The sequence below is a fragment of the Melanotaenia boesemani genome, chromosome 8 (genome assembly GCF_017639745.1).
Source record: "Melanotaenia boesemani isolate fMelBoe1 chromosome 8, fMelBoe1.pri, whole genome shotgun sequence".
NCBI classification, from domain to species: Eukaryota; Metazoa; Chordata; class Actinopteri; order Atheriniformes; family Melanotaeniidae; genus Melanotaenia; species Melanotaenia boesemani.
Window position 1 is genome coordinate 4890590 of NC_055689.1, and position 143280 is coordinate 5033869.

At 39.9% G+C, this 143280-nt stretch overlaps 8 protein-coding genes and 4 non-coding genes across 13 annotated transcripts in view; 4 read left to right on the forward strand and 8 right to left on the reverse strand.

Annotated features, from left to right (window-relative positions):
- Nucleotides 1-18889: 18889 nt before the first annotated feature.
- b3gnt5b (UDP-GlcNAc:betaGal beta-1,3-N-acetylglucosaminyltransferase 5b) lies at nucleotides 18890-30404 on the forward strand. The gene is made up of 2 exons (XM_041992821.1): nucleotides 18890-19181; nucleotides 25496-30404. Exon 2 carries the CDS (start codon nucleotides 25796-25798, stop codon nucleotides 26951-26953), a length of 1158 nt encoding a protein of 385 aa, XP_041848755.1. The 5' UTR covers nucleotides 18890-19181; nucleotides 25496-25795; the 3' UTR covers nucleotides 26954-30404.
- Nucleotides 30405-51211: 20807 nt separating this feature from the next.
- On the reverse strand, nucleotides 51212-55926 carry eif4a2 (eukaryotic translation initiation factor 4A). The gene is made up of 11 exons (XM_041992820.1): nucleotides 55789-55926; nucleotides 54859-54916; nucleotides 54634-54766; nucleotides 54256-54395; nucleotides 53696-53864; nucleotides 53508-53617; nucleotides 53079-53222; nucleotides 52591-52728; nucleotides 52419-52508; nucleotides 52101-52180; nucleotides 51212-52023 (listed from the first exon to the last, which is right to left on the reverse strand). Exons 1-11 carry the CDS (start codon nucleotides 55815-55817, stop codon nucleotides 51879-51881), a joined length of 1236 nt encoding a protein of 411 aa, XP_041848754.1. The 5' UTR covers nucleotides 55818-55926; the 3' UTR covers nucleotides 51212-51878.
- LOC121645320 lies at nucleotides 52826-53009 on the reverse strand. The gene has a single exon (XR_006011405.1). It is a non-coding gene; the product is annotated as a small nucleolar RNA SNORA81 (small nucleolar RNA).
- Nucleotides 53289-53469, reverse strand: LOC121645321. Its single transcript, XR_006011406.1, has one exon. It is a non-coding gene; the product is annotated as a small nucleolar RNA SNORA81 (small nucleolar RNA).
- Nucleotides 53947-54021, reverse strand: LOC121645322. Its single transcript, XR_006011407.1, has one exon. It is a non-coding gene; the product is annotated as a small nucleolar RNA SNORD2 (small nucleolar RNA).
- On the reverse strand, nucleotides 54522-54594 carry LOC121645323. Its single transcript, XR_006011408.1, has one exon. It is a non-coding gene; the product is annotated as a small nucleolar RNA SNORD2 (small nucleolar RNA).
- Nucleotides 55927-57816: 1890 nt separating the features above from the next.
- On the reverse strand, nucleotides 57817-58841 carry setd9 (SET domain containing 9). The gene has a single exon (XM_041992836.1). The coding sequence runs from the start codon at nucleotides 58799-58801 to the stop codon at nucleotides 57953-57955; it is 849 nt and encodes a 282-aa protein (XP_041848770.1). The 5' UTR covers nucleotides 58802-58841; the 3' UTR covers nucleotides 57817-57952.
- A 620-nt stretch (nucleotides 58842-59461) lies between these two features.
- On the forward strand, nucleotides 59462-65381 carry dcun1d1 (DCN1, defective in cullin neddylation 1, domain containing 1 (S. cerevisiae)). The gene is made up of 7 exons (XM_041992843.1): nucleotides 59462-59743; nucleotides 60347-60560; nucleotides 60694-60862; nucleotides 63391-63521; nucleotides 63617-63699; nucleotides 64764-64860; nucleotides 64967-65381. The coding sequence occupies exons 1-7, from the start codon at nucleotides 59741-59743 to the stop codon at nucleotides 65041-65043; spliced, it is 774 nt and encodes a 257-aa protein (XP_041848777.1). The 5' UTR covers nucleotides 59462-59740; the 3' UTR covers nucleotides 65044-65381.
- A 1795-nt stretch (nucleotides 65382-67176) lies between these two features.
- On the forward strand, nucleotides 67177-82806 carry ccdc39 (coiled-coil domain containing 39). Its single transcript, XM_041992794.1, has 20 exons — nucleotides 67177-67440; nucleotides 72101-72220; nucleotides 72310-72456; nucleotides 72538-72696; nucleotides 72794-72886; nucleotides 74571-74699; nucleotides 74791-74982; nucleotides 75060-75163; nucleotides 75244-75376; nucleotides 75530-75724; nucleotides 77235-77399; nucleotides 77473-77610; nucleotides 77922-78130; nucleotides 78271-78394; nucleotides 78504-78663; nucleotides 78790-78896; nucleotides 80488-80628; nucleotides 80755-80934; nucleotides 81022-81101; nucleotides 82371-82806. Exons 1-20 carry the CDS (start codon nucleotides 67342-67344, stop codon nucleotides 82537-82539), a joined length of 2844 nt encoding a protein of 947 aa, XP_041848728.1. The 5' UTR covers nucleotides 67177-67341; the 3' UTR covers nucleotides 82540-82806.
- Nucleotides 82807-93837: 11031 nt separating this feature from the next.
- On the forward strand, nucleotides 93838-100368 carry wu:fc46h12 (uncharacterized protein LOC568958 homolog). Its single transcript, XM_041992851.1, has 5 exons — nucleotides 93838-94051; nucleotides 95550-95658; nucleotides 95836-95946; nucleotides 99339-99417; nucleotides 99507-100368. Exons 1-5 carry the CDS (start codon nucleotides 93849-93851, stop codon nucleotides 99596-99598), a joined length of 594 nt encoding a protein of 197 aa, XP_041848785.1. The 5' UTR covers nucleotides 93838-93848; the 3' UTR covers nucleotides 99599-100368.
- A 2497-nt stretch (nucleotides 100369-102865) lies between these two features.
- Nucleotides 102866-125341, reverse strand: LOC121644681 (Y+L amino acid transporter 2). Of its 2 annotated transcripts, XM_041992810.1 has the most exons (11): nucleotides 125248-125341; nucleotides 121780-121882; nucleotides 121095-121618; nucleotides 110460-110585; nucleotides 110227-110371; nucleotides 106563-106686; nucleotides 106292-106395; nucleotides 106102-106198; nucleotides 105839-105988; nucleotides 103514-103697; nucleotides 102866-103439 (listed from the first exon to the last, which is right to left on the reverse strand). In XM_041992810.1, exons 3-11 carry the CDS (start codon nucleotides 121603-121605, stop codon nucleotides 103345-103347), a joined length of 1536 nt encoding a protein of 511 aa, XP_041848744.1. In that variant the 5' UTR covers nucleotides 121606-121618; nucleotides 121780-121882; nucleotides 125248-125341; the 3' UTR covers nucleotides 102866-103344. The 2 variants fall into 2 exon arrangements, with proteins under 2 accessions (XP_041848744.1, XP_041848743.1); XM_041992809.1 differs by lacking the exon at nucleotides 121780-121882 and having other exon boundaries at nucleotides 125248-125316.
- Nucleotides 125342-128433: 3092 nt separating this feature from the next.
- LOC121644674 (receptor-interacting serine/threonine-protein kinase 2-like) overlaps nucleotides 128434-143280 on the reverse strand; it is a 16839-nt gene continuing 1992 nt past the window's right edge. The window contains exons 4-11 of the mRNA XM_041992796.1: nucleotides 142322-142479; nucleotides 141683-141732; nucleotides 141425-141586; nucleotides 139966-140051; nucleotides 138298-138399; nucleotides 136530-136650; nucleotides 132403-132588; nucleotides 128434-130730 (exon numbers count right to left, since the gene is read on the reverse strand). Of these exons, the coding sequence (XP_041848730.1) occupies nucleotides 130345-130730; nucleotides 132403-132588; nucleotides 136530-136650; nucleotides 138298-138399; nucleotides 139966-140051; nucleotides 141425-141586; nucleotides 141683-141732; nucleotides 142322-142479 (1251 nt within the window). The 3' untranslated portion in view covers nucleotides 128434-130344. The remainder of the gene's footprint in view (nucleotides 130731-132402; nucleotides 132589-136529; nucleotides 136651-138297; nucleotides 138400-139965; nucleotides 140052-141424; nucleotides 141587-141682; nucleotides 141733-142321; nucleotides 142480-143280) is intronic.

The window sequence follows — 143280 nt, forward strand, 5'->3', positions numbered from 1 at the left end:
ATTTCCAGAGCTCTTTACCATCCTGCTTTACAGCATTTATTCTTTGCATGTAACATTCTTTTTCAATGATCAATTTAGATTTGTAACCTGGTTTCTCAGTTGAAAATACTGGAATCTGTCCTCCAGAGGACTACCGGTTGGAACACCATTGAGATGGCTGAGGGGGCGCTCCAAGCCTTCGACACCCTGAAACAAAATCATGGCCTGGGCCCTGAGGATTTTTTCAGGTACCTGCAGGTCAGGCACTATTTTAACGAAAATATTAAAGTGCTCACAGCCGATCAGGGGTTCCTCCAAACATTTATATCACTAACCAAATCAACGTCACCCACGAAAATTATATCTAAACTGAACAACAGCATTCTGCGGAGTGAGGGGCAGGGCACGGCTATGTCAAAGAGAAGTGGGAAAGAGAAGGGAAATTAAAAATTACAGAGGAAAGTTGGGGACACATATGTCAGATGCAATGGGTCTCCAAGGGGGCGAATATATGGCGGGAATTCTGCTGGAATAATATTATGAGATATTTCATCACACCAGCTCAAAAAAGGTATCGGGGCACGGGCAACGCCTGTTGGAGATGTGGGAGCGTGAGGGCCAATCATTTTCATGTCTTGTGGGATTGTCAAGTTATCCACCCTTTCTGGTCCGAGGTCCACAATCACCTGCAAAATGTGTTTTTGACTGTTCTCCCCCTGACATTTGAAAATATGTATCTGGGCGCTATGGTAATGGATAACTTCAAAGACAAGAGATTGCTCTGTATTCTGTTGGCAGCCAGTAAAAAGGTCATTACGAGAAAATGGCTCAGACCCGAACCACCAACAATTGAGGATTGGATTAATATTATACAAGAGATTTATATGATGAAAAAATTGTCTTTTTCCCTCAGAGTACAGAGAGATTCTTTCTATAGAATATGGTCAAAATGGACTGAATATGTCAAGCCTGTTAGATCTGACTTTTGTTTAAAAGCCGCCCTGATGGTTTGGTACTAATGACACTGATCATTTTTTCTTTTTTCTTCTTTTTCATGTGTAATATCGATCAAGCAAGCGGTTACCCCACCCATTTGTTCTTACGTTTCCCTTGTTAAGCTCAAAAATGGAAAGGCAAAAGAAATGTTAAACATTGTATACTTGAATGTAACATGTAAATTGCTTCTTCAATAAAAAAGTAAATAAAAAAAAAAAGAATCTGTCCTCCACTTATGCAGACATTACTAATGTAGGTTTGGCTTTATCTCTTTCCTTTATGAGGCTTTTTATAGTCTTATTCAGCCATGGAGCTGGTCTTGCTTTTACGGTACAATTTCTCATCAGGCCATGCTTATCAACAACCTCCATGAAGCTCTCCATAAAGATATTTAAGGAGGCCTCAGGCACCACAGCAGCATACACGTCACTCCAATCAATATCACCAACATCTGCCAAAAATGGTCACTAAATTATGACATTATGGTCACTAAAACCCACAGACTGAGAAACTGGTTTAGTGCAGCATTCAGGAACATTTGTGTAAATATGGTCTATGGAAGTGGTAGAAGTATGGCCAGCACTATGACTAAAGACTCTGGTTGGTTGAGAGATTATCAGAGACAGATGACAAGCATGGATTAATGATACCATATATTGTTTCATTGGACAGTGATTTGCAAACCAATCTATATTCATATACCCAAGTAAAAGAATTTCACCATTCACCATAGTAACTCTATCGATAACACACGTAATTCATGCAGGTATTGCCCATCAGTCCCAGGGGCTCTATTAGTGCTGCCTTTAGGTGAGGAAGGGGCACTTTGACCTATAGAGATTCTAAACTATCTGACATGAACTCTGAACACAGTGTTTCCGGAAAGTTATTTTTGATATTTAATGCAATGCCATCCCCCCTTTTATTCCTACCCCTTCTAAATATGTTATAGCCATCAATGCAAACTCCATGTCCAGAACCGTAGCGTCCAGATGGGTCTCTGATAGGGCCAAGGGGAAGGGTTGTATCTAAAAGTTGCAGGATAGTAGATCTCTAGGACTGGACTTGGGCACCCCTAGCCTAGGTCTTTTACCAGAATATCCAGATGTATTGCCAGTCCTATGTGCATGTTCAGTCACCATCTGACTACTGTCCAGGAGAATTTTCTCATTGATTACACACCTGACTTTGTCTTCAGTCTCCTACCAGCTTTTGTTCTGGGTCTCAAGAATGCCATTCACAACAAGTTTATTCCTTCTTGTTTGACCCTCCAAGTAGTCCGCTTTCTCAGTCATCTTTTTCAGTTTCTCCTGCTTTGATTTGATTTCAGCACAAGCAGTTGTTCTCTCGGACTCAGTTTTCTCATATTCCTTTGTTAGATCATCAATGTCATTTTTAAAAATACCAGTACCAGGAGCAATCCTAGCCTGTGACTCTGGGTATAGGAACTACTTCTTCTTCGGCCCGTCGTTGTTGTATACAAAGTAAGGCACAGCATAGCATCGCAGCAGCATACCCCACACTCACTGATCAGTGATCAATCAGTCCAAAGCTTGTCGTGTGGAGACGTTTCAGCTTTACAAACAGCAATGACACAGTTTGTGTGGGAATACCACAAACCTCCTTAAACATCTGAGAATCAACCTGAACACAGAAGCCGAGGTGATGAGGTCATGATGTGGTGATCTGAGGAGCAGGACAGTTGCTGCCATAGTTCGAAACAAATGTCACGTCGGAGTCCTTTGGTGCTGCATGCAGATATTATCTGGAACTATCAAGGTCAAGGCAATCTTTATTATCCCACTATGGAATTTCATGTGGTCATTCCACATCTCTCACCACAATTTTCAAAGACAGAAGATAAACAACACAAGATATCTAGTACAAAAATGGAATAAATGAGAATAAAAACAAATAAGTATAGCTAAAAACAATGAAAAAACAACAAATACTGAAAAAAATAGTACAATAAAACCAGCATTGTAATCTGCAATACAAAAACCAAGAACAGGTACATATGTCCCTCATGATGCTGCACATGTTTGGAGTCCACTGTTAGAAAACCTAATGGGACTGGAACCGAAGGACTTGTAATACCTCATCCTTCTAATCTTCCTCTGTACAATTCTACCATTTTGCCCATAACTCCTAACCAGTTTTGAGAAAAGTGGGTGAGTTATATTACTAACGAACTGGTCGACCTTTCTTAGTATCAGCTCTTTATAAAGCTGAGCAGCAGAATCCTGTTCAAGTCCAATAATATCACCTGCTGTGTTAATTGTAGTTTTTTCTGGTCTTTTACATGCATATTGCTAAAAACACAGATGACAAAACATTCTGCATCAGAGCCTTGTAGAAAATCTAAAGGATACGTCTGCCCAGTGTAACGCTGTTAAGTTTCCAAAGACAGAAAATTCTTTACTGCAGCTTCTTGGTCTTACCGAGTGCTCAGGCCAGAAATAATAGCTTGTGTCCACTCCCACGTATCTATAGGTTGACATCCGCTCTACTAGCTCACCATTTATTACCGATGAGGGAACAACTATATTTTTATTGTTAAATCTACAATCTCCTATCCAGATACTGTCAGGTAGTATCGAGGTATAGAGGAAGAAAATGTGGAGGTTGGACATGTGTCACACTGTTGCTGATTTTTAGGAAAGTAATTTCTTTACTTGGTTTAAGTTTTTGTGCTAATAATCAAACAGGAGTTCTCTACAATCTCAAAACTAAGGCTTCTCATTTTGTTCCAATGTGCAGTAATAAATATAGTAATAAGTAAATAAATAAGTGATTCTACAATGAAAAGCTTTGTGAGTTCAGCTCAGAGTAATATGTCCCTGAGATCAGCTCACATCCTTTGAACAGGCCTAGATAAGTTTGTCTTCAGAGCTAATCATTACAGACAGTTGATAATAAAATATTCACAGTACTGGGAATGAAACAGCCGCTGTGAGCTTTAACAGAAAAAAAGTACAGAAAATATAACGTTAGCACTAACTTGATATCTGATAGCCAGCCATCTCCTCTTTCTGGGCTTTTGTGTCTCTTCGGCAGCTTGAAGAATGATGTCTTCTTATCTGTAGAATTATTATTCATGGCAGCCAATCGCAACACAGTTTCCCAGCATATTTACAAGTAAATCAAAGACAAAGCGATGAGGAACGACACTGAAAATCTAATGGTGTTAGGTTTAACCGAAACTTTGTTTTCATCGGCAAGAGATCTGGGTGTGATGAAGATCATAAAAGTTCCCAGATGTTTGCACATTGAGCGTTAAGCATCCTCTTCGCTGAGTTGCTACTGTGCTGCTTTGCTAATTCACATGAACCAAACTGGGGTTCAGTGTTGCTGATTAGAGCTGCATGTTCCACCATGACCGTTCCACTTTTTATAAATTTGTTTTTTGATTGATCTAGAATCATTAAACAATAAAAGTGTTTAAAAAATATTAATTATTGATATTAATATAGAAAAACCTCGGGCACCACCAAGCTTTTTAATCTATTTAATGGAAGCCTAGAAAACCACTAAAGTACTAGATTAATTAAATGAATAAATTAATTCAAGCTAGTCAAATAAAATCAAATCAGTCTTAAGTTCTGAAAATAGAAGTTAATTAATCTGTGGTGTTAATTAAACTAATATTTAAAAGAAGGCTGGAAAGGATTTCTGAATCCTAAGAAAGCTAAAAAGTGTCATCTTATAACCAACTTTGTTAGACAACCAACCATTTCTTAACAACCAGGTTATCATCCGGTTCTGTTGGATCGAGTCGACCACTTACGACCGTTGTGGTGACACTCCAGTGCACAGGAGAGGAAACCTGGACGGGTGGTTTGAATCCCGGCTGGCTTCCAGGAAGACCCGAAGACTCATCACACGTGATGGTCCACAGGTTTGTGTCTGAAGGTTCTGTCTGCTTGTTCGGTCTTGTCCCGAGACGCCGCTGGATTGGTGGTGTCCAGAGACGGTAAAAATAGTGAAAATTGACAAAAAGATAAAAAAAAAAAAAAAAAAAGTCCAGCTTTGATGAGCCAAAAAGAAAAAGGAAACTTTGTAAACTGGTGGTGAAGCGTTAAAAGCCCGATTTAACCAGTCATCAAAATCAGTATAAAAAAAAGTAAAAAAAACACAAAAACATAAACTAAACAGAGTTTAACCAGTCTAAAACAAAAACATGTGCATGTGGATTTCCACTCTGTTCATCCTTCATGCATTAAAACATGCAGGCTTGAACTTAGTTACTCCTCGTCTCTGACTTCTCTACTCAAGGGAGATCAAACAGGAGGTTTTGGAAACATCTCTCTCCACTTTACCCTGTTCTCTCATCTCATCTGTTCATCATTTTTCTCTCTTCTCTGTTCAACTGAATCCTTTGTCCTAAGTTTTTTTTAAAGTATGAGGTGGTCCACGCCCATGAGAAAGTGTGGCTGACTATTTCAACCAATGGTGGTCAGGTAAATAACTAAGTGGGCTGGTTCATTGCTACCTTGCTGAGTCCCTTTATAAAAGTATCACATTAAGTATTTGTGAATACATCTGTATGTCTCCAAGCTCTTAAATTGTTAAATGATGCCGTTGTTAGACAATACATTGAGACATATTGTAATGAACATTAATCACACAAAGTAAAATGAATAAGCATCAAACAGAGATATAAACAAATGGTGAATAAAGTTTCAGATCATGAATTAATAAAACTTGTCAACATCGTACCAATGATGATAAATGGATGAATCTAAATACATACATGTATATTCACTTATCAGAGCATGTAGTAGACATTATTTAAAATTATATTGACAAAATCTTTACTCTCTTTTATGTCTTAGATAAAGAAAGTCTCTTCTGTGTGCCAGCCTGTAGAAGTTTATTACCCTCTAGAATGTTAAGACTTCACCGGATGGTCTCGTCTTTGTCTCAGTTGAGATAACAAACCTGTAGGGAGGTTTAGCTTATCACCTTAGAAAACAAGTTTTGAAAGTATGTCATTCAGGTCATGAGTTTGGACCTCCATTTGAAAGCAGTAAAACATTAGTTTTTCCAGTCACATCATGGCAGATTTATGGGTTTGCAGAAGATTAATTCAGGAACTTCCCAGAACGTAACCCAAGAAGTGTACTCCCCAGTCTGGGCTGGGGAGCTGACCGGTTTGACCTGTAGAGATGGACCAAGTCATACAAGCCAGAAGCTAGATCCTTATCGCTCCTTGGGGTAAATTCTCCAGTCTGTAGTCCATCAAATGTTAAGTTAATAGTGAATTAATAAAGTTCTTGACGTGTCCAGTCTTTCTTTGACGATATCACAGAGGCAAAGTTGCGAACCCAAGGAGCAGACAAGAAGAAACTAAGGGTTTTATTGTGGGAAGAAACAGTCCTGTGCACTGGTAGGAGCTGCAAGCGGGCAGACAGATGAACTTTGGCTCCTCGGGTTGATTTAGAGGGCTGTGGATGCAGGTGTGGCTCAGGACCAGGAGGTGAGGTATATCTTACAATATTAGGGATCCAGAGAGGCTTAAGCAGGCTTCTCTGAAAGGACAATGCACAAATTAGGCCTGGTAACATGAGCAAGACAAAATTCACAAAAACGAAGTAGACCAGATACCACATGTTGTTAGTTCAAAGTGATGATGGAAGGACTGTGTTTTATATATTGCTGGTGTGATGAGTAGACGAACGGCAACTGTGCCTTAGGAACCTGTCAGAGGAAACAGCCCACACACACAAAACACAAGACATGGGGGAAGGAAAGGGAAGAAACAGAAGGGCAGACAATGGAGACCAGAGACCCATGTCTTTATCAGTTAAAAAAAAAAAAAGTCAGTTATTTGCTGCTGTTCCCTGATCGCAAATACCAAATCAGGGCCTCACACAGTAAGCTGTTGTTGGTGGGAGCAGCTCGTTCTCTCTGTAACTTCCTCCTTTGTTGGCTGAGCAATGCAAATTTCAACCTTCCCTACCTCAAAGCCACCTCTGTACTTTTACAAATGTAGTAAAATTTATTTAGATACTCATCGAGTGATCACCTAAGTGTGCTACCTATTTTCATTTATATCTTACTCTGTTATCATATTAAATATCTCTTATCTTTAAGCTCATATACTTACTAACAGTGTACTAGTGTGCTTAGCAACAATGAGATTCTTCATATGGGATGTGAGGAGAACATGTGAGGGGCTGACTAACGCTCATTCAGAGTTCAGAGGAAATCCCTACTTCTGCAACTGCAGCATTAGTCAGCAAAACTGTGTATGATCAGACCTATATATAAGGATTCGTTCAATGGAGTCGGACTGTAGCGGGCAACGGACTTCGTATTGTATTAGTTCAGTGGACAGATTATATGAATCCAGGATTCTGTAATTGCACATTCCCATATCAATTATAATTAATAAATTGGTTAACTTGAGAGAAGTAGTCTGTCATATTTTGATCCATCAAAGAACGCGCTGGAGGAAAACCTCAGGTAAAAGAAATTAGTGGGAACAGTATCTAGTAACTAAAATTGTGGGAATTTATAAGTACCTGTTTAGTTTTACTAAGAAAAGAAGTACCTGTTCGATTACATGTTTATTTAAAGGTTTTCTCCAACACAAGTTACATCAATGTGCAGCAAAGGTGCGTCAGACCCAGCTGGAAGAGACAGATGCTAAATTGTCTGCTTGTTACTGTCACGTCAGGAAAACACTGATATTGAGATGTAGAGCTTAGTTTTCTATTCAGAAGGATTCAGTTTCAGGTAGTTTACACCACGAAGAAGAACAAATACTAGTTGGTTTCTGTCTGATGAGTAACCACACTGAACTCAGAAAATGGTTTAGTTGTATATAAACCAACCAGAATATGTGATTCGGCAAAGGGACCAAACATGTTACAGTCCCTGAATGAAACAAGGCTTAAAAAACTAAACCATAAAATATAAGAGAAAGCAGCAATGTTTAAAAGGAAGTTAAATGTAATCAAAGATAATAAGGGAGAAGAGAGCTTCGGCTATAAGAAACAAGAGATGGGAGCAGACCTTAAACACTTGTACAACCAACCAGATTCTGCCAAAATACAGTTTTTAGAAGAAGTACCGACAATGAGACAAATGCTTTAATGTCTTGAATTATACTGGCTATTATACAGCTATATTGGCTGAAGGGTGTCCATTTAAAAGTGATAATGGACACCTATGAAAGAAGTTCTGGTCAAATAGAAAAAAATTGTTGTAAATTATTGCACTGACTAAACAGTGGTTGGTAACCGTGGCAACGGAAACTCAGATGCCGGGCTGCAGACACTTTGGCCCCCTTAGTACCAACATGGCCTGGTTTACCCAGCACAGCCTCCCTGAGTATTGTTGCTGACCATGTCCATCCCTTTATGACCACAGTGGAGCATCTTCTGATGCTTCTTCCAGCAGGATAATGCACCATGTCACAAAGCTCAGATCATCTCCACCTGCTTTCTAGAACATGACGATGAGTTCACTGGACTCCAACGGCCTCCACAGCCACCAGATCTCAGTCCAGTAGAGCAGCTTTGGGATGTGGTGGAACGGGAGATTCTCATCATGGATGCAGCCGACAAACCTGCAGCAACTGTGTGATGCTGTCATGTCAATATGGAGCAAAATCTCACCTTGGTGATCTATGAAACCAAGAATTAAAGCAGTTCTGAAGCAAAAAGGAGAACAATCTGGTACTAGCAAGGTGGCTCTAATAAAGTGGATGGATTATAAATAAACTACATGACTCAGGTCGCTGTTTCATATCCAACAACTGTTCATCACCCAAAATTTGACACATCCCTTGCAGAATAAATTTAATTATGTCTGAAATTTTAATATTTGACCATCATGAAAGTATATTTTTATTTGCATATAGACACCAGCTAGCAGTCTCCAACACTCAGACCTCCTTTAATAAATCAGAATTCCACCTGAGAGTTTTGTAGCTGACTGTGAGACTGGATGGATGTCTAAAAATATACCAAATGGCCTGATTAGAGAAAAAATGTTTGTCAGGAGGTCACAGATGGAGAAGACCACAGATGGAGACAGATCAGGTTCAGCAGAGCTTGTCTGCTGTATTACAGGATGATTAAACTGGCCGGAGTTTCCACACAAATAAACATTAAAGAGAACTTGTGTTTCTCTCCTCCTTCCAGTGACCACTTTTCCTACTGTTTACAAATAATACACTTTCATTCCCACAGGTGAGTGTCGAAAGCATCTTTATTTTATGTTTCCAGGAATGTTCTGAAACAACATTTAGCTCCTAAAGCTAAATAGATACATTCAATAAACTTGTTTTTCCCTCTTAAATAAGTCATCATGATGTTTTCTGGGACCATTGTCAGACTTACACCCTGGAGTTTTATTCAGCTAGAACTGATATTTTCTCCTGATCTAAATTCTCTCTGTCACAACTTTTACTGCATGTGTAACCAGCTTGAGTTGAGCTGAGTGCCATACATGTTTAACCATTGATTTAATGAACCCCTATTTGTATTGTCCATTCAAAGCCATGTAAACTTTTCATTTTTGTCACTTTTGAAGAACATTTTTATTTTTATTTTTAGGTTTAAAAATAAATGAAAAACATAAAACCTTTGCAGTAGACAGACTTTCTTCTATGGGATGTAGATATTTGTGGAAAATGATGTTAAAAAAAGCCCATAGTTTCCAATCTAATGACAAGAAAAATAGAAAAAAATATATATTACTCGTACTTTCAGTGCCATTACGCTGTGGAAATTCAATGCAATTTTTCCATGAAAAAACTGAACCTGCTTTTGTTATTATTTATGTTTAAAAGCATTAGTTAGTTCTTTAGCATTTTTAGCCATGTATTAAGAGCCATTGTGGAAAGTCCAGAGAGCCACAGTATGCAGACCCCTGCCCTAAACACTTGCATACAGTCTTTCTTAAAAAGCTTGCTCAATTTCTACATTTGTTGTGCTTTTGTCTTCATTCTTCTTCTTTATTTTTCCCTTCCCGGTTCTTTTCTTCTTCTTAGGTTTCTTCTTTCCCAGGTCTCAGCACTACCCCTGCGATTTCCAGTGGTATTGCTCCGTCTTCTGCGTCAAGCGACGGATAGCTCCCTGAAACCGGACCAAATTGCGTGTATAACCGACACGGAAGACGGATGTCTCCGTTTGCATATCCATCTTCTGCATGGAGCATAAATGGGCCTTTAGGCTCTGTTCACACTGCCGCTCAGTTCTGATTTTTTGTCCATACATGACTCATATCAGATTTTTTAATGACAGTCTGAATGACACAAATCCATTTTTTGCAGTTCCTGACCCTGACTTTCATCTGTGGTCCTTGATCGGATACATAGCCGATCTGTGTGGATTGATCTCAGTCTGAACGGTCATGTCGCATTTCATCTGATTTTAATGTCACAGAAGTCAGAAAACATCACAATTCTGCTATTTCACAATATTTACTGTTGTTTTCTTTCCCTTTTTTTTTATTGTAAATGAGAACAACGACAAAACAACACCATCACTTTAAATATATGAACAAATGATGGGATGTGTATATTTACAATCACAATAGGTTAACATGCTGTTCAGGTTGCGGGTTATATCCGACATCATCGGGTGGGTTTCAGATTTCACTGGAGGAAATCCACAGGTTGGGTTTGGTAATTATCCTAACAGGTTCGGACGGGTTGGTAAAATTGGACCCATGCAGGACTCTGCACAGACGAACTCGGCTGCATTGTCTGTACATGCCTCTGTACAGAAGTAGGAGCCACTGCTCCACGAAAGGCCACTGTTAACATTCATGCGCTACTTTTTTCAGTCTCCTTCTTTCATTCATCAATTGGGCATAATTTTTATCGGTTCAGAGTGTGCAAGTAATTCCAAGTTATCAGACTAATCAGGCTTTTAGGCATAATGACAATCAACAAGGCAGCTCATGTTTCCTAACAGGTTCTGTGTGGTTTATCTGATTGGATGTAGTTAGCTGATAACTGATGGACAGACACTTTGTCTCTTCGTCCTCTAAGTACTTGACAAAAATGCCTACTATTTACTAAATGGTTTCTACTGGATAATTTCCAGTCAGGATGGCCAATTATATCCTGAAAATAACTTTAACTGTCTCTGGGTCATGATGGTGCCCATGAATACTTTTCTATTCCAGTGATTCTTAACCAAGGTCCTATGCTTGGGCAATGAGCGCCACCTAAAGGGCCGAAAAAAACTTTCAGTTTTGTGCCAGTGGGGCACAGCGGCCGCATAATTTATCAGTTATAGTCGTGCGAGCTATTACTGTTATCCATGAGAAGCTCAGTTGCAATCCAGCCTCCCACCTATAGGTGGCGATAATGCATCCCTTAGTTGTTGACAAACTCCAATAAGTAATAGAAGACGTTCAGCTAGCTGCTGACCTGTAGCAAAGATTATTTAAGTACTTAAATCATAGTTCAGAATGAAAGCTATGGAATCTAAAACGACTGCGAAGCCATGATATAAAATTAGACAAATTTTACCCCTACTGATGATCTAAAAATGTTTAGAACAGCAAATAAATAAATTAATAAAATATTCTGTTTTTTTAAGTTTAGTTTTATTAAATGTAGTTTTTTTTTTATTAGGAGTCTGCAGCATGTTATAACCAGTGTTGTTGTAGTTACTCTAAAAAATTAATTAGTTACTACTAGTTACTCATTACTTCTGTAAATTGTAATGAAATTACTTTACTCGTTACTGCATTTGAAAAGTACCGCCGCTACTTATTACTTTACTTTACCATTTCTTAATTTACCATGTAGACATGGACAAACATCATGGCCAAATTATCGCTGCCTGTCTGCATAGTGTTTACTGTATATTATAAACAAAATGGCTTTAAAACCATAAGAACAACATCCCTGTCTGTGGGAAGAAATGGGCACACTTGTCTCATAATCATTTTATCTAGTATTGTTCTAAACCTGGGCGATTCAATAGTCGACAGGGGGAGCATGTTTCCTACAATGAACCTGCAACTAGCTTGTTAATTTCTGTCTTGCCAGCTGCTGCACTTCAGGAAATGTTGAAAAAAGCTCAGCTTGTTTAGGCGGGTCGGCTGCTTGTTTAGGCGGGTCGGCTGCTTGTTTAAGCGGGTCGACTGCTTGTTTAGGCGGGTCGGCTGCTGAAGGACTCCTTCCACTGACCGGCAAGCAGGATCTTTCACCACAGGCTTGGACTGAAGCTGGACTGAACTGAAAATAATGCGGATATCGCCACCGACCAAAAACCCCTTTCTCCATTTTAATTAATTAATTTGTCTTTTGTCTTAATTTTTCTTTCTCTTTAGTTGGCGCACACCTTCAGCTACGTCACGCAAATCGATCTCTATGACAACATGCCCAGGCAAGCACACACACAGGCAGCAGCATGTGTGCACCATTTAAAACAGATCAGAACTTTACACATAGGCAAACACGGCTCGAGTAATGCAGAAAAATGTGTTACTGTAGTCCAGTAAAGTCATTTCGTTACCAATATTTTAAGTGCAAAACACTACTTTACTTTGCTACCCAAAAAAGTAATATTGTTACTCCCAACACCGGTTATAACACTTTTAACTTTTTAAATGTTTTTGTTTTACACTCTTCATTAATAGACAATACCATCTGACAGTAAGCCAGGGCAGGATCGTCCAGCAGCAGGTTCATGCGTTTCATTTTCAGCCTGGTCATGAAATGGAGGTGATCACCTCCTGCTCTGAATGCAGCGCTACTACTGCTGCTGCATGACAACCAAACCTCTTCTGAGTGCTTTTTAACGGGTGAGGCCCTGTGCAGCACCCACTGCTCATTGAGAAAAGTAAACGATTTGTTCTGTCACATCAGTTTCCAAAAGTCTTCAATAATACTAAAGAAGTCACTATAGTTGTTGCTAGTCGCTGTTTTGAAAAGAAAGTTGCTAGTGGGGTCTAAAAACTTACTCAATAAAGCAACAAAGTTGGCAACACTGCTCTGGTTAATAATCAAAAATTTTTTCTTACTTATAGTGTGCCTTAAAAACTTTAAAAAAAAAAGGCAAGTAAAGGGTAAATATGTTCTTGTAGCTGCCAGATTTTATCCCTCGAACTGTTAACCTGTTCTGCATCTTGCTGTCTATGAAGGATCAAGTCAATGAACAGTTATCTTGACTGCATAAATTGTGCGTTAAATATGTGTGCAAACAAGTTCATGTAGAAGCAGGTTTCTTAGTCTGTTTGTTTTGTTAAACAGTGCTCTGCAAGCTGAAACTTACCAGTCCAGTATAACTACTTTGGGCAACAGGTGTGTCACCAACCGGAAAGGAAGGTATTGAATCCTGCAGGGTGCACTTCTTATAGCCAGAGATGAACAGATTAGTTTGCAGCCTTTGCATTGATTGTGGACGTCTGTGCTTCATGCTAAAGAAAGAAAACAAATATTGGTCTTGTTTTTGTTTTTGTTTTTTTTTGTCTGCAAACTGTTGCAGAATGTCATAGTTCACGGTGTTGGTTCTTGTTTTGTTTTTTGTCATGTTTTGGTCTTGGTCTATAGTTCTGGTTTTTGTCATGTTTAGTTTGTGTTATAATCATGGTTTAGGTTTTTGGTTTTGTCATGTTTAGTTCAGTTTCCAGTTTTCCCTCAATCGAACACGGTTAACTGTACCTTGTATAACTCAGAATACAACAGAGACCAGAGTAAACTTCATAAAGCTGCTGTACTAAATGTTAGATCTCTGTCCAACAAGTCACTGTTAGTTAATGACTTCATCATTTCTCACAGTTTAGATTTTCTTTTTCTGACAGAAACATGGTTAACAGAAGACACAAGTGCTACAGTTCTTAATGAAATGAAATGAATGAAAAATACTTTATTAATCCCAAAGGGAAATTCAATATTGTAGTAGTAGTAATTTTTTAGTAAAACAATCACATTAATTAATTAAGGGCTTTGTTCTTCAGCCTGATAGCTGCTGGAAGGAAGGATCTTCTGTATCTCTCTGTCTTGCATCGGACTTGAACAAGCCTCCCACTGAACACACTCTGTTGTTTCGTCACGGCGTTGTGTAGAGGGTGTGAAGGATCTTCCATTATCTTCGTCAGCTTGTACAGAATTCTTTTTTTGATGATCAACTCCAGCGGCTCCAGAGTTACTCCAAGCACAGAACCGGCTTTCTTGATCAGTTTGTTAATTCTTTTCAAGTTCTTTTAATAAAACAGCACCCCCTCATTTTAGTTTTATGAATAAATGTCGAAACGGGAGGAAAGGGGGAGGAGAAGCTGCCTTATTTAAAGATTCATTCCAGTGTAAAGAGATTTCATTTGGTGATTTTACTTCTTTTGAATATCTTAGTTTTATTTTAAGGGGCATTCCTAAAATCCTATTTCTAATCATCTACAGACGTCCAGGACACTGTGTAAATTTTATTGATGAATTTTCTGAATTATTGTCGGTTATTTCTACTGATTTTAATCATTTAATCATAACTGGGGATTTTAACATTCACATAGATAACATGACGGATGGTAATGTCAAGGAATTTTGTTCCATATTGGATGTTTGGCTTGTGGCAACATGTAAAAGAACCGACCCACATTCGAGGTCACATTCTGGACCTGGTTATTTCAAAGGGTGTTGATATTTCTTCTGTTGCGGTCACTGACTCGGCCTTGTCTGACCATTTTTGTATTTTGTTTGATTTACTGATCACTCAGAATGTCCAACCAACCTGCTTCTCCATTAGTAAGAGGTACATTACTGAAAGAACAAGTGCTAAGTTTGTGGAGGCCATAGCTATGTTACCAACAACCAGTGCAGAGTCAGTTGATGGACTCCTGGATCATTTCAATCTCAAAATCTTGAATGTAATGGATGCTGTTGCACCGATAAGAATCAAGAGCACTTTGAGCAAACAGAAAACACCATGGAGAAACACCACTGTGGTTACCAGCCTAAAAAGAGAATGCAGAAAAACTGAGCAGAAATGGCGGAAAAATAAACTTCTAATTTACTATGAGCTGTACAAACAAAGCCTCCGTAACTATAACAATGAGCTGTGCAAGGCCAGAGAGCTGCATTTATCTGAAATGATTAACAGGAATGTCAACAATTCTCGCTCTGTTTGCTATGATTGAAAAACTTACAAATCCTCCTAAACAGATAAGCCCAGAGCTCCTTTCCTCTGAGAAATGCAACCAATTTGCAAACTTTTTTAGCCAAAAAATTAAAACGATTAGGCAAAATATTAATTCCACACAGTCACACAAGAAAATTAGTCTGTGTCTAAAACCCGGAAATAATTCTGATGTCATGTCGTAATTTAAAATGGTGAATTTAAAAGTCCTACAAGAAACAGTTTGGCATCTGAAATCAACAACATGCACTCTGGACATGATACCATTCGACTTTTTAAAAACAGTTTTTACCTCAGTAGAAAGTGATCTCCTACTGATAGTTAACAGCTTACTGGCATCAGGCATTTTTCCCAAGTCACTAAAGATAGCTGCTATTAAGCCTCCTAAAGAAAAGGACTCTAGACGCCTCTATAATGAACAACTATAGACCTGTCTCTAACCTCTCTTTTATTTCCAAGATTATTGAGAAAGTTGTTTTTTACCAGCTTAATGACTTTTTAAATGAAAGTGGAAAACTTGACAAATTTCAGTCCGGCTTCCGACCTCATCACAGCACTGAAACAGCTCTGGTCAAAGTGTTAAATGACATTAGGTTGAATACTGATTCTGGTCAAGTATCAGTCCTGGTTCTGTTGGATCTCAGTGCTGCGCTTGATACTGTAGATCACAGAATCCTGTTGCACAGGCTGGAAAACTGGGTTGGACTTTCTGGAGCGGTTCTTAAGTGGTTCAGGTCCTATTTAGAAGGCCGGAGTTATTTTGTTATGATAAACAGCTATGAATCTGAGCGAGTGGCCATGACTTGTGGAGTCCCCCAGGGGTCAGTCCTTGGACCTCTTCTGTTCAACTTGTATATGCTCCCTTTTGGTCAAATATCACAGAACTATAGCATTAATTATCAAAGTTATGCAGATGATACACAACTTTATGTGTCTCTGTCACCAGATGACTGCAGTCCAATAGACTTAATGTGTCAGTGTCTGGAGCAAATAAGCACCTGGATGAGGGAGAATTTACTACAATTAAATGAAGACAAAACTGAGATTATTCTGTTTGGTAGTAAAGAGAAGAGGGTCAGCATTGGCAAACACCTGGAGACTCGGGCTCTTAAAATCAAAGCCCAAGTTGGTAATCTTGGAGTGTTGATAGACTCAGACCTGACTTTCAGCAGCCACATCAAAGCTTCACTAAGAAGCTTTTTACCAGCTCAGAAACATCAACAGAATTAAAAGTTTAGTCTCCCAGAAAGACCAAGAGAAACTCATCCATGCATTCATCTCCAGTAGGCTGGATTACTGTAATGGTCTTTTAACAGGACTTCCTAAAAAGAGCATTAAACATCTGCAGCTCATCCAGAACGCTGCTGCTAGAGTTTTAACCAGGACTAAGAGATCTGAACACATCACACCAGTTTAGAAATCTTTACACTGGTTTCCAGTCAGTCACAGAATAGATTTTAAAACCCTTCTGATTGTTTACAAATCCTAGAATGGTTTAGGCCCAGAATACATCTGTGACATGTTCAGAGAATATAAACCTAGCAGAGCTCTTAGATCCAAAGACTCTGGTCAACTAGTCCAGACCAGAGTCCAGACCAGAGTCCAGACTAAACATGGAGAAGCAGTATTTAGCTGTTTTGCTGCAAACAAGTGGAACAAACTGACAGTGGAGATTAAACTTTCACCAAATGTTGACATTTTTAAACCAGGTTAAAAACATTTTTCTCATGCGCCTATGCATGAAATCTGCATGTTAACTTTTTTTCTTTTTTTTTTACTTATCTTGCTTTTAATCATTTTAATGTAAGTTATTATTTTATTGTGATTATGTGTTGATGCCTTTTACTATTTCTAAATATCTGTAATGCCTTTGTTTTACGTAAAGCACTTTGAATTGTCCTGTACATGAAATGTGCTGTACAAATAAACTGCCATGCCTTGCCTTTAGAGGTCCCCATTCTGGAGTCCAGACTAGCGATCTGGACACCTTCAGGCAAACAAATGCCACAGGGGTCTGCACGGACTGCGTCAGGAGCTAGAAGGAGGCAAGGCTGTAGACGACCTCGCTGCACACCGTCGCTGCTAGCTCCATGTCTCACGTCTCCAGTCTCCTCGCTGGCTCTTCATCCTGCCCGGCTTTGGCCCTGTTGTCTGTGGATTTTGTGTTCCTGAGTCCTGGAAATAAACAATCTACCTGCACCGTTCTGCCTCCTGCCTGATCTGCCTGCATTTGGGTCCTTGCCTCCGCCAACACATAACACAGAACTTTCAGAGCCTCCACATGAGAAATTACAGTCAGGTAACACCGTGTCTGAGTAGGTTTTGGTTGGGTCTTAACGTTTGAACAAAGGGCTTTGCAGTTTGTCCATAGTGTTGGGGGAAAAAAAAAGTTGAAAAACTGTAATAAGTGAAAGTCACGCTAACCAAAAGTTGACCAAATTGATTTACAGAAAATCAAACTATTAGCAACAACACTAAAAATAACAATAATTGTTAATAATTTAACTTAAAATTTTTTACTTCATTAATTCCGATTGGGAAATTGAGCTCTGCATTTCTACATTTAATAAAGAGCAGTGGTCCACCATGTTTCAGTGCCTGGAGGCAGTTGGGGATTTATGCCTTACTCAGGTTCCCCCAGACCCAAGCCCACCTCTGTAACCATATATAAGGATCAGTGACATCACATAGCTTAATTTAAGCTATCCAGTGTGTGAACTCTCAAATTAACTGTGAATACTTAAGCAATAGCTTGCATCTTTCACGCATGACATTAGACATTTTGGTTGATTTGGCCTCCACTTTATTCACCAGAGGAATGAGAGTGTGCGAAGGGGTGGTGATTGAAACCCAGTCATACAGTCTAAAGGCCCATTTATGCTCAATGCAGAAGACATACACAGATGAATGGACAGTTTTGTCCATCTCCTGCATGGAAGTATGAGGATGGCAACGTATGACAATGTTTGAAATGGACCCCACTTTTATGTATGCAAGGGAGCATAAATGGGCCTCAAGGATGTGCTAATGTAGTCACACCCATATCTCTGACCTCCAGCAGGTACAACAGGTCTTTATTCCTACTTTGTTGATGCAGTACACTGTTTAGCACTCCTAGAACTGGGATAATTTAACTGTAAATATGTGCTAACTTATCTGCTAGCTTGCAGTTTGTTCCTCACAGCAGATACATGATGCCTGACCCAGCAATTCTAAATAAGATATATTTTCCATGACAGTAAAATGTCTCAGGTTCAATATCTGATATGATTATGTTCTATTGGAAATAAAATATCAGTTTATGAGATTTACAAGTCATTGTATTTGATTTTTATTTACATTTTATTCAGAGTTCCAACGTTTTTAAAATAAGATAAATCTAAGTGTATTATTTTTAGAAAATCAACAAACTGTTATTGAGCCACATTTTATACACATTGTTGTGAGAAGAAAATGAAATGAAAACAACAAAATGTAGGGGTTAAAAACAAGGTTTACGCCCTGCAATAGTTTGTTTAACAGGTCAGGTATCATGTTGCAGTTTACCCATGTCATTTGCATGGTGGCTCTTGCTGTTAAACAGGGTCAGTCTGATCAGTTCTGTGACACTGGAGCATTTCAGGTCACTGGACATTTACCCCCCAACACAAAACAGGAAAGGAAAATTTTAAATAAGCCTTTCCTCCTTTTATGGGTTGTTTGTAAAATAATTATCACACACTGACTCATCTATCCAGAGCACAAAGATGAGGCATAGGGCAGGTCCTCCTTTCATTCTGTCCTCCCCCTGCTTTACTACACCTACACAGCCAGCAGTGGGAGGAAGGGAGAGAGCAGAGCAACTTGCAGTCTACACACTCAGCTTAGAGGAAGGATCGGAAAAACTCTCTCACCTTTACAGATATTCTCACACAGACACACACAGTTCCTCCAAACCCAGGCTTTGACTGTTTTACTAAGGATTTATTTCTGCTTCTTGACAAGCGTTTTGCTTCCTCTCATGTGAAGCAAAGTAAACTTGATGCAGAAGAGAAACTGGAAGGACGACTCAGAGGGAAAGAAGACCGAGCTGGACTCACACGCACATATTTCCTTTTGCCGGTAAGTGTTGGAATGACTCCTGGATGGTGTGGTGTTTCCCTCCCAACCTTCCGATCATCCATCCCCCCCCCCTCCCAATCCCACCTCCCCAGCCCCTGCTCTCTTTGCTTCAGATCTATTTATGCAGACTGTGGCTTGGAAAATATGTTTCTAGGGTGGTCTCAATTTCACAGATGAGTTCCAGATGAGGCAGAGTTAGCAGAGTACAGTCAACAATCCAAAGGTTAGACGGTGTAAAGTGTCACATTTTCAAGCTTTTTCTTTTAAAAAATCGTGTTTATTAAGTCACAGCTACCATGAGCTTTGTCCAGTTTATCACTATCCACATCACTAATCAGTTCAGCCTACTATAATTTTCCTATCTCAACATTTAGTCTGGTTTCTTTTCTGTGTTGCAAGCTGGCATTACTGATTCTTAAAGGTTCAGTTTTCCCTAAGTACAAGTAGTGTACCGATTTCAACCGATTTTTGACTGCTCCAGTTGTATTTACCCCTGCATGTAGTTTCAGTGAGTTTTATCTAAAGTGTTAACTTTATGGCTCTTTTCCAGAAACTGTGGGGTTGTGTTGTTGGTTTTAAGCTTTAAACAGCAAAGACCCACCATCTAAAAGCATTTATGACACATCATTACAAAGTTTTTAGTTGTTTAAGTACATCACATGTACTGATTACTCAAGTGTAAAGGTCACCATCCAGCTGATATCTTATCACAATACTGGCTATGATATCAGTATACTGTACGGAAAATGCTTTAATAACATCCTTAATGGCAGGATGGCTGTAAAGGAGAGGATGAGATATGACGGGTCTCTGCGCTGGTATGAATGACTAAATGAATAAAGCAGTTTCTCATTATCAGGCAGACAGGAAAGATTCTGAGTCAGTGACCCCATTAGGTTCAGGGCACGCTGTGATATTTAAAAAGCTCTCTGGGCACAGTGGGAGTCCCAGGCCTCGGGCCCATCATGATCCCCCCTTGGTGTTGGTTCAGGCCCAGATGGAAGCAAACTATTCTCGTCCTGTTTTGTGCTGCCGAGTGGTTCTGACACCGTCCATTGTGCCCCGGAGCTTTCCATGACTCTCAGCATTTTCACCGGGTCTGCGCCTTAAACCCCTCCATTATGGGCCAGCTTGCATTACAGCTTTTGCTGTGTTAGCTTTTACATTCACTGTCAACCCCCCCTCCCGCCTTACCCCCACACCCCACCTGCTAACCTTTGACTTTTCAGTAAGCATTATTATTCTATTACAAGTGGATGTAATGTACCACATAGTTCAGTTCTTACTAAAAGAAAACTAATATTTAAAGTTGTTTTAGTGTAAAAATACAGACATGATTCCCTTAGTTTAGTTAAAAAAAATGAACACTATTTCTTCTTTTTTTTTCTCGAGTTAGTAATAGTTTTACTCAGTTGCAGGTATCGATATTGCAGAATTTCTGGTTTGACACCATATGAAGTAATCATATGACAGAAATTCCCTCCATACTGGCTAACACTGATTTATACTGGGTAAGAAAAAAAAAGAATAAAAAGAGTGACTAACATTTTCACTTCCACATCTTAATAAATCAAGGGAAGCATCATAGTTCTTTCTGCGTTTCAAACAAAAGATCAGGTCAGTTTTATTACACTCTAAAGGTGTGTTTAACCTGTGGTTGATCTAAAGCACTTTTTTAAATGAATCCCAATTAATTCTTTTACTCTGGGATAAAAAAAAATTAATTAAAACTTATTCACTTCACTAAAATTCACTTCAAATAAAGACATTTTGTAGAAATAACTTAAATTAATGGCTTCCACTTAGGCTCAGTGTGTGTTTTGGTTATTGAATTTTTCAAAGGTAAGCATTAAAAGTCATTATTTAATTTTAAAATTAAAAAATGAAGCATGAGACATTTTTTCATTTAACTGCTAAAATGGAATTAAGCTTGATTTTTGTTTTATAGTTCTATGAACAAAAAAATAAAATCAATAAAATACAAACACAAAAACTTTTTTAACTTGTCCTGTCCAGCATCATAGCAAGAAAAATGATGGTCTGTGCCAAACAAATTTGAGTTGCCAAGATGAACTTTATGGGTAGAAGGCTCCTCTTGATAATCAATTATTTATTTATTTTATCTTATATAGTTTGAATTATCAATTCTATAGCTGTGTCCCATTTCAGGGTCTGCACACTCTGAAGTGCAGATTCTATACATCATCGTTGTGCCAAGCACTGTCCCAATTCGAAGGAGCTTCCAAATCCAACCAATAAATCCACACTTCGTTTGGCCTCCAACAAAGGCTGCTGGTGATATATCCTTCATGGCTATTTTTATCTAAAATTCATTGCGCACAAGATGGTGGCGAATGAGCAACTAGGCTAATATATATATATATATATATACACATCCCAAATATTCTCAATGGGGTTCAAGTCTGGACTCTGGTGGCCGATCCGTGTGTGAAAATGATGCCTCTTGTTCCCTGAACCACTCTTTCACAACCTGAACCCCATTGTCATTTTGGAATATGGCCGAGCCATCTGGGAAGATGGAAAATCCTGCTTATTCTGCATATTCGGGTAGTCAGCTGACCTCATTCTTTGGGATCATAATGTTGCTGAACCAAAAGCTGAACCTAGACCTGACCAACTGCAGCAACCTCATGCCTCAGGACCTCAGGTCTGCCCTCACAGACTTGTACAGTAGGCACTAGGCATGATGGCTGCATCCCTTCATCCTCCTCTCTTCTTACCCTGATTCTCCCATCACTCTGAAACAGGGTAAATCTATACTTATCACACTGCATGGCTCTCATCTATTGCTCTAGAGAACAATATTTATGCTCCGTAGAAAATTTGAGCCTTTTTCTCGGGTTAGTCTTAAATGTGATTTTCAGCTGTTCAGTCCCAATCCCATGAGTACCCTTTACATTGGGCCTCATTCACCAACCGTTCTAATGAACAAATCTTTTCTTAAATCCTACTTACAAACATTTTAGCGTTTAGTGAAGTACAAAGCATTTAACTATTTAAGATAATACCAATATTGCAGATACAAAAGTTATAATTTCCTTCAAGGGATAATTAAACTATTTTTCATACATTTCATTCATTCAAGATCAAGTCGCAATCAAGACAGATGTAATTCTGGTCTTCCTAACACCATCGGCGCAAAAGGCTGAACACATGCCCGAACTACAAGAATATCACTCCATACATTTTCAAGGCACTGATCACCACCTGGTGGTGAATGGGCTCAGATGGTGGGGGAGGATGCCGGTCAGGCCTGGCAGACCCAAGCGTGTTGTGAGGGTCTGCAAGGAACATCTGGCAGAGTTTCCTGTCAGAAAGAGTTTCAACTCCCATCTCCGGCAGAGCTTCAACCATGTCCCGGGTGAGGCGGGGAAAATTGAGTTTGAGTGGGCTGTGTTCTGTGCCTCTATTGTTGAGGCGGCCAGCCGCAGCTGTGGCCGCAAGGTCGTTGGTGCCTGTCGTGGCGGTAACCCCTGAACTCGTTGGTGAACACCAGCAGTGAGGGATGCCATCAAGCTGAGGAAGGAGTCCTATCGGGCCTTTTTGGCCGGTGGGACTCCAGAGGCAGCTGATGGGTATTGGCGGGCTAAGCGGAGCGCAGCTTTGGTGGTCACTAAGGCAAAAACTCAGGCATGGGAGGAGTTTGGAGAGGCCATGGAGAATGACTTCCAGACAGCTTCGAGGAGATTCTGGTCCACCATCCGGCAGCTCAGGAGGGGAAAGCAGTGCTCCACCAACACTGTGTACAGTGAGGATGGGGGGCTGCTGACCTCGACTCAGGATGTTGTGAGGCAGTGGGGGGAATACTTCGAAGACCTTCTCAATCCGGCGTTCGAAAGAGCGTTCAACCGTGTCCCCTGGGGACTCCTGTGGGGGGTACTCCGGGAGTATGGAGTGCTGGCTGGTACCCCTTGTACGAGCTGTCCGGTCCCTGTGTGACCGATGTCAGAGCTTGATCCACATCGCCGGCAGTAAATCCGAGTCATTGCCGGTGAGGGTTGGACTCCGCCAAGGCTGCCCTTTGTTACCGATTCTGTTTATAACTTTTATGGACAGAATTTCTACGTGCAGCTGAGGTGTTGGGGGATCCGGTTCGGTGGTTCTGTTCTTTGCGGATGATGTGTTTCTGTTGGCTTCATTGGGCCGGGTTCTTCAGCTCTCACTAGAACAATTCGCAGCCCAGTGTGAAGCGGCTGGTACGAGAATCAGCACCTCCAAATCCAAGACTATGGTCCTCAGCCGGAAAAGGGTAGAGTGCTCTCTCCGGGTCTGCAATAGGGTCCTGCCCCAAGTGGAGGAGTTCACGTATCTCGGGTTCATGAGTGAGGGAAGGATGGAGCGGGAGATCGACAGGCGGATCGGTGTGGCGTCTGCAGTGATGGGGACTCTGCATCGGTCTGTCGTGGTGAAGAGGGATGAGCCAAAAGGCAAAGCTCTAGATTTACCAGTCGCTCTACGTTCCTACCCTCACCTATGGTCACGAGCTGTGGGTAGTGACCGAAAGAACAAGATTGCGAATACAAGCGACCGGGCTCTACCTTAGAGATAGGGTGATAAGCTTGGTGATCTTGGATGGGCTCAGAGTCGAGTCGCTGCTCCTCCACATTGAGAGGAGCCAAATGAGGTGGCTCGGGCATCTGGTCAGGATGCCTCCTGGACGCCTCCCTGGTGAGGTGTTCCAGGCAAGTCCCACCGGAAAGAGGCCCTGGGGAAGACCCAGGTCACGCTGGATGGACTACATCTTGCGGCTGGCCTTAGGAAAGCCTTGGGCTCCCCTCAGATGAGCTGGTGAATGTGGCTGGGAGAGGGCAGTCTGGGTTTCCCTGCTTAGGCAGCTGCCCCCGCAACCCAACTATGGATAAGAGGCAGAAGATGGATGGATGGATGGATGAACATTTCCAAGTCACCTGTGACTACCAGATCCACCTGCTGGATGTGGTCTTTAATAATTAAAATTTACTACAACAGTCTTTTAATAAATAAATGGAAAAAAAAGGTTTTATTAAGAATCCAAGGTTGTTTTTTGGTTAATAACACTCATCAGCACCACTCACCCTAAAATGATGTCACAGCAGGTGGAAATTGGCTTTACAAATTGCATGAGGTACACGAGGTTATGTAATGAAATTTTATTCCACAGTGTACCACTTTCCTCTTTAGCCACGGCACTTTAAAAATGAGGAAAAGCAGGCTTCATTGCAGAGCTTCATTATTTCTTTTTGTCTTTTTATTAATCAGTTTTATTTCTGTTAATTTTTCTCATCTGTTTCTCCTCTGTTCGCTCAAGGTCTGAAGGTCATGACCTTTGATAGGCATTTTTTTAGCCGTTTACCTGTGCAACGTAGGGCCGGCTGGTCCGTCCTTTCAACTTACAAGAGATTGGTATTCACAAAGAGGAAAAATACAAAAAATTCCATGGTCTATGAACATGTTCATGAATTGGAGGGTTTTTGTAAAAAAAAACTCATGAATTACAGCTTAAAAACAAATTTAAGAAGATTTGTAAGATGATATTTGTGAATGAGGTCATTTAATTTGGAAATGTTCTTACTTTCACAATTTAACATAGCCCTGAGTTCTACTGGTGAATGAATGTTTATAAGTGATTGCCAAACACCCTCATTCAGGATTTTTTTCTGACCACATTTCCTCCTGGAAGACAATGGTTCCGCACTATCCTTCCAGTTTTTAATGATGCATTGGACAGTTCTTATGCCAGTTTTAGTAGATTCTTCATCTCCTTAGATGTTTTCTTTTCTTAACATAGATGATTTGACTCTTCTTAAACAGATTAACATCTTTTCCATGACCATAGGATGTCTTTCCATGTGGTTGTTTTGGAAATGAAAAGCTACTCATTGCATCAGTTGGGGTTAAATAACTTGTTGGAGGCTCCGACCTATTCTGCTTAGTTAAATCCAGGTGGCGACTTGTCCTTTGCAATAGTAACTGTTATAAGTCATTTTTGTCCTTTCCTCAATTTGATTCTTGTTCTGTGTAATTAAAGTACATTTCTGTTGATGAAAATAGTTTGCACCATAGTACAAACTACTTATTTGACTGGAAAATATTGCTGTCTTTAACTGAACTTCAACTCAGATGTTCTAGTTATTTAAATATATAATACAGTAAATAAAATCTTTCATGAGTGCAATAAAACACTTTTCTGGCCCTACCAGTGTGGAAATCAAACCTACCCCATTGCTTGTTACCATTTGAAACAATCAATTTAAGTTGGGTCAACTATTCCCTTTTTACAGATGTGAATGTGCTCTCTCTGCCTCTCTTTGCAGAACTGTGAGCTTTTTGGTGGAAGGATGATGCGTCTTGCGCTACTGTGCGACTCTCCACACGAGAACAGCTCTGCAGTGAGGGGCGTTTCCCCGCAGGCCCAGTGACTCCCACCACTGCGTATGCCTTCAGCTGAATGCAGAAAGCCTAGGATGGAAGTCCCAGTAAGTGCTGCTCTGAGGCACTGCAACACCACTCTTAACCTCCATTTTCTTACCTCCGCCAAAAACACTAAAACAACCAGCTGCTCCACCTGCATGTCCAACCAGACAAGAACCACTAACGGCTGACCAAATTCCAGGATGTTTCTGAATTTCCGCCGGATTCGAAAATGCCAGTTTGTGCAGGTGATGACCACCTGCCTGGTGCTCTCAGTGGTGATGGTTTGCTGGGAGCAGCTGGATCACAGTGTCGTCAGCCACATCAAGTCCTACTCCTTTCGCTACCTGATCAACAGCTTCACCTACATCAACAGGAGCCTCACCATTCCACGTGAACAGGCCAGCTATTTCAGCAACTTTAGCTACCTTTTAGACCACCCGAATAAGTGCGCCGATAAGGACGTCCTCCTGCTGCTCTTTGTCAAATCATCCCCAAAGAATATAGAGAGAAGAAACGCCATCAGAGCCACCTGGGGTAACGAAACCTACATCCAAAACACGTTGGGGGTGACAGTCAAGGTGTTGTTTGCTTTGGGAGCAATTCAGACTAAGCAGAATGAGCTTTCACAGAGCAGCAGTGACATCAACTACCAGAAGCAGCTCATCAAGGAGGATCATCTTCATGGTGATTTGATCCAGAAGGACTTTTTGGACTCCTTTCACAACCTCACCCTGAAGCTGATCCTGCAGTTCCACTGGATGCACAGTCGCTGTGCTCACGCACACTTCTTCATGACTGCTGATGATGACATCTTTGTCCACATGCCCAACCTTGTGAGCTACCTGCAGGACCTGAACAGCAAAGGTGTCACAGACTTCTGGATAGGCCGAGTGCACAGAGGGGCACCGCCCATCCGCAGCATGGACAGCAAATACTATGTTCCCTTTGAGATGTACCAGTGGCTGTCTTACCCCGATTACACTGCTGGGGCAAGCTATGTCATCTCCAGTGATGTAGCAGATAAAATATACCATGCCTCGCTGACCCTGAATGCATCTCTTTACATAGATGATGTGTTCATGGGCATCTGTGCCAACGCCATGGGTGTGTCACCACAGGATCATGTATATTTCTCCGGGGAGGGCAAGGCACCTTACCACCAGTGTATCTATAATCAGATGATAACGTCACATGGCCATGTGGAGGACATTTACGACCTGTGGAAGGCGGCAACAGACCCACATGTTAAACAGACAGCCTCTGGACTGTTAGGGAGGCTGTACTGTACAGTCATAAAAATAACTCTCCTCTGTAGACCCTACTATGCCACCTACCCTTGCAAAGCAGCATTTTTGTAATATTAAGCTTTTTGTATGTGCCAGTGTGTTACTGAAAGAGAAAGAGTGTGTTATAGCATAGATCAGTGGTTCCCAACCTAATTTCCTTGAAGATCACCTTCATGTACCAACCAAAAAACTGTGAAGATGAACTTCTCTACTATCATAGCTCCACCAGATCACTGACCTCACTAAACCACACATTACATAGACAAAAATTGATGCAGACGGTGTGGCTTATTAAGGGTAACTAAGGCTATATGTCTAACCTCCACTCAAAGTTTGTGTTTTAAGGCTCTCAAACATTGGTCCTATGTAGACAAAATGTCTAAATGATAAAAAAAAAATCAACTCATCTGTATGGACATGGTAGGGTCTCTTTACAGGCAAAGCCTTTTGAACCCTTTGTGGTTTTTGAGGATCCCAGGCTGGGAACCACTAGTGTAGATCCTGAAGAAATGAGGATCATTTCTGCAATTACCTCAGTCCTTCAGTTGGACATCTATTTCAAAGCACTGTGTTCTGTGTAGCAGAAGACGCCAGACAAGAAACCAGACTATCAGCAGCACTGTTAGCATGGAAACCCTGCAGGACTGCGGCCCTCGTAGGCCCGAACGGAGTAGCCCTGCTTTAAAATGTGGAAAAAACAGAAAAGGGTGACAGTGTTTCTCACAGACCAGGTAGCAATTTGTGGCACTCCCCTGGCGCTCATGAGGGAGTCGAGTGTCGTGGTGATCGGTGGAGTCGGTCATCAGTGTGTGCTATTCAAACACACACTTTCTTGGCTGCCATTTTAAATATACACCTGCAAACTCAGCTATTGTTCTTCAGAGTCACCTGCTGAGACAATTTTAAAACTACAAGAAGCATTTGAAATTATTCAGCTCAATCTTAATTCTTTATAGTAAGTTCTTGAAATATTTTCACCTTATAACGTGATTTTTTAAAACTTGAAACATATTACATTATAACATGATAGTTTTTTGTTAAAACTTGAAACGTATCACATTATAATGGGATAATTTATTTTAAAAATGTGAAACGTACCGCGTTATAACATGATAAGTTTATTGTTAGAACATGAATCAAAGTAGCCTGTACTGTATGCAGATGCGACCTATATTGGAACAAAACACATTTTATGAAGAATATTCTTGTCGAGCAGACATATTTCAGTTATTTTTGTCAATGACTAATCGTTCTACTCTGGTTTATTATTGTACACACAGAAATGTGAGGCAGTTACGAGCTACACGGTACGTCACCTGCATGTGCACAGTGAGACGTTGCGTGTCTGAGTTGCCATAGAGTGTGTGTGCTGCTTTTAGTTAATAACATGAACCAGTAAATACGCCTCTCTTCTGAAAATAAAATTGAAAATTATAAAGGCTATATGCACCGCTGGGACTGGGAGAAAAAAGATGTCAACACAAAGACAATGAACCATTTTGGATGCAATTGTTGTTTTAAAACAGAAAATACGTACCGGAACTGAAGTGAACCATAAAAAGAGCTCCGACCTGCTGAGTTTACCAGATATTACCCCTGCTGCCACCTTCAGATTAGAAGGACAAACTGCAACACGACACCAAAATGACGCGCACTCCCTACTCTCAAGTACGAGAAGAAACTCACCAGCGTCAGCTACGCCTAACCAACCCACGCAGACGTCCCGCGAGCATAAATCCGCCTTGTGTTTTCTTTTGATAGGCCTCATGCATTGTGCGTGGAGAGGAGGAGCGAGCGAATCAGCTGTCAGTGTGTGTGCGTGTATCGGTGATTCACGCTGAGTGGTTGCGAGTCACCAATAAAGTTAATAAAGACATTTCTTAAAATATTTAGATTTTGTAATTGAGACAACATCAATTAGACATCCCTGTGATTAACTGCTCAAACATTTTATTTAAGCTAGTGGGAAATCTTTATTTATTGTGAATGTTAAGCCATTATTAATAATTTTTCCATGAATGCTGAAGTGCATCAAAATGGTAGCTTGATACCTTTGTTTGTTTAAATGCATACGGATCAGAGATGTCAGTTTCACGTTAGCCAATAAGGCTGTGATTAAGCTCACCAGGAGCATTTTAAAATAAGTGGTCAGGAGGCGGATGAGATACAATATTTTAATATTAATACTTACGAATGGACAATCCGAATGGACAATGCGCACCACTGGCACATGTGCAAAGCTCTCTCTTTCCCTCTTTCTCTCTGTCTCTCACTGTTTGTGAATGCAAGCAAAATTATGGGGAGAAAATATGAAAGAACAGACCTATAAATATTTTTTAAATTGTGTGTGTTTGGGGGGTGGTATCTGTGCTGCTTGGAGTTGACACATTGTGGGAAACCCTGGTTTAGAACGAAGTACTGTATGAATGTCGTTCTCACAAATGGGATTGACATTGGCTGACTATGCATTTTTTCTTTGTGTTGTCTCACTTCCAGTACACAAAAGGATAAAACTTACATTATTTGTATAAAACTACCACAACTTTTCTCTATCAACTTTTTTAATCTAGTTTAATTTAACTTCAGTAAAAGGAAAAAGAAAGGGGAAAAAAAGAAATAGAGAGGTCTGTTTCTAACACATAATATGTGAAGTAGAAGTATGGCATAGCCTGAAAATGTCTCGTCATGAAGTGGAAAATTAGAATAGATGAGTAACTGGAAAAAAAAAAGCCTTGTGTTTGGAAAAGACATAATTATTCAGTGATGAATAATGTGATTAAAAAAAATTTAAAAATGTTTTTTAATGAATTATTTAATTAATTAAAATTTGCAACCTGCTTAACTGTTGTTAAGAGTATTTTGTATTAAAGTTTGTGGTTGGCTGGCAAACACAGATAACGAAACACAAACGATTAAAAATCTCTTTCTATGGTTTGTACGCATACATTTAGAGGTGTGATTGCCTGCCTTTCCATCTCCGATGGTTTAAACAGGAAGTTTCTGCCACAAACAAACCATTCAAAGTCCACATGCCCTAGAAAAAAGAATTACACCATGACCATATTTTTCCGCATTAGAAAAAATGCAGCAAGACAACACTTTTAAAGCTTCCTCAAAGGGCAGTCAAGCCATTTAATGTTACACTACCATAAAAATGTCAAATAAACAGTCGAAACTACTGCAGTGCTGGCTAACAGATAACAAAGTACAATTGTTAGGACTTCAGTTAAACTGAAAAGCTACTTTCAAGTAGCAACTCTCAGACAGTTTTATGGAGACAAGGAAGGTCTGTAAAATATTTTTTGCATAATATGCTGACATGCTGCTTTTTGTAACTTGTCCTGTCCAGCATCATAGTAGGGAAAATGACGGTCTGGCTACCGTGTGTGTCCTAAGAGGAGCTTTGTGGATACGAGGCTCCTCAGGATACTTAAATATTATTTATTCTAATTTTGTTTTTGTTGAATTTACATATTAATGCTGGACATGACAGAGGGGACAAAACAAAGGAGAGTGAACACGAGAAAAGGAGAGTAAAAGTGAAAAGGGAAGATAGAGACACGAATGACAAGAATGAAAACCACAAGCAGTAAAAAGTATGACAACCAGCTGCTACCCCTGTAAAGAAACAGAGTGTCTGTGTGTGTGTGTGTGTGTGTGTGTGTGTGTGTGTGTGTGTGTGTGTGTGTGTGTGTGTGTGTGTGTGTGTGTGTGTGCACGCACAAACAAGTGCTAGATGTGAGGGATGAGTTGTGTTAAGCACCTGCACCCACTCCAAGGGTGAGAAGCAGACAGCGAGGCCCCCAAGCACTGCACAAGAACCAGGCAGCCCACCGCAGAGAGAACCATGCACCCACCCAGGAGGAAGGCCGCAGTCAGAGCACCTATGGTAACAGGGCACGGGCCCCAGGGGACCAGGGACGGCGGCCCATCGGCCCCGCCAGGCACAAGGCCTCCAAACACGAACTGACAGCTGGACCTGGGGCTCCAGGAGCTTTTGAAATTGGGGTAGTGGCTAGTCTGGCTAAAATTCATTAACACAATATTTTATAAAAAAGAAAATGTAAAGACAAGTTGTCCAAAAAAATCGAGCACAAAAATAAATCCCCAAAAACTCTAATGCCCTTGCTTTGTATCATCTAACACTAGGTGGTTACTAAAGGAAACGAAGGAATAAGCACCCAAACTGTTCAGACAAAATGCTAACATGACAAAGTACCATAACCTGGATTTTAGGTAAACTAAAATGTTGGAAGGTCTGTCAAACAGAGAGCCACAGGTGAACATTTTGGATAATATGTTTACTTTGTGTCTTAAAAGTCAAATAATGTTTTTTTTTTTAAGTTCTAGCAAGCAGCTAGCAGACCATTAGCTCAGTGTTACAAAAACTTTTGAAACTGGCTAGTCTTTGTAGCCACTACTCCCCATCCTCCCCACCCTCCTGGACCTCACTACCCAGATGAAGGAGCTGGTCACGATTGCGACCAAACTGACCCCATGCCCCTGTCCCATCTTTTCCTCCTGAAACATCCCACCTCGTCCTCCTGACAAATTCCCCGTCAAGCTCTGACACAGTCGTCACAGCCCCAGCAGACAGATAATGCTCTGAGCACATTGGAGCCAGCGTTACTAGATGTCAGATCTCTGGAAGCAAAAACATCCTTAATCAATGATTTTATTACAAAGCACAAACTTGATTTCTTGTTTTTTAACAGAAGTCTGGTTAGACAGAGAAACTTATTCAGTTGTTCTTATGGAAGCAACACCTCCAAACTTCAGCTCTGTGAGTGAAGCTCAATCACACAAGAAAGGTGGAGGAGGGGCTGTTTTGTTTAATGCAAACAGATGCCATAAAAACAGCCTTTGCTTCATTTGAATATGGGCTCTCCAGATGAAGTCCCCTTCATGTGTGTTGTTCCTTTACATACAGGCCACCTAACTACTGTCCAACCTTGTTTTTAGCTGTTCTTATGTTCTTATGTTTTTATTTGTTTACATTTATATTATTTGTATTTAATTTTTACACGTGTGCAGCACTTTGTTCAGCTGTAGTTGTTTTAAAGTGCTTTATAATTAAAGTTGATATGGTATGGTATGGTATGGTACGGTATGGTATGGTATGGTATGGTATGGTATGGTATGGTATGGTATGCCAGCGTTACTAGATGTCAGATCTCTGGAAGCAAAAACATCCTTAATCAATGATTTTATTACAAAGCACAAACTTGATTTCTTGTTTTTAACAGAAGTCTGGTTAGATAGAGAAACTTATTTAGTTGTTCTTATGAAAGCAACACCTCCAAACAAAAACAAGCAAATAGCTTGTTGAAAACAAGTCCATACTGTATATACTGTATATCGAGAGAAAACCTTAAGTTTTTATTTGATCTTATTTGTTTTAACTGGTTTTAGTGTGTTGGTTTTTAGCTGTTCTTGTGTCTAAAGTTTTTATTTGTTTACATTTATATTATTTGTATTTCGTTTGTACATGTGTGCAGCACTTTGTTCAGCTGTAGTTGTTTTAAAGTGCTTTATAAATGAAGTTGATATAGTATGGTATGGTATGGTATGGTATGGTATGGTATTGCATGCTGATAAAATTCAAGTCAATTAACTGCTTCAAAACACCCATAAAAGCAAACACAAAAGGTCTTTGAACATTCCCAAAGCAATGTGTTTAAAAGAAAAAGTACTATTTTTTAATAATAATATAATAATAATAATAATAATTAATGTCGCTAACAACTTCTCCACAGCAGAGTGCCTAGTTAGATTGGTGGTGTCAGCATTTTGCTTACAAGGGATTCACACTTTACACCTTTTTATAAGAGAAAGAATGGACTTTTACTGCAATGTGTTTTGACAAAGTGTTCAATCATTCTTTTCAGTGTGATTTCTGACATGTGACGCACCAGCCAAAAATACCTGACATGGTCAAAAGGTCATTCGGGTCTGATCCGTCGTGGCATCTGGCACAAAGCTAAAAGTAAAAATCGTTATTTCTCACCTATGTGACCAAGTAAAATGAACCAAAGACATTATCCAACTTATCGATCCAGAGTTCAGCAGACTTATTCACACATCACTATTGAAGTTTAGATTTTTTTTTTTAAACTCATTATATGTATCTCTTACATCTATGTGTTCAATTTATTTCACCAAACCTGATCTATTAATAAGCGGCCGTAACCATGTCAGTGTTTCCTAGTTTAAGGTCATGAAAACCTCTCCTCACCTCTCCTCACCTCCCTTTGAATTGTCTGTATGTTTATTTATGACATCTCATCATGAAATCTGATCATGTTGGGATTAGCTGTTCTGCAAACAGCTGCTCCGTTTCCTAGGCAGCGTTTAAAAGGGAATAGGGCTCAAAAGCAGAACCATCTGCCCACATGTGACCTAACCGATAAAACAACCAACACGATGATTTAAAGAAAAATTGCCTTTAAAGATGGTGCTGTAAATATAAGGTTATGTTGATTAAGATAAAAGAAAAAGAAAAATCTTGTGATGTTTTTAAAAATGGGATCTGGTAAAGACATTTTCCATCAGAGACAGGGGCGGAGCTAGAGAGGTGGCGAGGGTGGCGCTGGCCATCTCTGAAATCTGATTGGACACCTCAGCTGATTGACAGGTCACAGTAGAAGGAGGACAGAAAAGTCTTTCACAACATACATGGATCATCAGGGTAATGACACCAATTTGAAATGATTTTCAAAGTAGTTTTCATATTAGTCATCCTTGAAAAATATATTTTTTAAAATATACTTTAAAAAGTAATTATTGATACTTTAAAAACATTTAGCTGCATACGTCTAGAAGACATTTTGTCTTCACAACTTGTCAACTCAGTTAATCAAGATTAGTCAGAGCCTAAAAAATGAAATGATGCTTACTATCCCATTATTCAGCGCTGACTAAGCTAGAGCTACATGATCCATTCATTCTCTGTTTGTCCATTATAGGTCGCTGGGAAGCTGGAGCCTATCCCAGAATTTTATCTGGTGAGAGGCAGGGTACACCCTGGACAGGCCACCAGTCCATCACAGAAAGAGATAAAGAACTATTCACTCTCCTAGGGAGAATTTAGAGTGACCAATTACTCTAACATGCATGTCTTTGGGAGGAAGCCAGAGAGAACCCATGCATACACAGGGAGAACATGCAAACTCCACATAAAAAGTTCAGGTTCAAACCTCCCCCCAGCCAAGACTCAAACCAGCAACCTTCTTGCTGCGAGGCTGCGGTGCTAACCACCACACCAATGTGCAGCCTGCTACATGATCCAGTTTAATTTAAACAATAGTGTAGCAAGGCTACTAGTTCTGTACTAGTCAAAGTAGTATGAAAATGTAGAGAACTCAATCCTGCCAGTCTGATTTTGTATAGATAGCAGGCCCTGACTGGCCGACGGGAGGAACAGGACAATTCTCAGCGAACTTGACAGAAATTTCATGCTTTTTTAAAAAAAGAAAAAAAAAAGAAGGAAAAAAAGGCTCTTCGGATGAGGCTGCAAATGTTAGAAACTATCTGATATTTTCAAAGCAGGGACAGCAGGTGAGTTTACAGTTAAATAAATGAGTGATACAAGTGTGTTACAAGCTCCAAACTTTTATCTCAACATGATGGTCACTAGTTGAGATTCTCTTTTTGTGGTTTTCTTTAACTTGTCCTGTCCAGCATGGTAGCAGCAGAATGATGGTCTGGCAATTAAAAATCTCTTTCTATGGTTTGTACGCATACATTTAGAGGTGTGATTGCCTGCCTTTCTATCTCCGATGGTTTAAACAGGAAGTTTCTGCCACAAACAGACTAACCATTCAAAGTCCACATGCCCTAGAAAAAAGAATTACACCATGACCATATTTTTCCGCATTAGAAAAAATGCAGCAAGACAACACTTTTAAAGCTTCCTCAAAGGGCAGTCAAGCCATTTAATGTTACACTACCATAAAAATGTCAAATAAACAGTCGAAACTACTGCAGTGCTGGCTAACAGATAACAAAGTACAATTGTTAGGACTTCAGTTAAACTGAAAAGCTACTTTCAAGTAGCAACTCTCAGACAGTTTTATGGAGACAAGGAAGGTCTGTAAAATATTTTTTGCATAATATGCTGACATGCTGCTTTTTGTAACTTGTCCTGTCCAGCATCATAGTAGGGAAAATGACGGTCTGGCTACCGTGTGTGTCCTAAGAGGAGCTTTGTGGATACGAGGCTCCTCAGGATACTTAAATATTATTTATTCTAATTTTGTTTTTGTTGAATTTACATATTAATGCTGGACATGACAGAGGGGACAAAACAAAGGAGAGTGAACACGAGAAAAGGAGAGTAAAAGTGAAAAGGGAAGATAGAGACACGAATGACAAGAATGAAAACCACAAGCAGTAAAAAGTATGACAACCAGCTGCTACCCCTGTAAAGAAACAGAGAACATCCTGCTACCCCTGTAAAGAAACAGAGAACATCCTGCTACCCCTGTAAAGAAAAAAAAGCATCATCAGAAACACCTGCAGGAACACAAACTGTGAGAATAAAAAAGAACAACCACAGCAACCAGAGATTTAAGTTTGTCTGTGTGTGTGTGTGTGTGTGTGTGTGTGTGCGTGTGTGTGTGCGTGTGTGTGTGTGTGTGTGTGTGTGTGTGTGTGTGTGTGTGTGTGTGTGCACGCACAAACAAGTGCTAGATGTGAGGGATGAGTTGTGTTAAGCACCTGCACCCACTCCAAGGGTGAGAAGCAGACAGCGAGGCCCCCAAGCACTGCACAAGAACCAGGCAGCCCACCGCAGAGAGAACCATGCACCCACCCAGGAGGAAGGCCGCAGTCAGAGCACCTATGGTAACAGGGCACGGGCCCCAGGGGACCAGGGACGGCGGCCCATCGGCCCCGCCAGGCACAAGGCCTCCAAACACGAACTGACAGCTGGACCTGGGGCTCCAGGAGCTTTTGAAATTGGGGTAGTGGCTAGTCTGGCTAAAATTCATTAACACAATATTTTATAAAAAAGAAAATGTAAAGACAAGTTGTCCAAAAAAATCGAGCACAAAAATAAATCCCCAAAAACTCTAATGCCCTTGCTTTGTATCATCTAACACTAGGTGGTTACTAAAGGAAACGAAGGAATAAGCACCCAAACTGTTCAGACAAAATGCTAACATGACAAAGTACCATAACCTGGATTTTAGGTAAACTAAAATGTTGGAAGGTCTGTCAAACAGAGAGCCACAGGTGAACATTTTGGATAATATGTTTACTTTGTGTCTTAAAAGTCAAATAATGTTTTTTTTTAAGTTCTAGCAAGCAGCTAGCAGACCATTAGCTCAGTGTTACAAAAACTTTTGAAACTGGCTAGTCTTTGTAGCCACTACTCCCCATCCTCCCCACCCTCCTGGACCTCACTACCCAGATGAAGGAGCTGGTCACGATTGCGACCAAACTGACCCCATGCCCCTGTCCCATCTTTTCCTCCTGAAACATCCCACCTCGTCCTCCTGACAAATTCCCCGTCGAGCTCTGACACAGTCGTCACAGCCCCAGCAGACAGATAATGCTCTGAGCACATTGGAGCCAGCGTTACTAGATGTCAGATCTCTGGAAGCAAAAACATCCTTAATCAATGATTTTATTACAAAGCACAAACTTGATTTCTTGTTTTTTAACAGAAGTCTGGTTAGACAGAGAAACTTATTCAGTTGTTCTTATGGAAGCAACACCTCCAAACTTCAGCTCTGTGAGTGAAGCTCAATCACACAAGAAAGGTGGAGGAGGGGCTGTTTTGTTTAATGCAAACAGATGCCATAAAAACAGCCTTTGCTTCATTTGAATATGGGCTCTCCAGATGAAGTCCCCTTCATGTGTGTTGTTCCTTTACATACAGGCCACCTAACTACTGTCCAACCTTGTTTTTAGCTGTTCTTATGTTCTTATGTTTTTATTTGTTTACATTTATATTATTTGTATTTAATTTTTACACGTGTGCAGCACTTTGTTCAACTGTAGTTGTTTTAAAGTGCTTTATAATTAAAGTTGATATGGTATGGTATGGTATGGTACGGTATGGTATGGTATGGTATGGTATGGTATGGTATGGTATGGTATGGTATGCCAGCGTTACTAGATGTCAGATCTCTGGAAGCAAAAACATCCTTAATCAATGATTTTATTACAAAGCACAAACTTGATTTCTTGTTTTTAACAGAAGTCTGGTTAGATAGAGAAACTTATTTAGTTGTTCTTATGAAAGCAACACCTCCAAACAAAAACAAGCAAATAGCTTGTTGAAAACAAGCCCATACTGTATATAGAATAGAATAGAATAGAATAGAATAGAATAGAATAGAAATACTTTATTAATCCCTTCAGAGAGCCCTCAGGGAAATTTGGGTACCAGTAGCAATACAACACCATCAGTAAAGCAGGACAAGCACAAGACACAATATATACAGGTACAAAGCAAAATAGAGGCAAATAGAATGCAATAAATATAACAATAATAACAATAAGATAAGTTAAATAAAACAATATAAACAAGCATTGCACACAGTAGAGGTGGTACAGATTCCCAGTTCACTATTGCACGTATAAGTTATTGCAACTGTTTGTATGGGTTATTGTGCATGTGTTGTATCAGGCGGACTGCACACCTCCCTCTCCCCCCTCCTTCTCCCCCTCCTGCCTAATGCAGAGTTGTACAGTTTGATGGCTCGGGGGACAAAGGAGTCTCTGAGCTGGTTGGTCCTACTCTTGGGAAGAGGCAGCTTGTTACTGGTCAGGCTTCTCTGTGCACTGATGACAGTGTGCAGAGGGTGACTGGCATCATTCACAATAGCCAGTAGTTTTTTTTAGTGTTCTCCTCTCTGCCAGTCACCAGGGAGTCCAGCTTCATGCCAACCACAGAGCCCGCCCACCTGATGAGTTTTTCCAGCCTGTTAGCACACCTTTTTGTCATGTTACCCCCCCCAGCAGACAACAGCATAAAAAAGCGTACTAGCCACCACAGACTGATAGAACATCCACAGGAGTTTTCTGCAGATGTTAAAAGATCTCAGTCTTCGCAGGAAGTACAGACGGCTTTGGCCCTTCTTGTACAGGTGATCTGTACAGCATGTCCAGTCCAGCTTGTTATCCAGCTACAACCCGAGGTACCTGTAGTTGTCTACAATCTCCACCTTATCGTCTCTGATGGTCACTGGACGTGGTTGTGGGCTGGACTTCCTGAAGTCAAAAACCAGCTCCTTAGTCTTTGAGGTGTTAAGCTGGAGATGGTTCATCTGACTCCAGGTGACAAAGTCACTGACCAGATTCCTGTACTCGTCCTCTCCATCATCCCTGATACACCCCACGATGGCTGTGTCATCTGCAAACTTCTGGATGTGACACAGCTCTGAGTTGTAACAGAAGTCTGAGGTGTAGAGTGTGAAAAGGAGGGGGGCCAGCACCGTCCCCTGGGGTGCTAATGTATATCGAGAGAAAACCATAAGTTTTTATTTGATCTTATTTGTTTTAACTGGTTTTAGTGTGTTGGTTTTTAGCTGTTCTTGTGTCTAACGTTTTTATTTGTTTACATTTATATTATTTGTATTTCGTTTTTACATGTGTGCAGCACTTTGTTCAGCTGTAGTTGTTTTAAAGTGCTTTATAAATGAAGTTGATATGGTATGGTATGGTATGGTATGGTATGGTATGGTATGGTTTGGTATGGTATGGTATGGTATGGTATGGTATGGTTTGGTGTGGTGTGGTATGGTATGGTATGGTATGGTATGGTATGGTATGGTATGGTTTGGTGTGGTGTGGTGTGGTATGGTATGGTATGGTATGGTATGGTTTGGTGTGGTGTGGTGTGGTGTGGTATGGTATGGTATGGTATGGTATGGTATGGTATGGTATGGTTTGGTGTGGTATGGTATGGTATGGTATGGTATGGTATGGTATGGTATGGTATGGTATGGTTTGGTGTGGTGTGGTATGGTATGGTATGGTATGGTATGGTTTGGTATGGTATGGTATGGTATGGTATGGTTTGGTGTGGTGTGGTATGGTATGGTATGGTATGGTATGGTATGGTATGGTATGGTATGGTTTGGTGTGGTGTGGTATGGTATGGTATGGTATGGTATGGTATGGTATGACATTGTATGGAATTGCATGGCATGCTGATAAAATTCAAGTCAATTAACTGCTTCAAAACACCCATAAAAGCAAACACAAAAGGTCTTTGAACGTACCCAAAGCAATGTGGGCAAAAAGAAAAAGTACTATTTTTTAATAATAATATAATAATAATAATAATAATTAATGTCGCTAACAACTTCTCCACAGCAGAGTGCCTAGTTAGATTGGTGGTGTCAGCATTTTGCTTACAAGGGATTCACACTTTACACCTTTTTATAAGAGAAAGAATGGACTTTTACTGCAATGTGTTTTGACAAAGTGTTCAATCATTCGTTTCAGTGTGATTTCTGACATGTGACACACCAGCCAAAAATACCTGACATGGTCAAAAGGTCATTCGGGTCTGATCCGTCGTGGCATCTGGCACAAAGCTAACAGTAAAAATCGTTATTTCTCACCTATGTGACCAAGTAAAATGAACCAAAGACATTATCCAACTTAATGATCCAGAGTTCAGCAGACATATTCACTGGTTGACGGGAGGAACAGGACAATTCTCAGCAAACTTGACAGAAATTTCATGCTTTTTTAAAAAAAGAAAAAAAAAAAGAAGAAAAAAAGGCTCTTCGGATGAGGCTTCAAATGTTAGAAACTTTCTGATATTTTCAAAGCAGGGACAGCAGGTGAGTTTACAGTTAAATAAATAAATGATACAAGTGTGTTACAAGCTCCAAACTTTTATCTCAACATGATGGTCACTAGTTGAGATTCTCATTTTGTGGTTTTCTTTAACTTGTCCTGTCCAGCATGGTAGCAGCAGAATGATGGTCTGGCTGCTGTGTTGTGCTTTACCAAGGGGAGCTTTATGGTAGCTGGATCCGCAAGATCATGAAATCACAGGAGAATTGGAGAGTCTTGTGATTCTCCACCCCCAGAGTAAATGTCTTGTTGTCCATGATGACAAAAACAAACTAAACAAAAACTGAGACACCCTGGCGTAATGTTTACACGGTTCAGCAGCGCAAATCTGCACGTGGGCTTTTATTTTGAAAATTACCAGAAGCTTTTACACAGCTCCTGTGTCTGATTTCCGGTTTGCCCCTATCTGAACTGCGGAGTTTGGCACGTTCTGGAAGCTCTTAGCTTATAAAGCCACAGGACAACTCAGTGACTGTGTCAGCATGCAGAGTATGAGGAGTCAGTAGTGATCAGGGATGAGTGTAATCATGCAAATGCGACCATGCCTCTACAGAGGCTAGAGACAGACTAGGTTGGCCCAGAGACCTGGGCGATCAGCAACTATCCCGGAACACAAATCCCAGCCAACCCACCACCACCCTCGCGGGCACCGGGCACAGGCACCACTGGGCCAAGACTGGCAGCAGCCGACCCCACCGGGCACCTGGCACAAGCCACCCAGGACAGCCAGAGCACAAGCCCCAAGAGCTTGAAAAGCTAACATAACATAATATAACATAAAATAACATAACAACATAACATGACATAACATAACAAATGTTAGTATGTTTTTGTTTATCTTAGTTTGCATTTTATCTTAGTATGTTTTTTATCTCTCTGACCTGCCAGGAACTACAGATGCAAAGTAGCCTTCGGGCTAATTCTGGCTTATTTACATTTATATGTTTATGAATATGCATTGTCTCTTTGAAATAAATAAATAAAATAATAAAATAAATAAATAAACACCAACCCCAGAAGGCACTCACCCACCACATGCCTAGGGGGGAAGACGATAGGTTTAAAAAAAAAAAAAAACAACATATTGATGTAAACTGTTTTGTAGTTCTGCACAATTTGTCCAAAGGAATGATTTTTCTAGATTAACGTAAGACAACCAGTCCACCCAGTACACTCACTTACTGGACTCGCTAACTTAATAGCAGAGGTATAATGATCTCCAGTAATTGTGTGTACATTTGGTAACAAATGCAATTCTTTTGCAGTGATACATTCTCCAAACTGAGAATGATTGAAGTAATTTGTTTGCAGGGATACGCCTACATGTTGGCCTTGTTTTTTCAAGCAGACAGCTGAGGTTTTGCTGGGAGTTTGCATAAGGAAATCAACGGTGCATGTTCAAAGCCTCGTTTAGTAACAATACATGAGGGAACTAAGCACTGAATGATATTTGCATGTTAGGGTGAGAAGCGCTCTCCTGATATCTGCACCCGTTTTTGTCTGGTTAGTTTGGGTTTAGTTGTGTAAAAATGTTTGTCAAAATTGTCAATATTGGTTGGAGAGAGATGCAGACAGGAAAATGGATCTTACAGAGAAAAAATGAATTGCATTGCCATGGAACAAGATAAACAACATAGATCATTGCATAGATCCATCCACTGGATTTATCGGCCCTGATGCTACCAGCACTCTGCTGCACATTACAAACCATTTTGTAAGGAGTGCATCCATTTAGACTGAGTTAAAGGTTAAAAATCCAGAAGAGTTAAAAGACAGTTGTACCACAAATGTCTGTAAAATAATTTATTTATCCATTTATTTAAAGTGAATAAATAATAGCTCTTTCAAAATACTCTTACCATCCACTTTATCAGGTCCACCTTGCTAATACTGGATTAAACCTCCATTTGCCTTTACAGTTGCCTTAATTCTTTGTGTCTTTGTGCTTTGCAGCAAATTTCATAATTTGTTTGGACAATTTTATTAAAATGCATCTAGCTTTTATTGTTAACCCTAGTAAATATAAAGCCAATATGAACCAGTTACAACTTACTTAAATGTTCTGCAGTAATAGAGGAACAAAATTATTTTAGTCCTGTTGCTTCATACATTCAGTGACAGAAATTTGGTTAATGCAACAAACAGCATAAAACAACCACACTGAAAAGAACTTTTATGGCTCATAAAATACTTGACAGTAAAGAAAATTATTCCTGAACATCATCACAATGTAATGAATGTGGTTCATGCACATTGTTCAACATGTTATGTTGATATACCTGCTAGCACCGGGTTGGACATGTTTTTCCTTCAGAACTGCTTTAATTCTTGGTGTCTAGACTCAAACGGTGGTGGAAACCTTCCTCAGAGGTTTTGCTCCATATTGCTTTGTCAGTTAGGTTTGTCAGCTGCATCCATGATGAGAATCTCCTGTTCCACCACATCCCAAAGCTGCTTTACTTGACTGAGATCTGGTGAATGTGGAGGCCGTTGGAGTCCAGTGAACTCATTGTCATGTTCTAGAAAGCAGGTGGAGATGATCTGAGCTTTGTGACATGGAGCATTATCCTGCTGGACGTAGCATCAGAAGATGCTACACGGTGGTCAGGTAGACTGTGGTGGTTAAACCAGGCCATGTTGGTACTAAGGTGCCCAAAGTGGTCCAAGAAAATTTCCCCCACCATTACACCACCAGCAGCTTGAAGCATTGATCCAAGGCAGGATAGATCCCTGTTTTCATGATGTTTCCACCAAATTCTGAGCCTACAATCTGAATGTGGAACTGAAAAGAGAGACTCGTCAGACCAGCAACGTTTCTCCATCTTCTATTGTCCAGTGTTGGTGAGTGTGTGTGAATTGTAGCCTCAGTTTCCTGTTCTTAGCTGACAGGAGGCACCCAGTGTGGTCTTCTGCTGCTGTAGTCCATCTGCTTCAAGGTTGGACATGTTGTGTGTTCAGAGATGCTGTTCTGCAGATCTTGGTAGGAACCAGTGCTTATTTGACTTCCTGTTTCCTTTCTATCATCTCCAACCAGTCTGCCCATTCTCCTCTGATCTCTGACATCAACAAGACTTTCTCCAGACAACTGCTGCTTGCTGGATATTTTCTCTTCTTCTGACCATTCTCTGTAAACCCTAGAGATGGTTGTGTGTGAAAATCCCAGTAAATACTCAGACCAAAGACTATACCACATTTAAAGTCACTTGGCACATTTTTTATTCATTGGTAAAGGTAGTAAACTTCTGTCTGACAAAAAAAAAAATCAATATATTAAATTCATTCAGTGCTTTATTCATGAAGCTTGAACAATACACATGTACCATACAGTATGATCTTTTTACATGTAAATAAAAAAGTAATTATACAATAACTTGACACACTTTTAAACATGTTACATTATCGGTTCTAAAAAAATTATCTTTAACATGTTATTTCACCACATCTGGCAGCATGGCTTTATAGTCAGCTATGAAATATGATGGCTATCACTGCAGCACACTTAACTATTACACAGCCCCAGCGGTGAAATACACCCTACAGCAGGGGTGCCTGCCCTACAGGTTTGTGTTTGTCATTATCTGACTCCACAAGCGTCTTCATTCTTTGTTAAGCTTCCAACGTTTCCCTTGTGTACTTCAGAAATATCATCAAGGGTATGAAATGTATTTAAGTTCACTCTTTGCTTAGTGTCACTATATCAGGACTATATAAATATAGGACTGTGTGGGGGCCGGGGTGGAGTTTTACATTTAAGACCAACCTATGTCTTTCTGATGTGGAGTAAACTGGATAAATCTGCTCACTACTTACAATCCTGTAGTTGTTATTCCTAACAAGAGTCAGCTGCAGATTTTATTGTAAAAATAAAGACATAAAAAGCCTTGTAGTAATGCATCAGATTACAAAAACATTTACTACACAAAATATTTTCCATGTTTCACACTTCCCTTTGCAAGTTACTGTCACTTGCAGCAAGTGCAAAAAAAAGAAGAAGTTGGCTAAATCTAGGCCTGTAGAATTGAGGTCAGGTTCTCTTATGGACATATTACTCCAAGGAACGCATGCGATTATTTATTGTAACATTTACTTATTTCTAAGGCTGTCAAAGATAATGCGTTAATGATGGTAACTTATTTATGTAATTAATTGCTTTAATATTTTTAAGGAATGCACTTTACAGTTTACCAGCTGTGTGATTAGTTTACCAGCTGTGTGACCAGTTTACCAGCTGTGTGACCAGATTACCAGCTATATGACCAGTTTACCAGCTGAGTGACCAGTTTGCCAGCTGTGTGACCAGATTACCAGCTATATATCCAGTTTGCCAGCTGTGTGACCAGATTACCAGCTGAGTGACCAGTTTACCAGGTGAGTGACCAGTTTGCCAGCTGTGTGACCAGATTACCAGCTATATGACCAGTTTGCCAGCTGTGTGACCAGATTACCAGCTATATGACCAGTTTACCAGCTGAGTGACCAGTTTGCCAGCTGTGTGACCAGATTACCAGCTGTGTGACCAGATTACCAGCTATATGACCAGTTTACCAGCTGAGTGATTAGTTTACCAGCTGTGTGACCAGTTTACCAGCTGTGTGACCAGATTACCAGCTGTGTGACCAGATTACCAGCTATATGACCAGTTTACCAGGTGAGTGACCAGTTTGCCAGCTGTGTGACCAGATTACCAGCTGTGTGACCAGATTACCAGCTATATGACCACTTTACCAGCTGAGTGATTAGTTTACTAGCTGTGTGACCAGTTTACCAGCTGAGTGACCAGTTTGCCAGCTGTGTGACCAGATTACCAGCTGTGTGACCAGATTACCAGCTATATGACCAGTTTACCAGCTGAGTGACCAGTTTGCCAGCTGTGTGACCAGATTACCAGCTATATGACCAGTTTACCAGCTGAGTGACCAGTTTGCCAGCTGTGTGACCAGATTACCAGCTGTGTGACCAGATTACCAGCTATATGACCAGTTTACCAGCTGAGTGACCAGTTTACCAGCTGTGTGACCAGATTACCAGCTGTGTGACCAGATTACCAGCTATATGACCAGTTTACCAGCTGAGTGACCAGTTTGCCAGCTGTGTGACCAGATCACCAGCTATATGACCAGTTTACCAGCTGAGTGACCAGTTTGCCAGCTGTGTGACCAGATTACCAGCTGTGTGACCAGATTACCAGCTATATGACCAGTTTACCAGCTGAGTGACCAGTTTGCCAGCTGTGTGACCAGATCACCAGCTGTGTGACCAGTTTGCCAGGTGTGTGGCCAGATTACCAGCTATATGACCAGTTTACCAGCTGTGTGACCAGATTACCAGCTATATGACCAGTTTACCAGCTGAGTGACCAGTTTGCCAGCTGAGTGACCAGTTTGCCAGCTGTGTGACCAGTTTCTTCTCAGACTCAGAAAGGACTGATCAGATATTCAGAGGGCCTCTGCCTAGAAAGGAAAACTGAGTGTTCTCCACAGCACCACCACTATACCTAAAGACAAATAGTAGTTCAAGCAGATATACATCTCTTTATTTAAGTCATTATTTAAAGTTTTTTTCATTTAATTATTATAACTGATAGTCTGTTTTTGGAGATGTTTGTTTGTTATTTAGAGATCATATAAATGAAGTAATGTTTGTTTTAGTTAATTTAATTACAGTTTAGGTTTTTCTAGGTCTTCATTGTTGCATATTGCTGTTACAGTTTACTTAAAACCAAAAGTAATAAAGTTGTCGACATGTTTACAATAAATAAATTTTATATTGGTCTATTTAAATACTATTAGTGGGTCTGTGACATTCAGTATTCCAGTTAGTACAATATTACTTTGAAAATAACATGTAAACCATTCTCAGGCCACATTTGTAGCTGAATTCATTTCAGGCTAAAAACAATAGAAGGGTGAAAAATAGCTGGCTGATAAAAGGATGCTGTGAACAACCTGCCTTAACGGTGTAGATGTTTAATGCATTGCTTTCTGTGAGGCCAGATGGGAGAGTTGCTGAATATTAATTGTAGGATTTTAAGTTTGGAAATCTGCTGTCGTCGTCCTTAAACTTTATGACTGTCCATTACAATCTGACAGCAACAAAAGCTCTCACTTTATAAGTGAAAACATGATGACAGATTAGTAAATTAAATATGTTTATGGTAGGTGTGTGAATAATCATTAATCATTAGTTATTACAGACAGTTATGGAGCCCCCAAAACTCAAGTTTTGCTTAGGGCCCCATGGAGGCTTGGGCCTCACCAACAGGCTGGGGATTTGATCATCAGTCAATGTAACTCTGCAGATTAGGTTGTTTGATTTGAATTTTTCCTTTGTTGTCGTCTCGCTTAGTATTTCAGAATGCATTTCTATTATATTTTAATGTAAATAACCTATTCAAGGATTTAGGTATCTTTTATTTTCCCCTCTACCGTAGCAAGTGGTAACCAGGACTACACAAACCTCTATTAAGACCAAAGAGAGTCTGCCAGAGTGTTCGCTGCACTACAAACTCCAAAGTAAACCTCTGCCTAATGTTGTAAGTATTTGCATTATCAGTTATACCATATACAACTGAGAGTAATCACAGCCCAATCGCTCTCTCTCTCTCTCTCTCTTTCTCTCCCTGTGTGTGCATATGCATGATTCCATCATGATTCACTGAAATTATATATTTTATTATAAATTAATTACCACTGTTAACACGTTACTTTTGACTTTTGACAGTACCTTGTGGTGAACACTCTGTACTTGCCCTCATAAAGACTTCTCTTCACGGCTGGTTCTCCTACTGTCTTGACAGTGTTCTTCTCATGGGTGGATGTTGTGAATGGGTTTTTCATCTTTATGGAAAGGACCCTGCAAACAGCCATCTCTGTTGTCTTCCATGGATATCCAGGTCTTTTTGAGTTCCCAAGCTTACCAGTGCACTCTCTCAGAATGTACCAAACTATTAATTTGGTCATTCCTTATATTTCTACTGTCTCTGATGGACTTCTTCTCTTTTTTCTGGCCTAAGGATGGCCTGTTTCATTGAGAACTCACTGCATGTTGTGGTTTCACAGCAACAGGATTAGAAATGCAAATGATACACCTGGAATCAACACCAGAGCTTTTACTTGCTTGACTGATGATGGATTCATGATGGAATCATGAAATAACTGCCCAATGACTTTTGGTTCCTTGAAAAAAAGGCAGCTACATATTAAAGATGCTTATTTTATTAGTGTTTTATATCTGCATTCGATTAACAGACTAAATGGCGTGTACTTGTGTTCTCGTGTGTGTGTGTGTGTGTGTGTGTGTGTGTGTGTGTGTGTGTGTGTGTGTGTGTGTGTGTGTGTGTGTGTGTGTGTGTGTGTGTGTGTGTACGCATGTGTTACTGTATAAAAAAGAAACTATAATATTTTGAAATTGCTCTGTTATACTTTGTTGCGGAAAGGCTTGTTTTATTTTCTCATGCAAATATTGTTTTATTATGTAAAGCACTTTGTGTTGCTATAGGGCTGCTTTAACCAGAGGATTATAATCAAAATAGTTATTTTCTCAAGCAGGGAAAAAACAACCAACCACACCTGCTTTTGACACCTAGTTTTGGCCTTTCCCTTTAACAATCTTTACCATCCACTATGCATTTTACTTACAGTAAACCTAATTGGAATAAATACTCTCTTGATTATCTGTCAGTGACTCTTGATTGTCCTGTCCACTCTGAGAGAACACTAACATATATATAAAACAGATGTATATCGGATAATGCAGTTACTAAATTTAAGGAATCAACTTCATTATTTTCTACCATACCATGTGCCAATATGACAGGGCAGGCAGCTGAGCCGTACTCCCACACAGACTAGTCATCTTTTTGGCAGGGAAACCATTAGACAACATTGCAACCTCAGCTGATCGAGGCAGATGGCCGCCCTTCCTGAGGAAGCTCTGCTGGACATTTTTCTTTCCTGTTAAAAGGGAGTCTTTCCTCTCCACAAGCACCCTGTGAACGAAGGATGAGGAATTAAAACTGATTAATTAAAACTGAAGAGAAAATTCAATGCAATCAGTTAGCTTCCTTCAAGTTTTTAACTGGTCTAAATGAACACAGTTACTATGAACTGGCCTAATGTGGGTCATATGATGGATTTGTTTTAATTGGACTGTAACTGATTACAGTCAGTTGTACTGTATTGTATGATGCTGTATAAATTGAACCGAACTGAATTGAATTGAATTGAATTGAATTGAATTGAATTGAATTGAATTGAATTGAATTGAACTGAATTGAATTGAATGTTGCAATCAGACAGGAGAGGCTCATTGGGCTAATTTACAACTACTGGTTTAAAAGGAACAGTTTTTAAGAATTAGTGGTAAAGATGGTACAGATGAGCATAAAATGAATTCAAGTTTCACATTAGTATGTGTCTGCAGACCTGCCGACCTGCAGATTCAGACCCGCAGAGCTGGACCCGAACGTCCAGACCCCTGATATTTTTTGCAACAGTGCCATCTACTGGATGATTATGAAAACCACAACTGCATTTCTGGAGCAGCAGGTCCTCCAGGCCGCAGACGAAGTTGTGAAGTACTAATATTTAATTGCTCATGAAGCTTCGATCTAAAGAATTACCTTCCGGAGATCAGTACTTTATAGGTTTATTACAGTATAAATTCTAATACCTAGAAGGTTTAGTTCACCCCAGTACCAAACAGTCTGGCTTATTACACCAAACTATTAAAAGTTAACAATCTGAATTTATTTCCCTTAAACTTTATTAGACAGAAATGTGTATTGCTGTATACATTTACATTGAGGAGTAACGTCTGATTTAAACCTCCTAAAACATATAACATAGCTGGTCTTTGGTGTCCAGTGTTCATTTTGTGGTGGGAATTTGAAACAAAGAATGAAACACTGAGATAGTTTGAAATGTTTTATTAACTGGTCACCAATCGGGAAAATCTGTAGAGAAAAATAAAGAAAAAGAAAAAAAAAACACTTCTATAAAATGTAAAGGTTTATCTTTGGTGAACCGAACAAGCCACTTAATTTAATTCAGGTGTGTTGGGGGAAGGGTTGCATATAATAGTTGAAGGATAGCAGAGTACAACATACCTGACTGGACTGTACGCAATCAAGTGGCATCCTGGGTAATGGAGGCAAATGAAGGCAAAGGGCTTTTAATAAAGTCTCTAAACATTTTGCACATTTGTTTAACTGGCATGTCTTAAAGCTTTTCAGTCACCTCACTTAGTTTATAATAGACCTTTTCATTGATATAATACTAATCTATACTGGTTATCTATTTATTACATATACAGTGTGTGCAGAATTATTAGGCAAGTTGTATTTTTGAGGATTAATTTTATTATAGAACAACAACTATGTTCGCAATGAACACAAAAGACTCATAAATATCAAAGCTGAATATTTTTGGAAGTTGGAGTGGGGCTTTTTTAGTTTTAGTATCTTAGGAGGATATCTGTGTGTGCAGGTGACTATTACTGTGCATAATTATTAGGCAACTTAACAAAAACCAAATATATACCCATTTCATTTATTTATTTTCACCAGGGAAACCAATATAACAACTCAAAATTTACAAATATACATTTCTGGCATCCAAAAACAAAAATACAAATCAGTGACCAATATAACCACCTTTCTTTGCGAGGACACTGAAAAGCCTGCCATCCATAGATTCTGTCAGTGTCTTGATCTGTTCATGATCAACATTGCATGCAGCAGCAACCACAGCCTCCCAGACACTGTTCAGAGAGGTGTACTGTTGTCCCTCCCTGTAGATCTCACATTTGATGAGGGACCACAGGTTCTCTATGGGGTTAAGATCAGGTGAACAAGGAGGCCATGTCATTATTTTTTCTTCTTTTAGACCTTTTCTGGCCAGCCACGCAGTGGAGTACTTGGATGCGTGTGATGGAGCATTGTCCTGCATGAAAATCATGTTTTTCTTGAACAATGCTGACTTCTTCCTGTACCACTGCTTGAAGAAGGTTTCTTCCAGAAACTGGCAGTAGGACTGGGAGTTGAGCTTGACTCCATCCTCAACCCGAAAAGGTCCCACAAGCTCATCTTTGATGATACCAGCCCATACCAGTATCCCACCTCCACCTTGCTGGCGTCTGAGTCGGAGTGGAGCTCTCTGCCCTGTACTGATCCAGCCACGGGCCCATCCATCTGGCCCATCAAGACTCACTCTCATTTCATCAGTCCATAAAACCTTAGAAAAATCAGTCTTATGATATTGCTTGGCCCAGTCTTGACGTTTTATCTTGTGTGTCTTGTTCAGTGGTGGTCGTTTTTCAGCCTTCCTTACCTTGGCCATGTCCCTGAGTATTGCACACCTTGTGCTTCTTGGCACTCCAGTGATGTCGCAGCTCTGAAATACGGCAAAACTGGTGGCCAATGGCATCTTGGCAGCTTCACGCTTGATTTTCCTCAGTTCATGGGCAGTTATTTTGCGCCTTGTTTTTTCAGCACGCTTCTTGCGACCCTGTTGACTGTTTTGAATGAAACACTTGATTGTTCGATGATCACGCCTCAAAAGCTTGGCAATTTTAAGAGTGCCGCATCCCTCTGCAAGACATCTCACTATTTTTGACTTTTCAGAGTCCATCAAATCTCTCTTCTGACCCATTTTGCCAAAGGAGTGGAAGTTGCCTAATAATTTTGCACACCTGATATAGGGTGTTGATGTCATTAGACCACACCCCTTCTCATTACAGAGATGCACGTCACCTGATATGCTTAATTGGTAGTAGGCTTTCAAGCCTGTACCGGTTGGAGTAGAACAACATGCATAAAGAGGATGATGTGGTCAAAATACTCATTTGCCTAATAATTCTGCACACACTGTATATGTTAAAAGCAGGAACTGTTAAAAGCACAGAGCAAGCATCGACCACATGAACCTGCCTGGATAATCGTCAGTGCAGCTGGACTGATACCTTCTCTAACCAAACACTGAGAATTCTGGACAAGTCAGCATCATCCAGAAAATCTTATTTCCATCACGCTCACAGCAACGGATGATTGAAACAAGCTTATCTAGACGCCTTACTCACATTTTTTATTCTGGTCTAAATGCTGCAAAAGATGAAGTGTATAAACTTGATTTGTGTTCATACAGGTGTACGTAAAGCAAGGAAAGCAAAAACAAGTCACATAGACCCCCTGACAAGGTCATTTACAGACATTTGCAAAGGACTAGAAGAAATCATTCACAAACTGTTTGTGCCAAGTCAGACGTAAGATTTTAGTAAAAGAAAATTACCCTACAAGCACACCGATGAAGTGGAGGTGTCAGTATTCTTTGGCTCTTACTGGCAAATGCCAGCAGGTGGCGGTTTAACACCACTTCTCTCCTTCCTCACAGTAAATACAAGGTGGCTTTTCCATTGTAGTAATTCTAAATAGAACAACGAAACGGCTGCACTTTGTGTAAAAACAGGTACACCACCTACCATCAGCTCATAAACCAAACACTTCATGACACAAAGTAAGTTTACTTACAGCAACTTCAGTTTATTAAGACATTCAAACAATTCTGGAGAGGAGGAAATCTGAAAATAGTCAGGGTGGGGGGGGGGGGGTGCAATATACTCTGTTAAGGGTAAAACCACGTCAGCAAAATATGGCCAACCAGTGAAGAATTCTGATATAGCAAGTGGGATTAAAAAAATATGATACATTAAATTAAACACATTCACAAAAGAAACAAAGCAAGTGAATCTACAGTATAACATGACAAGTGCCTCTATTAAGCAGGCCCACAAGACATCGCACATATGTTAGCATAACATAATTTGCAGACTTTATACAGCACTTATACCTTTTAGTCCACAAGAAAGTTACTAAATGGTGAAGAATATCGAATACACGCATTTTAATAGAACATGTAAAGAAATACCTGATAAGGACCTTAATGTTTACAGACCCCATGGCTTTGTAGCTCCAACCGGCCAGCCGACGAGGTTAGAATCTACAACTGTCCAAGAGGGACCACCATAGAAGTCACCTCGCTTTTAACACATACCAAAATTCTGATCCAAAGTTTAGCATTGAGAAGTTTTTCCCCCTCGAATAATATAAGCACAATGCAAGTGGACGATCGCCATCACTGCGTAAAAAGAAAAAAAAGAAAAAAGAAAAAGACGACCTCAGGGCTCAAATCAGGTCAGCCACATTCATAGGCATTTCCTCCACAGTTGTATTGTAAAATGTCTCGATGTCCCGAAGAATCCTCTTGTCTTCCTCAGTGACAAAGTTGATAGCAACTCCTTTTCTGCCAAAACGGCCACCGCGACCAATTCTGTAAAGAGGATCAGCGGTTAGTCTGAGGCCGGTGACCAAGGGGGGGGGGGGACGGCACAAAATGAGCCAACTTACCTGTGAATGTAGTTCTCACGATTTGTTGGAAGGTCATAGTTGATGACCAGGGAAACCTGCTGAACGTCAATCCCACGAGCCTAAGACAAGGAACCAAACTAATTTTACTCTAAATCTCAAGAAATATACACCAAAACATGCTCCACTAATCACATATTAATGTTGCCCGTGTATAAGTAACAGATTCCTACATTAGAAGAACCTATTGTGGAGAACGAGCCCTTATCTCCCAAAAGTTCTCACTGCTTGGTCATTTCAGGACTGTTGCAGGATTACAAACATTTTGGGTTTAAACTTATGATCCAACAGCGTACTAACCAGAAGATCAGTAGTGATCAGCACTCTGCTTGAGCCAGACCTAAACTCTCTCATAATCACGTCACGCTCCTTCTGGTCCATATCACCGTGCTGCAAATGGAGAACATTTGTTAGGGAACGTTAACACCCATATTTAGCTCCAACAGGAGTGAAGCAGGCTGAGCGGTCTTACCAGAGCAGACACAGTGAAGTCTCTAGCGTGCATCTTCTCAGTCAACCAGTCGACTTTTCTCCTAGTGTTAAGGAAGATGACAGCCTGGGTGATGGTCAGAGTCTCGTACAGATCACACAGCGTGTCCAGCTTCCATTCCTGCAGACGAACAATAAAACCATTAGTCGACAAGTCACAACAAAAGCCTGCAGCAGCGATTATGCAACGCCTGATTAAAGAGATTAAAAAGCAGCTTCTGTGTAACACAGGATCTTGAGACAAAGGAAATTGGACATTAAGAAAGAGGTCCCTCCAAGCCTCATTTGCAATCCTGTGCTTTCTATCTCCTTCCCTGGTGTACCCATGCTCACATGTCTGCCTAAGCCAAACCTGGAAGGCTTGGTAAAGGCAGTTTTAGCAGGGTGCTTTAAAGAGAAGGGGTTGTGATGTTAACAGCAGCACATGACTACCCTCACAACTATGAACTTGCATGTTTGAGTGTAACAAACCTCTCTCTCCACATTTATGTAGAACTGCTTGATACCCTCAAGAGTCAGCTCTTCTTTCTTCACCAAAATGCGAATGGGATCTCGCATGAACTTCTTGGTTACCTCCAGCACATCGGCTGGCATTGTGGCCGAGAGCAGGACCACCTGAAGAAGCGACCACAGGTTAAAATGATACCTAAAAACAAGCTGGAACATTTAACTGCTGATACCGTCTGTAGCACAGAACCTTGAGGCAGTGGCCAACGAACATTAAGAAAGAGGTTCGAACACGTCTCATTTTCAGCACAGTGCTCATTAATCTTCTTCTGCGCAATAATCTGCTAGCATTATTGCATGAAACAGAAAGATCTGAATCACACAATTATAGCAGACTTCTGTTTAGGCAGAAGGATGATGATTAATGCATCTGCTATGTTTGTTTCTGCTTACTTGAATGTTTGTGCTCAGTTTCTGGAAGATCTCGTAGATCTGATCCTTGAACCCTCGACTCAACATCTCATCAGCTTCATCCAGAACAAACATCTTGATCCATTTTGGGGCTGAAGAAGACAAAGTATAAAGCATCCAGATGAGCTCATGTGTTATTCACACACCTTGAGCATCAGGATGATACTTACACAGATGTCTCCTGTTCAGCATGTCGTACACACGGCCTGGTGTGCCCACAACTATGTGAGGAGCCTCGGCCTGGAGCTTCTGAATTTCACTACGGAGATTAGTCCCTCCAATGCAGGCATGGCAGGTTGCCCCCATGTAGTCACCAAGAGCCAGAATTACTTTCTGGATCTTAAAAAAACAAACAAAAAAAAAAAAAACACAAATTCAGGACAGTGAAACAAAACATAACACAAACTAGAAAAAGTATTCCAAGTGATCAGTAAAGCAAAATGAACTCTCCATTTCAAGAGTCAGTCCCGAAAGATGGTATGCCATCACATCACTCAGATTTTCACAGAAATGTGTTAAAGAACAAGAAAATTCAGTGACACCAGATCACCTTTTAAGATCGATGCAGCCATGGACAGGGACTGCACCAATCAAAAGAGGATGCTTAGAATTCAGAAAGAAATAAAATAAATTGGTAAAAGATGGTACCTTCGACTCTGAACAGTGTCCTCAGTATGCTGCCTAGGTCTGAGACACTGCTGAGGTTATCATGACCTCAGGAACAGCGTACCTGCTGAGCCAGCTCTCTGGTGGGAGCCAAAACCAGAGCTTGAGTCTCTTTCTGCTCAATGTCCAGCTGCTGCAAGATAGAGATGGCAAACGTGGCCGTCTTGCCAGTGCCTGACTGGGCTTGGGCAATGACATCATAGCCTAACAGGAGGAGAACACATTACTATAAATAATAATGTGCCTTTTTAAACAAATATTCATAGTCTTTAAAAAGGAAAAACAACAGCTCAGTATGTCTAATGAAATACCAGGCTGCAATCAGAGGCTGAGTGATCAGTGAAAAAAACATTATCCCCATTTTAGGGTAAGTCCCGAAAGATGGTAAAGCATCATTTCACTCAACTGCAGAATATTTCACTTATTAGTTTAATTTTTGTACCTTTAATACAAGGGATGATTGCCCTCTGCTGAATGGCAGATGGCTTTTCAAAACCATAAGCGTATATTCCCCTGAGAAGAGTCTCTTTCAGGTTCATATCATCAAAGTTGTCCGTAATCTCATTCCAGTTGCTCTGTTTTGAAAAATTAACATGTGGTTGTAGTATGTTATTACTGGGCCCTGTACTTAGTCTGATATTTTAAACACAATTTTAATTGGCCTTACCTCAATGACACCATCAGGCTCCATCCCATCAGGCCCCCCATGGTCTCTATCTCTTGAGCTGTTAGGGACAAAAGTGGGTCAGATTTCACAAAATGTTACATTTAAAGCCCTTTAAATAAATAGAGGGTCTAGTGGGGAGACTTGTGAACTCGGGCGTGCAAGACGAGCAGCTTTCAAATTTTATCAATGTCGTCACGCGGGATTTTAAAATGCCACCTATTTCGCATCAAATTAAAAAGATGTACTAAAGTCTACCCTATGTACAGTGAGTGGGGTCCAGAGTGGTCCGGGTTACGCCCAGAGTATCTCGTTTCACAGCCGGGTGCTTTAGCGGGTGCACGTGTCAAATTCCACGAGCTGGGGCTCAACTACCTGCCCTCCAAAAATTTCCTTTTATATAACTTCAGAATGGTTCAGTCGCATGTACACATCCATTATAGTCCCAGTCTTCTCGGGAGTGGGACCCTTAAACACAGAATTTGGACACGTTCAGGATTTTAACATGGAGCTCTACCTCCCTCAACGTTGGCCAATATGTCGGATAAATGGGCCTGTGGTGCCAGCGGGTGCTTCTACCGAGAACTAGGCCGAGATTTAGTCTAACCTGATTGCTACTCTTGACAGTGACCGGCCACTGAAGTAAACGCTATCTGACTTGTACAACCAAGTCCAGAGAAGTTTTATAACATGTATTTGGAAAATAAATCATATTTAACACACACGGGTCCAACAGATAATTGTGAACTGGGGTGTAGCTGGTTGGCTAACATCACGAAGCTAACTACTACCAACCGAATCACCCCGACAGCAGTAAGGGCCTAAATACTAAGATAGCTAATTCCGTATTATGGGGTCCGTTAAAGGTGTCACGCGTTTTACCACAACCAAATATCTGGCACTTTTTAACAGAGAGTAAATATACTACATTACCTGTTGTAATCAGCAGAATCGCTAGACATGATCCGTTCCCAACTTCAGCATGCGACTGAAAAGATCGCTGATGGCGTTGCCAACTGCCTTTATGCAGCCGGACTATATTCTCTGATAAATGTAACAGTCACTTAAGTTGACAATATAGTTTCAGTTGACATAATTATTATTTTGGTCTCACTACGCTTTATCGACTATTTTCAGTATTCAAATACGCATTCTGTGAAGTACTAAAATGTTAAAATAGTAGTAGACTAGATTTTTCAGCGGAAGGATAATGCAGTAATAGTTGGTGCGTCGGCTCCTACAGTGTCTCTGACAGGTCAAAACTAGGCCTGGCAAGGTTGTGCAAGATTTTTTGAGGAAGAGTTATGGTTCAACACATACTCTGTACAAGAATTTATTAAAAATGTAATGTTTTAATAACAATATTAACACGCTGTCAATCAATATTAACGTCTCCATTAAATTACTTTGTTGTCAGGGCGTTTAAAAAGGGAATTAATCTGTGGCCATACATTAACTTTGTGTTACATATTATTTTTGAGTATTGACTGCTTACAACAGTATTTGTGGTCACTACAACAGTTTAAATGGACAAATCTTTAATGGAAGATCTGTCTTAAACCATTTTAAAAACTTGATTGTACAGAGCAACCAGTCTTAATATTTACAATGATGCAAGCAGTTTTTGTATGTTTGACTGTAAATACATCGTAGGAATTCTTTCTTCTTAACACATTGAGCTCAAATGATCAAAAACCAGTTTTCTTTTTTGTTTCTCTTGTTTTACCTTACCATTATTCCAGTTTCAACTACCTTATCCTGGGCCTCAAGTGTCTTCTGTGTCTGTTGTCAGTTTCCACAGATAGTAAATTTAATACAAAAAGCCAATAAAGTAGTGTTTGGTGGACTATTTCTTTGTTTTAACAAATCTTTTTTGTAATAAATCTTATATAGAAGCATGTCCATTTCCCTTTTGAAAAAGTGCCACATTAGAAAGAAAAATGCATTTGTGGGATGAGCAGCAGAGTTGAGTATGTGGGTTGAACCCATGTAAAAGTTGCAAGATCTTCTCTGCCAATGCCAAACAGCTGATTCAGCTGTTGATTCTTGTTTGGTGTTTTGCTGTTAGCATGTGGAAGAATCACACACAGCAACAGCAGCTTGGTAAGTCTTTGATAAAACCCTCTATGCTCTGTGGGGGTGAGTCTTAACATCATGGAGGATGGATTTAGGTCCTGTTGTGGCTGGTTCTTCAACATGCTATGGTTTGTTAAATGAAGGAATTGTTAAATTTCCAATCCAATAAACAACACCAACCAAAAGTCAATATCAGAATAAGCCATTTGACAAAACAAGAAAAGACTGGGTACTTTTTCATGGGCACAACCCAAATACTCTGCTGCTCATCCCACAAATCAATTTTCATTACAAATGTTCCATTTTAAAGCTAAATAAACTGACTTTCCAATGATCTAAGATTAATTGCCAAGATTAATTGTTAACAACAAAGAAATAATCCAACAAACCTAAATTCCTTACTTTTTGTGCCATATTTAATTGGAATAGCTCACCTGCATTGAACACACACCACAAATGGCGATTGTTCCTCCATCATTTTACTCCAGGTTCTGGTTGATCACCATAATAGAGTAGGAATTTTCCTTTTATGTCAAAATTTGTAGATTTTTAACCTTAGGTAAATCTGAGCATCTCATCCTCCTATTTAACAAAGCTCGTTTAAAGCCCTGAATGGTCTGCTGGGAGGTTTTATGGCCAAATCTGTTACCAGGCAGTGGTGTAAGAAAACACATTTAAATGCACTTCATTAAAATGTTAGTTGTAAAGATAGAAAGATGGAAAGGATGAGTGACTTTTCAGCTCATAAAAGTGGTTTTATGTCAAATAAGTCAGTGTTTCATAAGCATAAAGTAAAATACTCATTGAGATACACCTGCATTCGGATCTAACCAATATTCTGAATCAATCTTGAGTTCACAGTAGAAGTTCATAGCATAACAAGGATAACAATATTTAACTTTTATTCCAGTGTATACAAGCAGAGAGCTGGTTGTACATTATTATTCAATTGATTACAGTAAAATTATTGCTGGGATATTTAAAATAAAGAAGGCTACTTTTTAACTGGAGTGAAAATATTTTAATGCACAATGGTATAATAGTTAGAGAAGAGTTCCTCCCCTGCTTGAATATCTCTGAGTGACACCAGGACAACACAACGCAGAGGTCGGCGCGTGTCCTGGCTGTAGTTGACGTTAGGAAGATACTGGCGGAGCTCCATGGGGAACTTCTCCGGCACGTCGTACTCCTGATAGCAAACATTAGCAGGCCTTTCGTTGGAGCAGTTGTTGACATACTGACCCACAGCCAGTGGGTTTTGTGGACTGTCTGTCAGCCAGCTGGTGTCACTAGTCAAGAAAGGACCTATTCTGTCCCGGCCACTGCAGGACCTGAACACCATTCTGGAGATGCCTTTATCATTTCCATCAATCAAGACACCATCGATACACCTGAATACAAAGGGGTTTCTGATGGATTGAAGGAGAATGGGCTCATAGGGTTGATAGATGGTGCCAGGATACATGGCAACTGTTGCTCCTTTTGGTACAAATCCCACGGTGACAAACACCCCAGTTCCCGCAGAGGGTAAAGAGCTGCGCTTCCGATCAATGCAAAATCCAAGATTCTGTAACATAAAATCTTGCCCACTCGCTGGATATTCATCATACTGCTCTTGTTTACTACTAAACCGTGGCAGAACGTGAGTCTGGGCTGATCGGATCTGGCCTCGACTCCTGAGCAGGGCTCGGAACAGCTTCAGCAGGCTCTGTGAAACCTGCTCGTCCGGGATCAGTTTGTCATCGGAGCGCTCCGTCACCTTCCGCAGGGTTTTCTCATTTTTAGACAGGTTGAACACAACCCACGGCACGAACCTGTGCCGGTAAGATCTCCATTTCTTCTGAAATGTTTTGAGCACCGCTGTAAACATCCAGGAATACGTGCATTAGTTAAAGAACAAGCTAACCTTCACAGTAAGTTCAGCTACTTCCGGAAAGTTGTCTAAGAAAATACGAGAGAGCTTGAAAAAGTTTTAAAATTTGTACTCGATTAATCAAACATTGATTAAATATATTATTAGTCTACGAAAAAGTTGTAAGGTATGTTAACTAACTGGAATAAAATAGAAAAATTTAGGGGAAGACATAACTGACAGCACAGTCATTCAACTCTTTTGTTTTGGAGTCGAATGCGTCAACCGGAAATGGTGTTGATGAAATTATTTGTAGAAATTAATAACAGTTAATGCTTAAAGAACTGTTTCACGGGGTTTTCTCGGACCCTTGAACACATTAAACCTGCTCGAAAACTGCTAAACTTAAAATGTTTAGATCTGGACTGAACTATACTACAAAGCATGTAGATGAATTAACGCATTTTTTTTTTACATCGGTGAATATTTTATTGAAAATCCAAACAAGAGTAAGTGTATGTGTTTTTGTATGAGTTTTTTTTTCCCCACTCAGACCACTTTATACCAAAAATAATTTCCCTTATCTTCATTTTCGCAAATATAAAATGTGGTAATGAATACATTCTGGTCTTTGTCAGACACGTGACCTAACTCCTAACCGAATCATTTTAAGTCTTTTAGTTAAACGGGATCTAAAGTGGGTGCCAAAAAAGGACGCTTCAAGCGTTTTCATAATTACAATTATATGTTTTAGAGACTCTATATTCTCTGTAGAACAATTCGACTCAGACTTGAACATCCTAAATATTGCAGTTTTGAGCAGGACCTGGTTAAATGTGGACAAGGTTCCGGATAAAGCAGTGGAATCGTCCTTTATGAATAATCGGAAGCTATGAACCGGAAGCTAACTTCAGCGTTGTGCTGAATGGGAGGAGAGAGATTCAGTCTAAGACAAACATGGTAATAAATTACTTTTTATGCTTGTTTCTTGGAGAAAATACTAACAGTTTTTTAGTCACGAAAAATACCACTATGAGGTGTTTGATACAGTTAATAAATAAATAAATAAATAAATCGCCGCAGTTTTATTTAATTAATGAAAGCAAACGTAGCTCCTGACGTTAGCATTAGGTAATGTCCTAGCATACAGTTAGGCTAGTATTGTCGCTTAGCTAGCTTGCTAAGTTTGCTAGTCTAAAAGCTAACTGATAAACAAAATTGCACCGCTTTGAATTGCTGACGAGAACATTTATGAATAAACTGTAGACTGTAAGGTTTTGTGTATGATATGGTACCTTTCACACATTTTAAGTCTTGTTTGTGCAGCAGTCTGGTACTGGTAGTTCACATAATGCTGCTATCTTCAATGTTGTTCGTCGTTGTTTATATAGCTAACAATTAGCTTACCTTTGCAGTTATAATTAGGCATTTCTCTAACAACTCCTGCTGTAATATGTTGACGTAATTATCGCATTTTAGACAAAGTGTCAGCGTAGTTAATGGTAAAATGTGGGTCATGTTTCTGTTTCTAAACGGATTTTTTGTTGTGTGATCTTTGTGTAGAACAAGCTGAAGTCCTCTCAGAAGGATAAAGTTCGACAGTTTGTGATCTTCACACAATCCAATGAGAAGACTGCAGTGACTTGTCTGTCTCAAAATGACTGGAAATTAGACGTTGCCACAGACAAGTTTTTTCAAAACCCAGAGCTCTATGTTTCAAATCTTAAGGGGGCTTTAGACAAGAAGAAACTCGAACAGCTGTACAACAGATACAGAGGTATGAAAAATTATTGAAAAAAGTTTTCCTTTTAGCCATTAAGAAATGCCGAATTTTTCTTTCTTTCTTTCTTTCTTTCTTTCTTTCTTTCTTTCTTTCTTTCTTTCTTTCTTTCTTTCTTTCTTTTGTTTAGATCCTCATGATGATAACAAAATAGGCATTGATGGGATCCAGCAGTTCTGTGATGACCTGGGTCTGGACCCTGCCAGTATAAGTGTCCTTCTCATAGCCTGGAAGTTCAGGGCAGCAACGCAGTGCGAGTTCTCGAAACAGGAGTTCATAGATGGCATGATGGACCAGGGGTGAGACTATCTATTCCTTCTTCTTGTCTGTGCTTTGTAACACCATTTTAAATGGAGATTTAATCAACAAAAATAAATTATATTGCTCTAAACAAGGAGCCATTCCTGCTTTGATTTTATGTCAGGTTGCACTTAAGTTACGTTTTTTTCTTTCTCAACCAATCAATTGATCGCAGTGTTTTATATTCTACCCTTTCGGGTCAGTTAGATTGGTACCCCAACAGAAGGGTCCCAACAAAGTAGGTTGAGTCCAATATTAGGGTACCCTTCCTAGTTTTTGCATGTGGAAACACAAAAAAATGAATCCCGACCTGCACCCATCGGTGGAAATGTGGCTTTAGTGTCATAGATTGAACAAGGTGTTGGAAACATTCATCAGAGATTTTGCTCCATATTAACATGACAGCATCACATAGTTGCTGCAGGTTTGTCGGCTGCATCCATGATGAGAATCTCCCGTTCCACCACATCCCAAAGCTGCTCTGTTGGCTAGAGATCTGGGGCCTCATTTATCAAACTGTGCATAGCAAAGCAAACTACAGGCGGCGTCTGCAGCGCGAAAAAGAAATGCTGCGCACTTCTACTTTTAGATTTTAAAAAGTGCATGCATGCATGTCCCACGCCTGTTTCCGTTTATAAATCAGAATCAACCCTAAAGCGAACGCCTTCCCTCGCACACATGGTGGCTGTAACTGGTCAGGTGAATGCCTATGATACATATTCATCACATCATTTCCATGATGGTTTGAATTTTTTGGGGTGTGAGACAGAGATCCTGATGGACCACGTTGACAAACGTAAAAATGTTAAATTGGTGGGCACGGCTTGGGCATTACTTGTGTCAGAAAGGCAGAATAGTAGCAGCAGGTGGCAGATGCTGTCATCGCAGTGTCAGAAGGCAAGACATGCCAGAGGTATTGGAACATGCGGCTGGATATCTCAGCCGGTCTGTAGAGCATCCGTCTGCCATGTGGGAGACGGATGTCTCAGCCGGTCTGTAGAGCATCCGTCTGCCATGTGGGAGACGGATGTCTCAGCCGGTCTGTAGAGCATCTGTCTGCCATGTGGGCGACTGAAGTTCGAATCACACACGGGTGAATCGCTTTGGAGAAAAGTGTCTGTTACAAGACAGTAATGACGCCTGTAATTTAGTCTTTGTTTTAATTTATAAAACAAATATGTACAGATACATCTGAGATTGTTAGCAGTTTATTTAGAGTAAAATAATATTTCTTTCTAGCTGCTGGGTGCTCCAGCTGGGTGGGCGCTTCAGAGGGACACAGTCACCGCTATGAACCAGGTGGTCAAGAAGTTGCAGGAAATAAAGATCTTCTGGACAGAAATTAGCACAACAATAAAAAAGCATAGTGTGAGAATAAATAAAAAGGAAATCCACCTCTTGTGTGTTGACTCCAGCCTTTAATCTGCATCCCACTCTGCTGGAATGAAGGACAAAGCTTACTTTTCGTACTGACTGCTACATGCTGGCAGCAGACTGTCCATCTTATTTAGCTGGATGGATTTTATAACATGGAAGTTTTGTTTCACAATGACAGGACATATTTTAGTAGTTGGGGTTCTTATTAATATTGTCTCCCTTTTTCCTGAAAATCCTGTTCAGGGTGGGAGGGTTTGGTGTGATATATTTTATGTTTGCAAACCAACTGTAGCCTTACCTGATATGCAGTGTATAAGCTGGATAGCGAATCAATTATTAAATGAATTAATTGTGGCTTTTAATACTGTGATTTACTGAAATCAAGTAACCGTGATATCCCTACAACAATGTGCTTAAATGAAACCAAAATTTACATAAAAATTTTACCAAATTAATAGATTTTACCGGCATTTATCAGCAAGAACTTTTTTTTTCTTTTAAAAATGTGTTCCCGTGTTAACAGAGAAAGCTGACCTTTACTGTTCTGGTAACCACGATTTTATTTTAGGCTCTTCAATCAGGAATGAATTTCACATCATTAATATGTAGAAGCCTCTTTTTTCATCCACTAGACAGATTGACACAAGCATTGAAAAAAGAAAAAGGTCTTTTATTGTTACTTTATCCAGAATCCTTTTGTCTCTGATGATTGGCCAGTTTTTACTGCACCTGTGTCTTTCATCCTGCGTAGTTCACCTGTGTGCTTTTTTGTATGTACCAAACCGAGTGATCCTTTCAACCTGATAGCAGCTTTATAGCAGCAGCTGTCGCTAATAAATATTCTTTTTGCTGAAAAAACAAAATGATTTGGCAAAATACTTAAGCTCTCTGAAAAGTGGATTCTTTGTGTGAAAGGTCTATTTATTTTTTTTATTTTTTCCTAAACCTTTCTTCAGATTTGGACAGAAATCCCCTCAAATAAAACCTGCTCTTTGGCACGTATTGGTTGAATTAGGTTTTGGTTAGTAGCTTTTATAATAACAAAATATCTACTTGTGTTCAGCTCAGAAATATTTGCTTTTCCCCCTGTATGTGCTGGATTTGTTTTACATCTCATGAACAATGAAACGTGTGCTCTGTGGTCTCACAGGTGTGACAGCATCGAGAAGCTCAAAGCTCAGCTGCCAAAGATGGAGCAGGAGTTAAAGGACCATGGGAAATTTAAAGACTTTTACCAGTTTACATTTAACTTTGCCAAGAATCCCGGCCAGAAAGGTTTGGGTAAGGATCCTTATTATCCATCATATTGCTCATCAGTTTGTTTTTTGTTCCTGTCTTCATGCTTTCATATTGATCTTTGTCTGCTTTTCTTCCAGATCTGGATATGGCAATTGCATATTGGAATTTAGTTCTGGCAGGAAGATTTAAATTCCTGAACTTGTGGAACAAATTTTTAGTAGTAAGTTTGTAATCACACATCAGGTGGTCTAAATATGACAATGTTGTCTCATACAGTGCTGTAAAAAAGAATACAGATGCTTATATTTTTGTACACTTGAATGAAGATGTGACACACACATATATGTATGTATGTGTGTGTGTGTGTGTGTGTTTGAGACAAAGATTGTTTGAGTAAACAGAAAAGGATAGATGAGGCTTGATGGAGCAACTGTGTCAACGCTACGTTGACGACATCTGCTGGATGTAAAAAGTCACTGCAGGCAACCTGGATGAAGATAGTAGATAAAGAAGTTCATTCATTCTGACACATGGGCACCAAATAAGTGATAAAACAGTCCAGTTGGGCACGTTACTAAAAAAATAAAACATAATTGTCTTTATAGTTGGTAGTTATTTACTTCAAAAGAAACTGTTAATATCCGAGTTTCAGCATTAAAAAAGTAGTTAGCAGGAACAGTAACTTATTACTCTATCCTCTTTTTTATGTTCAGATATTTCTCTTTAACAGAAAGGAAAATTCAACTAAATGTTCAATAATTTATAATAAAACTGAATTTTGGATATGATAAATTTATTAAATGTAATTTTAACCTTTTTTTTTGACACACTTGGAAGCAGCGATGCTAACATGTAGCATACCAAAATGGCGGGGATTAACTCAGCTAAAAGACTCTACCAAGCATTGGTGTCCAACCCAAATTCAGTTCAAACCCCAAGTAGATATCTGGGAATGTAACAAAACCATGAGAACAGCACTGTCCATTTGCTTTAGGCAAGGTTGCGTTCACCTTTTCTTCACCAACCTTATTTTTTCTGCCTGCTTTCTGAAATAAAATGGAGAATTTAGCAGGAACTCTACAGTGGACAGAGCTCTTATGTTTTTGGTACATTCCCACATAATTACTTTTATATGTTGAGATGGCTTTTCTCTTTCCCCCTCAGTAAATAAGTCATTTAATTTTTTTTCTTTTTTTGCTTGATGATCTGAAACTTTTAAGTGTGACAAATATGCAAAAGAATGAAAAAAGGAGTCTGTAAATATGTACACTGTTTTCCTTACAGGAACACCACAAAAGATCTATTCCCAAGGACACTTGGAATCTCTTACTAGACTTCAGCACGATGATCACAGATGACATGTCAAATTATGACGAGGAAGGTAAAATTACTCTCCAAGCTGCATGGAAACAATGATGTGCTAAACATTGCTGTCTCCTACCATGCTTTGCACAGTCGTGTGACAGAAAAGTTTTCTGTATCAACAGGAGCGTGGCCTGTCCTCATCGATGACTTTGTAGAGTTTGCACGGCCGCATGTCGGGACCAAAAGCACAGCAGTTTAAGGGCTGATTTTACACAAAAAACATCCTTGTGAGGTTTCTACACAAACAGTGAATGGAGGACAAGTGAACCACACTGAGCTGAGAACTATGTTGCCTTTTCAACACTCAGGACTGAAATATTTTACTCATCAGAGACTTTATAAAAATGTGTCTGTATGTAAACAGATGAAAGGCATATCTCCTTGCTGGGCAACTTGCGATGGTTTCATCTAAACTTTGGTTTAAAGCTTCTGTGTGCACTCAGGCCAACTGCAGAGGAGTCGCAACCTCGGCTCATGTCACGCGTGGATGTTTGTCTTCAAAGTGAGGTCAATAAAACGCCTGAATCGTAATGTAAACTCAAGGATTTCAAAGGGACGTTCTTTAAATATTGAATTTTATTTCTAGTGTGCTTTCTTAATTTTGCTTTTGTTTTATGATGCGTTTGTGTGACAAGTCGGTATAAAACATTTTTAAGTTTTTTTTTTTTATCACAATGCTGTTTAAATACAAATGTCTACAGGTAAAATAAATGTTTGAGTTCAGTGTCTTTAACCAGGCCTCTTCATTTGTGCTGACAGGGAAAAAAAACCATTAAATATAGTTAAACAGGGTGAAATGTTTTTCAAAATAGATTTTTTATTCTGGCACTGTGATTTACGGGTAAATATAACAACCAATACCCTAATAATTTTGGGCATTTAAATGTTATATAGCCAAATATGTAATCATACTTATTTTTATAAACATTGTAAACATATTACATTTTCAAGAGATATTTCATGCTAGGGCAATAATAAAATCAATAACATCACATTATTGGCTATTACATTGAAAACGGCCAAAATTATGTTTTTGGCTGTTATTACATTACTGGTTACTACAGCTCACATTTATTATCCACAGATTATTGTGTGGTAATGGGAAGGATTTTCTTTTTTTTTTTCTCTTCTAACCTGTCTTGTCCAGCATCGTTGCAAACAGAATGATTGTCTGGCTGCTGTCTGGTGCTGGGCAATTTTACTCTATCAAGCAGGGATTTATACTACATGTATAAAGTCCCTCTTGATGACATGAAAAACTTTATTAAATCAGACTCTTAATGCTGGACTCGACCGGAGGGGACAGAGAGAGAGAGAGAGACAAGAAAGTAGAGAGAAGAGGGAGGGGAGAGAGAGGGACAGAAAGGGTGTGGGGAGTGCGGGTGGGGACTTGAAACATCATACAGAAGACCATGTAATCCATACTACTTACAACATATATAGCTAAGATCATCCTAGCCAGTAGGTCATTACACAACTAGTTGATAATAGTAACAATAATAATAATAAGAGTAAGAGTAATAATAATAATAAGAACAGAAATAATAAAAAAAAGAAAAAAAATATGATAATAGATATAAGTGAAACTGCTGTATTCAAGAACACGCGCAGAGAAACCTGTGTGGATGTGTTGGAGAACTCGGCCACACGGCGACGCAAAGACTGTGTGGAGACGTTCAGGAAGGAGTGACCATGCAGAGTGATCATGCAGATGCCACCTCACTTGAACAGAGGCCAGAGGGAAGGATTTTCTTTAATGAATGAGTTCAAAACAGTAAATAAGATCAACCAGAGTCAAAAATTAAAGGAACGCAAAATGAATAAAAAGCAAGCAATTGATTGTTCAAAAGTAAAAAAACAAAACAAAAGCATTATATCCGACCCCTTTTTGAAGGTTCATTGTTACATTTAATTAGATTAAGTAAAACATATAAAACATAAATATGCAGCTCTAAATTTATTAGCTATAGATGTTTACTTAGTTATTCATATAAAGTTAAGATATGTATATAAGTATATGTAAGACCATTTAAATATATACTTGTCATATTTGCATATCATGCATCAATATAGATACATCTGTAAATATTTTTAAGAAAACAATTAGACATCCCTTAATGATAAAGGGATGTTACACATCTTTTAAGGCAGCTTACACCATTTTGGCAGACTGTAAACAAATATATTTTAATTTATTTTTAATTCATTTAATTTTTTAACTTAAATGCGTTTTAAAATAATTGTGGCACTGATGTAATGATTTTATTATTACTTTATTGTTTTCATTTATTTTGTGGCGTAAACTCAGTCTTCTTCCGCGTCTCGCGCCGCCTCCAGGTTTGGTTGCTACGGGCGACGGACAACAGACCTTGGTTACAGCAACCTGCGGAGAGGACAGGCTTGGAGCCGTTATCATTTCTGTTAAAAGAAAAAGCACGTATCAGCTGGACCTTTTGTTTTCTTGCTGTCTGTAGCTTCCAACAAGCAGCGCAGAAAAATGATGAGCATTATTGAGGAGGCCCTACAGGCTGTAGGTTGGGATAAACGCTTTGCCATCCCGGAGCTCAACGATGAAAACCGCGCCCTCCTACAGGAGGTAAGTTTATTGTATTGACTCTACATATAGGTACAAATTCTTTGTTTTATATTCCATGCAGTAGTCACAGACTCGTTGCAATGTAGAAACTAATAAAAACAGCAAACAACTGTTGATAACTGTTGCAACGCGTCCTGTGAAATATCGCGATGACTGCGCGTGTTGTCGTCACGTGATCATTCATTTTGCAACCAAGCAACACTTTTGCTGGGTTGAACTTTCTCCTAAACTGCGATTATGATATTTCAAAGTTACCATTAAAATTAGCCAATTTTCACCAACAAGCTATTTCAGCAGCCAAATTATGCTTTAATCATAATTTCTCTCCGCACAAGACCATTATCTGGAACAACGAATTCATAACTAGAGGAAACAAATCACTATTTCTGAAACATTGGATTGACAAAGGAATAATCTACCTAAATGATTTACAAAATGATGATGGTGAAATTTTTAGTTATGAAGAGTTTCTGAGATCTAAAGTCTTTCCGGTTACTTATAAAGAATTTCAAACAGTGATTAAAGCTATTCCCAGTGGCATTCTCCAATTAATGAAAGGGCATTATGAAAAGCAAGAAACAGAAAGGGATGAATTCACCTTCCTTATCAATGGTCGAAACATTACGAGTCATCATTGCAATAATAAACATATAAGAAGTCAATTTCTCAGGAAAAGAAAAATTACACCCAGAGGAAAATTTATATGGTCCTCCTCTTTCTCTGATATTAACTGGAAAGCAACTTGGCTTCTTCCACATAAATTTGCTATCTCTAACAAAATAAAAGAACTCCAATTCAAGATTATACATAACATCTATCCTACCAACTCATTTCTAACAAGGTTTATTAACACTGATGTGAAATGTGTATTTTGTAATGGTGAAGTAGAAACAATTATGCATCTGTTTTATGAATGTTATTTTTCAAAGTTATTATGGAAAAAAATTGAAACTTACATTACATCACTTTGCAACATATCTATTAATCTTACAGCCAAAGACATACTTTTACTTTATAACAACAAAGATAAAAAAATACAACACTTTACTAACTTAATCTGTCTAATTGCAAAATTCCACATACATAAAACGAAATTTTCCAAAGGTCGACCTTTCTTTTCTGTATTTAAAAATGATTTCCAAAGCTACATTGAATGTATGAAAAAAATTGACAACAAAATATGTATACACACAATTAACATAATCCAAGAATTTATTGGAGAATTGTAATAGATATGCCTCCTTTCTCCTTTAAGTTATTTGTATTACTTTAAGCTTATTGCCATTTGTTATGTATTTCAGTTATATATGCACTTTCTTTGTAACATTCTCCTCTGATTACTTAATGTTTATTTATGTCATATCTCTTATATATATTACCTTTATTTTAAGATGCCGTATTCAATTTACAATATCTTTAATAACTACTGATTGTATATTGAAAGGATTCAATAAAGAATTTTGAAAAAAAAAAAGAAAAAAAAAGCAACACTTTTGCTCAACTGTGAAATAAACAAAATAAAAGGCAGACATTTTAATTTGACAATTTTTAATTTCCTTAAATTTTTTGGCATATCAGAGTAAATAATTTAACATACACGATGTTACACGTACAAAAAGTGTGAGCTATGGGGCCATTTGAGAAAGGCTAGAGTTTGGAGGAAGAACAGAGTAGAGCAACAAAATGCTTTTTTACTTCGACCTCAATTAACTAAACATGTTGTGTCTTTTTTTCTTCTTCTTCTTCTTAAAAGAGAAAAAAAACATATCCATGTGACTTTATTAATGTGTCCATCAGTCCAGATGTTAATATGTGGTAACAGTTCTTTCAGACTTAACCTTTAGAGACCAATGCAGGGGTGTCCAAAGCCGCTCTTGGAGGCCTGAGTGAAGTTGCCCTCCCCCACATTCTCCAAATGTGAGAAAACAAACAAACCAACCAACCTGTCAAACGTTTGTGCTGCAGTTTTTATTTGTCCCACATTAATTTTAAAAGATATTAATAAAAGTAATCAAACATGGTACGTGGCCTTTAAGTGACACGCATACGTAGAGGATAACACAACATCACCTAGTGCGTAGTTTTTCACATGTCTACCAGTTTGAAATTACTCACACACTCTGAACCGATAAAACAATGCCCAATTGCTGAATGAAAGAAAGAGACTGAGAAAAAGGAGAGCACATTTGTTTGGCCTTTTGTGGACCAGTGGCTCCTACTTCTGTACAGAGGCATGTACAGACAATCCAGCCGAGTTGGTCTGTGCAGAGTCCTCCACAGGTCCAATTTTATCAACCTGCACCTGCCCAAACCTGGTGATGTTTACCAAACCCGACCCATGGATATCGTCCAGAGAAATCTGGGCCCGACCCGCATGTTAACACATTCCCCCTCCTTACATTGCATTACTTTCCCTAATTCGTTCATATATTTAAAGCTGTAAATATTGTGAAATAGCAGAATTGTGACGTTGGTCTGACTGAAGAAACGCAACATGACCGTTCAGACTGAGATCGCTTCCACACTGATGGGATATGTATCTGGTCCTGAATCGGATACGTATCCAATCTAGAATCTATGACCAGACATGAAAGTGGCCTGGATTGGATTAAAAAAAAAAAAAAAAATCAGATTTGTGCCCTTTAGACTGTCATTAAAAAATCTGATATGAGTCACATTTGGGAAAAAAATCGGAATTGAACTGCAGTGTGATTGGGGCTTAAGTATGATGACCCACCACCTCCTAAACAATCAGATCTCTTGGAAGATGGCCAGCCAAGAAATCCTGTTGGGTTTGGTGAGCAGATCATTAGAGGAGTGCTTAGAAGACAAAAGGTGTGTCCCAGATAAGGGTCTGCACACTTCAAAGTGTGGATTCATTGACTACATACGTCACCGTGGCCTCAAACGAAGGCTGCTGGTGATGCATCCTTCATGGCCTCTTTTCTCCCAGAATTCATTGCGCACAAGATGGTGGCGAATGAGCAACCAAGCTCAGATGAGTATGTTTTTGTTTTTGTTTATTGTTTACTACACTTTAGTAGAAACGTGACAAACCAAGTACATTAAAAACATGTTTGTTAAACGGTGGATTTTTTAAGGGGTTAGCAAAGTGTTTACTAACTGGAAAACAACAGAGCATCATCTTTTTTTTACATCATTACCAGTTCGGTGTTAATGTTCACTAAAGTGCCTTATGATATGCAAACTTAGTAATTTTAAAGGTTTAAGTAACTCAATGTCCTACGTTGCTGATATGGGAAATTCTTGTTGGCTAGGTAGGCTGTCTCATTTCAGAAACGTTAAACGGACTTCCGAGTGTGCAGACCCTGAATTGGGACACAGCTAAATAGTTTTGTGGGATAGATGTAGATGCATCCTTTTGATGATGAAATAAATATATATTTATTTTAGACTTGTTTCCAAGTCAGTTTAGTTCCACTAAGGTTGCAACTGAAATAAAAAGGTTAATAATAAAGGTCACATGGCAAAACTGCAGAACCATGAATTTATGGAACAGACACCTACTTTGGTCATCATGGTGATGAATTATATTCCAACACAAGCGTCTTTACACATTGCAGACATTATCTTTGAGTTAGAAGTTCTAAGGGCAAAATGATCTCCCTATAGTAAAGAATCCCTTGAAACATTATTGGATCCAGGTGGTGATCTCTTCCCCAAAAATTAGACTTAGACTTAGTTTATTGTCATTATACATCTTCCAGTACAACCCGTCCAAGAGTAGACAGCAACAACATATAGAATAGAATAGAAATACTTTATTAATCCCTTTGGAGAGTCCTCAGGAAAATTTGGGTAATATATATACATATAAACACATATCACCATTATTTACAGATACATGACCTTCCACACCCCCCAGGCGTTCATCACGTATCCAGCAGCAAACGTTCTGTCAGGACAAGTGGGCTCCCCTGTGCCCGTTTTGTGGTTCGAATAAATTTGGTCAGTTGCATTTAGAGACCAGCTGATCAGATCCATGGTTCTAAATTCACAACAGAAATGCAGATAGAGGCTAGAGTGTGGGGAGGGAGAGAAGAAAAAAAACGTCCGCCTATGTTAAGTGCAGGAAGAAGAGCGTAATCTAATCACTTGTTCTGAGATTTCCTAAAAATTTAATCAAAATCTGATTAAAACGTTTTGAGTTGTGTTAACAGAAAGACAGAGAAACCAACGCCGCCAAATACATGAATTCCATCTTGGCGGAGGTAATAATAAATATAAAGAAAAGTGAGGAAGTGCTCTGCCAATCTGTGATTGGTCAGACACTGCAGACCCTTTTTACGTGAGCTCACACTGATCAAGATGGGAAAACCTTGGGTTGAATTACTGAGTTGATAATCAGCTTCTTATCCAGATCCTGAATGTCTAGGTAAGTCAACCCAGGTAACAGAGAGATATCCTGGGTATGTTAATCACACTTCGTAGTATAAGCCTCTGGATGTGGATGATCTGGACATACCCACTACCTACCCACTTAAAATTTGCCAGTGCTGTAACTGAGCGATAAATACCAAAAGTAGATCAGATTAGGCCCAAACATGCCTATTATCTGGGAACAACATGTCAAGACTGTTCACAGGAACTTTGAATTGTTCATATGTCATGTGACATGTCGTGATGATTTTGACAACAGCTGCAGAAAAAGGAGATGGAGCTGGCGGAAGTCAACAAAACCACTGAGGAAAACAAGGAAAGAAAGAAAGTTATGTATGAAGGGCTAAGAAATGCTAAACAAGAGCTGGAAAATGCTGAGGTAAGAATGTAAAAGACTGTGAACATATTGTTTATGGGCACAGATGCATTGGGTGCTGAGACTTTGCCATTTCGGTTGTCTGCATGCAGGCTCTGCTGAAGGCGAGGGAAAGAGAGATAGAGCTGCAGGAACACCTGACTGCCCTCGCAGAGAGAAAATCGAGTCGCCTGGCTCAGCAGACTGCCAAGACTGAAAATGAGCTCAGATCATTACAAGAGAAGAAGGACATGATAGAGGTCTATCTCTGGCATATAAAAAACTATAGAAAAAGAAGGTGTATCAGAAAGCTCTTCCTTAGCTTCTGTCTGTATCTTCAGAACAAGCTTATCAAGGCGAAACAGAAGCTTGACAAGTTTAAAGGTCAGATGAACTGGGACCAGCAGACCTTGGACGCCTTCTTGGAGGAGTCTACACAGAGGGAGGAGGACACGATGGCCATCACCAAGTATGCTGAACAAGATGAGCAGAGGATCAAGGTAGAGAGGAAAAAATGGGAGTATAACATCAGAATGTTCAGAACCAACAAGTCTGACTCCTGATCAGCTAACAGCTTTCTAATCTGTCCTGATGAAGTCACTTACTGCAGCTGTAGAAAAGAAGTCGCTGGAGGCCAATGAAAAGCGCAAAGCACTTGAAAAAGAGGTGTCGGAGACTAAATCTGCACAGGTAATGAAAGAAGACACAACATACTCTTATTGATTCTGCTGCTGCATGAACATACAGATGCAGAGTGTTTCAGAAAAAAGTGTGTACTTACAAATGTTTTTCCAAAATCAATATTTCATTCATTTTAGACAGCATGATAGTGCAGTTAATGGCTTTATGAAATGAACACAACATGAATAAAGTAATGCTGTTTTTTCCTTTCTCCTGAACTGTGTACGCACTACGTTGCCCTTTATTCAGCTGCAATAACATAGTCCCTCAGATTTAGCCAAAGCATACATGGCTACATGGAATGGAGTCGTGTCAGGAACTTTTAAAAACTACTTCCACTACCTTACTGGTGTTTGTTTCAATGACCTACTGTCATTACAGCCACAGTGTTTTTTCTTTGGTTGAGAAAGGAATTGGTGGATCTGCAGATGAAATTTTGTGGAAAATTAGCAAGAAAGAGAGGACACACCTAAACATCCCTCATATGGAGTTTGATCCTGTTTTTTAATTCCTCACTTTTGTGAATGAGCTGGTTGAAACGACTGGATCTTTATCACATAAGCAAAACAGCTAAAAATGGTCTAAAAACATCATACACACAGATGCACATTTTCTAAAAACAAATTACTTTAAAGTCTTCACTTTTTCATACATCTGTAGTAACCAAAAACCAAATGTGTGTGTGTTGTTTTTGTTTCCTGTGCTGAAAATAAATTAAATTAACATCTGATACGACAGAAAAATAAATTCTACTTTTTGCAGGTCAACAAAAAAGAGAAAAACTATTTACTTTTTAAATTTACACTCATTGTTCACTTCATCAGGTCCACCTTCTAGAACCGGGCTGGAGCTTTTTCCTTCAGAACTGCCTTAATTCTTGGTGTCATAAATTCAGCAAGATGTTGGAAACCTTCCTCAGAGGTTTTCTCCATATTGACATGACAGCATCACACAGTTGCTGCAGGTTTGTCGGCTGCATCCATGATGAGAATCTCCCGTTCCACCACATCCCAAAGCTGCTCTACTGGACTGAGATCTGGTGGCTGTGGAGGCCGTTGGAGTCCAGTGAACTCATCGTCATGTTCTTGAAAGCAGGTGGAGATGATCTGAGCTTTGTGACATGGTGCATTATCCTGCTGGAAGTAGCATCAGAAGATCAGAAGGTCATAAAGGGATGGACATGGTCAGCAGCAATACTCAGGGAGGTTGTGGTGGTTAAACCAGGCCATGTTGGTATCAACCAAGAACCAGTGCTTATGTGACTTCCTGTTGCCTTTCTATCATCTCCAACCAATCCAACTGCTGATCACTGGATATTTTCTCTTCTTCAGACCATTCTCTGGAAATCCTAGAGATGGTTGTCTGTAAAAATCCCAGTAGATCAGCAGATTGCAAAATACTCAGACCAACAACCATGCCACGTTCAAAGTCACTTAAATCCTCTTTCTTGCTCATTCTGAAGCTCAGTTTAAACTTCAGCAAGTCATCTTCACCATGTCTATATGACATGTTGAATGTTGAATTGCTGCCCTGTGATTGGCTGATTAGATGTTTGTGTTAACTAGCAGTTGAACAGGTGTCCCTGATAAAGTGGCTGGTGAGCGTGAATATTTTTCTTTGAGGATGTTTGCTACAGGCTGTGACAGTTGTTCCTGTGTTCTCTATAAAAACTGCACTTCTACTGGCCAAACAGATAGCTTTGGATAAAACCACAGAGAACCTGCAGCGGGCTCACCTGGAGACGCAGCAGCTCATCCATCAGTTTGAAAACAGCATGAAGCAGATGAAGCAACAAGATGCTCAGATGCAGCAGTGTGCACTGGTACAACCGACTGAATTCATACAGACTCAAAAACAATTTAAACCCAGACCAAAAACTACACCTGAGTGACAACTTCCTTTTATCCCTCCAGCAACTTGCCGAGGGCAACCAGAAGATCAGAGAGAGGGAGACCACCCTTAAAGAGAAGACGTCCTTCCTGGATTTACTCAGGAACAACAACAAGGAAACTGAGAGAAAAATATACAAAACAAACAACAAAGCAGCAAAGCTGCGTCAAGATCTGAAGGAGGAGGAGAATAACTGCATCAGGCTGCGGACTGAGGTCAGCTTCTCAGAGTGTCCTGAACGAGTGCTCAGAGAATTTTTAAAGTAATGCTGCATCCTGTTGTTCCCCTGCAGCTGAAGGACTCCAAATGCGTACTGGACAGAAAAACCTCCGAAGTGGGGTCTTTGACCAGCCAGATAGTCAGAATGAAGACAGACCTTCAGAATGAAAATGATAAGTCAGTCAGTTATTACAACATGTTTGTGAATAAATGATCCCTGCAGTGTTTTGGCTCATCAGCTGGGTTGTGTGTTGTAGATTGAAGGAAGCTGCGACTTACAATGCTGCTCTGGAGGAGAAGCTGAAAGTTGTGACTCAGACTGCCCTCAGCGAGGAGGAGACAGCTGCTCAGATGGAACGGATGGCCAAGGACGAGGAACAGGCCATTAAAGTAGCCTAACGATGCTTAATACACATCTTTATTTTTAAATCTGAAGGATTTGTTTCAATATATTGATCAATATCCAGCTGATATAATCCAGATAAACCCAATCTTTGTCCCACGTGCTCTGTGCCTGTTTTTTTTTTTTTTTGCCTCACGTAGGACTTGGAAGTTCAACTGCGAGACTTGAAGCGGGAACTGTGTTTCGAGAAAGACCAGCTGGTGCTTGCCAGGTCCAAGGAGAGGGATTTGATCGCACAAGCTTCAAAGACAAGATCCACCATCAGCCACCTAGAAAACCAGCACAGAGAACTGGAGAAAGAGCTGATTAGCCAGCAGAGGATCGTGAATAAGCAGGCAGGTTTAACACAAATTGCACAAGGCGGGGGGGCAGGGGGTCTTAATGTAAAAGTTAATTCAAATTCAACTCTTTTATTCCTAATCAACATCCAGACATGAAGTTTCCAGGACAGCCTCCGCTGTCAGATTATGAGGCTAAAATGATGTAAAATAAATTTATCAATACATTAGCAGCATAAAGGCCGACCAGAAGAAGAAAGCAGAATTTATTACTAACAGAACTTTGTAGAAATAATAAACAGAGAAAGGAGAAAAATCATTGAAACAAACACACAACAGAAACTATTTACATATTTATAAACAGGAGTATTATTTTTCTTCTTTTCACACAAACATAAAACTTTCTGCTCCTGATTGGACATTATTAATTTAAGCTCTCTGATTGGTGGAGAGTTTGACAGGAAGTAGCAACATCCATCCATCCATCCATTATCTTGACTACTTATTCCATTACGGGTCGCGGGTGAGCTGGAGCCTATCCCAGCATTTTAACAGGTGAGAGGCAGGGTACACCATGGACAGGTCACCAGTCTGTCGCAGGGCCAACACAGAAGTAGCAACATAGTAGTGATAATGAACTTTTTCCTTTATGAAAATATGATAAATATTGTTGTTATCATGGATCACACATTGTGGATTTACCATATAAAGTCTCTGAATAAACACTACATGTTGTGGCTGGATTGTAAACCTCCTGGATGGGATATAAATACCTGTAAAGCTTCTGTAGATCACCTAAAGGGTAAGTTATCCATCACAATTTACTCCACCGAGTTAAACACTACTGCACATGAGAAATAAGTGATTGTACTGTGAGGCTCCAGCAAACTTCTGGGTTTTAAGGGTTAATGTCTGTGCTGTCATGTAACTTTTATCATTCTGTTATTGAAAGCCTTTTAACTCTTTCCTTCATCTGTTGGTTCAATGGGTTGTCTGAAGGACAGAAAACAGCTTAAATATTACTGTTAAAGTGTGCTTGAGTTGTTGGTACTCAGCAGAATAATTTGACTACAATCTGGGAAAAACAGGCAAAAGCTAAATAAATGTCAGTCAGCCAGATCACATTCTGAGTTTCTACTTCTGCCTTCTGGTCAACACTGTAATCTCCCCAAAAGCAAAACAAAGTGCTATTCAAAGTCTGTTTTCCTTCTGCCGTTAGGCTTTTAAACACAGACCCCACTCATTTTAGACTAAACTGACTTATTTTTAAAGACTGTTTGTATTTATTGGACTTATGTACAAGATTCTATTTAGAGGATTTACTGATTTGATTTTGAATGACTTTCATATTTTTATATTTTCATATTCTTATTAATTTAATTGATTGGATTAAATGTCAAGCTTGTGACTTCATTAATGTGCCCATTTGCTTTTTAATGTTGCGATTATGATCATTGATCATCATAAAGTTGTCTGAGCTGAACTGAACATATAAACAGGATCTTTTTTACCCAGCTTCCCCCGGCCTAATGCTGAGATTTTCCTCTCACTTCCCTGCATTGTGTAGAACACGGAGATAGCCAAGATGAAGAAAAAACTGGCTCGGCTGGAGGGGGATATTCACTCGGATGAAAAACAAAGGCTGGAGATAAAGATTGCTGAGCTGACCAAAGACCTAGAGGAGAAGAAAAAAGATGCCAAAGTGCTTACCAACTCGCTCAAGGAGTGCGAGGTCAGTCTGAAACCTCAGCGCACAATTCTGCTTTTCCTTTTTCCACCTCACACTGTGTGTCTCTCTCCGGCAGGATAACACACGCTTTTTAAGAAAGGAGAAGAAAAGATCAGAGAATCAGAACAGAGACATGTTGAATAAAGTCGAGGAGCTCATTGTTTTCTGTAACGACAAAGAAAAGGAGCTGAAAAAAATCAAACAGAGGAAACAGGTTAGTAACTGAAGTAATAATTAGTTGTTTTTATCATCAGTCTACATCTGGAATCTCAAACTCCAATCCTTGAGGGCCACTGACCTGCAAGTTTTAGATGTTTCCATGCTTCAACACACAGAAATTTACAATCTTAATGTACCCTGTTAGCATGCTAGTCTTAGCTTAGCAGGTCAAGTGAGGTTGCCTGAATTTGATCACAAGCCAAAGAAAAATAATACAGACTGAAAGTTGTTTTCTTCGTCTTGCCACCATCACCAGTAGTTACAAAATCATACAGTGTTTTGTTTGCGTCATGTACGCCTTGTCAGGACAGGGTGGTGGAGCACAAAATTCTAATGTTAGAGGCCAAGCGTATGCGGGATCTGCTGTACAACGAGGCGGACAGCTTGCTGTCTCTGGAGAAGAGGAAGCTGGACCAGCAGGAAACCATGAAAGAGAAAGAGATTGAGATCGAGGCATACAAAAATATGCTCAGCCAGCAGTTCAAGATGAGTGAGCAAGAGAGGCAGAGAGTCAAGTAAGAAGGCCAGCTGTGATCCTCCACAGCTCATAAAACACACGATATGGCTTTGGTCTAAGTTTTCTCATCTTGATGTCACGGTGGGGATCTGTAACAGGTAAGATGATCACTTTCTTTAACATCTGATTCTGTCTCAGTGTTGAACTTGGTAAGAAACTCGTCAAGGTGGACACATTGAAGGCACGTTACAAGGTTATGGCGCTTTCAATGGCGCCTCCTGAGGGGGAAGAAGGGAAGGCACAAGCCAACTACATCATAAAGGTGAGAGGCCGTCATGCTTCCTGTTGTGGCACACACTCAGAGCCACCTGCAGCCTAACAAGGATAAACTCTTCTTGCACTTTAAATCACAGCTGTTTGCTTGTTAACAGGCTGTACAAGAGAAAGAGGAGCTTAAGCAGAAGAGAGATGATTTGGAGGCAAAAATCCACAAGATGGAGCTGGAAACAAGAGCTCTGGGGAACACCATCCAGCTGTTTGACAACCACAGTTCTGCATTTCGCAAATCTCTCAACAAAGCGAACACATCCAGTACGTATGACAGGGAAACTTAGCCGGAAACACAGCGCTTTCATCAGCATTCCACAGGAAGAAGTTGTGTGATGTATGAATCAGCTACCGCTCATCAGAATCTAACGTTGACTGTGTTCGTTAAAGGTCCAGAGTACCAGGAGAAACTGAAGCTGGAGGAGCAGCAGAGAGCCGTCCAGGAGACTCTGAAGTATAAGAAATGCCTGGTCCAAGAACTCCAACAGGACCTACAGGTTATTATCCAACCATTTTTATATAACATTTTCTGCCTGTCTTGTCTTTTACTGGGGCTGTAACAACACATAGATCTTCAAATCTGGCTTGTTGGTAAAAATACAAAACTGCATGGATGAAGGTTCTCCAGTCCAGTGAGTCAAGCATGTTAATTTAGCCCTGTTTCCACAAAGGGGTCTGGCTTGAGACAGGATGGCTTGTTTCAGTAAACCCTGACCTCACTTACAATTAATTAATTAAAAACATGGGCACATTTCATCAAAATTTGAATTCCAAACAAGGCGGCAAGTTTGTCAGAGCACAAGTTCCTGATACCCTGAAAACACTGGTGCACACGTCAAAGCTTAGCTAACAACTTAGCGACTTTGGTGCTAAATGTAGCGAGGGGGTTAGGGTTAGGGTTTTCAGACCCCTCTAGCAACTCTATTTTAAATAAGTGACTTTTCTGCTGTTATGAGAGACTTTTGGAGACTGACGTGAAAGCGTAAAACTTGCTGGGTGCTGCTGCAGGCCCCACCCCGTCTAAAAAGAACACACAAAGAGCCCTGGTCCTCACGCAGCACCCACTTACAAGCTTTAGTCAGGGCTCCAGGACCAGACTGGAAAGCTGACACTGGCTGATTCCACCCTGGCCTCCAGACAGATGGACAAAAAATGTCAAGTTAAATGTATTGTAACACGGTAGCTGTGAGTTAAAGTACTTACAATGACACTGTAATTTAAGGTTTGTTCATTTTGGGCCAAGTATCTTTCTCCACTGTTTGGAAATGAACTGCAAATAAATGCATTTTTCCAAACATTACTAGAAACTGAGTTTACAATATTAATTATTTGATTCAGTCGTTCACTAAAATCCATTTAAATAAAAAAGTGGTGCTTTTTGGGACAAATATTGTCATGTAATAAAATGTGATGAATCAAAATTAATTATAAAGCCTCTAATTAATTAGATTAATTTTTAATTGAGTCCCACCCATACATACATATATATATATATACACACACACACGTATATACATATATATATATATATATATACACACACACGTGTGTGTGTGTGTGTGTGTGTGTGTGTGTGTGTGTGTGTGTATGAACACTGTAAAACTCACAGCCTTGAACAACCCTCTTGTTGACAGTGAACGTGTCGTCTTACCCTCTCCCATGGGTGTACAGTAGAAGTCAAGAAGAACTTGCAGTAATAGTAACTAGGTATAAACTTTCCTATAGTGGACAAAAGGAGGTTTCAAAAGAGAGCTTTTCAGTCCACCACAGGATTAACAATGGCCTCTCACACTCTAAGTCAAATCAGACAAATCCAGGAGAAAGTGACAAAGTATTCCATGTCTTGTATTTTTAGATTAAATTTTGATGTTTCCAAGAGATAAAATAAATCTAAACAGGTTAAACTACAAAATACGCCTGATCCCCAGTATTTATGAAGTCCTGCTGGAGTATAATGACAAAAATAAACCCACTCAGCCACTTTGAATGTCTCCTTCATCCAGTGAAACTGATCTTGTGTGAATCTCTGCATGTCTCTGTGCATTGTTTTTGTGTGTTTTAAGTGTGTGTACTGCTCTCCATTTCCAGGACATGAACAATACCTTTGAAAGTCTGCTGCTAGAAAAGAAGGTGGAGAAGAATAAGATAGCTCACAAACAAGCTCTTACTGGAAAACTGAAGAAAGAAATTACTTCCCAGCAAGAGAAAATTGAGAGAGCCAGAAAGCAGGTTTGATGTTGTTCTGCCACAGTCCACATGCTGCTATACAGCAGATGTTGTGTAAATACGCAGTACAGGTACAGTTTGACTAAATGTGAGGTGTTCACTGTAATACTGTCATTTCTTGTTTGCTAGTGCTCGAAACTGACCCGAGAAATCCGCTCAGCAAAGAACACCACAACCGAGACTCTGGAGGAGCGAGACATTAAGCTGAAGGAGTCGAAAGAGTTCCGCAAACGTATCAACAAGATGCTGAATGAGGCCATGGAGCAGGATCCTGGCCTCAGACCAGTGCTGGAGAAATACTTCCAGCAGGTGCAAATTTTAATGAAGCATGGAGCCATTAGAGGTTACCGTTAACCTTCTGTTGGTTTTAATGTTTCTCCCTGCTTCGTTTCTCAGGCCAATCTGTCCCTTCCAGCTCCCTGCTCCACTCCCACCAGCTCCACAGCAAGCTCTGCCCGAAACTCGTCCTCTCTCAGGTCTGATTTCACACATTCCTCATAAAACCTTCTGCCCCAGCAGCGATGATGATGTGTAACGAGGGTTTGCATCAGTAAGAACTGTCCCATGTCCCATGATGAAAATGTACACGAGGAATATGGTTAAACAGAGAATGTGCATCTGATGTCACCAAGACTTTGCCTGCCATGTTGTAGGAATACTGCAACTGTTTACATTCCCACTTTTATGTTTCTCACTAGTAAACTATGTTAAAACTGGTTTAAATGCATGCTAGGAAGAAACATCCTCATCATGATGAGCTGATAAGAGAACGGAAGAGTTGTAAGGATGTAAAAACAGCAGCTGTTAATAAACAGAATGGAGTTCAGATCTACCACCGGCTTCAGTTTCAGACATCAGTGCTTACCTGGTGTTTGTTGGAAGTTCCTACATTTTCATGCAGCCATACAAACACAAGGATTAAAACCTGCAAGTCTTCATGCTGCAACTACACCATCGTACCAAAAATCTATGTTAATCAAATATTTATTGATCTGGTATTTTGATTCTGAAACCAAATATATTATTTGTTCATCTGTGTGGATTCATTTCTGATAAATGAACATTTTTTGGGCGAATAAATGATTAAACGATTCATTAAATACATGTTTAAGTACAAAAATTAAAGCAATCTGGAGGAGGAAAGTGATCTCATCTGCACATGGGAGTTTCATCCAGATTGGTACCGTTTCACGTAGAATCCTGCAGCCAGTAACCCTTTCTACATGAACTCTCAGGTGTACCTCCTCATCTGTTCTCTTATCATCCCGTTCATCTAGCTGACACGTTGTAAATGCAGCCATCTTTACTTCTGCCCTTTTAAACTGCCCTTTAAATCCACCCACGGTCGGCCAGAAACATGTCGCCTGGAAACGTTTCTGTAGAAGTGCACTGTTCTCTGGGATGTGTTCATCACTGGATGAGGATGAAAATCAGCTGCTTCATCTTCTTTTTAGAGCTGCTGCTGCAGTCGAGGACACAACTCAGAGAAAAGATGAAAAACTCCTCAGAAATTCTGAACTGCTGTAAACAAAACGCTGGCTCCCCCAACATGGCAGATTAGTCCCACAGTTCTCTGTGTGGTGATGTCAGTGCACATCCTCTATACCAGGGCTCACCAATTCTGGTCCAGGAGGGCTGGTGTTGGTGATCCCTGCCCTATACTGCTCCTCTGGTATAAAGGAGTACAGGGTTTGCTTTCAGCCTTCAAGAGTTTACTCTGTGTCTTTGCTGCCTTTGCTCTGTAGGTGTCCTGTGTCCTCGGCCAGCAGCAGTCAGAGCGTCTCTGAACTTTCTTCCCCCCTTCTGAAGACAGTGGACTTGGGCTTGGAGCTGCTTGCAGCCTCTCCTCCTCTCACCACCTCCAGATCCTCTGCAGGCAGCAGCAACAGCAGCAAGAAGTCAAGGAAACTGTAATACCCTGCTTCTCTGATTTATTCTTAACATTCGTTGTGGAAATAACATATTTAAACTTGTGCAAACCAAAGATGGAAATGGTTAATTACATTATTACTTTCAGTCATGAGAAAAGATTCAGGTGTCCTGTATGACTCATTTATTTTACCATTCTTTAGTTTTTATTTTTCCTGCACAGTTCTTGTTACTGTTATTTAGTCTTCTATTATATGTAATATGAAATTGGTTCAAACATATATGAGTATAAAAATAGCTGTTAAATTGTAAGATGTTTGCTTTTTTATGTTTTCAAAATAAAGAAACACTTTAAAAGCCAAAACAGAAAAAAAATCTCAACTTTTCTGACATGAATGATTAACACAGTGACTATATTACAGCGTCACTGGGTGACTCTGGTCTCAAACAAAGCTTAAGTAGTTGTCTCAGAATTTCCTTCAGCTAAATAAGAGAAATGTGAAATTATTGTCTGTGGTAACAAAGATGAGCATCCAGAGATTAGTGTCCAGCTTTAATCAGCAATGTTATAAAGGACGGATCAATCCAGAAATCTTGGCATCATTTTGGACTGAGCTCAGTTTTAACAGCATTTTACCACCTGGAGAATATATCTAGAATAAGAGGTCTGTGCTGCGATGGCGCCATGCTGTTACAGAGCTGAGGCATCCATCACTACTCAACTGATACTCCGCCTCTCAACGGAGGTTACGGTTGGCTGTGGAAGCCTGACTGTCCCGTCCCTCACCCGCTGGTGGAAACGAGACTCATACATGAGCTTTTTAATACCATCTACTAATATCTGCCAACACTGATGGGCCTGTAGTTGATTTAAGTTTAGTTGAATCTGTAGGCAGAAGGATTCAAATATTTTATAGAATTTTTATTCTAGCTCATTTGCTATCTGAGAGGGGTTGTCATGAAAGTTTACAATTTGAGTCTTGTTTATGTAGCTTATATCCGCAGTAGGCTACATATAAGAATATAAGTACATGAAGTAAATCTGCTGGGTAACACCAAACCATTGTCAGCAAACAAAGCTACCTTCTGCTCTCCCCGCCAATTTGGGACGGTACCGTAGCCCCCACTACTCCTGCACAATGAACAGTCCCTTCAATGATCCCTTCAGGGAAACTTACAATCTGGGCAAGACACAGAGTACCAACTGGAGTACGTGGCTGAAGAAATACATCTGTAGCACTGACATTTACCACTGGGATATAGGCTGTCCCTCTGTGTACTGTGACCACAGCAGGGGACACACACACCCCTGCAGGAAGACAACTCTTAGAGGTAAGTGACTCAAACAATCCACACTCAAGAGGTGAATACTTCACATATGGACATGTAGCTGCAACTACCTTAAGTGTACCAGCAGGTATGCAAATTGGCCTATGACCCCTGATTCTCACCATTCCCGTTTTAGGGCGACTTGTCTCGACCTGTGCCCTTTGACAACGCTGAAATGCACTGTACCATGGAGAGGTGGCCTGAACTAGATTGGGGTGGGCAAAGAGAGCAGCCCCATGTTGCCGAAATAGCCCACTATAACATTCCTTAATGACATTCATGCCCAGGACACCAGGTACTGAGGGCTGAGGCCGGTGCCCGGGGGGGTCCTTAACAACCAAAAATGCCACAACCAGGGACAACCTTACCCAATACCTCCACATCTGTTTCCATATACCCAACATACGGTATTTCCAGTCCATTTGCAGCCTGAAGCTCGAGCCAGTGACAGGACTGCAGTGTCCCCTGAAAATGTTGTGCAAAGAAGGATTGTTGTGGCCATGTGGCCATGGAACCAGTGTCAATTAAGCAGGGAAGTGTTACTCCCCTAATTTTAACAGTAGCCATTGGACAAGATCCTAGCAGTTTGGAATTAGAACTCAACATAACCCCGATCACTTGAGCCGGCAAGCGTCCCTTCTGAAATGTGGCTCTGCAAGACAGAAGGAGTTAGTTTACCACCTGTTCAGGGGTGGCTGACTCACTCTGGTACAGGGGAGAGAGAGGCTGTGAAGCCTGACTACTACGTTGACGGCAATACCTGGCAATATGTCCAGGCTGCTGACAACGTCTACATATAATGTGGGTGTTCCCACTTTGCTGGGAGTGTCGAGAATTTCTCTGCTGTAACAACTGTTGAGAAAGCAAGGTAATCTGCTCCTGTTTTAAGAACATCACTCTTCAGGTTGGCAGGGGTCCCAGAATTAATCACTGTCTGAGGCCCCCTTGGGCCTTGAAAAGACTGTACAGCACATATTGATGGCATGGGATGGTCATGACCCCGTTGGACAGCTGGCTGTCCCTCCTGTTCCCACCTTCCTGCCTCTTTTCTAACATCTAAAAGAGTGTATTCTGGGTGATCCCGAACAAGTCTTTTTAACTCGCTACATAAAGAAGGGTCACGAACATGTTCTACAAACTGATCCCGTAACAGTATAGCAGAATTTACCAAGCCATCAGGGGCACTTTTAGTTACCTTCTCCATTAGGCAAAACAGAGTATGAGAATATTCCTGGAGGGATTCACCTTCATTCCGTTTTCTTGAGAAGTTGTTCCCCTGTAACGCAACGTATGACTTTGAGCAGCCATACAATTCCTGAAGAATATCAAGAACACGTTCTGGATTTTCACGCTCGGCCCTCGGCCTGTATCTAATCTGGTCTTTGGCTTCACCTTCGAGGTGGTCATAAACAAAGAATGCTTGGTCAAGAGGAGAAAGACATCTGCTTCTCATACTAGCGCGCACTTCTTCAATCCAGTCAACAATACCAATACCAGTATTTCCTCTGAAGACAGGACATTTACGTTCCCCAGGAATATAAATTACTCATTCACTTGAAGGGGGCCCACTGGGGGTGGGTGGCAGGGGTTCAGTTGGTGATGAAGCACCACTGGTCGAGGTGGATGTAGAGTTCTGAAAAGAACCGCTCACTCTTGTCGCAGCTGGAGATGGCGGATCATATCCCTTAGACTCTGCAGTTCTTCCTCCATGTCGCATGCTTGTCACACCCTGAGTCCGACCTGGTCAACTCACACACTCAGCCCACAACTGTTTTTGAGAGAAAAAAAAAAAAAAACCCAGCAAACCAAACAAAAAAAAAAAAAAAAAAAAAAAAAAATAAAGAAAAAATGTTGCTTACCCTCCTTACAGTTAAATCAATAGAAATATGGAACTACACAAATACTGAAAGCACACCCCACTGCTTTACAATCCTGCCGACAACGCCAGAATATGACACGAGATAGTACAACAAACATGAGCAGAGGGGTAGCATCTAATACAAGTGATTTATTTCAACAGATCCATTTTCAGTCCTAAACTGCATTCACTAGCCCTGGTACCGCCTCTGGATACTCTGAAGAAAATATCAGATTAGGAAAGTCCTTAAAAAAAAACAAGCCTACTGGTGGGGAGCGGGCCTACTTTAACTCAAAAACCAAAAGGAAAATCACCAAATGCTCCCCCACACTCAAGCACACACACATGCAAACCCCAAGAGATAAAACAACCAATAACCACAAATAAACAAAGGGCCAGATCCCCAACAGTGGCTCACAATTAATAAAAAAATAGCTACTAAAAAAACTCCAGAGGCAGCACCAGCCCCTTCTAAACTATTGAGGGAGGAGGGAAGCCCGAACAGGATCAAACAAAAGACAATGAGAAATATCTATAAAAACAAACAAAACAAAAACAGTAGCAGGCTGCCCTGCAAGACAATACAAAAAGTTAAAATTAGACATCAGGTTGACTCAGTAGTACAGTGGGTAGAAACCTTCCATTACCAATTCTGCTTTGGATTCCAGTCCCCTCTCAGTCACCTTCCCAGGGAATGGGCTTAAAAACAAGGATACACAATTACTTAAAAGCAAAACAAAGGAACCCATGAGAAAGAAACTTAAAATACACACCTTGCTGAAGCCAAAGTAAACCTGTAGGTGCTGCAATTGTGAAAAGGGTTTTGTGGTCCTGGCTCTACCCTTTTTATAACCAACTACCAAGCCAGGTGAAATCAATCATTCAATTACAAGTACCAGGCAGGGAGGAGAGGCCAACCTGAGGAACTTGTACTACTACAGAAGCATAACAGCTCCTCCAAAGTGTACTTTTGTGGGTATATTTTTTTAGTAATTTAGGAAGCTTGCTGTATTTGAACTGCCTCAATCGTTCTCATGACCGTAATGGCCGACCATTGCAACAGGGTATTTGGGTTTTTTAGTTTTCCAACCTGGAAGCAAAAACTCAGTGCCCACATTTCCGATGTTACCAGGCAGCACGGATTCAACAACAATTGAACAACAAAAACAACAAAAACAAGTATGCTTATTTGTTCGAGGTTTTTTCACAGTAGAAAGTCTGCATTTACTGTATGTGAAGGTGGCGTGATTGATGACTTTAGATTGCATTCTTTCTTTTTCCTGCAACTTCCCTGTTAGCTTCACCGTTAGCTATGTTTTCCAGTAGTTCCATAGTGGGATCCGTGTCATCTTTGGAAAAAATGTGTATTATTTAAGTTATTGTGGGTGTTGGCAGACCAGGGGTTTGACATTAAATATACATGTATGCTGTAAAATAGGTGGTAACGTTTCCTTTAGATTCTTGTTCCATCCTGCTGTAAATCTGTCGATGCCAAGGGATTTGTTTGCTTTCCATCTGGTTATAGTGGAATAAATTTCTTCTTTTGTTATTTGTGATGTTAGTAATTTACTTTAGTTTAGGCAAAGGTATAATTTAATTTAATTTAAACAATTATTCCACTTCCTGATCGCTCTCTGAGGTTCAGAGTAAAGTTTTTTGTAATATTTTATGAATCACTTTTTAATTTCCTTAATCTGGTATTTTGGGTGTTTAGTTATTGTGTCTCTTATTGTGGATGTTGTACAGTCAGCCTGTTGCTTACATCATCTATAAGATAATCTTGTGTATTTGCTGCCTCCTTAATAGAACTTTTGTTTAGTATAAATAATTTTATTCTGTGTTTCTTGGTTTTAAATTTCCTTGATTTGATTTCTTTTCCTTGTCATTTCTATCATGACCTTGGAGTCTAATGTCTTTTCATGTTCAGAATCTAGATAAATTTCAGTTCAGCCTGCAAACTATTGAGTTTTTCTAGGCATTATTTTTTAAGAAAATATGTTAGTACAACTTCCTGACCTCATGAGTAAACTTTTGTCTAAATGATTGGAGAGATCACTTGCCCCCTTACCTGGTACATACCAGTTTGAACTTTTATTTCTCTATTACACAAGATCTTAAATTGCATCTATTCACATAAAAACTTTTGCAGAGACTAGTTTAGAGGGAGCAGTCTATATTTACTTTGTCTTCGGTGATGAATGATAATCTAGGATTTTTTTTCCTTGAAAAAGAGCACAATCCCTTTCATGTGACGCTGATTTCCTTGTTTTGCCTTCACTCTCCTGCTGAGCTGTGCCACTTAAGGCCATTGTACTTGGAAAGTCACCACCACACCCTCAGTAAAGGTATCATTTCCTCATACGGAGCAAAAGCAGCCAGAAGCTCTGCTGGGACACAGAGATCCATTTTCCCCTCATTAGATTTCACTCTTTTTTACGAAACAAGCCTCATCATGCTGCTTCTTCTCCTGTTTATGACATGTTTAGCCTCGACTGCTGCACAGACAAGTGAGTAAACCAGCAGGAATCATTGGTAAGAAAAAAAAAATATCTAGTGGTAATTATGAATTTTTGAATGTGGTCATTGTCTCCTCAGCAGTCTTTCCTCCAACCCGCTTTTCCACCGAGACATCAGCCATGACGGCTTCTTCAGTTCAGACAACAGCAGTCCTGCCCTCGGCTAATCCACAACTCAGTGGTGAGTATATTTTACAATTACAGAATGTTACTAATATTTCAGTCTTTTCTTTAAATCTTATGAATGTATCTTCTTGTATGTATTTGTCTGTCAGTGATGGCGATCCTTCAGACAGCTGTTTCATCCAACCTGAAGCTAAATAAAACTACAGTAGCTCCAGTCTTAAGCAAGGTGACTCATCAATTTTCACAAAGACTTTCTGCTAAAGAATTATGAATTTCATCCATGTGTGCTTATGTGTGACTAATTTCTTTCAGCTCCATGAAATCATCCGGGATCTTCAGCCGAACATAACCTTCAGTCTGTCACTGAAGCGCATCGTCAAAGTCTGTGACTAAGCAGGTTCTGTCCTGATGTTAGCCGGGTCATAGAAACACTGATGTGTGGCTGACTGGACATCAGACAGATTAGCTGAAATACGTAGAAATGATCAAACTAAGTACTAAAATATTCCACTGATTATTTAACTTGTTTTTAATGATACTCAGTAAATTACTAGCAAGGTGCACGCCTCAATAATCAGTTAATTTATTGCTACAATGAACTGGATTAAACGGGGCCGAATCTGTAAAGGTGTTTTACAAATAAAGTTTAACTGAACTAAATTAAACAGTGTGAGTTTACTGGTTTAATAAAAGTTGTGATGAAGCTATGGATCAATGTTAAAGTACTCTGATTGGTTCATCTCATGACTGAAGGATGGAGGAGGAGACAGAGTGGAGATGTGGTAAGAGATGAGGGATGAAGAGGTTGATAGAGGATGAACGGAATGATGGATGAGTGAAAGGGTGGATGGAAGGATGGATGAATGGATGAAAGACAGACTAAATGATGGGTGGATGTTGAGTGAATAAGGGAGAGAAGGACAGGACAGGGATGGACAGAAGATGAATGGATGGAAGGATGGCTGGATGGATGGATGGATTGCTGGGGGAGATGGAGGAAGGATGGATAGGTGAGAAGGGAGGTAGGAAAGATACAAAGATGAATGGATAGATAGAGGGGTGGGTGGATGGATGGATGAACAAACAAAAGAGCCTAATCAGCCAATCAAATGGCAGCAACTCCACACATCTAGTCATGTAAACATGGCGAAGATGACTTGCTGAAGTTCAGAATGAGCATCAGAATGAAGAAGAAAGAGGATTTAAGTCACTCTGAATTGACACCAAACAAAAACAACAACCTTTTTCTTATAAAAAACAGTTTCAGTCACAAGATCCCCAGTCTAAACCAAAAGTTTAAATATGACCTTGCTGCGGTTCTAATTTCAGCCTTTAGGTGGCCACACAGGCTGACTCTAACACTCCTCTTCCATGTTATCACATCTCAAAACATCTAAAATAAGCTTTTTTTCTCCAACAATTGTTTATCTCCGGTCTCCCTTGCAATTTTTTGTCAACACTCAATAATACATTATATATATATATATATATATATATGTATATGTATATACTCCTCCCTGAGCCTCCACCTTATAGTGGTGGAGGAGTTTGTGCATCCAGACAATCCTAGCGGCTATGTTGTCGGGGGCTCATGACCCTGGTAGGTCACCCATGGCAAACAGGTGTCTAGGGGAGGGACCAGACGAAGTACGGCTCAAATCACCCCTATGATGATGAAAAAACAAGGACTAAGGTTTCCCTTGCCCTCCGGAGCCAGGCCTGGAGGTGGGGCATGGAGGCGAGCGCCTGGTGGCCCCATGGGGCCCGGTCGGGCTCAGCCCGAAAGGGTGACATGGGCCTCTCCTCCAGTGGGCTCACCACCTGCAGGAGGGACTCCCTCGTTCTGGGGGACTTTAATGCTCACGTGGGCAATGACAGCGAGACCTGGAGGGGCTTGATTAGGAGGAACGGTAACCCCCGAACTCACTGGTGGACACTGGCAGTAAGGGATGCCGTCAAGCTGAAGAAGGAGTCCTATCGGGCCTTTTTGGCCTGTGGGACTCCAGAGGCAGCTGATGGGTATCGGCGGGCTAAGCAGAGAGCAGCTTCGGCAGTCGCTAAGGCAAAAACTCGGGCATGGGAGGAGTTTGGAGAGGCCATGGAAAATGACTTCCGGACGGCTTCGAGGAGATTCTGGTCCACCATCCGACTGCTCAGGAGGGGAAAGGAGTGCTCCGTCGACACTGTGTACATTTGGGATGGGGGGCTGCTGACCTCGACTCGGGACGTTGTGAGGCGGTGGAGGGAATACTTCGAAGACCTTCTCAATCCCTCCAACGCGTCTTCTGATGAGGAAGCAGAGTCTGGGGTAGCTGGTGCTGGCTGTCCTATCTCTGGGGCTGAGATCGCTGAGGTGGTCAAAAAGCTCCTCGGTGGCAAGGCCCCGGGGGTGGATGAGGTCCACCCAAAGTTCCTTAAGGCTCTGGATGCTGTAGGGCTGTCTTGGTTGACATGCCTCTGCAGCATCACGTGGACATCGGGGACAGTTCCCCTGGACTGGCAGACTGGGGTGGTGTTCCCCTGTCCAAAAAGGGGGACCGGAGGGTGTGCTCCAACTACAGGGGGATCACACTCCTCAGCCTCCCCAGTAAGGTCTGTTCAGGGGTGATGAGAGGAGGATCCGTCGGATAGTCGAACCTCGGATTGAGGAGGAGCAGTGTGGTTTTCGTCCCGGTCGTGGAACAGTGGACCAGCTCTACACCCTCTTCAGGGTCTTTGAGGGGGCATGGGAGTTTGCCCAACCAATCTACATGTGTTTTGTGGATTTGGAGATGGCATTCGACCGTGTTCCCTGGGGACTCCTGTGGGGGGTACTCCGGGAGTATAGAGTGCCGGACTCGCTTGTACGAGCTGTCCGGTCCCTGTATGACTGGTGTCAGAGCTTGGTCTGCATTGCCGGCAGTAAACAGAATCGTTTCCAGTGTGGGTTGGACTCCGCCAAGGCTGCCCTCTGTCACCGATTCTGTTCATAACCTTTATGGACAGAATTTCTAGGCGCAGCCGAGGTGTTGAGGGGACCCGGTTCGGTGGCCTCAGGATTGGGTCTCTGCTCTTTGCGGATGATGTGGTTCTGTTGGCTCCATCGGGTCGTGATCTTCAGCTCTCACTGGAGCGATTCGCAGCCGAGTGTGAAGCGGCTGGGATGAGAATCAGCACCTCCAAGTCGAAGACCATGGTCCTCAGCCGGAAAAGGGTGGAGTGCTCTCTCCGGGTCTGCAATAGGGTCCTGCTCAGGTGGAGGAGTTTATGTATCTCGGGGTCTTGTTCATGAGTGAGGGAAGGATGGAGCGGGAGATCGACAGGCGGATTGGTGAGGCGTCTGCAGTGATGCGGACTCTGCATCGGTCTGTCGTGGTGAAAATAGAGCTGAGCCAAAAGGCAAAGCTCTTGATTTACCGGTCGATCTACATTCCTACCCTCACCTATGGTCATGGGTTGTGGGTAGTGACCAAAAGAACGAGATCGAGAATACAAGGCCAAAATGAGTTTTCTCTGCAGGGTTGCCACGCTCTCCCTTAGTGATAGGATGAGAAGCTCGGTGTACCGGGAAGGGCTCAGAGTAGAGCCGCTGCTCCTCCACTTCGAGAGGAACCAGATGAGGTGGCTCGGGCATCTGGTTGGGATGCCTCCTGGACGCCTCCCTGGTGAGGTGTTCCGGGCACGTCCCACCGGAAAGAGGCCCCGGGGAAGACCTAGGAGACGCTGGACGGACTACATCTCTCGGCTGGCCTGGGAACGCCTTGGAATCCCTCTGGGTGAGCTGGTGAATGTGGCCGGGGAGAGGGATGTCTGGGTTTCCCTGCTTAGGCAGCTGCCCCCGCAACCTGACTCTGGATAAGCGGCAGAAAATAAATGGATGGATGAATGGATGAATGGATGGATATATATATATATATACATATATATATATACACATATCAGCTTCTGGGGGCCGCGGTAGTTTGGCCAGACACTGCATCCCCTGTTCAGCAGAAACATCTGGAGGGCAAACCAGGATGGACACAGCTTGTCAGAAAGGAATGTGAACCGTTGGCTGATTTTCCACTTTAATTTTCCTTGACAGAAACAGTGAAAACCTCCTATGTTAACACACACATCTTCTGTCATGTTGTGTGGTTAAATGAAAATAAATACCTTTTTGTTTTTACTTAGAATGTCCAATTAGCACATTAGCCCACTTAGATCCAAAACAGGACAAGCTAATGTCACATGACTTTCAAGATGTGTGAAAAAGTATTTTTTTCTTAAAAAAGCTAAATTAATAATGTACACAAAACTGTGTTAAACCCCTCTAATAGTTTTTATTTTAAGTGTTTAGTTTCTTTAGAGGCTGGGAGATAAAAAGGTAAACATTTTCTTAACAAGGCTATTTAAAGAGAGCTTTAGGTCTGAATCTACAATTCAAAAAAGAAAATTAAAAAAATGAACATCACAGACTTGCGGATATTCTGTCTGCTCTGAAATTAACACTTTAATAACAATATAAATTACAAACTCTGATTTGTATCATTTCCACAGGTTTATACTCTCTATATACACCAAGCATATATAAATAGAATATAGCCCACATTCATTGAATAAATTCTGTATTTTTACCAGGGCTGTCAAAAGTAAACCATTAATGAAGAGATCAATCTTTTAAAATTAAATAAAAAAATTAGAACCTTAATTTTTAAACACATTATTGCATAAACAACAAAGTTAGTACACAGTAGTAGTGAGTGATGGGTCACTCTGCTTGTACTGTATTTTTTTTGGTTTTTTTTAATGTTGCTTTTATTGTTTTATTTGAATGTTTTATACTAATTTTATATATAAAATACTTGGTTGGATGACACTTTTAAATCTTCTTGTACTTGTTACAATGACGATAAAGATTTTCTATTTCTAGAAATATGCTGCTTTTTAACAGCAATATTCACTTTACACAGTAGCAGCAACAATATTTCCTGTAAAACTGAACATTAATGTAATAAAATAATTTGACATATTTACTTATTTACACTTGCATTACAACTTACAGATCCCAATGGATCTACAAATTCCTAAAATATTTCATCACAGGTATCTGGAACTGAAAAATCCAGTATTTCACATTAGTTATTAAAAAAAAAAAAGTTATTTAAAATGTACATACGTGTACATTTTCACATAAGTGTAGTAATCCTGACCCCCTGAACTGACTCAACTCATCATACAATCTGAAGTCACATCTATTAAGTCAGAAAAATATAAAACTATAACAAGTTATCCTTCTGACTTGTTTTATATTTAAACATGAACAACACAACCTAATGTGGACAAATTAAGAATTAATTACTTTTCAGGAATTAATTGCAGTTCAGGTGTTGTATGTTATTAGACAGGCTGATTTTGTCTGTTTTTATTTTGTGTCTGTGTTAGAGGGATTTAAGAGTGACCTAGATCCTACCTCCATCTGACTGTTGCTCCTTTGTCATGTCCTCCATCTCACATGCTACACTCCATGTTAATCAATCTACCGCCTCCAGTTTTCCACATGACCCATGGGCTGCTCTTTTAAGCCCTGGAGACAGATCCAGCAGACATATAGGAGTCATCCACAACACTTGACCACACACTGCAGCCTGGACTTCACACGCAGCCTCAGGATGGACCTGAAATTCCTCGTCTTCACTTGGGCTCTCATTGTGGGGCTCACCGTCAGCATCTCTCTGGCAGACCGCACGGCTCAATGCAAAATCAAATGGTAATCATGATCTTTACTACGAAGATGTAAATGTTATGACTTAAAGGCTTAACTAACATTGTTCTTGAGCTGGTCGGTTTAAGGATTCAGTTTTAGGCTCACGCAGCAAATGCAAGAATATTTGAGTGAATATACGCAGGTGTTGCTCTGTTTGCTGTTTGTTTGGGTTGCATGACAGAACGCTGTCACACTGCAACAGGATTAAATCTGTGTTACTTACGCTGCTTATAGAAGCAGAAATGTGTGCAGAGGGATTTCTCCTGCCTGTTATCCAAGGCCAGAGGTTTAATTGGTAAGAACATAAAAGTGGTTTGATGCTCTTATGATCAATTTTTCTTTACAATATCATGTAATTGACTGGCTACAACATCTAAACAAGCAGAAGTTTAGAATTCACACTATTCTGTTCAGCCACTGATGACAAGATATATACTTTTGTTTTGTGGTTAAACTGCATATAGAATTATGCTGTTTAATGCTTTCTGTAATTTTATGAGATGCAGGCATCTTTGTTTCACATGAATATTGTCCAGACAAGTAAGTAGTTTCTATTACTTACGACTTAAATTCATCAACTTATGAAACCTAGAAGATAAAATGCAGTACATCATCATCATTATAGCTGTTTTTATTTGGAAAATGAAAATGTATGAGATCATTTTAACTCTCTCCAATTCCATAGAATTTGTGATGATAGGGGGAAAGTTAATTTTACATTATTATTCACATTTTAATTAAAAAATGTGTTAAAATGATTATGGTTCATTCTTTGCAAGAATCGGTGTCAAAGAAAAGTCTTTTTTTAGTCTGTACAATATTATGTGACATATGCCGCTTTTAATAGATATTGATTAATTATGTAGACCAAGTCACAACTGTGAGTACTAAAGCTCACCCTCATCATCATCATCTCTTTTCTAAACTGCAGCTTTGATTCTGTCACCTGACAAAATAACGTTGATTCATGCTACGTCTTTGACTTCCATGCCAAACAACTTTACTCAAGAACAATCTACACAAGAACATTTTAGTAATGCAAAGAACTCAGAATATATAAGAACAATAAATAAAACAATATACAATGTATTTATGTAAAATCTACTATGCAAGATTATTTTAAAGATACAGGAAAAATACATGAAAACGATAAATAAAATAGAATAAACCTGAGCGACATCAGTACAAGTTTAGTAAACGCTTTGGATAGAAGTTACAGTATTTGTTTCCAAACAACACCTTCTGCTGATTGATGCAGTCACGTGAATGGAGCACATGGGACATCAGACTCCCATGACACGTGACGGTAGTGTGGATAATTTGTAGATAAAAAAAGAACGGCTCGCAAATGAATGGCTGGCAACTGTGACTTGGTTCCCATCATTCATTTAAAAGAGACATTCATAAGAATTGAGTCTCCCACATCTGTGGAGAGTCTTAGAAAACTTTGAGGGTTTCTTTACACTCAGGAAAGTTATTTCTTTTGTTGACATTGTTCCAGGTTGTTTGGGATCTCATGTGGAGATGTGAGTGAAAAGCTGGTGAACCAGATCCAGGCCTGGCAGATCAGCCAGAGCTGTGCTCATGAAGGAGAGAAGTGCTCCTATGAGGTCAGAGGCATCATTCATATGTCTTTATGTCATATGTAATTATTATAATAATTTTGTGATTATTGTGTTTTTAGAATGGCCAACCAAGTTGTTTTGTTGAAGTTTTATTTCATTGAAACCTTGTTTTCTTGTATTACTGACAGAGATGCCTGACTGAATTCAAACTGTGTTTGTCAGCTTGTGTCTTCAGCTCCTTATCTGATCAAAGCAGCACATACGTCTCCGAGGACCAAGAACGTGAACAACCTTCAGTTTCTTTTCGAGCAGTCCACCATTTGCAGAGTGACTGTAAGTGTGATTTCTCTTCATCAGAAACACTGACATTCATCTTTATTTAAACCAGCTTTATTTCACTGTTCTATAAGTCTTGACTCAGCCCTCATTTATTTATGTTTTACTTCCAAGAGGTCAGACTTTTGCCTGGTTTTAAAGTGGTACTTAGGAATAGTTTTTCTTTTTACACTGGCTTTTCCACTCATTTTCAGTCCAGTCTTTGTACTTGACCATTTTTAGAAGAGTGTATTAGAAACTACTGAATTGTTAATCAGCCTGTCACAACACATTGTTCATTCATATTTCTTTATTTGGTTTTGGTGGTTAAATGGTTTTGATCAACAATATTCTCCCTTACCTCCTTTCTTTTCTTGTAGTCAGCCTTGTTCTTTACACCATCTACAGACTCTGGATGTGAGACGGAAAAGTGGTCATGGGAAATATAGTAATAACACTGACAGGATAAATAATTGAAATGTTGGCTTCTTTCTTTGCCTGCTGAACTGGCAGTGGTGAATGTAATTTATTTATTACCAATTAATAATACCAATTTGGATTGTATAATTAATTTTACAATTTTTTTTTCTGTCCGCTACAACTGAAAATTGAAATAACCCAAGAAAATTCTGGAAAGTTATAAAGTTTATTTTAGTCCCTGATACTTGATCTGCCTTCTTGGATTTGTGGCAAGACGTAACAAGTTAGAGGGTAAGATGGACAATTTCACCCCAGTTAATATAAAGGGAACCGCAGGTTGTTACATGCACCAGGACAACAAATAGAGTTGCCTAAAAACAAGTTTATTAACACAAAGCTTAAAATTATATATATATATATATATATATATATATATATGAGTTCAGCTATCTTGGGTCACAGCACAGAGGATACAGCTTGTTAATTTGTTGTTGACAACCTTTTGGAGAGCTGTTATATTTTATGTTTATAGGAGACTTTTTTTTTTTTTTTTTTTTTTTTTTAGCAAAACAGGATTTAAGTAAATTAAATTCAGTCCATTATAACTTTCTTTGAAACAAGAGGCTTGACTCATCAATAAATCAGGCCAAGTCCTGACTGGTCTATAGCCATTCAATATAAGTATGTTAATAAAGAATTCATTATTCTAAATGTGTATACACTTTATGAAAGCCATCTGAATGAAGATGAATATTTGAATAGGCTAGCTTTTATCAGTTCTTTTATTCAGAGTAATACTGCTTCTAGCATGCGTGTTATCATGTGTAGTGTGTGTAATGATGTTAACTGTATGTTAACTGTATGCAGAGCATAGACGGGGCTCTGTTCATTGCATGAGGGTATTGTTAGTGTTTTGTATGAAGGTGGTAAGCCCCATTTTAAGTGTATGAATAAAGTATGGAGCCTGGTTGGAATAAGTATGTAGCTGAATGCCATGCTGAAGCTTGTTCAGTTGTGAGGTCATGAGGAGAAGCAAGTAGACCCACACAGGGGTCTGTGTTTGGATATAAAAAGATCACTAATGCAAAGTATAAATACGCTGTTCGTTTTATCTGTAACCATGAGGAAGCTTTGAGGGCAGGTTTCATGGCTGAGAACTTGTTGAGTAATAATGCTTTTAATATTTGGAAAGAGGTGAGGGCTGTTAGTAAATGCTAAATGTCTCCGCCATGAACAATAGATGGAATTACTGGATCAGATAATATAATTGAATTTTGGAGACAGAGTTGTAGTAATTTATTTAATTGTGTGAACAGTGATTTGTTTGAGGTGGGCAACATTGAGGTTGATGGTAGAATGGTGGTTCTGTCAAATGAAGTGTGTCGAGCTATAAATAAGCTGGCTGATAATAAAGTAAGTGGACCAGATCGTATCTCTGCTTAACATGTTAAATATGTCATTGTGATCATAGCCCCTCTTCTTACCACCTGTCTTACTGGCTTTATGTTTCCTGGCTTGTTGCCAGATTCAGTGCTGTCATTAAGGATAATGCTGGTAAAGAGGGGAGTTCAGATAATTACTAACATATTGCTTTAGCTAGTATTCTGTCAAAAGTACTTAAGACAATTACTTTGGATAGATTAGATGAATATATTGTTTTTACTGATAACCAGTTTGGGTTTAAGGCTAAACATGGCACATGTCCTTAAAAAGATTGTAAACTGACCCTTGGACATCTGACGTTTACTCAAGGGAAGGTCAGTTACAATAAATGTTTATAGGCATTGGCTCTTTCTGTTTATTCATATTTAACTACCATTCCACACCATATAATAACCAAATAACTATATTAGCGCTGCTATGTAGCTTTATGCTAACATCAAGTTAATATCTTTATATAACATTAGTAGCTGTTGTTGCACAGGGACAGAAATTCTTCTAAAATGTGAAGCAAAATGTAGATATTTTTATAAGATAATTGATTAGGAAACTACTTTAAAATTTACTTTAAACTGGTGTAGTGATATTGATCCATGCTGGTCTGAAAAGATGTTTAAAACTTCCTACGTCAATCCTATGTCAATCCTGGGATGCCACATCAGATTTCAGAGGTGACCAGTCCCACCGTGGACACCCCTCTAGCTCTGCCCCTGATTCATCTGGCTCTTCAGCTGATCGATCTGCTGCTGGCCGAAGCCTCATCAGAAACAGTCTCCATGAAGGGTGGCTGTCAAGAAGCATTTCTTAAGGAAGGAGAACAGGGAGAAAAGGATGAGCTATGCCACATGACACCAGAACTGGACTGAAAAAAATCAGTGACAACAGGTCTGATGGAGGGATGAATCCTCCCCAGAGCCTGGAAGTTAACATTACTGAAGCAGTGTTTGATCATATGGACAAAATACAAAACAAAAGCTGGAAAACATCCAAAATAGAACTTTGGAAAGTCTTTCAATAAGCCTGAAAGATGAATCCTGAAGACTACTTAAAGAAATGACAGAAAGCTTATTTAAAAGGGTTCAGATTGTATTGAATAATAAAGCTGCTCAGCCCAAAGTTAATTAGAGTTAGGAAAAAAACTCTGTTTTAGCCATAAATAATCAGTTTATACATTTATCAGCGAACCTCTGCACCTGTTTCCTGTTTTACCAGGAAAATAGGAAAAAAACAAAGAGTGGCAAAAACTTTTTACATTACTTTTTATCTATACAAGTGAACATAATTTTTGGTTATAAAATGAACAATAAAGCAGATGTAGTAGAAAGCTGAGTAACTATATCATATTTGAATGTGTAACTGTGAAAGTTGGCAGAAAACATGTGTCTGATGTTGTGTCACAGAGGAAATTTCCACTTTTCTTACCGCTTCAAGGAAGATTAAAGTAGAAAATCTGAGTTCCAATGTTTTTCAACAGCATTTCTTTCTGACTAACTGTGTCCATGTTGGTGTGTCTGGAAAAATCATCTCCTCCTGATGTTTCTCCTGAACAGGGGGATTCAGTGTCCGAGTTGTCCACAGATCCAGCGGACAACAGCACGAACTTCTGCAGCCTGCAGAACCTCATGGATGGTAAATAATCAGAAACAAACTGAATATGTTCAATATATTTACAGAGTATAATCTAATCAATGATGAGAGATTTCTTTTCTCTGTTTCAGGAAGTAGCCTGATTGACACTGAGGGGTACAAACAGTTCAGCAACAAGTGGATCTGTCCTGGGTTTGATTCTGCCAACTGCAGCTTGTCATAAGCGGAGAGGAGAGGAGATCAGGATTACACGCTAGAGGAGTTTTTATAAAGTCTTCGTTCCTGTTCATCATCATCATTTCTGTTATGTAAAAAAAACAAAACAAAAAAAAAACAGTAACTTTGTATTCAGATAAAAACATGATGGACTTTTGTGACTTTTGTCAGACCACAGTATTTCTGGTGAACAAAATTATCATCAAACAAACCAAAATGTCTAAAGTTGTACAAGATACGAGTTAATGAGTATTTTAAAAGGTTTTTGTTAGCTGAACACTGAAAAATTACACACAGTTGTACATTAATTTATGCATGTCTCATTTTAGTTTACTCCAATCTGACAGATGTGTGTACATAATGTACTTACATATGCATACACATATACATACACACACACATATATACAAAATATAATGCACATATGATACATACACATGCAACCATCACACACCGCGCCCATAATACATATTTGCTGAACCTGCTGATCCAGGGTGGAAGGAGGTAAAAAAAAGAACAAAAACGGACAAATCACTCACGAGGTCTAGAGGTCTGTTATATGTGTTATTAATTTCCATCTTTTCTCAAACGTTCCTAGTTTCAGCTGTAGTTTGTTCCATAATAAAAACCATTTCATGATACTGGGAGGGTTGTGGTTTCAGCCAAGAGATGATAATATTTTTCTTTGCTATCATGTGTAGGATGACACTAAATATGTAAAGTTTCTGCAGCTGCAACTTTATTTCTAATGTACTTTAAAAATAACAAAGTTAAACAAAGTGCTACAATGTGCACATAACATTTAAAACTATTAGAATATTAAAATTTTTAAATAAATTTAAATAAATCTAAATGATTGAAATAGGAGTGGGGGATATAACAAATTAATTACGATTAATTAACAACATGGGACGCTTGTCGTATACTAACCGTAAGGGCTTGGGCGCTATATTTAGCAAGTTTTCAGACCCTACTTTCTAAATAGCGACTAGCAACAAAGCTAAAGACTTTCTGGTGATATTGGAGACTTTGGGAGACTGACGTTTACTCTTTCCATTGAGCTGCAGTGTCATAGGGTTTACAGAGAAACCCTAGAGATGGCACTGCAGCTCAATGTACAATGAGTTTACTGGACTCCAACGGCCTCCACAGCCACCAGATCTCAGTCCAGTAGAGCAGCTTTGGGATGTGGTGGAACGGGAGATTCTCATCATGGATGCAGCCGACAAACCTGCAGCAACTGTGTGATGCTGTCATGTCAATGTGGAGAAAACCTCTGAGGAAGGTTTCCACCACCTTGTTCAATCTCTGACACCAAGAACAAAGGCAGTTCTGGAGGAAAAAAGGGGTCCAAACTGGTACTAGCAAGGTGGACCTCAAGTGGCCAGTGAGTTGCTGTCTTACAGCCTAAAACCAGTGCAATTGCAAAATAAATCAATGAATGAATGAAAAAATAAAAAATAAACCAAAATAGAAAAACAAAAACAAAACCATTTAGGAGAACGCTGCGTTTTAAAGTTTATCATGGATCTTGGTTCAGAATGGCTTGTGTACCATTAAAAAAGAAACTAAGTCCTTTTGTTCTTGTTTTTTTACTTTGACATTATCAGTAAATTCTCATCAGAAGTTTTACGATCTACTGAACTAAAAAGAAAAATTAGATAATTATTTTCTACCAGCTTTCTGTTACACATCCCAACTAGGAAATCTGACCTTAAATACACATAATGATGCATTTGCATTTGATTTCTTATCAAATGCATCAGTGGCTCCAACACTGCTTAAATGAACTGAACTTCAGTGAAGAAAAGCTCATGTAGGGAACCATTTATTAGACTTTAAAAACCTTAAAGAAAAACAGAGAAATGGAGCAACAGTGAATCACATGGAGCTGATGTGTAAATTTTTACTGTTTGGTGGAATCGTAGACTGAGCTCAGTTGGCTGTGTGTGCAGTGTGAGCTGTGTACTGTAGCTCTGTGATTAGGTAAAAATAGGCTTCAAGGGCCCTAAAACAGGCTAGTGTCAATATTGTTGCATACTTGTGGTGGATATATGAGCTGTTGTACCATCCTTGTGTGGTATATTGAGTAAATTACATCACTGATTTTTAACAAATAACTCAGAAACAGCCTCAGCTTGTGAAAAACGGCAAAATGTCTCCTTTAAAGAAAAAAACTTTCTCAGCTTTGAAAACTAAGAGACAGAGTTACATTTTGTGCTTTCTGGAGATGATGGTATGAAAACAAATATTTTTATTTAAAAAAATTGTGACACCGTGTAAAATATAAATAAAATCAGACTGTTCATGTGCAGTCTTTTATACCCACTGGGTATAAAAGGAGCATTTCAGGGAGGCAGAGCCTCTCATTTGTAAAGAGGAGCACAGGTTCACCAATATTATACAAACTATATCAAAAACCTGTAGAATTAAAATCTTCCACAGCTAAAACTGTGAAGACTTAGTGGATCCCGCCATAAACCCAGTCATGTTACTGACCTGTTGCCAGTTAACCTAATTAGCCGTCATATGATTTTCCAGTTGTTTTTTCTATCATTTCCTTTTCCAGCCTCTTGATATCACTCTTCTAACTTTTAAACATGTGTTTCTGTCATCAGATTCAAAATGAGCTCATATTTTCCATGAAATTCTGAGATATCTCAGTTTCAGCATCTGATATGTTTATGATCTATAGAGAATAAAACATGGGTTGATGAGATTTGCTAATCATTGCATTCTGCTTTTATTTACAGGTTTTATTTGTTGATTTAGAAAACATTAAGCTGGTAAAGTAATTTTGTTCAGTGGCCTACAGATGATGGGTCATGTCTTTTATCTAAATCTACAGTTCCACTGGTCTCCAGTAATTAACTTCCTGAGACCGAGCGTCTTCATACGAGGACATCACATATTTGCTTGTCTGCACTATAATATTAAATTCTATGTAACAGAAAGTTGAAATTATATTTGTATCATATATAATAAAATATTATAATCATAAATCATAAAATTCTGTTTATTGGATCCTCCCTTCTATTCCGAAAAGCAAAAATAAATCTCTAATGCAAGTCAAACTCAGGAGACCTGAGCTTTAGTTAAAGGCTACAAAGCCATTAATTGTGTGGTTAAGAAGTGGCAATTTCACTTTAAATTGCACCCCCTGCAGGCAGAAAATGTAAAAGCAGAACCAGCAGGTTCTGACAGTGATAGATGATGACGAAGGATGAAGATGCAGGAGACCTAATGAACTAGTGAAACACAGGTGTCGCACATACTGTTTTTTTTATGCCAATAAAATTTAGAAGCACTGAAATAAACTTGAGTCAAATTAAAGAAAAACATGCAAACATCCCGAACACTGAAGAAGATAAAAGGTTGAGGTTGACAATTTTATGGAGTTTTATATTTACAGGAATGAATGTACTGATGAGTAAGCAAACAATAAAGATGTCCCTAGATGCTTCTGCAAGCTGAAAATGATCATTTAACTGAATTATACCAACAAAACAACAAGCAAACAAGAAAAATGTGTGCTTGGGCTACAGATTTGTTGCAGCAGCTTCATTTATATCCTGTCAGAAAAGTGTGGAGTTTCTCATGTGATTTCTCCTTTCTCAGGTCATTTCAGCTGTCAGGTTTATATCAAATCCTTCCAGACTTGATGACCTTGCATCTTGCTGCTCTGTCCATGCAGGCTTTATTTATTCCAGCACTCAGAAAGCAGACTGATGAATGAAGGAGCCCGTCTGCAGCTCACTTCGTTTTACCACCTGCTGGCGTTTCCGTCTCCATGTCGAACTCAGTCACGCAGCAGTAGAGCAACATCTGGCAGTATCTGGTGGCAAACACTAGAGAAAGAAAGGGATGAGAGAAGGGAAGGTGTGCCTTACTTTGATTACTTCATTTAAAGTGTAAATCTTACTGTTTAGTTTGCGTAAAAATCTGGGTCTCCTTTCTTCAGGTAGATAAATGGCCACATAGTAAACTGGCACCCCAGAGAGCGCAATGCCGATCCCTATGAGAGAATTGATGGTGTCTCCGTACAGAGGGACGATGATTAAGAACAGGCTGCACAGACAGTAGATGAAGGGGAAGAATAAGGTCAGCTGTGGAGACAAGAGCACACACACTCTGTTGGTATCCTTCAGTGTTTTTGTTTGTATAAACACACACGTTTAAGTTTATTTATTTTTATTTGGATCCTCATCAGTTGGAGCCAACAACTGCTGCTATTCAATCCTGGAGCCCATTTAGATACAATCAAACACATATAGACAGATACACTCAAATGCACAAATACTTCACACAAACTCCATGAACATTTCATATATATACATATATATATATACATACATATACATCTGTATATGTATGTCTGGTAATTATATCAGGGTATTACACTTGCTGCTCGGTTTTGTAGTATTTAAAGTTGTCTAAGTATTTCATTGATGCACTGGACCAGATTACTGAGCAGTAATCCTAGTTTGACGAGATTATTGACTTTTAGTCAATTATTGGACTTTTATTATTTCCTTCATTGCTTTTGTTGGTAGAAATGTTGGTCTTCTTCTAGCTGTAATCTCTCCTCCCATTTTTGTTTAGATCACTATCTCAGTGTGTGAATATCAACCAAACTTCCTCTTTCAGATAATCATTTGAAGAAAAATCTTTTTTTGAATAAGTAAATAAAACACAGTATTTGAGCATGCATGAGTATTCACCCTCCAAAGTCATGGGCCTCATTCACAGACCATTCTTACGAACACATTTGTTCTTAAGTCTTTTCTTATAAATTTCTACCAAGATTGTGGCATTCATGAAAATCTTATCTCATCTCATCTTATCTTAATAAATAAATAAAATAACAATAATGATTTGGTCAGATTTTTAAAATAACTTTTGGTAGTTTATAAAGCATTTTCCTGTTCTAAAATAAATAGCTAGTTACTGAACTATTATTCTGTTGTTCATTCAAATACAAGTCCTTTTTTCTCACCACATACGTTCATTCAGCTGCAAGAATATCATTCTGTAAATATCCAAGTCATCCATGTCTTCCAGATCCAACTGCTGAATGTAGTCTTTCATAATTAAAATTTACTAGAACTTTCTTTTAATTATAATAATTAGTTTGACTAGGAAATCATTCCCTGGTAGTCTGGTTAATAACACCTCGCATCTTACACTGATGCCATATTTTATGAAAGTTTATCTTAAGTTGTACCTTTTTCTCCTGTTTGGCAAATCAAATCTGGCATTTATGCTTGTTCCTCAAGGCAGAGCTCTTCAGACTTGAAGGGTTTGCTAATGTACAGCAATCTCTAACTCACTGTACAGATTCTTTAACAGATTGAGGTCTGGACTTTGATTTGGCCTTTCCAACACAATTAAATGTTCATTCGACTACTCAAGTGTTGCTTAGCTGTAGGTAGGTTCAGGTGTAGGTGGTCATTGTCATCCTGACAGATGAACCTCCATCCCAAGGTCTGACTAACTTGACTAAATAATTCCTCACGAATGATCCTGTATTTAGCACCATCCATTATTCCTTTAGTAAGAAATAATTTCCCAGTCTTAACTGAAGAAAAACATCCACTCAGCATGATACTGCCACTACTGTGCTTCACTATGAGCATGGAGATAAGACATGTTTGGATTCTTCGACATAAAGCTTTTTACTTTTTTTTTTTTATTATTTTCACCTTTTTAGAACTATATATTTTATTTACATTTGATTTACAATGTTGTTATTTGAACAGAAATGCCCTTGAAATCACGTGTTTGAACATCCTCAGTAACCATCACATTGTTTTGACGCACTACACTGTTACAACTCCTAAATAATTGCATAAGATAATGCAGTAAAATGGCCAAAAATAAGTGTATTGACCACCCAACTGTGGCTGCATACTTGCAGCTACTAGTTGGATCATCTATTGACCTAGATGTGTGTTAAAATTGGGCAGGTTAACCTCCAACTTTTCTGGACTGGTTATTCACTGAATGAAAAACTCCCTCTGCTGTTTACCAGCCAGAAGATGCTGGCATGAGGATTGGAACGGAGGATTGGAACGGCTGACATCCATCTTCCCTCCATTTGTTACCTATTGGATGGAAAACTCCCTGTGCTTTCTGTTAGAAAAAAGATGATGGTGTTAGCATTGGAAATACTAACAACTCTTATTTTAGGCCCTTTTATAGCTCCATAGTGTTCTGCATCAGTCTGAAGAATAAAACAAAGATGCACCTTGACAGGCCTGTATCTGTCTGGCTGAGTGATGCGCATGTAGATGAGTCCGGCCACAGAAAGGCCAACATACAGCCAGTAACTGAAGCTGAAATAGTTGATGAGCTGAAACACGTCCTCCACACACAGGAAGATCAGGCCCATTAGCCCCTGCAACCACACAGAACAGGGAAGGGTGAAGAATTTCAACTGCTACTGCTTTTATTTAGGGATGAATATGTTTGTGATTGGTTGTGATTCTGGTTTGGTGGAAGGTTCCTCACATTGAACAGCAGAGCTGGTACGGGTGTGTAGCGCTCCAGGTGGATCAGACTTAGGCTGTCAGGGAGGTGGCCTTCTCTTGCTCCAACAAAAAACAGCCTGTGTGACAAAAAGAAAGTTACCAGGAGATTTCTTTGAGTCTCAACACAATATGAAGTTAAAGTGAGCACCTGCTTAGCGTTTTCTTCATACCGTGAGGCAGCAATGATGGAAGCATTTAGTCCGCCGTAGCAGGACATAGCCACTGAAACAGGGATGATCCAATTAAACGGACCCAGAACCGCATTTCCAAATGTCTGTGGGGTCATATTTAGAAGGTTTACTGCAAGTTAACATGGAAGCAACTTTTGACTTAATATAGCAGTCCTGTTTCATCTCAGAGGGTAAAATATCTAAGGTCAACCATCTCTGACATACTTAACCACAGAGTGATTCATGTCTTGAGTCACTGATGTTTTCTTACCACAGCCACAGCATCACTGGCCAGCAGGGAGGGCATGTCTAGAACCACATAGTACGCCACGTTGGTTAGCAGGTAGATGATGGTCACAATGGGCATGGAGATGGCAATGGCCAGTGGCAAATTCCTGCAATACCAGCACAGAGTGGTTACTGACTCACTGAAGAGCTGCAACAAGTAGATGGCAGAAGGTTTAGTCATGGCAACAAATCAAGTCAAGTTAGGCTGTTAAATTCCACTGGTTAGACACGGATTTTGCATTATAATGTGCAAAAGCTGCTCATGCCGTTTGTATGTTTTAATAAATGTAATAAATTTCACTAAGCAATAATCTACTGTAATAAGAATTCTGATAAACATGAGGCTAAGTAACAATGAAATGGCCCAAAAAGACCTTTGAGCACCCAGATGCCCCTTCTTAGCTTTCTGAGCTGCTGCTTATTCATGCTCCATTAAGAAACATGAGGTCCAGTTCCCAGTATATTTTATCCACAACAAGAACAAAAGTAAAATGTAGAGTGTACAGAGTGGGTACCAGACTCTGGAATAGTCTGGATTGTTTTAAATCTTTACTGATCTCTATGTATTTTTATGGACTGGGTTTTACCACGAGTTGGCTGAAACATTCATTTGTTTGAATTTGTTTGATTGTTTTGTTTTATTTGTTTGCAGTATGATTGTCATGTAATCAGTTGACTTTCAACCAATTTATTTGGTAGTCATTTTAGATTGTAAAGTCCTTTTAGGCAGCATGAGTTGTGGAAAATGTGCTATATAAAAAAATTTGACCTTATATCAGGAAGTTATGTAAATGATTGCTTTCGGACTTTCATCCATCTCCTGCATTGTTTATGTGCTTAATTTGTGCGTTTTCAGGGCCTTGTGGATTCGTCACAAACGGACCTATGCTACCGGAAACCGCAGGATCAGTGTTGAGCAGTATAGCTGACAAGCAACCAACAAAAGGAACAAACCAGAGAAGAATAAGAGGAACAGGAGTAAAAAGAGGACAACAACGTGGACAACAACTCTGGAGATGGCGAGAGCATTTGATGAAAGGCTGTGTGAGTGTGTTGGGGTTTGCAAACAACTTCATAGCAGTGCATTTCTGCCAACAACCTGAAGACTTGAACCTCATATTTCTTCTTTCAGTGCATTTATCATTTTGAACTTTATGGATATTTTTTCAATGCATTTATCATTCATATATACGTCTGGTGATTAATACACTCTGCACATGTGTGTCAGTACTTTTCCACTTTGTGGGCCATTATTGTGTAATCAGTCCCTTCAGTAAGTCTCCACCGAAACTTATCATGTCATGGTCAACTGCAAGTAGGAGCAGGTTTTTGAGCCTGTTAACATTAAGGAGAAAATTTGCCCTTGTTTGTCAGTGTGTATAAAAAGGTTTTGTAACTTGTGTTCTTTGCTCACTTAAGCTGATGTGGCGACCGCATACGCTCATCTGAGCCTAGGCCAAGCAACATTCTGCATGATACAAATATTAAACTTGAGGAATAATGTTTTGGCCTGACTTTTTTTCTAGCAGCCAAACTGAACACTTCTTATCATTTTTAAATCTGTGTCCGAAACTGATGTCAGAACGCGAACTCAGCTGCTTACTAGTGGATGAATGAATTTCATAATCATGGCAACGTAAAAGACACATGGAAGTATGGAGGGCGGCAATGTAAGGCAAAGCTTGAAATGGACGTACCAACTAAGGGAGCATAACTGGGTCTTCAGACTACAGTGAGTCAACAGTAGGAGGCAGCAGCATACCACACCATTTACCACTAAATAGCAAAGAATTTATGTAAACCAGGAGTTAAAAAGCAGCTGACATGACAAACGTGTGGGCCATGGTTAAAAGGGCTGCACATAATCAATTTAGTTAATCAATAACCAGTTGATTTTACCGATTTAGTTAATTATAACCAATTTAATTGGCTGTCAGCTTCGCTATAATGGTTGCCAGATTTCAATGAAAATGCCCCACCTATCCATACTAATACCCATCCAAGGCAGTGTTTAATCAGATAGATCACAGGCATAGGGAAGCTGATCATTAGCCTCTCAAATGCTAACACCATCCGCTTCTTCCTTAGAGACAGCAGAGGGATTAACTAACCCAGTAGATCACTAGGGAAGCTAGTCATTAGCTTCTCCAATGTTAACACCAGCATTAACATCTGCATTTTCTATTCTATTCTTCTATTCTCATTTAGCAGTTATTATCCAAAGCCACTTACACCTGAGAGTAAGAACAACACAAGCAAAACATCAAACAGGAGGGGACATCCTAACTAAGTGGTAGTCAGACTGAGTCCAGTTGGACACAGGTGCTGTCGTGTAGTCCATTTTTCCACTAACAGATAGCAATAACCAGACTAACCCAGACACCATATTTAAAGATCAATGCCCATGGTACCACTTGTAGCCTATTGTCTTTATTAAAATTCTTTATATTTTAGTTTCTAGTGTACACAGCAGTGAGTTGCCATTGATAATTATATTGTTATGACAGGCTTTTTTTTGTGAAAAGTTGCATTAATATGTGTGGCTTATTAATCATTATTAATCATTATCACCATCAGCTGGCGTTCCCATGGAGCACAATTTTTAAAATGGGTTTGAGATTTTCTAGTTTAATACAGCATTTGTGGATGCTCACAAATTGGCTGTTTTGGAGCAAATAATGTCTGGTAATGACATTATCTACTTTCGACTGCTCGGAATTCCCACACAGCTGGAATGCACAGTAGATTTCCAGCCTAAAGAAGCTAGTTGTTAGCCTCTTCAGTGCTCACACCAGCTTATCTCGCTAACAGACAGAGGGAATATCTAACCTAGTTAGATAGAGACACCAGTCTAGGGAAGTAAGTTGTTAGCCTCTCCAATGCTAACACCAGCATTTCCTCTCTAATAGTGTGTTCCAGTTGCCCTTTGAATTCTGAAGATTGTGTTTTGTCAGAACGCCGAACTAACTAGTTTCAGATGAGATTTCAGATTTAAAGATGGCTGCGCCCAGTACCACTTGTAGTCCACTGTTGTCTTTATTAAAATTCATTATAGTATATTTTGTGTTTCTAGTGTAAACACCAGCGAGTTGTTGTCAGTGATTAGGTTGTTACAGTGAAAAACAATGTGTGTGTTATATTGATCATTATCATAGTTTATCACCCGATATGACAGCTGCTTTTAACACCTGGTTGACATTTGGTCAGTAAGACTACAACATTTAACTAAAACATTTCTGTCACTTCCTGTGACAGAACTTCCAAGGACTAGTATTACTTTGAAGGGCTAAAATGGTAGGATAAAGAAAGAATTATCCTACCATGATGGTTTCCAATTAAAGCAAGGAGAAGTGTTTGGGAAGAGGTCTTTGTTTGGCCTATTCAACTATACCCCTTGTACTATACTACCATCTTCTCATTAGATGTTAAAGGCATAAATCACAAGTTTGATCACAACTTTTAAAGTGTCACATTTTCAAAACCTGCACCACCCAATCTGCTCTTAGTTATGTTAAACATGCAGGACTCTGATTATCAGCACCACAGTCAAATATTAACACATAGGGACACAAAAGAAAAAGAAGTAAAATCAAGTCAAATATTTGGTGTGCTGGCATCGGTTTGTACAGTATGTCTGCACTGGTCACCTTTCAGGATTCTTAATTTCCTCAGTGACAAAGTTGAGTGTATCCCACCCAGAGTAGGAGAAGAGGGCCGAGTAGAGGGCCAAAGCTATGGCTCCGGCGTCGGTGGAGGAGCCCTCAAATGAATTCTCAAAATTATTTCTTTCTCCTTCACAAAGAGAAATCAAAGTTTGATTCGTGTAATGTTTGCTTGCATTAAATTATTCATTAAGGTAGATAATATTCTTTTTACTTACCACTTACTATTTTCAGGATTCCAACAATGATGATAAGGAAGAGGGCCAAAAGTTTGGCATAAGTGAAGATGTCCTGAACCAGAGTCCCCCACTTCACATATGCACAGTTAATGAAGATGAGTATACCTGGACAAAGAAGAAGACACAAGGACACATGAAGTGTATAAATACTCTGGAGTCGATACTTTGATAGCTGCCACTCAAACTACTGGATTCAATATTTTTTTTAAACATCACAATACCACCATGCTAACACAAAACAGGTTATTTGTTTTTGGCAATAAAGTAAGTGTGTAAAACAGCCTCAAGCTGTTGTCTTCCGAGTCACATGATTATGGCAGCCTATCAGATTACGTCATAATGATGGAAATTCACTCAGTGATTAATTAAGTATTTTTAATGTTTATACATGATGCTGCCACTACTGTTAGTGAGGATGTGTTTTAACCCCTTTATGTCCTAATTTGTTAACAATTATATAACAACAAAAAGAATACAGAATAAAAACAGAAGGAAAAAATTAAAAGAAAATGACTTGAATTAAATAAAATACAATTAAATATTAAATAGATTAATGACAATTAAAAAATAAAGATGAATAATAATTAAATCATAGAAATATTAATATATAATTTATATATTGCTTTTATTCTTATCTAATTTAGATAAGAATAAAAGCAAATAAATTAATTAAATTAAAAGAAATTAAAGGCTATAACTGGTTTGTTGTGTTTGCAACAACCGGCATCAAGAGGTTATTTATTTACTGGATAAAGGCAGGTTCTTGAGCACAGTGCTCTTTCAGTTTAAGTAATTAAATTAATTTTGAATCAATAAATTTGTCTAATTATTTTATAAAGATTTTAAGCATTTCTTTCAAGTATTTATGTTTGTGACTCATATTTCATATTGCTTTTGAAATAAAGATATTAATGCACACTGTACACTGCTTTAATTTTCCTTTAACACTAGATGGCAAAAACCATTATCAAAAAACTGATACGGATATTGGTATAGATGAAAAATTACCATTAACTAATGGTGTCATATGGAAATCACCCATCCCCAATAAGTTTTCATTATTTCATCATTAAGTATTTAAAATTAATTAAAACATTATTTTGATGCCAAACACAGAAACCCTGTTTGTACAACAGACCACACTGGAAAAAACAGTGCAATAAAGTGAGACCAGATGAACTCACAGGAAGCACAGGAACAAAACGACACAGCTCACAGCTCTGAGAGGCTCTAATATCTCCCCTTTCATTGTTAAGTGAAACATCTGTGACAACTACTTGCAATAACTTCAGCCAAGAACCTTGACTCTGTCACTTTTCTTTTCTTTTGTTTTTTTTAAGAATCCGAACATAGAACCAGATATATTTGTTCATAAGTCCAGTCTCTGTGGTGCTTTCACCAGCCTTCCACTCAGTGTCCTGTAGCCAGTTGTGGGACTTGATGACTCGGCCTCTCCAGTGGGCTGGGGTTTCTGGACGTGTCCGCAGTCTGTAATCACATGGTCAGGGTGCACATGTCATGCAAACTGAGCTTTGCATCACAGGACTGTTGTTTCTGCACTCAGAAATTCAAGTAATGGTCCACAGTGAGAATAAAGTCTTTGCCTGCATGTCTGAGAAGGTCCATGCTCAGAATCTGCCATGGTCTTGTTGGAAGTGCATGTGACATCATTGTTTCTCACTGCTGTTCATGTCTGTGTTTATTGCATGTCGAACACTGGCTCACATAGTCCTTAGTCTCGGCTTGCATGTTTGGCCAATACAATGTGTCCTTAGCCTCCCTGTAGTATGCTTCACCACCTAAGTGGCTGGTACGTATGTGTTTTAGCATTTCTCAGCACAATACCATGACCCTGACTGTGAGAGGAGCTTCCTCCCCGTGTTCTGGCCATCTTTGTAGAACTGCTGTCTGCAGCATCTGGAGACCTTCATCTCTTTTGGTGTGTACTTTGATGTCAATCAGACCCGGGCTGGTGACATTTAAGTAGCCAGCCTGGTTTATCCGTTTAGTGTCCTTTTATGTCCTCTGCAGGCTGCAGACTGTGTGACAGGTATATGCTGTGTCAGTACCCTGTGGTGGGGCTGGGGCTCTGCTCAGTGTGTCGCTTAAATGCATATCAGGGCCTGGTTTGTACACCACCTTTATATTGCACTAAGGAGAGGCTTGTTGAAGATGTAGATGAGTGGCTTGTGGTCCATTTCAGTTGTTATCTCCCCTCTGTTGTAGAGATAATAATAAAAGTGTTGACATCCAATCACAATTCTCAGACATTCTTTTTCAATTTGAGCGTAATTTTATTCCATTTGGGTTAGCGCTCGACACGAAAGCAACTGGCTGACCTTCCTGTAGGAGACAGCAACCAAGTCCCCTCTGACTCGCATCACTCTGGATGGTGAAAGGCTTCGCTACATCATAGTATCTCAGAATTGGGGCCGTTTGATTTCCTCTGCAACTGTATCGGGCTTTGGCAGCCAGTGCCTGAGATTGTCCTTGTCCAATAGGCTCCTTAGAGGTTCACATACCTCAGATCGGTGTGGCATGAATCTGGTTAGGTAGATTACAAACCTATAAACCAGGGCTACTCAATTCGGTCCTACGAGGGCCGCAATCCAGCAGGTTTTCCATGTATCCCTGCACCAACACACCTGAGTCAAATTAGGTGGCTCTAACAGCCAATCAGGTTCTACACAATAACTCATTAATTTGACTCAGGTGTGTTGGTACAGGAATACATGGAAAACCTGCTGGATTGCGGCCCTCGTAGGACCGAATTGTGTAGAATAAACTGTTGTAATGCTTTGCCATCTGTCGGGTGGAGTACTTCCTGAACTGTCCCAATTTTTCAAGAGTTTGGTCTGAGTCAGTCTGCTGACAGTATCTGTCTTTGGAACTGAACTACTTTGACAATGAATTGCATCTTTTTAAAGCTCAGTCTCAGTTTCACACCTCTTCTCCTCTCCATGAGCACCAGCAGGTTTGTGTCATTGTCCCATGTGGCATCCTCATCAGTGTCTCCACAACCAACTATCAATATGTCATCTGTAATGGGTTCATCACCCACCAGCCCTTCAAGGAGTTGTTGTTTTTGCAGGTATATCTCTGCTGCCACAGACACGCCAAATGGCAGCTTCAGCCAGCGTTTTCTGCCCCAAGGTGTCCAAAAGGTGCCCATGTAACTGCTCACTTCATCTAGTTTGCACTGCAGAAAGGCATTATGTGCATCGACAAGAATAAAGACGCGGGATTTGGGCAGTTTATGTAGTACATCATCAAGGGTGGCATTATGTAGTAAGATCGCAGCAGAGCCTGATTGAGGGATTTTGGATTAATGCAGATCCCAAGTTTTTCCAACTGCCTGACTATCATGTTGCTGATCCACTCAGTTGGCTCTGAAACTGAAGCTAAGTTGCCATCACACTCATATTTGTCTAACTGGGCCTTGATTGCTTCCCTAAGGGCAACTGGTACATTTCTCTGCAAGGCTTGAACAGGGGACACTTTACTCTTGCTCAAAGTGGACTTTCCCTGGGAGGGCTTCAAAGGCCCTATTAAATATATTATCATATGTGCTTGCTGCTGCTTGGTAACTGGCTCTGTTCTGCTGTGCTCTAATAAGGTAAAGTGAAGATCATAAGGTATAGTGAAGTACATCAAGCCTAAATGCTCGCAGGCTGAGCCTAAAAACAGGGGTCTCTGCTTGCGTCTGACTATCTATATGCCTCATAATGCACTCTGTTCTGAAGATGCCAATGGAGGACATTGACTGGCATGAGTACAGTATCAGTTTAGCATCACTTGGTAACAAAGCTACCTTTGTCTGCTATGCTCATCACAGCACAGATGTCTCCCGAATCTAACTGACATTTCTGAATTTGATAACTGATTATGACATTGACAAACTATTTCTTCCTTTGTCCCATAACTGATCCGATTCTTTATTTAACGGGGTAGATGTGAGACTCCATATTGGGCCCATCAGCTTCAGCGTCACCGACCTGCAGTGTGAACTGGTTCCTCTTCTTGCAAACTCAAGCAAAGTGGTTTGCTTTATCACAGTTGCAGCAATTTTTTCTTGTTTACAGTTGCCAAAGACATACCTCTCGAATATAACATTCCTCGCAGGCTTAAAGTATGTCTCCAGTGCATTCAAAATTGCATTTGAGATAGAGTTAGATTTATTAAAACTAAAATGGCAGGAGACAACATGTGAAACCTGAATTGTGTCAATCACAACATTATAAAAAAAACCAAAACAAACAACAACAACAAAAAAACAAGACTACCAACAGACTATATAGAACACTAAAATCACAAATTACTATAAAAGTAAACTGTAAAACAATCTAAGAACACGAGGAATAAAAGACAGTTCGTGTTTCTTAGTTTTGCTCTTATTTGCTAAAAATTGTTATTGGTGTCCCAACTCATATCTAGTGGAGGGGGCCTGAGTGATGAAGGTGTGCAGAGGAGAGGAACCGTCCTTTAGGATGTTGATGAGAGTGCACAGTGTGGCCTCATCCCATTTCCTGTTTCTTAAGTGATGCTTAGATTGTGGTTGGATATTTGGTGAACCTCACTACCCATCAAATGTCGCAGAGTGGCTGCTTGCGCTTAGTTTGGCTTATCGTTCAGTCCCGATGCCAGGGAATAGTCTGCATACTCTTCTCTAAAGGTGTCCCTGCTGCTTGCCAGATTGCCAGTCATCTTCATTTCAGTGGGCGGGGGGATGCCCGATGCTATAATACTCTTTCCTTTGCCAGCCTGATGCTAGCTGTTGCTCAGTTGCTTATCTGTTAGCCCTCGCTTTCACCTGCTGCTGTTGAGGAGCTCAAGACTGTATGATACGCTTAAAGTCTGGGTCCAGGTACTTTTGACACCATGTTTGTACAAAAGACCATACTGGAAATAGTCATAACGTGCAACATTACTGTACTGAGACCAGACAAACTTACAGGAAGCACAGGAACAAAACACCACTGCAGCCTACTGGGCCACAACATGCTCACAGTTCTAAGAGAGGCTTGAACTACCTCCAACAAACCCTGCCTCTGTTGCTGCTTATGCTTTCTTGTCATGCTACGTCTGCACAGCAGTAAATGAATAATCCTTCAGTGTAACTGTACACTACGTCAATCACTTTGAATTTACAGCAGTTGCGGGCTACAGTCAGGCTGTGGTTACAGAAACAGAAACTCACTGCCTCTTAGAACAACTCATGATGACTCATCGCGCTGCTGCTCTTTGACCTACATAACACTCCTCCATGCAGTCTTTACCGCACAAAGCAAGGCTATAAACAGCTGTAGTACAACATAGTGCAGTATGTCCTAATTTTTTTAGATATTCCTTTAAAGCAGCCAGACCTTCTTGTACCTGTTTATGGTGGTCTTGAGCAACAGTTCTCCAGACTTTCTGAAGGTCTTTTTTTTTGCTTTTCACTCACTTTCAGTCCAGATCTTGTAATTTAATCTTTAAAAAACTTTGTTGAGTCACTTAATACTGACATATGTCATTCTCATATAAAAAAAAAGACTGACCTCATTATGAACCAGTGTTGTGTTGACACATAACAGACAGTAAAGAACCTTAAAGAATTTTATTTAGATCTTTAGGCTCTTTGTTACTAGCAGCCTGTCACAAAGACACATTTATTCCAATAACTTTATTTAATCTTTGAAAGTATACCAAATAAAACATAAAATAGTATTTTTGCAACAACGTCAGAACTCCCATAGAGCTGTTATCAGAAAACATGGCTACATGCTGCACAGTAGAGAATAGAAGTGTCTGGCCTAGCAAACTACACTGCAAATTAACAGGATCTGAAAGTGATGTCCTGAAGAAATAGGAACAAATTCAGCAAAGGACCTGAGAGATGCTCAGATCTGTCTTAAACTTATACCACTAATGATAGTGTCATAAAAACTGTCATACATAAATATTATTTTCCAATTTTAACATCAGATCTTTTCAACAACTTCAGATATGGAATAGACAAATTTGGAAATTTTCATAGTATTTTATAACTTTTTTGTGTGAGCTTCTTCCTGTGTACAGCAGTGATGCAGCAGGACATGGGTAGTGTTGCAAAGTCCGCTTGCTATTTTACAAAGTTTCTTATGAATACCGTCACTAGTAGGTTGAGGCTTCCTTTTATGAAGCCCTCCTCATTCTGTCACAGCTGTCCACAAAGCAATAAGCCCTGGATGCGGAACGCAAAAGTGAATGCAACAGTAATTTTTTCAGGAACTAGTGTTCACAGCTCGATTCCTTGATTATTGCGGGCGTCCGAACTGGCACGCCCCTACCCAACCACACGTGCACAACTTCACTTGACAGAGAGCTGTGTCCCAGTTCAGGGTCTACACACTTCAAAGTCCACTTACTGTTTGTGAAATAGGACAACCTACCTAGCTGATGAGTATTTCCCATAGCAGCAACGTAGGACTTTGAATCATTTCAACCTTTTAAATAACTAAGTTTGCATATCATAAGGCACTTTATAGGACACTCGGTTCAAAAAGCCCAAAATAGTAATAATAATAATAAAACTTCTTCTTCCCAACTAGTGGGTACTGCGCATGTCAAAAGCGTAACGATCATATTAAATCTGTCCACCATGTAAACACAACTGATCGGATCACTTTATCTAACGCCCATGTAACATGTGAGCAGGAATCTCCAATCAGATTGATTTCAATCAGATAGAGAAAATATTTGTCCATGTAAACGTAACTAGTGACAATGCCCACAAATAACAAAGGAAATATGTTATTTTAAAAAAATATATAATAAAGAGTAGGAGAACAAGGCCCAGGGCTTTAACTCCTCCACTTTGGGTAGGACCTCATTCTCAACCTGGAGAAAAAACTCCACCCTTTTCTGGTTAAGGGCCATGATCTCAGAATTGGAAGTGCTGATTTTCATCCCAGCTGCTTCACACTCGACTGCGAATTGCTCCAGCGAGAGCTGAAGGTCCTCACCTGATGAGGCAAACAGAACCACATCATCTACAAAAAGCAGAGACCCAAACCTGAGGCCACCAAACTGGATCCCCTCAACACCTCGGCCGCACCTAGACATTCTATGAGGAGTGTTAAAGAGGTTTGTGAAGTATTACCTTCACCAACCCATAATGTCCTGAGTTGAGGTCAGCAGCCCCCATCCTCACTCTACACAGTGTTGATGGAGCACTGCTTCCCCATCCTGAGCCATCGGATGGTGGACCAGAATCTCCTCGAAGCCATCTGGAAGTCATTCTCAATGGCCTCTCCAAACTCCTCCCATGCCTGAGTTTTTGCCTTAGCGACCGCAGAAACTGTGTTCTGCTCAGCCTGTTGATACCCATCAGCTGCCTCTGGAGTCCCACAGGCTAAAAAGGCCTGATAGGTCTTCTTTTTCAGCTTGAATACATCCCTCACTACTGGTGTCCACCAACGAATTCAAGGATTTCCGCAGCGACAGGCACCAACGACCTTGTTGCCACAGCTCCAGTTGGCTGCCTCAAAAATAGAGGCATGGAACACAGCCCACTCAGACTCAATGTCCCCTGTCTCACCCGGGATGTGGTTGAAGATCTGCTGGAGATGGGAGCTGAAACTGTTTCTGACAGGCATCTTCCCCCACCATCTGAGCCAATTCACCACCAGGTGGTGATCAGCTGACAGCGCCGCACTTCTCTTAACCCAATTGTCCAAGACATGCGGCCGCAAGTCTGATGATATGACTACAAAGTCAATCATCAAACTGCGGTCTAGAGTGTCCTAGTGCCAAGTCCTGACACAGATGAGTTTGCTTTCGCACTCGAGCGTAGGGAGTACACATAGTTTTGGTGTTGTGTTGCAGTGTCTCCTCCTATCTGAAGGTGGCAGCAGGGGTGGTATCGTCTGGTAAACTCACCAAGTCGGAGTTCTTTTGATGGTTTACGTATTAGCTTGTGGTAGATGACAAAGAAATAATTCAATCAGCCTCTCATCAACTTGATCCACTAGTTATTGTTTTTAAAAAAGGTGCTTACCACACAAATTCAGTGAGAAGATCCAGATATCTGGTAATACATGATCTCAAACTAAACAATCACAAGGGAGTACCTCCGCGTAACCGTCTGTAAAGTAGGGGTGCACGTCAGATTTGATTTCGATTAAATTTGATTAAATTCGATTTGATTTGATAGATTTCATTTACAGCTAATTATGTAACACCGCCTATTTTTCTTGAATATTAAAGATGTTCTTAGATAACTTTTTTCTATTCTATTCTATTCTATTCTACTCTTTTCTATTCTTTTTTTTAAGCACAGAATGAATTTACTTGACAATCGAAATCAGTTATCTGGGAGAAATCTGGACCTGTCTGCTGCCTTTCACACGGTCAACCATCATATACTGTTCTCTCTCGGAGCTTGGCATCTCAGGATCTGTCCTCTCGTGGTTTATGTCCTACCTCACAGGAAGATCCTTCAAAGTATCTTGGTGAGGGGGAGTGTCTAGATCACATGGGCTGACAACAGGGGTGCCTCAGGGCTCATTGCTTGGTCCCTTTTCTTTTTTCACTATACAACTCCTCACTCGGTGCAGTTATTAGCTCTTATGGCTTCTCCTACCACTGCTATGCAGATGACACTCAGCTTTTCCTTTCCTTCTCACCCGACAACACAACCGTCTCAATGTGAATATCAGCATGCCTTGCTGATATCTCACTCTATCACACTTGTACCTACGTCTTCTACCAGGAATCTTGGTTTCATGGTAGACAACCAACTGACCTTTAAGGACCATGTTTTCTCGGTTGCTTGGTCTTGCCGATTTGCTCTCTACAACATCAGGAGGATCAGACTCTACCTGACTGAACACACGGCACAGCTCCTGTTCCAGACTCTGGTAATTTTACGCATTTACTACTGCAACTCGTTACTGGCAGGCCTGCCTACACACTCAGTTAAACCTCTGCAGGTAATCCAGAACGCAGCAGCACATCTGGCCTTCAAACAGCCTAAAAGAGCTCATGTCACTCCACTGCCAATCGCTCTCCACTGGCTTCCAGTTGCAGCACGCATCAAATTCAAAGCTCTGCTTCTGGCTCACATACAATAACCCAAACGGCCCCGGTCTGCCTCCACTCCTTAATCTAGAGCTATACTCCCTCTCGACAATTACACTCTGCAAGTGAAGAATGCCTAGTGCTCCCACCACAGCGTGGAGCAAAATCAGTAGCAAGACTTTTTCTCTGATGTTCCCCGGTGGTGGAACGGTCTACCAAACTCCGTCCGATCCGCAGAGTCCTTATCCACTTTTAAAAGCAAGCTAAAGACTCAGCTGTTTAAGGCGCATTTCTACACTTAGCTTCAGTGATGGTAGACTCAGCTTGTTCAGCCGTGTGCATTGCTGTGACGACCTTAAAGACCGACAGCGTAACACCGAAGAGGGAGAAATACTCCATCTGCTCCTCCCCCCCGAGATAATTTAGAAAACTCTCATACTTTTTTCTGATTTTAAGCAGGTTGACGTGTTTTCCGAGGCGTACACTCTGTCCTCTTAACGGAAACCTGTGTGTGTGCTCACTGCCATGGACACAGAGCGCAGCTATGACAAGCTGTCATGTAAATGTGATAAATAGCATCAGACTGTTTACTGTTTGATAAAAGGGCAAAGTGGAAACCTGTTCTAGAGGAAGTGTGACTAATAGGTTAGTCTAAATTATTGTTAAATTTGTTGTGGATTAAGTTTACCTAAGTTAGTTGGAGATAGTTATTTTAGCTTTTCCCTCTTATGTCAAAAAAAAAAAAAAAAAAAAAAAAAAAAAAAAAGTTTCCCTTGTGTGTCAGTTTTTAAGGTCAGTTAGTTTTCAGTTCCTTGATGTTCTGTTTATTTGACCTCTTTATGGGCCCAGAATCTTTACTTTGACATTTAATTTCTGTTGTTTTTTTTTGTAAAATTAAATGTCAAAAGACCTTTTTCTTCAAAAAAACTATTAGAGGGGTGACCTAGGTCACCATTTCTAATAGCTATGAGAATGTGTGACTTTGCTGTACCTGCATTATAATGAACTCAGACTTAAATAGTCCCCCCCACCCGGTCACAGATTCTGATGGGTCACAGATTTCGGTGTAACACCGGTGTTACCTCTCTGTTTGGCATGTCTGGGGATAGATCTGCAAACTTTCTGAAACAGACCAGAATATGCTAATAAATGACTCAGAAGATGGACAGAAGCATCCCTCCGTACGAGTATGTATATTTAGCGTAGTGCATAAATGAGGCTTTACTGTTTTTAGATGCTTGGACAGTGTATAAAAGAAACATTTACATTATGCCACTTCACATTTTTTAGTTGCACCAGAACTTATTTCTCTCAGTTTTATTACTGGATACACTCTGAAAATAAACAACTATTTACAGATTAATACTGAACATGAATAGTATAAGTGGATTTATCTTTTTTATTTTTATTTCATTTCATTTTCACTATGTAGAAATATTTCCAAGAACTTGAGTCACAGTTTCAAGAGGAATCAATAACTAGAAATTTTTGTGCTTGTTTTTTATGCAACTGACTCAAAGACTAATCTTCGTATTTTTTCTGTGTTAGAAATCCAGTCTAAAGAGTGTTTCTTACAGAGGCAGGCTGCAGCAATCAGTCGGACACCATCGTATGGCGGCTGGCAGGTGGGATAAAAAGCCTCCACCAGGTAGTTGGCAAAGGTCAGCGAAATCACAGCCTGGCTGGCCGGCTCGATCAGCAGGATGGACGTCCACAGACGGATGAAAGCAAGGAAGCCACCAAACGACTCCAGGATGTAGGCATAGCTGGCTCCAGATTTGGTGATGGTGGTGCCAAGCTCTGCATAGCACAGAGCTCCAAACACCGAGAAGATGCCCCCAAGAGCCCAAATCAGCAGCGACAGCCCATAGGAGGAGCTGTACATCAGAACACCCTTCGGCGAGACAAAAATCCCAGAGCCTATCATGTTGCCCACTATGAGGCAGATCCCGTTGATGAGAGAAATTTCCCTTTTCATCTGCATCTTCTCCACTTTCGGAGCCTTTAAGTCCTCTTCAGATGCAGCCCGTGAACTTGGACATATTGTCTGGGACATGACCCCAATCTTCTGTCTTAGATCCCCCATCACGCCAGCTGTGCTGATGTGGACACAGAGAAGCAACAATTAGATAGTTCAAAATGATTAATTACCTTATTCTTATATATCATTGAGCACAAATTAATTTAACAGCTCAACGTAAACTGAGCTTCCTAAACATCTTAAAACAAAATAAATGTTATCAAACTGTGTTAGGTTTACCACTAGTGGTGCTCCCACTGCCTCCAGTAATAGGCCGAAGAAAGTTCCAATGGCAACCAACTTATATATATTACTTTCTTCTTCGGACTGTGATAACATGTATCTGTAAAAAAAATCTTCATCAATCATTTGCCCATAAAAAAAAAAAAAAAACAGAAATGAATGAATGAATGAATTTATTGTCACTGCACAACAATTACATCAGAATCATTGGCAGTGAAATTCTTAGATGTCAGGCTCTCCTAAGAGGCTCTTCTAAAAAGAATATAAACCACAATAAAAATAGTCAAACACAAAAAGCAAAAATACTACAAATAAAAAGATGGATACAGAGTCAAATTTGAGACTGAAGCTAACATGGATTGATTCAGGTATCACAGGATGCTTCACAGTAGACTGATGAGCATCCTTCTAATCAGGCTCATTGATAACAGTTTCTATACTTCTATACTGTGGTGGAAATCTGTAATAAAGACTGGGAGCTCAAAATAACTTTTATTAAAACCTTTTCAATGGATCAGGTAGATTTCATGAAGTCGGCATGTTTAAGATGTAAAAGAGCAGGGCTAGTCAGTATTTAAGTCCTTCAAGTCAAGTGTTGTCAACATACATGTGTTTAAGGGAGGATTTGTCACGGTGTGGTGCAAAGACAGGACCCAAAATGTGGAACTGGGCAGCAGGAAGGCGGATGAAGGCGTCAGATATTTATTCGATAAAAAAACAAAAATCACAACTGCAGCAGGACATCAGAACAAAAACCAAAAGAAACAGACTGGACTAATGGGTAATTACAGGAAGAGGACTAACTATGAGCAGGTGAAGCAAATTAGTTAATTAAAGCAGGTGTGCTGATGATCAGGAAGTGATGCAAACAGTAACTAAATAAAAAGAGGAAACAAGATAGCAACAACACAACTAGCAAAAACCAAAACCCACAGATCATGACAGGATTAGCCACATCCATTAGCTTGGAGTTGCAAAACACAAGTTGTAAGCGTTTTTTCCAGTCACCTCCCATGAATGCACTGTGTTAGCACAATAACATGATAGCTAGACAAGAAAAATTAAAACTACCATGTAGGAAGAAAATGACACAAGACAATTTGAAGCTTATGAATAACTAATTTACTACTACTCCTGCTTGTCAGAATCCAGATATTTCCATATAAATTAGTTGCGTAATGTTCTGGCTGTCCTGTGGATGTGTGAGAAAACAGAGATTTTATTAAAAATTTCCTGAGGCATCACCCAAAATAGCCCTTTGACAATGTAACTCCCAACAGTAGCTCCCAACACTTAATAAATAATATTCTCATTTTACTAACATATCCCTTGTGTGCCTGATAGAAAATAATAGGTCTACTAAATTTTAATGTTCATTAGAAAGGTAATTCTTGGAGAGCCTGATATCTTCTGAAGTGACACAAAAAAAGCTTGAAACCATTGTTTTAGATCAAATACGGGAAATAATTACAAAACCGGTTGAATTGTTTGAGACATGGATTTCACCGTCTACATTTACATGGACAAATACTTAATTTATCCGATTGAAATCAGTCTGATCAGAGATTCCAGCTGACATGTTTACATGGACACTTCATAAAGTGTTGTGTGTTGACTTGGTGGAAAGATTTAATATGATCGTAAGGCTTTTGTAATGCACAGTGCTTACTAATTTGGAAAAAGACAAGGAAGTCTTCCTTGAAACTCATCACATCACTAAGGGGCGGAGATAGAGGGGTGACCGAGGTGGCACTGGCCACCTCTGAAATCTGACTGGACATCCAATGTGGTTGACAGATCACTGGAGGAGAAGGAAAGGAAACATCTTTCCAGACATGCATAGATCACCAGTATTACTACACCAGTTAAATTACATTTAGCTGCATTTTTCTGAAGAGATTTAGTCCCTGTGTACAACTACTATACATTAGCGTGAAGCTACGTAGCAGTGCTAATATAGTTTTATGCTACCACTAGATTAGTTTTAAGATAATGTGGGGAAACCATGTCATGTTTAGTTTTCAGTGAGTGTATTTAGGGACTACACATCAAATTAGTTACTCAGGATGTTCACACTGGAGCTAAAAATAAACTATAAAGATGCTCAAAGAGAACCTCGGTATCCATGTTAATTAGCACTAGCTAAGCTAGCCCCCCGTCAACTAACCCCCACATGGTTCAAGCATGCGTGGAAACAACATCCATCATTGAAACTATCAGAATGAGTGTTTACATAGTTATTTTTACCTGCTGATCCGATTGTAAAACAGTTTTAAACGCCCAACTCGTTTGATTGAAACCTTTTCCGATGGAGGCTGATCAGATACGCTGAGGTGTTTACATGACAGATTTGATTCTGGATTGGACGTTCGGTTGCATTAAGAGTGCTGCATGTAAACACGGCTACTGATGAAATAAACAATCCAGACCTAAGCTGATTCCAAGCCAGATTTGCCTCCAGACCGCCACATGTACCTCGAAAGTCACATCCGTTTTACAGCAGCAGCACAGACCTGAGCCGAGCGCAGGCTTCAGTCGATGGAAACACATATAGTCAGATAACATGAAGCAGACCTGGAGCAGATCTGGACCGGATCTGAACCTGACTAGGGCCAGATAACCACTTAAGAATCCAAATCCGGGTCAGGGCTGGTCCTCTTCTAGGACGGATTTGGAAGTGCCGGTGCCCATTGAGCCAGAAGACACTGGCCTGGCTCTGTTATGCGGATGTGGGCCAGAACATGTTCAGGCTCTGGGCCAGATCTGGGCTAAAGGATTTTTGCTATCTGGTAACATTCTTTATCAAGCCGGTTCCAACTTTCTCATGCGGCAGTTAACAGACCAGCTTTTCAGGATTCTAAATGATCATTTTGATCTCAAATCTTCAATTAGATTGAGATCCGGCCTGTTTGCTGGCATGTGATCCCCATATCATCATAACTGCATTTTGAGTTTTCTGTTTTAAATATTTTGATATCTTCCCTGGTCTACCTGTATGTTTCACTTTTACAACCTTCCCATTCTGATTGTACTTGCTCTGAATTTCAGATACAGCTGACTGGGAACAACCAACATCTTTCACCACAGTACCTGATGAATTACCTTCTACAAGAAGTTTTTTTCTTAATCATTTCCACTGTTTCAGCAGCGCTCCTATTGGTCGTATTTCTTGTCAGGTCTGCTAACACTCTTGTAACATTACACTCATGTTCATTTTTTGAGTTATGCAGGTGCTTCTTTCAGAAATGCAAATTAGAACGTGATTTGGTTAGATCACTACTACTACTACTATGTTCTCCAAAGAATGTTTCTGTCCTTCTTTAAAACTGAACAACACAGTTTTTACGTCAAAAATGCCTGAAAAGGTTATTCATAATCCACCCTGCTCCACAAATAGGATCACAGTGTGATCAGACATGAATAAAGTTAGTCCTTACAAGACAAATTAACATAAATCCAGCTTACCTAGTCCACACAGGAAACCAGTTCCTCTCTATACATGGAGTTTCTGCGGGGTCGGTGATTCTCGTCTGAGCTGCAAATGCTGCTCAAATCACATCTGAAAAGTAGCAACGGACAGTTGATGTTGCAATCTCTGCAAGCCGGCACAAACACATCTTATGTTTTCCAGCCACCAGACGGACTGCGCTCTCGTGTTCCCCCCTGTGCTATTTTCAGAGATGAACAGACCCTATTCCTGCCCCCATGGAGCCAACAACAGCTACACAGAGAGAGCCGAGCTGCTTCTGAGGATATATTCACAAAACAGTCAATTAACTTTCTGTGATTTGTCCGATAATTAAGCATCCTCTGATACACCTGGGCTGTCTAAAGCAGTGTCGCTGCCAGCTGCTAAGATACATTAGTATGTCTTTAGAAAGACTTTAAAACAAAGGCCAAAGACCTGAACGCTGACCTGCGTCTTTGTACTTCTTTTGCATAACTTAGTAATCAGTTTCACTCTAAACTTCACAACAGGGAGTTAAGCTCACAGCTACTCCCATTAGGGGATAAAAAAATATATATTTTACTCATGAGAAACAACTCAAAAAAAAAAAAAAAAAATCATTGTGGTTCCAGCAGACACTGATGATAGTGAATTTTAAGCAGCATCACTTTTGAATCCGGTTGTAGACCCGTTTCCACCATTGGTATGGGACGGGTGGGAACGTATTTTGGGGGTTTCTACAGGCGAAAACTGGGAAGGGTGCCAGGATATCTGATCTGAACCGTCCTACTTTTTTGGGACTCTTTTGCTGGGGTCCCAAGCTTCCCTATCTGTGTAGATGGAGCTTGACACACAACAGTCCACTGATTGGTCAAAAGAATTGTCACTTCCTATACAGCTCAGTAATAAAAAGCAAAGCAGGCACAGCACCATGTTTAAATATACTGTGAATTTTCCTTGTTTAAAGCCACATACCAAGAATACAAACAATACAAACTGGATGTTCACCGGTGTCTCGTTTTCTTTTTGTTATAATTCAAGTAAGGCCAGCGTCATGCCATGTGATGTCATGCCGCTGAGACGTCATGCTATTACATTGCTGACGAATCTAACCCTATCTGGCTTATACTGTGCCCACCAGGTGAGGGTATGGTTGGCTGTGGAAACACAACAGAGAATCAGGGTTTATTGAACCAAACAGCACTAAACTGTCCTGAGTTAGACCCTTTGGTGGAAACGAGGCTTTTGTTTTCTGAACTGAAGAATGTTGGAGTTATTCAGCATCAGATGAGCCCATATGGAGTAAGGCTGGTGATCAAACCTAATTGAATTTACTTTAATTGATTCCTGAATGCATCCACAGAAAGGTCCTGGATGAGATGGGCTGCCACTGGTAAATAACTGGTGACCTGTCTGGGATGTACCCTGCTTCTTGTCTAGTAGAAGTTGGGTTAAGCTTCAGGCCCTTGCATTGGATTAAGTGAGAGGTCTCGGAATAGGGCAGGACCAAAGGAGTGGCTTGGGGTCCCCCTAGGTACCATCCCAAGTATAGACAACTGAATTCTAGCAAATAACACATGTAAACTGACCTTCCATTCATCCATTTTCTATACCTGCTTATTCTAACTCAGGGTTGCAGGGGGCTGGAGCTTATTCCAGCAGCATAGACAAGAGGCAGAATACATCCTCTATAGGTCACCAGTCCACCGCAGCAAACTGTTCTTTACTTGGGTCAACCTCTGATACAAATGAACGCAGCACATAATGTACTGAGAAAATGTTCTTCAGTTATCAAGTGCATAAAACATGGCACTGGGAGGAAAGTGTCTTTACAGCATGAAAATCAAAATTAACATGCAGTCAAGTAAAATATGTTTGATCTGAGTCCATTGTGTTTATTGATATGTAATATTATATTTCCATAAAATGTGACATTGCTGGAGTTAAAATCAGGATGCTACACTATTCACAAAAATTAAGGATATTCAACTTTCAGGTGAAATTGACAGAAAATGTCTAAAATTTATGTTAAGTCGATATATCATGATTGTGGAACACTAGTAGAATCATGCAATGGTAATCTCAAACAATTTATTGAAATTGTTTATTGAAAGCTAACAACCGTGGTGGGTACACCACAACATATGGTCTCTTTAGATGTGGTTTTGGTCTGATGTCTAAATGGGAACAGTATGACGAGGACTGTTCAGATACAAGCTGTCATTAAAAGCCAGAACTTTAAGTAGACTATTTATGGTTAAGGCACTTCTTTTGTTGCTGTGTTTTGTGGTGGATCAACTTGTTAGAGAACAGCATGTTCTGCAATAAATATCTAAATATTGAATAGTTGTGCATGCACATTTAGAAGTTAAAAGAAAGTTAAATTAAATTCACCTTTAAAGGTTATAGTGCATTTTAGGTTCATTCTGATATCATACAAAAAGCCAAATATCCCCTACATTGAGTAATTGTGCTAATTGTGAATTTTACCAGCAAAACAGCTGCTGCACATCTGATGGCAAGTCATCACACCATGTCAGCGTCACCATGACAACGCGTTTAACCAGCAATTATTGATCGTAAAGCAGCATTTGAATATAAAGCTTACACAGGTGATATTTATCAGTTTAGACTGTTTATATTTCATAAATTAGGATGTAAAAGTCATTAAAACCACCAGATGGCTGTTTGAAGTCAATTGACCAAACATGTTGAATAAACTCAGATAAAACATCTGACCGGGCTAAAGGCTGTTGTTTCCCATTATTGATAAGGTATTTCAAATGCCTTCTTTAAAAGTGGTTAAGGACATTCAGGACCGCCATAAGAAGAATAGAGAGACTTTATTATCTGCCCCTGGTCACTAAACTAAGCAAATCATTGATGGAAAAACACCACTGACTATTGGTTTTTACATATTTTGTCCTAATGTTTACAAGACTATAACTTAAGTAGTAATAAACAGTTAATTACTTCCTTAAATATAGACCTTTTTCTTTAAAGATTTCACATGGAATAGCCCCCCCACCAAAAAATCTCTAGAGCCGCCCCTGTTTAACCACCATCTACTCCAGATAAAACACTTAGTCCTTGATAAAACTTCACAAAATCCTAAAATTAATAATTAAATTTCATGGGCCAAATATCCCCTACATTTAGTGAGTAATCCAAAATCCAATGAATAAAAAAGGAGCAGGCAGAGGTAAAAACGGAGTACATATTTTTAATGAGGATGGAGATACAGCGTTCATGTTTCAGTTCAAAATGCTGCTACACGTCAACTGAGCTATCACATTTTACTACTGTATAACCTGTATGACACTGAATATAACTCCTAGTCCATTTAGCTGAAGGTATTTTCCGCCATATAAAATCATCAGTCAACAAAAACAAGACATGAACTCTTTTAACATCTTAATGCTGAATCTATACATGTAAAAAAGATGGAACTAGCATCTGCAGTACAAAAGATGATACAACATATACAGGCGATCAAATTTGTGGCATTTTACTCAGATTTATTTGATATGTGTTGAAAAGGCTTTTCAAAGTCAATAAAGTTGAGACTAAAAGCCGTACATGAGGCACACATTTTTTTCCCCCTTATTTTAAAGACAAGGCAGTACACGCCCAACACGTGGAAGCATATCGACCTCGCTCGGCCTGAATCGCCTGGGCTAAAAATGGCCTGCGTCGGTGCGAGGTTGTTGTGTGATGAACGTACAGAAAGACTGGGCTGTAAATGCCACAGCTACAATGTTGTGTAAGCACCTGTTTGAGGAAGTGAAGGCAGAAATGAGGCCATGAAAAACTGTATACACACACCCACACATCAACACAACGTAAACATCAGCACTGAAACAGAACTTTTACTTAAAGTAAATGCAGCCCATTTTGATGTTTTTATCCTTGGATTTTTTGGAGATGTTCCTAAACAAATCTAAAACTTATTCTTTTGTGTTGAACAACAGGAGTAATTGATAAAGTATTCCTCTAAATGATCTTAAAATATAATTACAGTGCTACAACACACTTATGCAGAGAAAATGGAGAAATATCAAGCCTCCAGAGACAAACTTTAACTCCTATTTACACATAACCGTAGGAGTAGGTGTACTTTTTGCATTTAACAGAATCTTGGGGTGATCACCATCCTAAAGAGAGAAAAAGGATTGACCTACAGGCGTTAATAAGCAGCTACAGTAGAAAAAGTTGATTGAACGGTAATAAACTGAAATTATTGGTTAAATGTGTTTTTATTTTGCAGGCAGGCAGCTCAGTAAAGAGATTAAATGATTTAGAAAGGTTAGCTCAGAGTTTCTGGATTGAAGGCAACTCTGGAAGCCTTGGAAAGTGAAAGCAATCAGGGAAACTGAGCGAGCCAAAGACATGAGACGGCAGGTCCTCTTGGTCCACTTTTAACCTGGACACAAACACACAGCGTGCAGAAATGCACGCCTCCCTCTCCTTCTGGGTGTAACATTACAACCTCTTCTTTTCTCCAGTGACTATTTACCTCAGCTATTACTGAAAAAAGGAAAATAAGTGATATAATGAAGCAAAATCCTGAGCACACATCTAAACTAACACTTGACTTGTTCTCTTGCTGAATAAACGCAGGTTCGGCTGCTGTGAGGGACAAACACTTGCTGGATTCGTTTGGTAAAGTTGATCCAAGAAAACATGATACATTATCACAGGAATAACCTGTCTACGCTCTAGGAAGGCAGCACTTTCTTAGAACATCAGGTTAAAAAGGAGGAATCTACTCTACACGCACACACACAAGTTACAAAACCACGGCCTAAATAAGAGGAAGAGTATCACATAAACTATGCTGAAAACCTATAACATTAATAGGGAAAATATAAATAAACCCATAAAACATTAAATAAAATTAGTAATGCAGTCTGAATCTTTTGATACTGGTGATATAAAATAGCATCTTTCATCTCCTGTGTGGGATGTTTACGTTTGTCATGTGACTCTTATTGCTAAACCGACTCTTCTGCAGCTCTTTCCAGGAAAAGCTTGTTAAAAGCTCATGTTACAGTTAGCTGTAGTGTGAAGTTGGCACAGTCAGTGGACAGTCTCCACAACTTTATCTGCAGCTGCTAGTTCCTGTGCATGTTGCAGGAGGCGGACAGCGGCGGCGCGCTGGCAATGACTGGTGCTGTCGGGGAGCTGATCTCAGGTGGGTACGGACTCAGGGCCATCTGCTTGTTGTCGAGCAGCTTGCGGACGACGATGCGGCAGAAGTCTTCGCTGTGTCGGTGACAGTTGTCCAGAAGCTGGCGGACCCTGGCAGTGCGCGTGGGCTGGTTAATCACCAGTTCATAATCCTCTCGCATCAGCATGGAGCGAGCCAGCAGGGCGTCCAAGCTCTGGTTCAGACACGCCTCCGTCATCTGGGAGACGATCTCCTCGCGGCGCGTTGAGATCCAGTGGCCGATGGGGCCTCGTGAGTGTGTGGGGCTTGGCAGCGGAAGCGAGTAATCGTCTGCATTTAGAGGAGAAAGAAGCAGGAATTCAATTTTAGTGGTGAAATCAGAAAAAAAGGAAAAAATTACTTAATCTAAGTGATTTTAATCACCATTTCATGAGATTCAAATAACAACAAACATATATATATCACAGAAAGAGCAACAGAGAAATCTCTGAACATTATGATGGAGTGATATAGCTAGTGGTTACTGAGGTGAACCACTGTGGACCCTGGAGCAAGGCTTAACTCTTCAACTGCCTCCGGGGCACTAAGGGTGGGATCACACCAAGATAGTCTGCTAGACGCTGTACGACTGAGGACTCGGTTCAGGCGTGGGGTGCAACATTCTTTTGGAGCAAGATTGTGCTCATGCTGCACTACTCAAACTAATCAGATCTTCCACCACATCAGAGTAAAATATGTAGCCATTAGATCCTAGCAATCATGGATTGAACATATTTCTAACATAACTGTTACTGAGTTCTTCTACGTCTGACCATGAGCCATTTCTCCCAGCCAGAGCTGCCTATCATCCTGCATGTACCTTTGTTTTGATCGTGTTTACCCACCATCAAATGCCCCTGTATTGATTCCACAATCCGCATTGCTATGTAGTCCACTTACTGTATTTAGTTGACTTGAAGCAGACGGAGACCTGCATTTGTACTAGTGATGGACATTTTAGGTGAATTTTAAAGTTGACCAGTCAGGCCTTAAAAGCTGGTTTGTTGTGACGTGATGACCTGACATCAATAATGAAATGAAAAAATACTTCCTCTCCAAAGGGAAATTGTGAAACGTGTGAGATGTTATTTATATAATGTGTGTGTTCCATACACAAGGGTTTTTTACTTTGTTATATTTTTAACATTGTCTGGGCTCTAATGTCCTTTATTGTATAGCGGGTAGACGAGAAAGTGGGTTAGGGATTGAATCTGAGTGGGCTGTATTTATATGGCGGCTGCTATACCACGTGAGCTAAACACTGCGCCCACAGGAGCGTTCGGCAACAACAAAACCATTTTTTTTGTCTTTCCGTCTGATCTTTTTGCTCCTGAAGAAACATTTCTGTGAGGGTTTAGCAACCGTGTGGCTCTGGTTTGTTGCCTCCACAATCAGTAAAAGCAGCTGCTAAACTTTCTGCCTCCAAACCGAGGTCGGGAGGCAGAGGAGAGGCGATTACCCCTGGGTGAAGCAGCAGCTAGCTTCAGGGTTAGCTCCCTTCACTTTACCCAGCAGTGTGAAGCAGACACGGGACTCTGCTGGAACTAGAGCTGTGTAGTGTTTCTAGCCAAACATTCAATTCTAAACAGACAGTTTCTGATCAACTTAAGAAAGAAAGAAAAAAAAGAATAAAAAACAGGTGTCAACTTGGTGCGCCGTTTTGATTAATCAATTAGTTGTCGTGCACATCTCTAATTTTTAGGCGGACCAAGTTCGCTAGTTTGGTCTGAATCAATGCTAATTTGTGCATTTACAAATGAACGATGAGGAATTTCCCAGCAAGCAAACTGGCACCCTAAAATATGACCTATATACAGAACCCTAATTTTCCAATTGGGAAAAATTAAGAAAAAAATATTGTTATTAATATTTCAGTATGACAATAAAAACTCAGTTGAGCATAAGAAAACATGAATACGGCTTTTTTAGCAGTTTCTTCAGCAACTTCTTCTCCACCACCTACCTTGTTGCTGAGGCTGCGGTTTGAGGGTGAGGTTATCCACCTGTGTTTCAAACTCTGTGACACACGGGGCAGGTTTCATGGGTATGTTTAAATCAGTCTGTGATCTAGTCGGCTGGAAGATGTTTAGGTTGTTGGCCGAGTAGCTGTCCTTCAAAGACTGTGGAGGATCCAGATTAAGAAGGCCCTCTGCGTCAAAAAGAACAAGCAGAAGAAGAGTGATGTAGGTGTGTGCAAAATCCTATCGTTCATAATAATACTGGTAGATTTTTTTGACAAGAGTAGAAAATGTAATATTAAGATATCACACAGTTGTGGCATGATGACATCATTTAACTGCACCTCAACCCATGCAGCACAGGTGAGCTCGGCTGAGCGAGTAACAAGGATTCATGGCAGATAAAAGCAGTGTTGAGTAGGGCTGTGCAATATATAGAATGTTGATTTCAGCTCCAAACAATCACAGAAACAACAGACAAAAAAAAAAAAAAAAGATTCTTATTCAAATAATTTAGCTATAATACTGTCTTTTGTCATGTGTTCGGAAAGACGCACACTTCTGCCGCTTCCAAAAGTACTGTAACATGTTGTAGTTAAAGAACAGCTGGAGCTGTTAGTTAAAATGACTTTAAACTTTAGGTCTACTCATTTTTGCCCTGGTATATTTTCTCTTTCTATTGTTTTGAATTGAAATTAAATTAAATGCATTTTTCCAGACATTACTTAAGCTTCCACTAAATTCAATTTAAATAAAAAAAAAAATTGTGCTTTTTGGGGCAAGTATTGTTATTCGATTAAAATGCAGTTAATCAGGATTAATTAATTACAAAGCCTGTATATATTAAGGTTGTCAAAAATAACGTGTTAACGGCGGTAACTAATTATTGTAATTAACTGCGTTAAAATTTTTAAAGCATGTACAGCATTCGTCAATGAGAAACGGAGGTGTCTAGAGGCAAGATGGAAAGCGCCGGTGAATCGGATATCTCTATGCTTGGATTTGAGAGCGTCACAGGGGAGATGAGGATGTTTTACAGGGGATGCATCACTATTAGTGTTCATCAATGCAGAAAATTTAAATACATTCTCTCCTGATGCTGTGTATATATCTTTAAATTCTTTTTGAGTCATATTTTTTAGTCTCTTTAGTTTTCTCTATTCTCTGTTACTGTTTTCTTGTCTATTACGTCACAGTATTTGCTGTGGGTCTGCTAAATAAGGTCATGGGCTTCCGGGTATCCAATTTTGTGAATCCGCAATTTTTATTATTTTTTTTTCCTTCAAAGCGATTCAGTAGGCCACGTTTAGTTATGCCGAAGTTACCATTAGACAAGTCAAAATATGTGGTTGTTTATCAACCCACACAGTTCCTTACATCGCCCAGCATGCTAACTTTTAGCTTCCTACCTGAGGATATAACTGTACTGTGTGCTAACTTTTAGCTTCCTACCTGAGGATATAACTGTACTGTGTGCTAACTTTTAGCTTCCTACCTGAGGATATAACTGTACTGTGTGCTAACTTTTAGCTTCCTACCTGAGGATGTAACTGTACTGTGTGCTAACGTTTAGCTTCCTACCTGAAGATATAACTGTACTGTGTGCTAACGTTTAGCTTCCTACCTGAAGATATAACTGTACTGTGTGCTAACTTTTAGCTTCCTACCTGAGGATATAACTGTACTGTGTGCTAACGTTTAGCTTCCTACCTGAAGATATAACTGTACTGTGTGCTAACTTTTAGCTTCCTACCTGAGGATATAACTGTACTGTGTGCTAACTTTTAGCTTCCTACCTGAGGATATAACGGTACTGTGTGCTAACTTTTAGCTTCCTACCTGAGGATATAACTGTACTGTGTGCTAACTTTTAGCTTCCTACCTGAGGATATAACTGTACTGTGTGCTAACTTTTAGCTTCCTACCTGAGGATATAACTGTACTGTGTGCTAACTTTTAGCTTCCTACCTGAGGATATAACTGTACTATGTGCTAACTTTTAGCTTTCTACCTGAGGATATAACTGTACTGTGTGCTAACTTTTAGCTTTCTACCTGAGGATATAACTGTACTGTGTGCTAACTTTTAGCTTCCTACCTGAGGATATAACTGTACTATGTGCTAACTTTTAGCTTTCTACCTGAGGATATAACTGTACTGTGTGCTAACTTTTAGCTTCCTACCTGAGGATATAACTGTACTGTGTGCTAACTTTTAGCTTCCTACCTGAGGATATAACTGTACTATGTGCTAACTTTTAGCTTCCTACCTGAGGATATAACTGTACTGTGTGCTAACTTTTAGCTTCCTACCTGAGGATATAACTGTACTGTGTGCTAACTTTTAGCTTCCTACCTGAGGATATAACTGTACTATGTGCTAACTTTTAGCTTTCTACCTGAGGATATAACTGTACTGTGTGCTAACGTTTAGCTTCCTACCTGAGGATATAACTGTACTATGTGCTTTGAATAAAATTATTTGGCTTTGTTTTTTGTCGCTTTGTGTAGGGGAACGCATGACCCAAATGCATTCAGTGACTTTCTTGACGCTCGCATTAGCTAACTCCTTAATGTCGAGGCCTTGTTTATTTTATTTATATTGTGGTAGTGTGGAATAACTAGTGTTGGGGGGAACAACAGCTGGTGGAGATGGCATGGGATGATGAAAAATACATGGAAGTGTATGGGGAACTTATCAGTGAGGGACGAACGCAAAAGAGAGAGAAGGACTCAAATATGTAAGGCTGGACGGACACGTTTTCCGTTGTTGACATCTCTAGTAAAGTTGCCAATAGGCGAATCTTTTGTGACGTCAGTGTTTACCTTTTGCCGCATTGCATCACGGTATTGGGTGGCAAGAAGCTGCATCTGTTAGCTGGATTTCTTTGCGTTTGGAGTTTGAGGGCGATCTACTACATGGTTCACTCGTGTTGTGTGATTGGCTGTACGGCTCGTTGGGGGCCCAACAAAAAGTTTTTCCGCATTCCCACCGAAAAAAGAAGGAAATGGTTACGTGCTATGATACGTGCTTTGATACCTGCAAGCCTCACTGGTACACGCAGCTGTTGTAAGTCCTATCCTGACCGCTGTTTCTACTTTAAACATTAAAGCTGCTACATGACTGCATGTTTCTCCTAGACTGGATTTGAAAGAAAAATTTTGTAAGATGTTATGATCGTTTTTCACGATAGACCAAACGCCATTTAAATTATAGTTAACAGGACCAATAAAATTGAAAAACAGTCATTAGATTTAAAATAAAAAATTCAAAGGCACTGATAAATAAAGCCTTACCCGGCTTTGCAGTCGCAGTGACATGTGATTATTTCACCGGTTTCTTGGGCGATCACCCACGGAAGATGCGAATCACGCTGTGACTCTGCTTGGCCGGGTCTGACCTCCGCTTTGAGCACGACCACTGATTTTTGTTTCACCGAAAAGATTGGCGCAACCTTTCTTGAAACAAAATAGTTATAAGCTTCGAGGCTTTTAAAAGCTTTTAACTTCTCGTGGGTGAAGGGTCCAGGGCTTTCAACTAAATAAGAATAAATATCTCCCCAGCACATCTGTGGCCAAGATGCAGGTGAGTCAGACCAGTATTTTTCGTCATCCCAGACTTCATATGGGCTTTGTATTTGTTCGATTTTGTCTGCAACACAAATTTTTAGTTTCTCTCTAAACCTCCTCTGGTCTTCGGAGCTTAGCGTACTTATATAATTTGGATTTCGCCCGCTTACTTTCTTGTTTATGCTAGCAGGTTCCGCCATCTCAACAGGTCTTCTTGCCGCCCAACCACACGCGCATGCGCAAAAAGATGTAAACAAAGATTCGCCTATAAAACGTTTCTCTGTCAGTAGATAATCCTATCGCTGCTATCAAACCACAAATATGGCCGAATAGGGTGGAGTGGAACTGTTCAAACCTCTCTCCAGCTGAGAATCGAACCAGCGACCGGAAATATTGCTTTGTGATAAAATTTTGAGATATTTTTTGGCAATATTGCCCAACGCTTGTGTGATGCTTCCAAGTGGAAACGAGATCACGATTTGTTTTTTAAAAAAACAAAATAAATACAAAAAATAAAGTTCTGGGTCGTGGCACCAATGAATAGCTAAAACATGTGTTATTACGTGGAGAAGCGTTGCTGCTGGTGAGGATGCCTGGCAGAGATATCTCTGTGTCCTGGGAGGAGCCAGATCCAGATCCGGATCCTGACGTGGAGCCAGATCCTGAACCTGACGTGGAGTATTCCTGTGAGAACAAACAGTTTCACCCAAACATAAAAAGGACAAAGTCTGAATAAAACCCAGAATCCTTGCTGACATCGTCTGATGTCTGTCGAAGAGCATTTGCTTTCCATTGAGCAGCTTTTGTGGCTGTTACAACATGAACAAAGGACCTCCTGACTCTGTTACGCTAACACTGTTTATATCTTGTCTGCAGGTATGAGCTCAGTTTAAGTCAGTGACCTGCTCTGACAGTGGAAGCAGAGTGCAGACATCAACTTCCCGCTCAGCTGTTATGGAAAAAGATCAGAATCTCACACAACTGTGGACCAGCTCATTCTGTAGAATTTAGGGGAGTTGGATCAAGTATGCCCTGAAGTCAAATGCTAATATGCTAATGCTACCTCCCAGAGATGGATAATAATTTTTGGTCATTTAATTGTAAGAAATCAAATAATTTATGCGACTATTACCTTGATACGGGACTGTCTTGTTTTAACCAGCATCTGGTAATAATGTGTTACTACCAGTTTACCACCTCAGTTTACCAAGCAGGAACAAAACAACAGAAGAACCCTTCACCGTCGCTCAGCACTGGTACAAAGTGTGTGTCGCCGTGAGATTTGATGCTAATAGAAATAGTTCTGTGTTGAATTTCTTCAAGTAAGGAACCAAAAATGAGATCCAGTTCAACCTCTGCCTGGGAAGCTAGCATTTCATCAGTCTACCACCAGCATCCTACAGAAGGTCCATCCACAAATCAGAGGTCAGTAACTAGTTTTGTCACCAGATGACGTTTGATGTGAAAAGCAAATATTGGACCTTATCATAAACATGATAGCTGAAGACATGTCTCCTTAGATTGCTTGGAGGTTTTCAAAGTTTGGTGGAATTTTTAGAGCCTGAGTTTACAGTCCCATCAAGATAAACCATCAGTACAAGACGGAAGAAACTGATGATACTGTAGCTGAGCAGAACACTCACTTAGCGAGTGTCGAAAATCTGTTTCTCACCACAGATTAGTGAACAAGTTCATATCTAGCAGACATTACATACTCAAGTGGAGAATGCACTGAGATGTTCTGCAGACCAAAGACAGCTGCAAACTGCTGCAAACCTCGTAAATGTATGTGGTCTAAATGGAAAAGTAACATGTTTACATAACAATACTAGCAACATGATGTTAGCCAAACACCTGCCAAGGTGGGAGATATTGAAGCAATGATCAGAATATTCTCACTGACTTTGTATATTTAGTATATTTCTTGGCATGCCCATTCCTACTACGAGCTAAGTTGGTAGTCTAAAACAGGGGTGTCCAGCTCCAGTCCTCAAGGGCCACAGTCCTGCAGGTTTTAGAGGTTTCCCTGCTCCAACACACCTGATTAAAATTGAATGATTCTCTCCAACAGCTCATTATCAAATTCTGCTCAAGCATGTTGACCATTTATCTGATTAAGGTGTGCTGTAGCAGTAAACATCCAAAAGCTGCAGATCAGAGACCCTCGAGGACCCACTTTGGACACCCCTGGTCCAATAAATGAGACACCAGTAATATTTCAGTTTGGATATCATGTTTTTTAAGTGCTGAATATTTTTATATGTTTACATGTTAAGTTTCTGTGTTTTACTTTGAACTTTGCTCTGAAGTAGGTAAAAACTGAATACTGACGGGCCACGGGCTGGGTCGGTCCTTCAGCATATTCAGAGACACCTCCACATTCCTCTTCTCACACACCGGCTGAGCTGAACAGCACCCTGACCTCTGCATCATCTAAAGAAATGTGAGAAAAACCAGGCGTCACCAGATGTTATACTTACTTATATTAGCAATCCTTATAGAGAAGACAACATTGACTAGAACACAAGGAAGCATAAGATTTATAAAGGCAGAAAAATATCAGGCTAAAATGTCATTTTTGTTGAGTAAAATTATTAAAGTCATTATACAGCAGTTAGTAATCATTAAAATTTTACATTTACAAGTTATTGCCATGAAATAAACAAACAAAAATAAAACAGCACTGGGTATTATTCTGTAGATTCAGGTGAATGGAGGTTTATGAACTTATTCCACCAGCAGAGGGCACTGTATCCTCCGTTTATTCCAACTCTGTTTAACTGAACCAGCGAGCTACTCTCAGGAAGAGGAAGGACCTTTTTAGACTGACAAAAACCCACGAACACCCACTAATATCTGGCTTGTTAGTAAAATGTGGAAATGTGACTCTGCAGTAGAGGAAGAAGCTCGGCATCAATGGGAACACAACACCTGGATGTAATTTTTACAGAAGATACATGTCGTGATCAGGGCCTCAAAAATAGACACAGCTCACATATTCTTTACAAAAAAAGTGTGTCTTCTGACTGTAAGGTCTTACATGGAGGCGCTGAGTTGTGTGAGGCTGTCAAAAGTAGAAAACCAGCTTCCAGAGAGTCTTACTGGACCAGCCAGGTGAAGTCCTTAAAGCAGCTATGACAAATATGCGACTCCACACAATGTGAAAAGCTTTAATTGGCTTGTTTTCATGGGTGTATCCGTGTTTGAAAGCAATGTTTAGACTTGTTTTTGTTGTAAAAATGAAATAAAACTTTTGGATGTTTCTTTGCAGATTATCACTAATGGCTGACTCTGCTCATCAAATGTCTTTTTACTTGCACATAAAGCATCTAATGAACACGTCAATAGGGTTAAAAAGTGATTCTTAGCAAAGACAACCTTAAAAAAACCTTCCCACAAGGTTAAATATTAACTTATCTTGTTCAAGAATTTAACACTTCTAACCTTTACTGTCAATATTCTGCATTATGGACAGTTTTTAATAATTCAGTTTAAAACAAATGGGTTTTTAGCAAATATTATCTTTCATATAATCACATAAATCTCAGTACTTTCCAGGTCAATTAAAGCTTTGTTTTCATAGTCAATCTATGAAACCATATGCCGAGAACCCTTCATATGCCTTGATTTCATTGCTACTCTATAATTAGTGTTTTTCTTTTCCTCTGCATTGGGTCACCAGTTTCTACCACAACAGCGTTTTTCTTAAAAACTCTTTTTACAGCTGAAGGTTATTACCTTATTAATGTGAACACAGCAAAACCGAAATGGGGAAGGATGTGTTTAGGGGAAATTATGAGGCATCTTTTTCTTCATCAGCCTCCATTAGTCACAGGAAAACACAAACTCTCCCAATTTACACTACTACAGTTTAATATTTAATTCACATTATTTGTATTTGGACATTATGATCCATCAGTTTTTAAATCAAGTCCTGGACGGAGAGATTTCCAGACACTAACAGCAGTGGATCAGGCTTTAGCTTCATTCCTGACTGACCTTTGCCTTCTTGATCCCCAGCACCGCCTCCAGGAAGTCTATCTCATCAAACCTCCTCACCATTGGCTCCAGCTCAATTAAACACTCTGAAATGACAACAACAAATGTGAGAAAAATCTGGTTTCATCTGGTTCACATTCTTTCTTTGGTGTTATGTCGATTTATCATCATGGTTGGTCATCAGTTTGAGCCACAACTCCTCCTGGTTCAAGCCTTTTGTAAACAATCAAGATAAAACCAGATAAAAAAAGCCAGAACTGTGTCAGCTATTGTGTATTTTCCCATTCTGGTCTATTAGTCCTCAAATGTTATTATTAAAGCAGGAAGCTTTTAATTAGTCACTTCTTTATCAGGATAAAATCTTGCTAAATTTTTCTGTTACTCAGCATGAAAAATCTGTTGTTCCCAAAAGTGAGTGGGGGAAATTACTGGTGTCGCTCTATGGCATGGTGCTAAAACAGACCACCTATCTGGACGGTCTCAGACTGTCCTTGTAACTTTTTTTTGTAGTTAAAAAATGTAAAATATCACCAGACATGTTTGTGTCCAATAAAAAGTGGGGTTGAAGTGCACTTGTATTTAATTATGTGTCTGCGTGGTTATCACGGCTGAAGCTTTGAAGCGTCGTTTGTGCATCAGTAATGAACGCCACATGTTCACACGATAAAATATATGAGTAACCAGTAGGAGGCAGTGTAGGGACGAATCTGACCAGATGCAAGATCACAGGGAGGACAGCAGTAGAAGAAAATATGATGGAAATTTTTTAAGACACAGTGTACTTGGTTTAGGGGCCTTTGGGGGCCTCAGATACTGCTACTGTTGATTTGTTCTGCTGTGATCTCAAAATTATTGTTTTGTTATTGTTACAACGTTTGCCGAAGTTTACCTGCTGTAACACACCTGACTCAGAATTGTGCCGAGCCCCATGTCAAGCTATGCATCTGCGTCTGCTAATTACCCATTTAACTGAGTCAGGTGTGTTACAGCAGGGAAACTTCTAAAACCTGCAGGAAGCTGGCCCTCAAAAACCAGGACTGAGGATCCCTGCAGAGTATAATTTTGTGTTTTGTGCCAAGCACCCAACAAATGGGATGAAATATTGCTCAGCATTTCAAGTATTCAGAGCGTGCAGACCCCCACCAAGCCATTGTAAATTTATTTGGCCAGTGATTGCAGGCATAATTTTTTAGTTAGAAGCTCTCCCATTGTAAAGAATCCTTTAAAAAAATTCCTGGATCCAGGCGGTGATCTAGATCACCCCAAAATCTAATCACTTGTTTCTAAGATTTCATCAAAATCCGTCCATAACTTTTTAAGTTATGTTGTTAAAGACAGACAGACAGACAGACCGCTGAATAAACGACCTCTGTCTAGAGGAGGTAAAAATAAAAAGTCATGTTACAGAGATGTTGACCAGAAAAAAAAAGCTGTTGTATAGTTAATTTTTTGTTCTTACTGAGGAAAGAAGGTCGATCTTCGGGGTTAGCGGTCCAGCCTGAGGTCATCAAGCTGATGAGAGTGTCTCTGCTGGGAATCTCAGCCGACAAGGTGTCCAGGCTGGTGTCCGGACGCTTCCCGCGCAGCACGCTGAACATTATCTGCATGGGGTTGGTCACTTCTGAACACGCATCACAGACACAAATAAACTGAATGAGACGGTTACGGATATGAGGTAAATGAAAAACAACAAGGTGATAAATGAATAGCAGCTTACCTTCAAACGGTATCTGCCTGGCCAGCACTTCCCACATAATAATGGCGTAGCTACAAAGCAAAAATTAAAATAAGGTGTCAGGGAAATTAAGATTTGCATCACCTCTGTCAGATGGCATCCCCCTTCAGAGCACGGGGAGTTTATGACATGATAACTACAGAAGCTTTTTAGGGAAGTGTGACGACTGACTTCTTGCAGCAATTCGAAGCTGAAAAGGGATTCAAGCTTTTTATTTTTTCCAGAAAATAACCTCCAGCCTCCTCTTCCACTGTTGAACATGTCAGTGCTGACTGACAGCTGCAGAGTGATGAGTGCCACTACTCTGCAGCTCTCTGCATTGGTATGACACTAATCTCATGCCGGGACTTTTTCTGACCTTGCCAGGCAGGAAAAGCTCCTTTCTCTGCAATGCTGACTGTGCTGAGCAAACACAGATTCTATCAGTTTAAAAACAATGCAACAAAGTCATCAAGATCTCACCCAAGCATACTTTTCCCGTAAAATAGATTGAGATCCACTCACATCTAACAATCTATACCTAATGTATGTTACTGACCCATACATCTGGACCTGAATAAGAAGGAATGTGGACAGACTGGCTGATTCCCTACAACTAACATGAGAGCATTGATGTCTCACCTGTACATATCATGTTTCACATCGGCTCGACGGCTCTTGGAGGGCTCGTACTCCTCAGGGGGCATGTAGATCACTGTGCCCTCCATCTCTGCGGGCTTGGACCCTGAACCTTTACTGACAGAAAGCTGCCGCCACTTTGAGAGACCAAAGTCTGCGATCTGGAGAGAAAAACCATTCACACACACGCACACACACAGGTGTATTTTAATTTTGCTCTCTATACCCAAAGTCAGACTTGAAATGGGAAAAAGAAGTTTTAGATTTGCTGCTCCAACAGCTTGGAATTTGCTGCAGGACAAGCTATGTCTGATGGAGCTGGTCTCCTTACACCCTTTTTAAAAGTAAGCTGAGAGCATTAAATGACAAGTCTTTAGGTTGTAAATGTTTTGACTAATATTATTTTGTAACTTGAAGTGTTGATGTATGTTTGTAATTTTAGATGTAATTTTATTGGTGGTTTTGATTGATTGTAACTTGGTTTGCTGTCTTGGCCAGGACACTCAATGAGGTTTTTCCTGGTTAAATAAAAATAAATAAAACACACACAGGGAGAATTTAGAGCAACCAATCAGCCCAACATGTCTTTGAATGGTGGGAGGAAGCCGGAGTACCCAGAGAGAACACACGCATACTTAGGAAGAACATGCAAACTCCACACAGAAAGGCCACCATCCCCCAGGTTCGAAACTCCCCCCCAGCTGAGGCTCGAACCAGTGACCCTCTTGCGCTGAGGCTGTGGTGCTAACCACCACACCACCGTGAAGCCCAGGACTTTATCTGAATCCACATATGATAGATATAATAAATCCAAATATCATGAAGAGTGCTCTCTTTAAAGTGCTTTAGGTACATAAAACTAAACAGATTGTTTTTAAAATCAACTTTCTGTCAATTTCAGATGAACATCTGGACTGTAAGACCAGTAACATCTTAATTTTCATAATTAATTTCGCTAAAAT

What these genes read in the sequence shown, in the direction of transcription:
- b3gnt5b (XM_041992821.1), top strand. Translation starts at nt 25,796, where the DNA reads ATGTTTCTGAATTTCCGCCGGATTCGAAAATGCCAGTTTGTGCAGGTG.
- eif4a2 (XM_041992820.1), bottom strand. Translation starts at nt 55,817, where the DNA reads ATGTCTAGCGATTCTGCTGATTACAACAG. An exon ending in AATCATCCCTTGTATTAAAG is followed by an intron (nt 54,396 to 54,633) that starts GTACAAAAATTA and finishes TCCTCCTGTTAG; the next exon opens with GCTATGATGTCATTGCCCAA. An exon ending in CCAGAGAGCTGGCTCAGCAG is followed by an intron (nt 53,865 to 54,255) that starts GTACGCTGTTCC and finishes TGTTTTTTTAAG; the next exon opens with ATCCAGAAAGTAATTCTGGC.
- setd9 (XM_041992836.1), bottom strand. Translation starts at nt 58,801, where the DNA reads ATGTTTACAGCGGTGCTCAAAACATTTCAGAAGAAATGGAGATCTTAC.
- dcun1d1 (XM_041992843.1), top strand. An exon ending in GATGGCATGATGGACCAGGG is followed by an intron (nt 60,863 to 63,390) that starts GTGAGACTATCT and finishes GTGGTCTCACAG; the next exon opens with GTGTGACAGCATCGAGAAGC. An exon ending in GTCAAATTATGACGAGGAAG is followed by an intron (nt 64,861 to 64,966) that starts GTAAAATTACTC and finishes CTGTATCAACAG; the next exon opens with GAGCGTGGCCTGTCCTCATC.
- ccdc39 (XM_041992794.1), top strand. Translation starts at nt 67,342, where the DNA reads ATGATGAGCATTATTGAGGAGGCCCTACAGGCTGTAGGTTGGGATAAA. An exon ending in AGAAGAAGGACATGATAGAG is followed by an intron (nt 72,457 to 72,537) that starts GTCTATCTCTGG and finishes CTGTATCTTCAG; the next exon opens with AACAAGCTTATCAAGGCGAA. An exon ending in CTTCAGAATGAAAATGATAA is followed by an intron (nt 75,164 to 75,243) that starts GTCAGTCAGTTA and finishes TGTGTGTTGTAG; the next exon opens with ATTGAAGGAAGCTGCGACTT.
- wu:fc46h12 (XM_041992851.1), top strand. Translation starts at nt 93,849, where the DNA reads ATGGGCTGCTCTTTTAAGCCCTGGAGACAGATCCAGCAGACATATAGG. An exon ending in GCTCAATGCAAAATCAAATG is followed by an intron (nt 94,052 to 95,549) that starts GTAATCATGATC and finishes ACATTGTTCCAG; the next exon opens with GTTGTTTGGGATCTCATGTG. An exon ending in CCACCATTTGCAGAGTGACT is followed by an intron (nt 95,947 to 99,338) that starts GTAAGTGTGATT and finishes TCTCCTGAACAG; the next exon opens with GGGGATTCAGTGTCCGAGTT.
- LOC121644681 (XM_041992810.1), bottom strand. Translation starts at nt 121,605, where the DNA reads ATGGGGGATCTAAGACAGAAGATTGGGGTCATGTCCCAGACAATATGT. An exon ending in TACCAGCTCTGCTGTTCAAT is followed by an intron (nt 105,989 to 106,101) that starts GTGAGGAACCTT and finishes GTGTGGTTGCAG; the next exon opens with GGGCTAATGGGCCTGATCTT. An exon ending in ACAGATACAGGCCTGTCAAG is followed by an intron (nt 103,698 to 105,838) that starts GTGCATCTTTGT and finishes TTGTCTCCACAG; the next exon opens with CTGACCTTATTCTTCCCCTT.